Consider the following 115118-nt stretch of genomic DNA (forward strand, 5'->3'; position numbering starts at 1 on the left):
CCTAAATGAACATAAACAAACCAATGGTTGTCCAGGATTTCTTCAATACTAATTGTCGTTAGAGTATATGTTTTGTGACCAAGTGAATTGCCAATACCTAACCCCCTTACCGAATATAAATAACGTGATTCACACTCAAAACGATATTGGTTGGGATTTTGTCTGCGGGAACAACAATATATTTGTTAGGCCGTCTAACTAAAGACTAGAAGATAGATGTCGAATGAGTATTCACAGACCCGTAAAGTTTTTGTTTTTGTTCTACCAACAAGCTAACAGCTTTAACCCACTGGGAAAGCATATCATGTGTTTTTTCTTCCACGTTTTCCACATTGTCTTGCAAATCGACATTATAATTCTAAAATTGTGTTTCCCGTTTATATATAAGTTAGGCTCACAGCATTTGGGCCCCTTGGCTAACACATTTCGTTGAGAAGGTTGTTTACAATGTTAATATCACCAGATATAAAGTAGCTACCTGGTTTATGTATATTCAAATGATCGTCCTTAACATGCATGAAATATTTGTCACTGGATGTTAAGCAACCAAAAATCAATCAATATATTAAAATGGTACAACTTTCGGGCAAGATGTTAGGACATTGAAGTTCAACAGTTTAAAATATTATTTGGAATAGGCGTGGTATACGTATTATTAGTATATGAATTATCAAGACTTAATTCACAATTATTTGAAGAAACAAAAATATGTATTTATATCGTATGATACCGATTTGGGAAAAAAGAAGTTTCAAAAATCTATTGAGAGCTAAATAATTTCCAATACGAATCATGGGTGTTTACCGTACGTGAATGGCAAAGGGATAGAGGATTTATACTATATAAAAATAAAGGAGATGTGGTATGATTGCCAATAAGACAACTATCAACCAGAGTTCAAATGAAGTGGATATAAGCAATTATAGGCCACCGTAAGGTCGTCAACAATGAGAAAAACCCATATCGTATAGTCGACTATTAAAGGTCCCGACATGAAAAATGTGAAACAATTCGTACGAGAAAACCAACGACCTAATGTATAACAAAACAATTTACGAAATACACACCAAACATGACAGACATGAACCCACGACAACAACTGAGCTACAGGCCCCTGACTTGTGACAGGTTTGTTCTTGAAGAAATGACAAAATAGTAGTTGCAGTACGGATACTTGTTTTGTGGGTTTGTCATCCCCTCTACAGCAGTTCAAACATAACATGACAATAGAGGAATGATTCGTAATTAATGACACTGTCAAAGTACACTTTTCTTGCTTTATGAATATTTCTGAGAGACATCTATCCGTAAATCATTTTAATGATTACAAGAAGATTAAAACCGCTGATGTCGAAATTACGTAACATCGAAATTAATTTTTAAAACGTATCATTACGTAGATTGTGACCTGCTTCAAGGCAACCTGTATGTAATATTAATTATCTTACATATATATATATACATATAAACCGAAAGTACATGTTGTTCATAAAACTGGTTAAAATAGGATGTCAAAAGAGACATAAAGACCTATAATAATTACGCACTGTCAGCTGACAGTTGTACGTCAAGTAATTTGTCAATTTAATAATATTTCGTCCAAAATGACGTCAAATTTAAGTTTTTGTCGAATTCTTCAAAGCATTGCAATTTTCATGACGAAGCTGGGTTAGAAAAAAAAATATATACCTTATGTGTTTCTAAGAAAGCAAACTTGATTGTGGTTGATAAATTTGCTATTGCCTACCATGGACAGTGAAAGTGAACAGTCTGGTGAAATCAAGGAAAATGATAATCTAATGGATAAAAATATAAACGAAGATTTTTCATTACAACATTCAAGCAACAAATTGTCATCATGTGAAGACGATAATGAACAATGCTTATACCAATCTAAGGAAACAGAAGATATAAAAGACCAATCAACTGGTGTATATGAAAATCATGACACCATACCAATGTCAGGGGGAGATTCAGAATTACACACAGAAAGCCCAATATGCGAATCTAGTTTTATATCTAAACCGAGGCCTCAAAGAGTATCAGAATCGGCTAAACCTGGAAAATCTATTAAGGAAGCTTTACATGCTCCGAGAAAAATTTCATTAGACCCAAGACTGATGTACGGAAGAGGATTTGGACGGGTATTTTATGAGGAAGGACCATCTAGAAAAAGCTCTTTGGAATCTTTTGCTATGTACCCGTGTATATCGAAAAGCCGAAAATCGTCCTTAGACCCTTTTTACAGTGCGCCTTATCCACACCATAAAATATCAGTGACTTCTAACTCGTTGTATGGAAGCAGTGGCTATCTAGACTATACAGAGGACACATGTGAAACACTGCCCCACGCCGATCACTACAGTGACGTTCTCTCAATTATTCCTGATATCAAACAACGAGCAACTTTGGACGAACTACGCGAGGATGATGTAAGTAAATATACACACCAGGTAGTACACCTCTAATGTATCTTTTGTCGTCGGTCACTGTCTGTCATTTTTATTCGTTTATTGTTTTGTACATAAATCAGGCCGTTGGTTTCTTGTTTAAATTGTTTTACATTTGATCATTTAGGGGCCTTTTATAGCTTGCTGAACGATATTGGTTTTGCTTATTGTTGAAGGCCGTATGGTTACCTTTATTTGCTATAGATGCGTGTCATAAAAGGTCTTAAAATGTGTAGTGTTATTCAATTGTATCATTACGATCACTTATTGAAAGTTTTGTTTTGAAAGACAAATGTTTGTTCTACCTAATTATCATCATTTAATATATTCTTATGCTTTCATTATTACTATACAATTATTGATTTTTGATGAGGTTGATGCAATGATTTATCAAGCCCAGGGATATGATATTCACTGAGGCCAATAATAATGTGTCGTAGAAAAGAAAAGAAATTTACAAATATGATGTGTAATCTTCAGTTTAAACAATAATAATACAATCTCATATAATTTTATTACATAAGAAAACCCTGACAGGTTATGCAATACTCATCAACTAGACAGTACATTAATTACAACTTTGCACAAGGTAAAAACAACACATGAATCAAGTTTAAGCAAGTCAAGTTAATATGATTGACCAATGTAGACCTCATTTATAGTAGCAGCTGCACGTTGTTATCTGAAAGACTAATTACTGTGATATTTAACTTCACCCATATATTTGAAATCTCTATAACTGTGAATTTCGAAAGCTATTTAATTAATCTTTAGATATAATGATCACGAGAGGAAATAATTCCATTTTAATAGGTATTAAGGACAAAGCAGCTGTAGATCAAAACACGCTGTTCAAATGTAAAAGGTGTACCAGATTTACCATGTGACGAGTTTTTTCATTTGCAGGATTTTTTTTCTTCTCAAAATAATATTGCCATGGAGTAATGATGCAAACTTTACTGCTTTTATCAGATCGATCTTTATAGCAAGCATATCTATTTTTTCTCTCATAAACATGCATTATATCTATTATCGCCATACTATATAAGTTTAGAAAATAGAAAAAAATCTTGAGGTTATAAAATGCAATAAGCGTTTAATGACCATACAAATGTGAACAATTAGAATATGCAAAGTTTGGTAATGTTTAAACCTCCATAATAGTGATCTCCATTTCTTTTATTTAATTTCAACAAGATATCCGCCTGAGTGTGGTGGTGCAAGTTAAACGGAATTAAGTTTAACACGGATTTTATATTATTAATGAACATTATAATGTATAGCAGAAAGAACAGAAAACACGAAAGAAATCCGAGCAATAACAATGAATCAGATCATATATATTAGTAATATTAGGAACAAAGATTGTATTCACATAATTTTAAAAACAATATATATTATACAATACATAGTAAAAATATAAAGAATGAGAAATACATGATAACCCCAACCTTTCGCGTTTTTCTTAATTGTGATCGTGAGACAAACAAAGTGAAGTGTCTGATTTTTTTGATTATACAAGTAGTCACGTTACTCTTGTATATTTACAATTTAGGTTTGAATACATTACTGTGAGTCGACTGTAAGTGTGCTCTCCACCTATTGCAGTTTATTCAAAATTCTGACCAAACTGCAATTTGTTTTATCAAGCCAAATTGTTCAACTGGTCAGAAATTCTAACAAACCGCTGTAGAAAACCACAGTCAAGTCGTGAAAGTCCATATCACCTTTCGAATGACAATTATAAGAAAGGCATGTATAGAAATTCTTATAAACTTTTTCTTTATACCAATGAAGTGGAATTAAAATCTATTAGGGTTGTAAGTATGCTTTATTTTACCACCTTGCAATTTCACGATATGCAGGACTGTGGGTTTCTACAGCAGTTTCTGGTCAGTTGGACAGTTTGGTTTGATAAAACAAATTGCAATTTGGTCAGAATTTTGAATTAACTGCAATAGGAGTAAGAGAACTAACTATTATCTAATCGAAAATTGATCACCATATCTACATGAAAATAGTCATGAATTCGTTTTAGGTTTCACAACCAAGAACCCCATGTACAGTAGTGGAAGGATTATTTGACGAAGAATTGAAAGATATTGAAGAAGAAGATATTAATCCAGTGAAGGAAACTACTGCTGTAAAGTTTGGTTGGATACAAGGCGTTTTGGTACATAAATTCAGAGAAAAAAATCATCAGATAAATGAATACTTTGATAACGAATATATTTTAAAATATACTTGAAAAAAATAATCCGACCTATTGATTCCTTTTGTATAGATTTCTAATTATGAATTGTAGTCATTTCCCAGAAAACAGATATGACAACATAACTACGAAACCACAAAATGACGTCACTAAGAGAATAATGAAATATCTCAATGCAATTTTCTGATAGTGAATTTTGAAGGAGTAATTTTCATAACAACCTTTTTGCTGTAACTATAAAAAAGTAAATATAAGAAAATCAATGCATGCCTTACCCTGTTTACTAGAATTTAAAAAGAAAACAGTTATCATTATAGAACAGTCTTAAAAGAGAGGCGAAAGATACCAAAGGGACATTAAAACTCATAAGTCGAAAAAAAACCAACTGACAACGCCATGGCTAAAAATGAAAAAGACCAACAGACAAACAACAGTACACAAAGCACAACATAGAAAACTAAAGACTGAGCAACACGAACCCAACCAAAATCTGGGAGTGATTAATTAATTTTTGTTTTGCAGGTGCGATGTCTGCTAAATATATTTGGTGTTATGTTATTCCTGCGTCTGACATGGATAACAGGACAAGCAGGGACAATATTGTCATCGGTTATCATACTTCTCTCTATGGTCGTAACAATCATCACCTCAACCTCAATGTCGGCTATATGTACAAATGGAGAAGTCAAAGGAGGTAGATATGTTACCTTTGTGGGTATAGGGTAAAAAAAAACCAACAAGAAATGAACTTAAATATTACCATAATAACAAAACTGTCTCCTGCAAGATGCTTATGTACCAATCGATATTTACTCATGTTTTTTCGTTTTTTATTGGACTTTTTAGAGTGTGCATACAGCCATTTTAATGTTATTTTCAGCTAATTACACCTCCGAACAAAAAAAAAGATATTGTTGACATTTTCGCTTAAACGTGCTGTACTGGAAGATCAGTACCCTTTTCTTGAACATGTCCATCATATCAATAAAAGCATAAACCGTGTAAACTTGCAATCTCCCTAAAGATTAACTAAAATATGGGAGATTTACTAAGGTTTTATCATATGATATTATCCATTAAACATATCTTATTTCTAATGTGGAGCTCTTGTGGGGCATTCAGATACTTAATAAGATAGATTGATCCAAATAAAGATAGCAGTACGATAAACTATGTCGGACACACGATAGCATAGAATAAAGAATTATTTATTCAAAGATTAAAATACAATTCAAATTCTTGCCCAAAGATATAAAGCACCATAAGTTGAAGAAAAACAGCCAAAACCATTTCCAAAAGAAAAAAGACACACAAACCATAACATTGTAAAACACTACCTAGAAAAAAAAAGATTGAGCAACATTTCCCGAACAAAAAAACGGAGCTGAATCCAAATGCTCCGGGATGGTTGGCATTTCCTACTCTACTAGTGACACCCGTCTTTTCAACAAACAATTGGCAGTTCGATGTGTACAAATTATGTCCCGGGGCTACATGTGATTGGTTTCTTTACTCATATTTCCTTTGGTATATTCTTAATTATGTGAAGCGGGAACAGTCTACACATCCGATTCAAACCTGGTTTTGGGTAGATTCAGTCTTAAATTAGTGTGCTGTTAATCCTTTGGTGTACTTCCTTTTTACATTTATGTTGTGTGTCGTCTTTCATCACTTTACGATAATTGTAAGCATCTAACGATATCGTCGACATTTTTTTGGAGAAAAAGTTGATACGTTACAAGGCTGTTGAATAATATTTCTTTATTGTCTGAAATATATAAATATTTATTGTAGGTGGTGCATATTATATGATATCTAGAAGTCTTGGACCAGAGTTTGGTGGCTCTATAGGAATTGTATTTTCATTAGCAAATGCAATTGCAGCGGCAATGTATATTGTAGGGTTTGCTGAAACAGTCCGAGACATAATGTGGGTATGTTTGAAAAGAATTCATTCGGAGGTGTATAATTATCTGATATCTTTGTTTAGGAAAACGTGATATGAGTGTTAATTGAACTTGGGTATTGAACTAGTAGGTGCTCTCAGACCAGTACTTCTTCCTTAATGGTATTTCTTTAGACATTGACCTTAGTTTCGAAGAAATTATCAATTTATTTTTCACAATGTGTTGCATTGTTTTGCTTTTAAAACAAATTCCTGGGTTAAAGGCAAGGGGGGGGGGGGGTTGTTAATGCACCCTGCTAAATTCTTGATGTACTCATTGCTAACTGACGACAATATGGTGACACGTTTATCTTAAATGTTTCGTCCGTAGGTCTTTTCTGGCAACTCATAACAATAATGTCATATCTCTTTAACTTTTCATAATGTTCTTATTTGGCTAATCAAAAATTAAAAATAGCAATGTCAAATTTGATAGCTGTATTAACAACACCAGAAAAAGGAATAATAAATATAAAGACAAGAATAGAAATGAAATAAAAATAAGGATAACACTAATTTAATTAAACTACAATGTCAGTCGAAAAGGCAAACTGAAATGACGTCAAATTCTTTGATAATTGCCTCTTGATTTTGAAGGAAAATGATGCTGTGATTACTGGAGATAGTTTACATGAAGTACGGATCATTGGTGGTATTACAGCTGTGTTGTTGGTTGGAATTGTTGTGGTTGGAATGGAGTGGGAAGCAAAGGTTAGAATTAAGCTTTAATAACAATAGCATTGTGTTATTATGATTCCGACTTACTATGATCTAGCTATGTGTATCTTTATATCGATATATTAGCAAATATAAATTATACACCATTTCGAACATTTCTTTTCCCCAAAAATATTTAAATCGCAATTTGTCCTACTTGGAACTTCCTTGATGAAAATCGTCAGAATATTCAAAATTGTGAAATAAAATGTTTCATAAAAGAACTATATTTGATTTTCAGAATGCGTTAAAATTGAAATGACCAATGTTATTTTCAGGCACAGCTGGGACTCTTAGCTATTTTGGTGACCGCTGTTATCACTTTCGTCGTCGGAACCTTTATTCCTCCAAGCGACGAGAAAATATCAAAAGGTGTTGTCGGGTACAAAGGTAAGACATTATCATTTATTCAAGTTTGTCATAACGGAGTTACATTTTGCTTGCATTAGACAAAAATATATCTAATTTTAATTTAACTGTCAATTATTTTTCAGTTTGAGTAATAAAGTTTGAATTTTTTTTACCATAAAATCTCTATTTTCAGGTACAGTCATGATGGAAAACCTTGGTCCTGACTTTAGACAGGGCGAGAGTTTTTTCTCGGTCTTTGCGATATTTTTTCCTGCAGCAACAGGTATTTTGGCAGGAGCTAACATTTCAGGCGATTTAAAAGTAAGTACAGAACTGCACTGGTGAATTAATTGAAACTATTTATGCATAGCACTATAAAAGACTCCTAACTTATCTTTAATTTCTAACGTACGTATAAGAAAATTCGATTTTAGTCAATTTACAGTCAGACTACGCATACTGAAATGGTTAGAAATGTCTTGACATTTTTTTTTAGTAAATTTTTAAATAGCCATAACTGAACTCTTTCTATTTGACATTTTTGGTACATTAGAATCAAATAATAAATAAAGAAATAAAATTAAAAAAAATATAAATCATAAAACAAAACAATATGGTTGAAAATAACAGAAAGACGCTTTGTTCAAGAAAAGCAGAAAATCTTGTCTAAAATTAAAGTCTGATTTAAAGATATGATAGCTTTTAATCCTAAGTCAGGAACCTGATGTTCAGTGGTTGTCATTTGTTGATGTGGTTCATAAGCGTTTCTCGTTTCTCGTTTTTTATATAGATTAGACCGTTGGTTTTCCTGTTTGAATGGTTTTACACTAGTCATTTTTGGGGCCCTTTATAGCTTGCTGTTCGGTGTGAACCAAGGCTCCGTGTTGAAGGCCGTACTTTGACCTATAATGGTTTACTTTTACAAATTGTGACTTGGATGGAGAGTTGTCTCATTGGCACTCATACCACATCTTCTTATATCTATTTAATACATACATTTTTGACATTTGCATTTGTAGGATGCACAGAAAGCTATACCAAAAGGAACCTTGTTGGCCATTGTTATAACAGGAATTGTTTATATCTTGATTGTATGGACTGCTGGAAGTTGTATTCTCCGTGATGCCATCGGACCTGTAGTTGCAGCTAAAATGGCTTATCAGTCAAATAACAGTATTGCTCATGTATTGTCCAATATATCTATCGTGTCAGATTGTTCAGTAGTTAATGGAACATGTCAGTATGGTCTTCTGAATGACAAAGGGGTAAGATAACATATATTTTTATATTTATATTAATAACATGTTAACAGATTTTTCTACCACATTTATATAAGAGTTGTCGATTTCACCTACGCACTTAATGTTACTTGTCTTCCCCAAAAAAATATAATAGAAAAGAGAAAAAGAGGTTGTTTTTTTATATTCTTGAAATTCAATAAGTGTAGTAAATTCAATGACTTTACATTTATAAATTGATTACTTTGAAAATCATCAATATGTATCGTACTGAAATTACCAAAAAAACATTTGTACTCAGTTTGATTCACCAACCCGCGTTTGTTTAACAAAACAATTCTACTCAGGATGGTTCATCAACTCAAGCTTGATTCCATTCTCGAGTTGACATCCATGCACGTTTCATTGACATAACCTTTCTTCCCAAGTTGATTCAACAGCCAACGTTTCTCACATAACCATTCTTCTCAGGTAAAATGAGATGAAACGTAAATTACATCATTTAATCCAGATAGTAAAGAAATTATACGAACTATTGTTTTAGAAAATAGATTACTCGATAATCTGAAAGTACGAATGTTCTTTGATGATTCAATTTTTATATTTCGGTATAAAGTGATGACATATCATTTCGGGAAAAAAGATCCTATGTGTGATAGTCAGTACAGTTGTTATTTAAAGTACACGTTAACCACCTCTGAGGTCTCGTGGTAGCGTGTTCGCCTCGAGTGCGGTGTTGGTGTGACCGCGTCCTCAACTATTACAGAATCAACACTTATTCATTGTATCTATAATACATAGTTCACTTTCGACACGCCAATCAATAATATGTTAAAGTGTGATGGCGAGGCTAGCGCAATAGTTGTCCGATCCTCAAAACACCACTTGAAGGACAATCGGAAGTACATATTTAACCACGTCTTTTTCATGTAATACAAATGTCGTATAAATATAAAAATATCGTATGAATAGAAAAATAATAAGATAGAAATGACAATTTGATACAATTCAAGCTAGATAAGTACGGCCTGATTTATGTACAAAACAATGAAAGATAAATAAATATGATATACAGCATAGAACGACAATAATTTAAGAATTGAAGACTTTTTCTACGGGTTATACTATAGTACAAATAATGGGTATTTTCAGATTATTTTATATACTTGTCTTAACATTGACTGGCAATATAATGATAAGAATAATTTTGTGTTTAGTATTGACTATGCCAAATATATAACCGGGACTATGTCTTCAACCTTGGCTATGATTTTTTATAGTTAATTCTAAACACAACATCATTCTATCAATATGGTTGACCGTTAAGAAATATGTAAGTCATAGATGACCATGGATATGTTCAACTAATAGTCACTCTCCCGTTCTCTTTTGTCGATTGTGACATTTCCGACGGCGACTTCTTTACCCGGATTTCTATTTTACAAGACATTAGCAACACGACGGATGCAACTTGTGATGCAGTATCAATTCAACCTTTAGGAGAACTTGAGTTCAACCACGGTTCACGTTGGGGAACGTGTGCTTTATCTTTAGTTATCTGTGCAGTGTTTTGTATACTGTTGTTAATCTTTTTGTCGTTTTATTTTTGGTGATGGTACTGTTTGTTCCTTCAGATGTTCACAAATACATTAGTATGTCAGATACATACAGTGGAATGTTTTGGAGACCATATTTGTTTTAGATATCCAAAGTGTTTACATTTAAATGAACAGACACAGCCAAAATTGTCTCATTAAGGTATCTTCTCATTAATATTAGAAATGACTATCAAGCTTACAAAAACAATATCATACTTGAAAAAGGAGAAGGCTCATGTTTACAGGTAGGAAAAAACACCATATTTTCAAATAATTTTTATAGTTTCATATTTCAGGCAGTTGGAGTTGCGTCTGCCTTTCGGCCTATTATTCTTGCTGGTATATTCTCAGCTACGCTTTCGTCAGCTTTAGCCAGTATGATAGGGGCACCGAAAGTATTTCAGGTGAGTGTATACTCAATAAAACTTATTTTTACTTTAACGGCACATACTTTAAAAAGCATATTAAAAATTGTGAGCCAATAAAAGTATGTCATGTTGTTTCCTGAGAAGGAAGAAGTATTGAAATTCTAAATCTGAATGTCCTTTTTATAATTGAAACATGCTTTTAGTCTTGGAAAACGTGATCTATTTATTAGTTGAAATTTGGGTTTGAGCTAGCTGTCTATAATTGCGAGTACTTTTATATCGGTACTTTGTGTCTTTAACCTTTTGCTTAGTACTTATCTGATGAGTCAACCCATCTCAAACTGATTTTTACCATTTGTTATTATCTTGTGATATTACACCAATCTTCCACGATAGTGGAGGGAGGGCTGAGAGTCCACACATATTTATCCCCGATTCATTTGTAAGTGCTTTTCTCAAGAAAATATATTATAATCCAGTGTTTGTCGTTTGCTGCTGTCTGCCATTTTTTTCTTTTTCGTTTATAGTTTTAGTATAAGTCAGGCTCTTTTGAATTGTTTCACATTTTGTCATCTAAGAATATTATAAAATGTACTACATTGCATGGCTTTTGCTCCTTGTTGATGGTCGTTCTGTGAAGTACAGTTGTTCACATTCTCGTCCGTTGGTCTTTGCTTGATCGTAATAACATTTATACCCCATCTCCTTATGTTTTGTATTAATATGATAAAAAAAATTCAGTTTAACAGGGAAAAGATAGTTTTGTAGTAATAAAGGTTTTATGTTGTATATTATTTTTGCAGGCATTGGCAAAAGACAAACTGTTTCCATATATTCACATTTTTGCTGAAGGGAAAGGAAGAAGTAATGAACCAGTTAGAGGATACATATTAACATTCATCATTTGTGTAGCTGTTACATGTATAGGTATTGTTTTAAATTTATTTAAAATTTAAGACAGTAATGAGCTATCTGCCGATATTATATATTTGGTTTGCAAATTTGCATACAATTTTGGCAAGCTGAATATAAATAAGAATATAAATACAATAATTCTTGTATGTATTTTAATCTTAAGAAAATTCTTAGTTGCTGCTCATTTGTGTATGTCTCAATTGTTTCAAAGTTGACCTCTGTGGTATAAATTTGAACGGAAAAAATATATGCTCAATGTTACAACAGAAATTTGAAATACCAGGCCTGTGATTCACAAAAATCATATGACTAAAATGATTTTAAGCATATTGGACTGTTCAAAAGTAATTTTCGTCGTAAGATTTTTTCGTGAAACAAAGGGTATTTTTTTAGTTTACCTTCGAATTGGTGTTTCTTGATTTTAAGCTTGATCTTTTTTTGTAGAATGAAAATATTTGATAGTGGGTATATTAATAAAAATGAAACTTTTCTTGCTTATTTTTGAATATTCTAGTAATTGTTTTGAGTTTAATTTCTTTCTTTATTTAAAAAAAAATTTGCCATATATTCTAGGTGACCTTGACGTAATAGCGCCAATTATTTCCAACTTCTTTCTGATGTCATATACCCTGATAAACTACTCCTGTTTTAATGCATCAATTGCGAATACTCCAGGTAAGTGTTATTAATGTACAAGGTTTTATCTGGAATTAAGCTAGACATATTGAGAATGTTTTTTATGTGAAATATTAAAAAAAATATTTTTTTATGAAATACTGTTAGTGTTTACTGGTGTGACAATACTTGGTGATCTCTCACAAATATTTAAATCAAATTTTATGCATAATTAGTGGAATCTAAAAGGGCAATTTCACCTGTTTATCTGTTTATTTAGACGACAACATCAACAGCTACCGCCACCTTCATTGTCGTGTCCAAATATCAAAACATTTGGTTTTATATCATCGGCAATCATATGACATCTTAATATTATGTAAATGAAATTACATGTAACGACACTGTAATACATGCTGACATATGCATAAAAACCATCGCGTTGAAACAGGTACAGCGCATTTGGATGCACGACGACTTTCTTTATTGTAGCTTGATATGTCTTACTGTTTCTATGCAATATGTAAACATGACTTTGAATTCGTGTGAGTTGTTGTATGCACAACAGGAGATGTCTGTCTTGTCGACTCACTTATGTTTATTCCATCTGAATTTCATGTGATTTCCATTGTTTTCCTTCCTAGTTTTTGACGCACTTGAAATTTTGAATATTACATATACTACTAACTGAACATCGGTAAACTGCGATTATATTTTGCATGTATGATTTTAAGATACTAATGGCCAATCTCACGAAACAAGTATAATCTTTTATACAAGTGAGAGGTTTAGCTAGCTATAAAACGTATCTATACCTACGTAAGGGAATGTCTGTACCAAGTCAGGAATATGACAGTTGTTTTCCATTCGTTTGATGTGTTTGAGCTTTTGATTTTGCTATTTGATAAAGGACTTTCCGTTTTGAATTTTCCTTGGAGTCCGGTATTTTTGTTATTTTACTTCTTATTATAACGATTTAAATGTAATATATTTTCTGTCATTTTTGTCTTTGCAATTTGACTGGTAGCTGTCTTTTTGAAAGATTTTCATGGCAATTAACAATTTGAATGTTAAAAATCCTTTAGACTATCTGTGGGACATTTTACTTAATTTTTGGTTCTTTTTATGTGTATAACTCTTCAATATTTGATACATTTGGATTTATAACAACTCGGACGAGAAATCAATGTACTTTGTTATCATGTCATTTATTTTTTAGGTTTTCGACCAGGGTTCAGGTACTACAACAAATGGATAAGTTTATTGGGAAGTTTATTGTGCTTTGCTATTATGTTTATGATCAACTGGTGGGCATCTTTGGTAACATTTGTGATTGTGGGCGGTCTATATACATATGTCCACACTACTAAACCAGGTATTTATGCTATATATTACGTAAAGTACAAATGATTAATACCCCATATCTCGTTTTATGAATATATATTGTTTTATTTCAAAGAATGCATGTTGCAGAGTTTATAATGGATATTCTTGACTTCTGCATTTGTTCAGTTGGAAGAGTTTGATAGTTGATACTAGACAATTATTTAATATCTACCAGACTATATAACCTATCACCAGAAAAAAACGTGCGAATGGTTGTGGTGGCGGTCTAGTAAACTGACTCAAGCTGTTTTGGTAACATAAATAATATAAATAAGATGATAGAATAAAAATAAAAAAGTAATTTTTCGTTTGACATTACACTTATGTGTATAAATCTTATGCTCTTTCATGTCGATTAGTATCTAGTCAATAGATGACTGAAGGCAATCGAATTTCTTCTACTTATGTGTCTATTTATGCCATTTTGTAGCTGTAAATTGGGGGTCATCGACCCAGGCACGTGCGTATAGCAGTGCTCTGACATCTGCTCTACGTTTAATCAAAGTTGATGACCATGTGAAAAACTTCCGGTAAGTCATTATTAATATTTTTGTCAGAATATGAAGTTTATAAAATGATTTAAAATTTACAGTTTTTCTCTATAAAAGAAGAATTTTAATGCATTATCTGAAAAAAATATTAAAATGTTTGCGTTGAAAAATGTTTTTTAGCTTTCAATTAAATAATTAACAATAGACAATAAATATCAAATGTCAGTAATTTGTTGTTCACAAACTACAGAAAAGTCTTGAATACATTTTTATTTTAGTTTACTATTTCTTGAAATCATTTTCTAGTCCACAGATATTAGTGATGTCTGGGTTTCCCAGAAACAGACCTGCGTTAACAGATTTTGTTTCATCTATAACTAAGAAGCAAAGCTTATTGGTCTGTGGACATATATTTACGGTAAGACAACCTAATTGGTCTTTATGTGTCTGTCCTAAGTTAGTAAATTGTAATCCAGTCGTTGTCCTTGGTTGATGTAATTCATAATTGAATCAATGCGTCGGTTACAGTAGTAGGGTGCAAAGTTTTCCGTTCTGTCCGTCCGTCCGTCCGTTCCATATCAGGTTAAAGTTTTTGGTCAAGGCAGTTTATCATAAAGTTGTGATCACATCAACTTAAACGTTAGTACACATGCTCATTTTGATTTTTAAAGCTATTTAAGATATGATATACCAACTTAAGATTTTGACTCAGATTTTTTAGGTTTATTGAACAGCAAAATGTAATAGTGCGAGCTAGACATGGTGTTAGACATGGTGTTAGACATGGTGTGCTATGGACATATTCTTGTTAGTTTATTGTATAAGTATAGTTCAAGCGGTTTGTTTTCTCTTTTGAAGTGTTTTACATTTTTCTTCCCTGGACATTTTATAAAAGAGGGACGAAAGATACCAGAGGGACATTCAAACTCATAGATCGAAAACAAACTGACAACGTCATGGCCAAAATAAAAAGACAAACAGACAAATAATAGTACAGATGACACAACATAGAAAACTAAAGTCTAAGCAACACGAATCCCACCAAAAACTGGGGGTGATCTCAGGTGCTCCGGAAGGGTAAGCAGATCCTGCTCCACATGTGGCACCCGTCGTGTTGCTTATGTTATTTCAAATCCGGTAAATAGTCTAATTCGGTAGGTCACATTCGTGAAAAGGGAAGGGTATTGAGTTACGACATAAGGAACATATCCGATATCATCTGTGAAACTGACTAGACGCTAAGAGTTTTGGTCATTTTTGAAGGTCGTACGGTGACCTGCAGTTGTTCACATTTGTTTTTGACCTTAGGTGGATTGTAATTTTTCGCAAATTGATTGCCCGATGCGATGTGTCTGTGTATCAACAGACATGAGACATGTTTTCTTAGTGTTAGATCTTACGACACCAGACTGTCGACTAATCCGAGATCACCGATTGTTTGTTAAGGCCTATCATTATATTTTATGAGTCTGCATTTGCTGGCAGGTGAAGTGTGCATAGCAAGAAACGCTTACTCTGCCGAAGCACACAATCTTGACCTGCTTTGGGTTCATGCATTTCCCTCATCTTTGCTCTCTCTCTCTCTCTTCATACGATTATGTAAAATCGACTTGAGAGCACTGAACACCGGTAAACTACTGCTGCCTCTATTATGTTCCACTTGTCGTGGTCACATTTCCGTATCTCTTCCTCCTCGTGTATGACATCACCGACTTACCTTGAACAATGCAGCTGTTGCCACTATTGGAACAGAAACTGATGAGTTTACCATCGTTTTTTTTTCAATCAAGTTTTTTGGGTAAAACAAACCATTAGCATATCATTGTCGTAAACATTAGATGTTATCAGCACTTAAAACAATGAGTAACATTAACAACAATAGTTAGGTCCCTTGGGACTATTTAGAAAATTATTCTAACAAAATATTTAGTTTTAACTCCAAATATCAAAGTGGTTCTTAATTTTATTAGCAAAAATTGAATATTATGAAATGCGTGTATATGTAAATAAGACAGCATCTTAACGAATAAAATAACCCCAAAATCATGTACAGGAAGAAAAAACAGTCGTCAACAATAGACAGATGTCTATACAATATGTTAAAGTTTGAATTGTCCCAAGTCTTTATGAAATTAAATAGAAACTATAAAAGATCAACCATCTCCCTTTTTAATTTCGTTCAGTAGACTTACAAATTATACACAAAAAGAACTTCAAATAGAGATTAGTACAGGAATTGCACTTAAGACTTAAAATATATGTTCCGTTTCAAAGAATGGTCACAGTTACTGGTATTAGGCTCAACGTACTTATCCTACTGATATGAAATCACGATGTCTAACACTTCTTTTACTCTTTGTGTCGACTTGTTAAGTTACGCATGTTGTTTGAGCATTTAGTAAAGTTCAAGGCATATGTTGTTATTGTAAGAGCAAATTCTTCTTGCTTCAAGAAGTCTGACATTTTTCTTTCGACAAAAGAATATCTTCACCTTATAATTCAAACACAAGAAAAGGGGAGGGATGTGTGTCAAAAGAGGTCTATGTAATTGTATCAAACATTTTAATATATATATATATATTTTTTATACTTTTTCAATCACATTTGTCTTCGTTTTACTGTTAATTTAGGTTTTCAAATGCTGATTTGCTTTGCATATCACTTTTGTGCTATTAATGTGTAACAGCCAATCCTCGATATAAGCGCTGTTTTTTTTGTTTTTCCGCTTGTCTTATTAATTTGGACAGGAGGAAGGGCGGCAAAATTTACACATACACGGTCACATATATATCCACTTCCCAAAGGTTGTGCCAATTAATACAAAAATTTATGTATCATGTTTTTTTTCATTAATTTAAAACTAACACCCTGGTCTTTGATGCACGTGGTCAATTATTTTACAGACTGTTTGATATTTCTTCTTGTTGACTACGTAATAGAAATATGGTCATTTTGGTTTTCTTTCGATCGGCAGTAAAACCCTTGCCAAAGTGGGACGTTCGTTTGGCTGTGTGGGATGTACAAGTGTGAACATATATTTGTTCCGCATAATACTTGTTCCCCCTGGAAGCTGAAGGACGCCTCCGGGTGCGGGAATTTCTCGCTGCATTGAAGACCTGTTGGTGACCTTCTGCTGTTGTCTGTTCTATGGTCGGGTTGTTGTCTCTTTGACACATTCCCCATTTCCATTCTCAATTTTATGGATAATAAAAGTTCTTGGGAACAAACATTACATAATATTATTTCCATCTTTATAAGATATTTTCCTGGAACTAAAACATCATATGGTATCATAATATTTGTTCCTTTGAGAAAAAGAGTGTCATGTGATTTTTTTTGGTTTCTCTGCTGCATTTTTTATTGTAGACAATATAAAGCAGATTAAGTAGGGAACTTGCATTTTATTTTTTTCATCTTAATTACTGTAGTTAATGAATTGTAGCTAGAAATAATTTGGATATTGTAGTATATATTCCTAAAAATTTGATCATATAATAAATATTCCTAGAACTTTAATTATCTAATAACCATGATAACTATCCCTGGAATATTTATAATATAACCAATATTCCTGGAACTTTTATAACATAACCAATATTCCTGTATATAAACAATGTGAACAATGTTGTGTATATACAATGTATATGTTTAAAAATGCTTTTGACTCATTTGTTGTTATTTGTCATTTGGCAGTCCAAATTTCCCTGACCTTCATCCAGGGCCTCTATTTCAAGGCCTACCTATTGTATTTACTAATAATTTGTTCTCGTTCTGAGCATGCATGATATATTTACAACTGTCACTGGACGTTACGCAACCAACAATAAATCAATGTTTGATATATATGCGTTACCTGGGTCTTGTTGGTAACTCGGTAAGAAGGAAATGAATATAAATACATTTTTATAATGATGCATATTTTACATGTATGATGTTGGCTTTTCAGCAGCATAATGAATTATTGTTCATGTGGTTTCACAAATTACATAATACCTGATATAATTAATAACTACATAACTGTACTTGGTGAATACATTTACTTAATGCACTACTTAAACATTCTCCATTGAACATGAATATTTGCTTTCATGTATCTTAATATACTTTAAACGCATTGACCGAACTTAATTAATTTATTTGAATAACTTGTCATAACCGGAATAACTTGTCATAACCGGAACAACTTGCCATAACCAGAGTTACTGGACATATCCTTTATCACATTAAACTCAACTTTCTTTTTTTACGATATATGTAAAGATGTTTCGGTTTCTCAAAACGTACATAAAAACATTTTCAGTAATCTATTTTTGAGTGGGGAAAATCATCATTAATACCAATTCGTAATGAATTTTAAGGTCCATAAGGGGGAAAAAGAGATAAGAAAATGATACAAATAATAGCTTCTAATCGGATATAGAGCTCCCTGAAAATGTACATAACTAATCTAATAACGAAAATATAAATGTAATAAACAATTCAATGTAACTTCTTCTAAAGTGTGTTATGTTGGCTGGTCTCTTGTGGAGAGTTGTCTCATTGGCAATCATACCACATCTTCTTATTTTCATATTGTCAAGAATCAAATTCAAGATTTGTATTGACCAATCATGTACCCTCATGTGGCATATTCTCAAAAAATAAAATGTTCACAATGATTATAGCACAACAAATTATAAAAGATACACTAGTAGTGCACAAATAATCGTACAAAACGAGGCAAACAATGTATTGTATGATATGTATCATGGAATATTAGATAGATAATATTATCATATTATTATATTGGTAGGTTTTCTAAAATAAATTTGGTTATTTTTAGGGTAATTTCATATCTTCCATAATCATTAACCACATAAATTTGTTAAGACAAGACAAGTTAGAAAAGGATAGACATTCTTAAGTAGCATAATCTAGGAAAAAAATCACTGCTGATTGAAAAAAGGAAAACATTGAAAAAGAAAATGCATTTTATCCTCAATATCATCAGAGAAATATCTGTCACATAAATCTTTCTTCATAAGGCACACATTGCTTTGTATATCGTCCAGTTTCAACCTATAACTTACAGTTATAAGCCTGGTATATTTGATAAGATTATTTACCTATTCTGATCTTTGTATAGATTTTTTTTATTTTGAAGTCTTCGATACAATCCAGATATTTCTCTTGTTCAAAAGAACGTTTGTATTTTAAATATATGTGTAGTTTACCATTTTCCATGATAAACCTATGTATTGTTTCTGTCTATACCTTTTTGTAAAAATTTGAACAGAATTTTGGAAGTGTGGGTCTTGTATCTCAAAAAAAAAAATTGATTTTGAAATATCCATATTTACAATCTTTGAAAAATGTAGAAAATGTGTGTACCAAGTGTAAATTCCTGGATTATGTAACGTTTTATTTTCTATAGAATCATTTTCCAATAATGAGTTCTTATACTTTTCTGTTCGAGCCCAATACTTAATGATATTTTTGAAAATATCCATAACCAAAGGGTAGAAACATAGTTTGCTCATGATATGAAAGTTTGACCTGTTTTTTTGGACACCTAGAATATATTTTGAACAATGTTGGTTTATCATTTCAGCTGGAAAAACACATGCTAATTTTACAAAGTTACACAAAGTTCTCAATACTTTTTGAAGAGTTTTAAGCCTACATTCAAGTTTAAATTTTTAAAATGTTCATAGAATTTATCTAGTTCAACTGAGGGATTAGTTCCTTTTAAAGTAGAGGCGAACGATAAGGAAGGGACATTCAAACTCATAAGTCTATAAAAAATGTTCAAAAGATCCCATATTGTTTCGGGTTATTGTTATGTAAATTTTCCAATTTCTTGATAATGTCTTTTTTATATGATTTCTTTTTCTATATCTTTGTTTTATTATAAACCTATATAGCCTGAAACAAACTGTTTCTAAGGTTAGTATAAAAAGTGTTATGTGAGAGTTGTCTCCCTTTTCTGACAATTGATTCTTCATTGACCTTAGATCAGAATCTTACCAAATTTTGTGTTTTTCCGTCTTTTTGCCATGCTATGGTAATCTTAAACATAACTTAGCAGCGTTTAAAATAATAGACTCTAATCTATCACTTGCTGCATCTGTACTTTCTTGAGAGTTGACAATATCTATCTTAACAAACTTATTAGTTGTTTTTTTTTCAATAAATTCTGGTTTATATATGATATCTAAAAAATTTACACGCGAAGTTTTATCCTCATATAAACTGTTTGGGAATTTGTTTTATATGTTTGATATTAAGTGTTAACACAATGCTTTACAGTGCTGGTCATGTACCATTTCAAAAGACGATGGGCATCAGATAAGGAAGTAATGACAATCTCAACTTAAAAATGTAAAGTTTGATTCGTTAATGAATATGATACTATAGTATAGCCCATCGTGCTAGACCCATTTGTAGTATGGCAAGTCAATTTACTAAAGGTGTCGCCACTTGATCTCACATTTGGTATTTTGCTGGTACATATATGTAATAGATTTTAACCTCTTGAGTTTATATGCCTATGCAAACTTTATGCTTAGCATTAAAATCTCAAGAAATGATAACGTCCCCAAATTCGTTGAACTCGAATGCATAGTCATATATAAGGTCGATGATATATTTTCTAATAGTTTTGGTTATTGGTGATTGTGTTTGTGGATCATAAACTACACATCTACAAATAGCTTTGGGAAGTTGGAAAAAACTTTTTTGAGAACAAATCTATGGAAGTAGGTTTTGGTATATGTTTATTAAAAATTGCTAATCCCTCAATATGCCTTTAGTTTCTGAAAATGTCTGTGCAAAATAGAGAAGTAAATAAAGCCGGCGAAGCTAAGGGGGTCGCCATAACGTACATATGTTTCTGCCAATAAGACAATGTCATGTTTATATTTTTTTTTTCAGAAAAAGGGGTCCAATGTTTTGTTAAGAGTTTTAGAAATTAATCCACCTATGTTCCAATAGCACATCTTAAGGCTTCAGACATCCATTTTTGCTTGCTTATATTAAGCGTAAAGTACCATATATAATGTTATATGAACAAACAAATTAAAAAGAAAAAAAATATAATATGTGTAGATGATATATAATATGTAACCTTTCTATAGATGGAAATAAAACCCTGATATTTTGCAGTAAAAAATTACAATGCTTTTGTGCTATAAATTGAGCAGTAATGATAACAATGTTGTATGCTGTTGTATATAATGAGTATTTGCCAAGAGAGAATATCAATACCTTTGTTATTAGACACTAACAAAATAAATAAAAAACAGTCAATCTACTTAACGAAAATCAAGGACTCCGTAGATTTTTTTTTCTTTTTAGAAACTGAAATTGGAGTCAATATGGAATATAAAGTGATTTTGGAATTAATTTGTATTAATTTGCAAACAATTAAAAAATATCCTGTCCTGAACATCTATTTAAGCATATACATACACAAACACTGATTTTGGTATTTATGCATAGTAGTTATTACATGAAAAATACTGAAAATTACCATCTCCCTAATTCATTTGCATATGAAAACAATATAGTGTATAAGTTGCTCTTTCAATATATATCAAACATGTAATTTAAATATAAAGGATTATATATAATTGCTAAGGCTAGTTGAAAATAAAGTACATGCATGCTTTGAAACTCTATCTATTTTTTTGCGTTTAGTTATTTACAAAATACTTGATACCAAGAGATGCACAAATATACTCTTTGAAATTTGCAGCTAGCTGAGAAGTTCCTGCTTGGCTCAGATGATATTTGTCAGTCATGTTGAGGAATTTGTCCCATGTCACACCTCTGCGTGACAAATTACTGTTGTCATAAATAAAGACTGATGAATCTGCAAACGTAAATTTGATCATTGCATTCATTAAATCTACTTTAGTTTTTGTATTCATCAAGCCTAGGGTGCTGAGGAGATATTTTCTTTTAGCCCTAGGCCATTTTTTGTTACAAGTGTTAATAGTGGATTGCATGTGTTCAATACAGTATTCTGGAGTATTTTCTTTAAGTTCATTTGTCAATGAATGTAATATCACTATGTCCGTTTCCTCTTTTGATCTTTAATACATTGAACAGTTTATAAGCTCTTTTTTTATTTGTGGAGAATTTTTCGGAGAGTTATTCACATTCGATATTTTTTGTATTTGAGGTACCAATCAAAAGAACATGTGGCTTCTTTTGTCTATGAGTTTGCGGAGCCTACATTAAGCTGTTGTTTTCTGATTGCAATGAAGCATGCATTTTTAAAATTTCGTCATATTTTGTCCCATGTCTGTTTTACGCATCTTGATATTTTCAACAAGAGAAGTGATATCTTGATTCTGTGCTGAAATTTTCAAGTTCATAGAATCAAGGTCAGCATAGAGCTCATTATCTTTTATTGTTGTTTCTAAATGAGATGAAGCTTCTACCTCATACTTGCTGTTGAGTACATTAATTTGAAGTTCAAGTTCATTTTTCTTTGCGTGTATCTTTGTTTCGAGTTGAGACAATTTTAGATCAAGCATTTTCTTTTCACACTGTGTTTTAGACAACAGTTGGTCATATTTTATTTTGAAATTACTGTTAATAGTCTGAATTTCCTTTTTTCATGAGTGAATTTCACTTTTGTTTCTTGATCACTTGATCATATTTAGCTGTGCAAAACTCTTTAAGTTCAAATACTTGTACAACACACTATTTGATATATGTAACTACCTGTATTGGCTTTCCAGTAATAGGCGAACGGACTTTAGATGATTCCCCCACTATTTCTATAGCAAAATACGTTCGGCAGTGATGGAAGATGGTTCTCTTTTTTTCCGCTCAGGAAAATTTTATGACTCTCATTTTAAACCGGAAGCATCATAATGATAAACTCAAATGCATCTCGCAGCATCCACATTCTTCCGTAGTTCATCTAAACTACTGTAATGCAATTGTAACTATTATATAAAATAAAAAATAGGTGTCACATATTTATCATGAAAATATTATGAAATACTAGAACATACCCGTGACATCGCAGGTCTGGACTGAATTGAATTATAGTACGTCTATATTTAGTCGAGATTGTTAGTACTGATGAAGTCATGCAGTGAATCTTGTTGACAGTTTTCTATAGCTTGCAGTAGTTTTCTGTCTGAACCCGTCCTTATCACGTTTACTTGTTTACTTGCATTGAAATCATCATAAAATCCGAAATCCAGGTAATGATGGAAAGGACACCCGGAAATCATTTTGTTTTCGAATTTTTCCCAATTAACATAAAGTTAATAAGCATTATGGAAGATAACAAACTACAGTTTGCATACTACCATTAGAGTTGGTAGTGATATTGATTGAAATGATTTGAAAAAATGAGAAGCGACACAAAAAAGAAAGTCTCCTCATTTAGTATTATACTAGCAGATGATTGTACATATACCCGGTTTACAAAAATACAGATTTTCTTTCATACCATATACAATTTATATGTGCTTAAATTTTCATCACTGATAGTGGAAACTACGCCCTGTTCTTCCTCGTCCAGAAGTTTTTCCTGATTTTTAGATGTTATCGTCAACACATTAGCGGAAAAGAAGCTGTTACAATACGGAACGGCAACGTTCGCAGCAGCTTTTAGTATAGATTGTGTTTCTCAATCTTTAGTTAGATTTTTGTTGATAATCGCTATGATTTTTATTGTATTTTTTTTGTTAAGCTTTATTATACAACATAATTGTTTTTACTATATTCTTTCCCCGTAACTATGTGAATATATAAATTTGGTTATTATGGCATTTGGAGATAAAATATTCCTCGTAAACAAAGAATAAATGTCACCATAAATATAAAAATGTTCTCAGCTATAAACAATTACATCGCAATAATTTAAACAACATAGTTGTTTTTTTCCAAAATCATGTAATTTACGGAATAGATATTTATATTTTATGTAAGTTTTCACGAGCAAAGATAAAAGTATTTGATTAGAAAGATGAATATTAAAATTTCAATTTCAGGGAGATATGTCAGATCATGTACAGAAACTTCGGTCTACAGCAGCATATAGGTGGTTTGAAAAAAGAAAAATACATGCTTTCTATAACAGTGTTGTTGCACCTAATTTACGTATTGGTGCTCAGGTGTTAATGCAGGTATTTCGTCTTGTGTCATACAAATCTGAAATCCTTATTTTTTAAACGATATGATCTCGTCAAGATTTTAATACGCTTCTGTTAATAAAAACTGATCAATAAACTACAAAAAATATTTATCTTCTATATTATATGACATAATGATAATTAAAACCTGTATCCAGATAACAAATGTAAAGTTTTCAATAAAGTGTCATATGATAAAATGAAAACAAAAATCATTTTGATAAAGCATAAAATAACTGGAATTATTTCTCTATATATACAGTTGATATAGAAAACTTACAATATACATACATATCCATTATAGGCTTTAGGTGTAGGAAAACTGAGACCAAATACCCTGATGCTTGGTTACAAAACTGAATGGCAAAACGCTGATCCAATGGAAACGGAAGAATACGTCAATATTATTGAGTAAGGCATGCACCATTTTTACACTCTCAAATCAAATGTTAATCTTGATTCATATCAAATTAAGATGCTCATTCTTTGATTTCAGAATAGGCTAAACCAACGTACAATATTTTAAGATAAGTAAAAGAGAGGCAAAAGACACAAAAGTGAAATCCAAACTCATAAGTCGAAAACAAACTGACAGTGCCATGGCAAAATACGAAAAAGGATCAAAAGACAAACAACAGTACACAATACACAACATAAAAAACTAATGACTGAGTGAAACGAACTCCACCAAAAACCGGTGGTGATAAAAGATAAGACCAAAGAGACGTAATTAGAACATAACTGAGTCAATTAATCGACAAACTCCGTGTAGTGTGATACGATCAATATCTTTTAATGAGAGATATAGATAACAATAAACTCTTCATAAACTAAAGTTTTGTATGCCAGACGCGCATTTCATCAAGCCACAACCATAAGCGAATACTATTTTAATGAGCATTTTTATGAGGAAAAACAACTGAAATCGACAGAACATAAGATTTATGTTGACTGTCACAAATTGGTTTATCTGTACGATATGTCTGTGTCTCAACTCACCAGCGAAAAGTTTTTACAGTCTTAAATATTTATACCAGAATAGTAGTTTAATATGTAATTTTACCGATCGTGTCCTTTTCCCGATTGTGACATTTTAACTGAGCGTGGATTAGCATGGCGAGTGATGCATACATAGCAGAGGACGCTTGGTATCTATGATGAGTTTATTTACCCTTTGAGAAAAACAGAGGTTTAGCTAGCTATAAAATCAGGTTTAATCCACTATTTTGTACATAAGGTAATGTCTGTACCAAGTCAGGAATATTTCAGTTGTTTTCCATTCTTTTGATGTGTTTGAACTTTTGATTTTGCCATTTGATAAGGGACTTTCGTTTAGAATTTTCCTTGGAGTTCAGTATTTTTGTTATTTTACTTTTTTCATGATCCTTTTGGAGTTCATGCGATTATCTCAGTTTTTGTTTGTTGACTTGATTTTTCTTCTAAATTGATTTATGAGATTTGAACATCGGAAAACTATTATGTCTTTTAAAAATTCAAACAATCGAAATTTCAGTTAAATATAAACGGGACCCAATGGAAATTGTAATTGTTAGTTTTGATTTTTTTATTGATCATTTGGTGAGCCCCTAGTTAGACCATCTTCTGCAACACAGTTTAGATTTCATCTTTGTTCCTCGGTAGACGTGCTGAAAAAAAATCATTTCTTAAAAACCAGCAGGCCTTTTTGGTCATAAAACTTTACTAAGTACTCAGAGTACAAAATTTGTGCTCAAAACACCAGTTCAGTATTTTGATTGGTTGATTTCCGAAAACCGTACTCGAAAGGTTTATTACTGTAAATATAAAAATAAGAAGATGTGGTATAAAGTAAAATAACAAAAAATACCGAACTCCAAGGAAAATTCAAATCGAAAAGTCCCTTATAAAATGGCAAACTCAAAAGCTCAAACACATCAAACGAATGGAAAACAACTGTCATATTCCTGACTTAGTACAAGCATTTCCTTATGTAGAAAATGGTGGATTACACCGGGTTTTATAGCTAGCTAAACCTCTCACTTGGATGACAGTCGCATTAAATTCCATAATATTGACAACAATGTGTGAACAAAACAAACAGATATAATAGGTAAAAATGTCAAAAATAGGGATACAGCAGTCAACATTGTGTTATAATCTTAATCACTATAAAAACAAACAAATATGTCAACAAAGAAAAACAAAATGGCATATAGACATAGCACATAAGCAAAAATGAAAGACAAGAATGCAAAAAATTACCACAGCACAACAACACATTGGCGGGATGCATAAGTACCGAGCCACACAAAAAGGATACTACCAAAAATGGTCTAAACAGTAAAGGTTAATAATTTACAAAGACAAATTAAAAAACACTTTAAAACATACTTAATATGATAAACAAACGTCAGTACCTAGAATCTATACTTCAAGACCATCATGTAATATTTGTGAAGTTGATACGGTATATTTATCAACAAGGTTGAATATTTATCAACAATAGTTGCCAATGAGACAACTATTCACCAGAGACCAAATGACATAGAAGTAAACAACTATAGGTCACTGTATGGCCTCCAACAATGGCCAAACCCATACCGCATAGTCAGCTATAAAAGGCCCCGAAATGACAAATGTAAAACAATTCAAACGAGAAAACTTACAGCCTGATTTATGTACAAAATAATGAACGAAAAACAAATATGTAAGCCCAGAAGTTAATTATTCCACACGTCTTAGCGTATTACATAGATGTATTATTGTATTGATAAGCAGATATTTCATTGACATATTATGCTAAAAATCTAGTTTTCTTCATATCTGTTTTGTTTTACTAGAGACGGATTAGATTTAAAATATGGTGTAGGAATATTACGTGTGAAGGATGGATTTGATATAATGAGAGTCCCAGACGACAGTTACACATTAGACTTTTCTGATTCAGAGGAGGAAGAAGAATCGTCTGATGATGGTAGGATATTAATCTTTTTTAAATTGAAAGTGAAAATATTTCAATACACAGGATTAAAATGAATTAGATATTGATATATTAATTTCTGTTTATATCTAACATGTCTAATAAAGTGTAATGATGATTGTAACTTTATAATGGAAATGTCGTTTTGTTTTATTTTGAGTTGTCATTTGAAGAGTTAATTGTAGGGCAGAATTTATATAGCTAGTGATTTACTTGTTTCATTTTCAGAAGAAGAAAACAAACATGACAAGAAAAAAAGAACAGTTGTGTCAACTATAAATGAAAGTGTTAGCAATGGAAATAGTTTAACCAAGCAGAGAACAATAAATTCCAATCGATTAAAGTCTGTCCCTGAAGGTTTTGAGAATCTTGGATTTGACAATGAAAATACGAACAGTACAGAAAAGTCAAATAGACCTGTTTTGACATCCTCTGTATCTAAAGATTCTGTAAAAACCTTTCGAAATAAACTTCAAGGAACCATAGACGTTTGGTGGCTTTATGATGATGGAGGTAAAATATTTGATTCTGCGACAAAAATGTGTAATTATTTGTGGCAAAATACTAAGGGAATGCAGTATTATTTGAAAGTAAAACCTTCATACAGTAATGTTTACCAAATTCTTTTAAAATTATCAAGTTTGTCTTTGATTTTAGTTCTTTTTAATATTACTCTTCTTTCTCACATTTTTCTCTTATGGAAGGGCTGATCTTAAAGCAATGAGATAGCAATTTCCGTCTTTGAAAGAACTTTCATTTCTGAATTCTATAATGTTAGTAATTCATTATCTCCTTTTTCTCTGACTAAAATCATGTGATTACCTTGAATAATTTTGATTATATAAAAGCAAGTACAGTTATAAGTAGACATCATATTTTCAGGAGCCTGTATTCAGTGGTTGTCATTGGTTCATGGTTGTCATACTGGTTTTCGTTAATTGTTGTTTTATAAATCAGGACGTTAGTTTTCTCGTTTGAATTGTTTCTCATTTTGTCATGTCTGGGCATTTAATTGCTGACTTTACTGCATTGGTTTTGCAAATTTGTGAAGGCCGTACTGGAGAACTATAGTTGTTTGAATCTATGTCATTTAAACTCTGTTCGATATTTGTGTCATTGGTATAATCATTTCCCATCTCCTTATTTTATATCATAATTTTGGTTTTATGCTACAAGATTGGATTAGATAGAACACAAACGTAGAAAAATAAATAAATTTCGCTAAAATACATATATTGTGAACTGCATAAAACATAACTAAAAAGGGATACATTTCTCATGACACATGATACAAGAACAGAGATACGAAGTTGACAAGTATTTCTCTTGTTTACTCCACAGGGCTGACATTGCTAATACCGTATATCCTGTCAAAACGGCGACTGTGGAAAAACTGTAAATTAAGGGTGTTCTGCGCTGCTAGCAAGAAGGGACAGCATGAAGAAGATGAAGCTAGGTATAATAAATGAAATTTAATTTTGTACTGTGTTTCACTATCTCCATGACATTTCAGCCACATTTCCTTTAATTTATAAATACATTACATTTTCTCCTGTCTTGTCAGAGGTTTGGAAGTGGCTTAAAAATATCTGAAAAAGACCAAACTTAAACATTATACTATTTCTACATGTAAAATCATGAATTATTAATATGTTTATTCATGAGAACACTAATATTAGGGATATTAGTAAATAGCAAGAAAACCCGCTTACAAGATGGGACAATTGTAAGAATATCCCGACAAAAACTAACATTTATAAGTCGAGGAACAGCTTTACTAAGCGCACCATGCTTTTGATTTTGTGTAAACGATTTGACATGGCCGCTGAATATTAATTCTATTTACCGCTTTAAAGTATATAGCATTCATTATATATATGAAAATTACTAGTAATACACTGTGTTTGACAGATTTCCCTTACTTATTGTACATATCATTGTCGTAGGTATGAATCAACTGATATGAAATTATGTAATTATGTTTTAGGATGACATCGCTGCTGAAGAAGTTTCGAATAGACTTTGTTAAATTAACAATTGTTAAGGACTTATCGAAAAAACCAACACTTGCCATGTAAGTTCAGTTAGTTCTATAGAGTCAAATTAAACATTTTACAATGATATTCACACAGCATCTTTATCAATATTTATGGAAATAATAGTACTGCATTGCATTAGATAATTCTTCATGGTAGATATTTAGGTATTGGAACACAGAACGGTTATTGCAGAATTACGAATTTTGAAAGTATTTATTTTCCTTTGGTTAATTATCATGAAATGCAGTATTGTATGATTAAGTCAATTTATTTCTTCAGGTACAAAAAGTTTGAGAATCTGATAAGGAAATGGAGATTAAAAACTGGAGAATATTCATCGGAATATCCATGGAAGATAAACGACGGAGACCTTATTTCTAATAAACTAAAAGTAAGAACAAATATGTACAGAATTAATTTGCAATATGCTCTTACCTCTATTACTAATGGTATAATGGACGTCCTATCTTGCTTTTTTCTAAATTGGTGATGTTTGCGCTTCCACGTGGTAAAACAGAGAACTTTAACTTTTACTTTATCTATTCAGAGCTAAAAAATAAGGTTTGTCTTAACTATTTTCTTAAAATTATAAGGCAAACAGATTCCAACCTCTAGATATCGTGCAATACGATATTTCTAAGCTGTCGACAGGTATCGCGTTTGTTTCGAGCGAAGAATATCGTATCACACACGATTCAGTTGTAGAATCGATATATATAAGTTAACCCCTTTAACTGCTTTGAAAAAATTAGTGGGTCAAGGAATGGGAGATATGAGCCTATCAATTTATAAAACGTATGGTTAGTAAGAAGTTTCAGTGAATACTTGATTGACGGATGACCAAATGATAAGATGATATTCGAAAATCTTATGAGCAAGAAAAAGATGAAAAGTCAAACATTAAAAAGTGTCACAAAACTCTAAAGTCGACATATTTTCCACCCTTCGATACGTTGAAAAGTTGATGTCAGCACAGGCATCATGTTGAAATACAATAAGTAAGATGAATTTCAACTATCTCAATGAGCATATAGCCAGAAAATGTGTAGCTGTTAAATGTTGTTACCTTCAGTAATCAGCAATACAACGTGTGTAAAGTTTATATACTTTATTACAAAAGCAAAATATAAAGTGATCTTTTTAAATATAAATTTTTCATGTTCTTTTTTTAGACTTACAGATATATAAGACTACGGGATCAGTTAATGGCGCATTCACAGGAAGCATCATTAATAGTAATGTAAGTAGTACAATGTTAACTATATTGAATGTAGCTCGACATATCATAATGACAAAAAAACTCCACGGAATCAATTCCGAATATCGAATTTCTAAAATTTGAAAGGCTTAACGAATAAAAAACAAAAATTAATTTGTAACTGAATTGTATAACTGCTTTCCAAAAATTCAGTTCATTACCTAGGAATGGTTAATATATAACATCAAATAGAAAAATAATTAATATAGACATTTAGATAGAAACATAATGATGCGTTGTCTTGCGTCGAAAGCCTATTAAAGTAAGTATATTTGTCATGAAATTATATTTGATTTAATCATGTGTGCATATTATTTTCTTTAACCATTTATTCATTGAAAGTCCCTAAGATTTCCTCATTGTTCAATTTCAAGTATAGTAAGTGGTTTAACGTTAATTCCTGGTACCTAATGCCTTAATGCCCGCTACTAGGAAAAAAATCGCAAGCTTTACTATAGATCTGGACTAGTTATGCTGAGCCAAGAAAAGGTGGAAACGATTTTTCTCGACCCAGAATTTCCTGAACATTGATATTTTTAAAACTAAATATAGAAAGTTCTCAAAGAATCTCTTCTGGTGCAGTTGGCAGTAATCTCCCTCACAAGTAAAGAAGTTGCATAATTCTCCCGGGAAGTGAACTTCTGCTGTAACTATAGATTACTCTAATTGTCGCCATGAAATGTTGTCTGGTACACCCTTTCTGATCCATGAGATCAAATAGAATAATTCAAACTAGTATTCGTAGAGTGCTTTGTTTAAGACAATTGTTATGTCATGTCACCATTAAGAGGTGACATCATCGGCTGTATGATTGAACATATGGGATGTAAAAATACATTGACATTGGCTGAAGTTATTTTTCTCGTAGCCAATTGCAAGAAATAATTGAGCTCATTGCAATTGTACAACTGCTTACCTTTTCAGAGCACTTGAATTTAATTTGTTAGGGTACGTGTTTCTTTATCTTTAGTTTTATGTGTCATGCTTTGTTATTGTTTGTGTTTTTTTTGTTTTTTTTGTCAATGGTGTTGTCCTTTTATATTGAACTTATGATTTTTGATTGCTCCCTCGGTATCTTGTACCTCTTTACGCAAGTGAAACACTAACGCTGTATAGTACCTTTTTGAAATACAAAATCACAAGATCTCGAAAGTCATGTGATGCCCAAAATGAATACAGAACCAAACGACACAAAACAAGAACAGATTTTTAGCATTGTTTTAATGTTGAAACAAATATTTATATGAATACTTTAAAAATGTCATATAGGTAGGAGGATTAGCTCATTAAAACATGGTTCATCGGACACGCTTGATTCCCTTAACCAAACTTAAGAAGTTTTTGAAACCAAATTCTTTAAAGATAAACAAATAATCGAAAATAGATTTTAACAAAATTGTCAATTTAAAAGTAATACTCTGATTTATATTCATTAGTTTGCATCTCTTCGTATAACGACATAAATAAAAATCATTTTGAAAACAATGGGATTGAAAAAATTTAACTGATGTAAGGATTTAAACATATCAGATATTCTTTTTCAGTACGTTACCAATTCCTAAAAAGGCCTCCTGTCCAGGAGCTTTATATATGAGTTGGTTGGAAACATTAACAGAAGGATTACCTCCAACTTTACTATTACGTGGAAATCAACAGAGCGTACTCACATATTATTCATGAGTCTGAAAACTTTGGCATGACAGTGAAAAATGTACTAAACATTTTACTGATAGCAAAAAAAAGTGAACATTTTTTATTGTAAATATTTTGAGTGATGATACTTTCTTCAATCAATTTAATAATATTGTTTCTAATGTCTGATATTTACAATATACTTTAATAAATATTGTTTAATATGAATATAAAGCATACGATATACGATGTTTATTTGTCATATAAAAATAAAGATGATAAAATAAAAGTTTTCTTTTTCATGTTTGATGATTCTTTGGCTATACTGTTTGTCATTTTTGGTTTATAAGCACTTCATTTTCTTAGTAACTTTTGATTTTCAAATAGTTTGGCCTTTAGTATCACTGAGGAGATAATTATTGTCAAAATGCACATCTGGTGCAGAAAAATTGGTACCGTTAATGTAATAGCTACCACTTAGTCGATACCTCTGCTGGTGGACTGTTAGTCCCCGAGGGTATCACCACCCCAGTGGCGGTACTGGCATGAAAATACGGATATTATGTTATTAAAATTTGCTGCTACAAAATTTTGGAAATTATTTTGAATTAAGGAATATATTTCTATCATGAAAAGCTCTGATTCTTGTCCTGCTTTGACTATACTTTGTGGTTTAAAATCTTCATTTTTTTTTAATAAGTTATGGATTTTCAAATGTTTTGGCCTCAATCATCACTTAAGAGACATTTATTGTCGAGATGCCCATCTGGTGCAGAAAAATTGGTACCGTTAATATTATTTGAACATACATGTACATCTTACCTAATATGAGATTTCATTTTTCGGCACCCATCTTGGCATTGCAAACGTTATTTCTCCATTGAAGACATTATTTAATGGCATCAAAGTAATTTCTTGATTATTATGTAGGCTGAAGAAATAAAAATGAGTTTTAAAGAAATAAATCATAGTCAAGTAATGTTTGCTCTCTAATTTATTTCTCAACCAATACATGATATAAATTGATAAGAGTTTTAATGTTTAGTAGTACACGTACTAAATACAGGTATTGTTACTTTTCAACATCTGGATGCAATACTAATCTTGGAATGTTTGGGTTAATAAAATACCTTTTCAAAAATCAGGATCCGGTTCTAAATTGTATTGAATTTAACACAGTTCACAGTATTTCAGACAGTTTTTGGACGTATTCAGCCAGTAGCAAAATTTCATGTATTTGAGATGAGGAAAACAAATTAACTAGAGCCTGTAAAGAGCCTGTGTCGCTAACCTGCATCTTCAACAATGGTCACTTTTAAGTAAAAATCGTCATTATAGGGGAATAACTTCATTAAGAGAGTCGAAAGATACCAGAGGGACATTCAAACTCGTAAGTTGAAAATACACTGACAACGCCATGGCTAAAAAAGAAAAAGACAAACAGACAAACAATAGTACACAAAACACTACATAGAAAACTAAAGTCTGAGCAACACGAACCCCACAAAAAATTGGGGGTGATATCAGGTGCTCCGGAAGGGTAAGCAGATCCTGCTCCACATGTGGCACCCGTCGTGTTGCTCAAGTTAGTACAAACCCGGTAATAAGTCTGATTCGGTAGGTCACATTCGGGATAAGGGGGACGGGATTGTGGTTACGACATTAAGAACATATACGCTATGTGAAACGGATATTCCATAACGGTCAACCAACTCTTACGAAGGGATGATTTCAACTTCACCACTTAGAACTCTTGGTTTAATAGCTTCCTTGTGAGCAGCAACCCTGTATCAAGGAAATTAGGATATGATAAGAGCTAACTGACAATTTCAGTCATGTTGACATATTTGTAGATCTTGTACTGCTGATCTTTTTTGCTTTTTAAAGATTCTATCTACATTTGTATCTATTATACTTTTCAAGATAATCGGAAAAAATTAAAAAAGGTGGGATCATCGGACAATTTTTTTTAACTAGATACTCTAATGATGATTGTAACCAAGTTTGGTTAAATTTAAAACAGTGGTTTCAGAGGAGAAGATTTTTGTAAGATATTAATCAAAAACGCAAATAATGTTAAAAATCTTCATTAAAGGGCAATAACTCCAACAAGGAGTTGTCTGACAATTTCGCCCATTTTACTTATTTTTAGATCTTGTCTTTCTTGTATTTTTTCTCATTTATGTTTCTCTCTATCTATTATAGGTTTCAAAATAATAAGCAAAAATAAACAAAATGGTAAAACTTGACTTTTAAGGGCAATAACTCCTGCAAGAAAGCGTCTGACAGTTTAAACGTAAATGGACAGCAGATAGATCGCAACATTCTGAACATTTTTGATCCGTAAGATTTTCTCTATTTATAGCAGTTTTCAAGATAATAGACAAAACTATCATTTTACCCCTACGTTCTCTAATGATGATTGTGACCAAGTTTGGTTAAATTTGGCCCAGTAATTTCAGAGGAGAAGAATTTTGTACAGGTTAACGACGACGGACGCCAAGTGATGCGAAAAGCTCACTTGGCCTTTCGGCCAGGTGAGCTAAAAATACATCAAATGAAAAGGTTCTGCGAGTTAATCGGCCAGGATGAAGGATAACAAATTGGATTACCACTGGGAATGAGGGTACGTTGGATATGTTTTTGCCCTGCAACAAGCCACCTGAAAAGTGTTGTTGGAAAGGTTTTCTTAACACGAGAAGAGGCATCGGATTTAACAACTTAATGTGTTCGTCCGGACGCGGCCCAGGTGACCATAAGTCTGTTTAGTAGTCAAATCTTGTTTGATTTTGATAAAAAAAAAAAAACACTTATTTAGCTAATTTTTTAATGTTATTGAATAACTAATCTTTCTGACGTTTTTCAAAAAAAAATATGAAGAATAAATACCTGTGGCTAAAATAGTTGAAAGAATGAGGTTCATCTTTTAAAGCACAATACGTATGAAAAATGAACACAGAATGATTGCTTCCGCCATAGCTAAGCCTTAAGAAAATTTATTGCTTCCGCTATAGCTAAGCCGGGAGAAAACTTGTGTAAGTATGCAGTCAGATAAAGGATATGAATGTAGCACCAATATATTTGTGCAAAATTCATAATAACATTATACTTGCATTTAAACAATGAAGGATCCTCACCGAGTAAGGACTGAAGATGTGTAACAGAAGTTTTCAGTACTAATACTATTAATGAAAAAATCCTTTTTTCAGACTTGTGACCAAACAATTAAAACAATTGTCATTTCGTTGTTTTTCCCCCCAGGTATATTTATAAGTTGCAGTTGACAACATATATTACTTTTACGATAAATATAATTTTATGTACGAATATATAGCATTAGGTGAAAGGTGAAGTGTTATTACATTAAAAAAAAACTGTCTGTCTTTAAGATGGTATTCTGGAAATTAAGTAGTAGAGTTAGTCGTGAAATAATAGCGGAATTCATTGGATCTTTTATACTAGTGGTAAGAATCGTTTCAAGTAAAAAACTATTTATCTATCTGCATATATATCTGTTTATTTTGTTAACAATATGAACAATTCTGTTGAGTACATTTCTACACAATTTTGATATAATTTTAATTTCTAAATTTAATCATTCATAACAGCTGCTTTAATGACTCCTCGGAGTATTCTTCTCGAAAACTTTTCCCTTTTTGTCTATTACTTCACAATATACAATATATGTTATAACATGGTGAATGCTTGAAAAAATAAAAAAAAAGATGCATGGACTTTGTTGTTAAGTAGAAAGCTGTAAAGCTAAAAATATCATATATATTAGAAAATACCATAACAATATGTTAAATATAACCACTAAAGACGCTATTTTGCTTGAAATTTTGATCTTTTTTAAATATTTGGTCCAGTCGTATTCTAGTAAAAAATATATTTGCTCTGCATCTTAAGTTATTTTCTGTTATTGAAAATAGACTGAGTTACTCGCTTTATTTCTTCGTAAAACACAGTGAATGTCACATGCATAGCCAATTATCTGATTTGAAAAAAAAATATTTGTATTATGTTATATTCCGAGAATATTTATGGCAAACTTAAAAATTCAAAGTTGACTTTTATTTATAACACACATCCACTTATTTTCTCTGATTGTGAAACATTATTTGGCTACGTGTAGGGCATGAAATATTGCAACATGACTGAAATTGTCATTTAGCTCTTAATGAAGTTATTCAAAAATAAATGTCAAGCATATTGTTTTTATTCTGTGGTTGATTTACTTTTGTAAGGAACACTCAAATGCAAAATTTTGAATAACAAGTAAATGTACACCTGCACCGTGATCTTCATGACAAATAATCATACAAGTTATTATTTAACCAACAAAAAATGGACGTTTATTTCTGCTTTGCCATGCGTATTTATGAACAAACCTGTGTCAAGAATGAAAACAGTTAAAGCGTGGGAAAACCAAAGATGTTTATTTTCATTGAGTGATATATTATTAGAAATAGTCTTGAAAATAGACAAACCATCGAAATTGCTTATAATAATACAAATTACCTATATGTAAAGAATTACATGTTGTCAAAAAGTACGCATTGACCTATCGAAAGTCAACAAAGTAAATGCAATATAAATAAGCGAATATGTAACATCAATACATCATTGGAGGGAACGCCTGTTTGGAATAACTCAAAAAAGATATATTTGAACAATAAAAAAAAAATAACAGTTGCATGTAATCAAATTTTTTTCCATTAGCAATTCATCAACTTGAAATAATTTGTTTATATATTGAACCAAACTTCTATTCAGAAGAAAATTTACAGTATTTACATAGGAAATTTAACCTTGATTTATGGAAATGATTTTAAGTGACCTAACAAAACCATTTTTATTGAGAGTCTGATGATGATTAATTAGATGTTTAAATACCGTTTCTGGACGTGAATGGACTATTTAAGATTCGTTCTCTTAAATATGTTTAAGGATGAAAGATTTTGAAAGTAGGTAGGCATTGCTTATCTTTGAGATTTTACGCATGTCAAGTTTACTTGAAATATCAAATATGAAAATGATATCATTTTTCCTTTTTGTCGTTGCAATGGTTACTAAGACAGTCATTTAAAGGTGAATTTCACATGTTTGAGATTTGGCCTCGCTATAAATGCAGGGAAACTGTTCTTGGTATCAGAAACGAACTTTTAGAATGCAATATCCGAGCTTCATTTATACCAAAGTAGTCATTCCAAATGTTGCATTGTATAAAGTATAGGATGATCGGCGTTCTCTTTTTGTGCCAAAAAAGGAATCATTGGCACTACAACTCATTTGGGTCAATTTATTTTCTGAATTAAGTGCGCCAATTATAAAAGCATACATTTGCGCCAATTCAAAAGTAGATATGTGTTTTCATTGACATGACTTCCGTCCTCCTTTATCCGGGCCAACTGATTTCATCTAACATATACAATAGTTTGAAACAAATAGATGAGCTTCATCTATGTATATTAGAACATAAGGAATCTGATGTTCAGTAGTTGTCGTTTGTTGATGTGGTTCATAAGTGTTTCTCGTTTCTCGTTTTTTATATAGATTAGACCGTTGGTTTTCCTGTTTGAATGGTTTTACACTAGTAATTTTTGGGGCCCTTTATAGCTTGCTGTTTGGTGTGAGCCAAGGCTCCGTGTTGAAGACCATACTTTGACCTATAATGGTTTACTTTTATAAATTTTGACTTGGATGGAGAGTTGTCTCATTGGCACTCATACCACATCTTCTTATATCTATATAAGGCTTATAAGTGTACTTTCAAGGTTTAATTAGAGTTGTAATGGTAATGCGCCTCTTATTAAGAGTTTAAAATGCTATCAAAATACAAAAAATTGAAAAAAATAGGTACAACCTTGAATAGTGCATGCCTATAGGCAAGTAACTTTTTCGTTTGATAATTTTCGTTTGAAGAACCTGTTTAACTAACAAACAAATAATTTAGCAGAACATGAAATATAATTATTAAAAAACATGTATTATTTAAGTGATCACACTATTGTTCAGGGTGTAGAAACATGTCAATAACTGTTAAACTGCGTATTTTACAACTTTAATGCATTATATAACACAGATAAAATATGTCTGACCTCTAAACAAAGGCGTATTCGGATGATAGACAAGAAAGAGTATAATTAGTGTTGACATGACAAAAAGTTACTAAATGTGTAATTCAGAAAGAATTAAAAACCAATTGTTCAGAGAACAATTGAAGGTCTTTCCACAGCAATTTTCAAATTTATTGAAAAGAAGCTAGTTCGTGTTTACTCAAAGTTCAAATTGGCATCTTATCAGTTTCTTCATACTGACGCGATAAATAAGTGGTTTCTATATACTTGTGAGTGAAATAAGGGAGATAATTAGCTACTTCCGGTGAAGTAAATGTCACTTCCGGTCTCATATGATAGTTTCTTTCACACTGATTCCAAAAATATAGTTTCTATATACTTTTGCCTGTAAATCAGGAGATAATTGGCCACTTTCGGTTGATCGAAAGTCATTTCTAGTCTTTAATGATAAGTTAATGTATTAAAATTACAAAATATATGGATTCCGAGCACTTTTCCATGAAGAAAGTGCAAAAATGAATACTTCCGGTTTTCTGAAGGTCTTCCGGTTGTTATTTTTCAAGGTCATATGTCACCCAACCTTTTGTAAAAGGTCATATGGCTTTATAATGAACCAAGTTGAAGTAATAATCAATTAACCTTATAATTAGACATTTCAGGGGCACTTACTCCTATAAGATGCCATTCGATTGTTTCAAACCAACTGTAACGTATCTTCATTACAATAAAGCAACATTTTGCACTTGTTGTTTCATATATATCTTTAAAAGTGTTTGAGAAAATGCAAAAACAAGGAAAAGACAAAATTGAGTACTCGACCTTGACCTTTGACCTTGACCTCATTTTCTGAGTTAGGACCTAGGGACCTCAAATAAAAAGATTCCATGGTTATACGGTTAACGGTTTATGAGTTAAAAAAACATACCGACAAATTTATTTGGTAAAGGTAGATAACTCCTTTAAAATTTCATCGAATCGCTTCGATCCAAATTAGCCAAAAATTTCTGAGGATGTAACGAACAATTTAGAAAAAGAATTTTGTCGATATCTTTTTTTGTTACAAAGTAGATGCACACACTTGATAAACAGTGAATAGGGAGATAACTCTTACAAAGAAAATTGTTTGGTTTAAAATGTGTGAAAATAAAAAGCGCATAAACTGTATGATACTATATAAGAATTATCTTAGCGACATATTGCGAAAGAAAAATTTTACGCGAGAACATAATTTGGCGGAAGAAAAAAATAATAATCAGAACAAATACAATAGGTCTTTCCACAGAAAAGTGGAAAGACCTAATTAAAGTTCGAATTAAAATCAAAATGCCAAAAACTTCGGAGATATAAGACGACAAATTATTTCTTTGCAGTTAACCCTACTAGGTTAAAAAAACCCAGAGTATTCATCAAATAAAAACGCAGTTGTCTACAATGCATCTTTAACTGTAGCACTCAGTCCTTACATATTGTCAGTCCGAATACAGAATTTGCATCTGCAACAACCACTTCGGAGAATAACTAATTATTCTAGATTCGTAATTAGTAAGGACTTGGAGACACAGCAATTATCAGTTCCTATTTCATACCATAATTTCATGGAACGTGAATCAATAAAAATCGTAATCCTAACATGGTTTGGACTTCTAATTATGAATTATGCATAACAAACTAATGCATCTTAAAACAATTATAAACTAGTTGCAGTAATCAGGAAAGAACAATTGGTTGTTTCTGACTGTTCCCTGGGGTATAAGTTGCAGATAACAACATATATCAACTTCATTGTGTATTATTACCTGAGATTTATGTTTGTATTGATAAGAGTTAAGTGACAGGTTAACTCCTTTGGTGGCGATATTTTAAAACTTTCTATCTTTAGAGATGGTGTCGTGTAAATTAAGAAGTAGAGTTGGTCGTGAAATACTAGCGGAATTTATAGGAACTTTTATACTAGTGGTAAGGATTGTTACAAATCAGAATAAAGTTCTTAATTTTTTTATGATATGACATTTTTTTATAGTTATGCATTATGTGAAACATGTATTTCTTTTTATTTTAACAACCTAGATTGATGAATACCAATATGGTGCTCTATTGAATCATTAAGACATTTCAAATACCAATAATATCACAACCTTGAAAAAAATAGAAGAAACTTGAAAATAAAAAAAAAAGAAGAGAAAAACATCCCATGTAAATCGGACGTCAAGAACAAAACTTTCACCATGTGTTAGTTTTAAGTAAATCCAAAGTATGAAATCATATGATAAAAAAGACCATCCTCTATTTGTTCTGAAAAAAGAAAGTAGAAAGAAAATGACTAAATTATCAATATATAAACTAAGCAAAAACATTTCCCATAAACTAGAATCCTAAACTAAAACATCATATTTTAAGAAAAAAATGTTAATTAGTAGATGGGTAGGGTTTAGATCTCACAAAACATGTTTAACCCCGCCGCATTTATGCGCCTGTCCCAATTCAGGAACTTCTACACTTTGTTAGTATTGTGTGTTTTTAATTTCAGTTCATTTATAGACCCCCGTTTCAATAAATGATTCGGAGTTCAGTGTTGCATCCATTACGCTTAACTAGTTAACATCATTATTTATGGGCCAACTGAAGCCCGCCTCCGGGTGCGGAATTTTCTCGCTTCGTTGAATACCCTTTGCTAGCCCTGGGCTGTTTTCTGCTCTTTGGTCGGGTTGTTGTCTCTTTAACACATTCCCCGTTTCCATTAGGTCTTTCTATGCTTAATCATCATGAAAAATGTTTCGTTATGTATATACGATTAAAACACAGTGAATCGTATATATTATTTATATATGTTTTGAATATTTTAATTTGAAAGTATAATGGAATAAACTCAAAAAAGCTCGGAGTCAAAAATTGAAAAATCATTTTATCAGGTAATATTCAATTGAAAAAAAATGTTCAAGAATTATTTAAAACTTTGTCCAATATATCTATATAATTTCCATCTAATTTTTGTATTTATTCAGTTCTTGAGAAAATCAGAGGTTGAAGACATGGTCACCTGGCCTTCCACGTTCGGCTGTATCTTTTGTGCTTAGGGGAAGAAGCGTTCGGTTGGCCGTGGGGGTTATACATACGCAACTATGCATTTGTAACTGGTAAACCATAAGTAATAGAGACCTAGGGTCTTTTGATTTGAGGTCCTTGGTAAAAAAAAAAGAAAGGAAAATAAGGTCAAGGTCATGTTCTTAATTTTTATTTTTGTTTAATATTATCACTTCTTTTCAAAAACCGTATAAGATATCGACAAATCATTTTTACTAAATTGTTAGTTGTGACATTTCGTAACACATAAATTTTGGTTGAAAAGTTACGTTGACGTTAAATGTGAGTTTTCTACCCCTCTTATATTTAGAATTACGCGTATGGTGATATAACTCATTAACCATATATAATAAAGACCTAGGGGTCATTTGATTTGAGGTCCTTGGTTCATGACCTTGAAATTGAAGTCAAGGCCAAAAGTTTGGTTTGGCGTTCTATATTTTGACCTTTGCTGTACATGATAAAGTCATGGGGTGTTTTACATTGGGTTGCAGACATATGACCTTGAAGAAGTTCAACAGGAAGTGATCTTTTGTAAATCGGAATTAACCATTTCTGTATTATTTTTTTATTTTAAAAGTACTATAAATTATTTATTTTGGAATCAGTGTGTAGTCAGGTTCAAATAAAACCAGAAGTGAAATTCTGTAAGGGAACCGTTTAACTATCAAAATTTGGGCCTACATAATTTAAATATTGCAAAAAATTGATTTTTAAATGTCTTTATAACTATTTATATATAATTGTGTATGTCACATGTATGTACATAATGTATTTTAATGTAAAGCAGCTCAATACTCATTTGCTGTCTCAGATTTATTTCAATTCTTCAAAAGTCGAATTTATATGAGCCTATGCCTAAAATTAGAGATTTCAAAATTAAGGGGGGGGGGGGGGGGGGGGGGGGGGGGGAGCGGCTAATATAAAAATTCTTCATGTATATTTAAAAAATTATTTGTATTTCAAAAGGAAAGAAAGTTACTTATCTGCTTATGGCATACCACATGAGTAGAACAAGGTCCCATTAGGCCATGGAAGACTGAATAACATTTAAGGTCAATATATAGGCAGTAACACATTTTTACATGTATATGAAAAGGCATACACATAAGCTAGAGGAAATAAAAAAGTGTTTCTTTTTGGTAATTTGTAGGCTAAGGTGACATCATACAAGAAGTATGAGTGATTCTCAAACTAAAATAAAATAATTTCATCCCCCTACTTCATTGTACTTACTATTTATGCATAAAAAATATAAATAAATAAATTTTAAAGTAGTACATCATGGTCCACACTAGGAAATCTTTTTGTAAAAAATGAAAATCAACGGATGATAACTGTGTACTTGGACTAACAATTAAGATTTCACATGCTGAAATGTCTCGTCAGTCCAATCTCAGTCAGTGAAATAAACTATTGTTTGGTTTTTTTTTAAGTCATATGGAAGTAGTCCAAATAATTATGACGCATTGCAAGGCTTTTTTTTTCTCTCTCTGACGCCGTAGGAAGGAGAAGTGAGTTGACATAACATGTATGTTATCATGCAAAATCAACAGTAATGAGTATACCTTTGATTGTCATCGTCACTGCAAATGGATCATTATTACTAGGGGGAATGGAACCAATAAATTGATCGGATCCGATATGAAGTTCCCAGTAACGGAGAACCTCTAACTTTGAGGTAATATTATTAGTGTCGGTGGTCTCACAAATGAATCAGGGTGAATTGCAGGTACATTAATTAGCAGAGAATAGACAATTATCAACTTGCTATTCATTATCTCGCAGTTATTTAGTTAAATTACGGTTAATTAGCTGTATATATCCCAAAACAGGTGCTCGGAGCTAGTACTAGTCTATGATTTTTAAGTATTAAACAATTATATTTATATTCACAATCAGTGGCGGATCGAAGGGGATGGGATCCGGGGGTTTGATTCCCCTTTTTGTGAACGATCATTGCATTTAATCAGAGACATATATGTCTCTGATTTAATGGAGACATATATTTCAGTGGCGGACCCAGAACTTTTTGTAAGGGGGGGGGGGGGGGGCGCTGACTGATCTAAGGGGGGCCCGCTCCAGTCATGCTTCAGTGATTCACTATATAATCAACCAAATTTTTCCCACCAAAGGGGGGGGCCCCCCCCCCCCCCCCCCCCCCCCCCCCGGATCTGCCTATGTATTAAGACCCCCTTTATCCTGGCTAGAATCGCCCCTGATATTACATGTTAATCAAGTCCCGGGTTAATTACTGTTAGCATAATAGCATAACGGTAATCACAAAGAGTGTGGTAATTTTAAAAAGGACGAGGATTTATAAATATACAATTCTTGAAGAGGGGGAGAGTGCACTTCACGATGATCGAAAAAAAAGTGCCTTGCATGTTATTTTCATCATCTTGTCTGAAACAGTCTGCATAATGAGCTTCAAGGCGAAGCGCGAAAATAAGTCATGTGAAATACTAACGTTGTACGGACAAACCCTTAAATCCCTCAAAGTTATGTCAAATGAATTATAGCGAGGAAAAGTAAATTTAATTTAATATCAAAACTAAATATTTGTTATATTTCGCTCCTGATTTCTCAAGAAATCATAGAATCAATCAATGTATAAATTTCAATTATGCATGTCTGTGTGAGATCCATTTCATGAGACCAAGGATTTCTATAAAATCCTTGATGGGACCCTTTATATGAATATGTCTCTGATACAGTTTTCTATTTTCCCCGGAAAAAATTTAAAAAATATATAATCTTTTGGGAAATAATCCGATTTTCTTGAATTATTTCCTTTCATAATTATGATAAATCCTTTTAGTTCTTCAATTTTAAATTAAAATAAATATTTTTGATCTAACGACAAACTTTTTAAATTGTAGTGGCATGGTCAGTCAACTGATTAGTTGCATGGCTGATTACCAGTTTACTGGTGACCCAGTAATTTTCCATATGACAGTGGCGTGTACCCTTGGGGTGTGTATAACTTATTTTGAATACCTTAATTTTCTGGGGAACATCCTGTCCACGTGTAATACTTAGTATATATTGCAACAGATGACATTAAACAAATTTTCTTTGTAGCATCGGTGTCCATTTCATGTTCAACCACTTAAAATTTTCACATAAAAGATAATATAATAAAATCATTAAAAAAAAAGATTAAAAAAACACTAGCAAATAAACTTCGCAATGAGTAAACGGGGATTTGTGTTTTAAAGGGCTTATTTCCAGTGAATATATTTTATACTAGATAACTAGACCTGAGATAACTTTTTTTTTGTAATATATATTTTATTATTTTCATATCATTCTCAAATCTCGATCATCTTAAATAAAGATGTATAAAAAATAATTTTGTTATAACTCATAAATATATGGTTAATCATAATTGTTACAAATTATAAAATGGTAAGTCAATGCCTGATGTGCCGCCGTCTGTTGCAAAACAACGATTTAATCTTTTAAATGAAAGACGTGCACTGCCTTCATCGGAATAGAGGAAAGTCCACCTAGTGTACATTAAAGAGTATCCGTTTGTTATGCTGAAAAAAAAGAGATCGTCATAAACTTTTTAGCAGACCTTCTCGTGTAAAAAAAACAAACTTTTAACTGAATTAAACAAAAAATTATCAAACAAAACTCATTAGAAAACTCATAGTAACATTTTGTTTAGACCTGAGATAACTTATAGTAAGATTATTTATATAGAACAATAAAAAAAATGTCCAATCTGATACACGTACCTATAATCTGGGACTATTATACTAATTATTATTTTAGTATAATAGTCCCAGCTATAATGTACAAAATTTTGAACAGCTTCAAATATATGGCCTTATCATTGGTAATGTATCATATTTGTATCAGTTATTGCTGAACGTGTAACCAAATTAAAATGAAGAAATAGGCTCGAAACCGCATTTTTTAAAGATATTTTTTTCAATCCCAAAATAGATAAGAGATATGCAGATTAATTAAAGTCCCGATGAGAAGATTCACTTTCTTTTCTACCGAAGTAAATATATTAACAAAGATTTAGGATATCAATAAATTATTAAATTCATCAATTTATTAAATTTGAACATGTGAACCAAACAACGAAAAAAAATAAACGGGAAATTGGCTATACCTTTTTGGTATTAGCCATGAAGCCATGTATGTACCAGCCATTTTAACTTATTGTTTTCTTAACCTTTAAAGAATACATTTTAAAATGAACTACTTTATTTATAGTAGTTCAAGAAAAATATATATATATATTAAAAAGTTTTAAATTTTGTCCATGCTGTGCATAAAATAGGGGAAAAAAATAAGGCTGAAAATGCACCAAATATTTATATTCAATATGAATATTCACATTTTGTCTATTACAACAATTTTTGAACAACTTGTTGTTGTAATAGACAAAATGTGAGTATTCATATTGAATATAAATATTTGGTGCATTTTCAGTCTTATTTTTTTTCCTATATATATTATATGGCCTTCCAAATACCGTTTCGATCCCTAACATCACTGAAGAGACATTAAATGTCGAAATCCGGATATGGTGTACAAATTTTTGCACCTCATGTTTGCGGTATACCATCTTTTCCGTAAGTTTATTGTTTTCTGTTTGGTATTTAATTAATATGTAAGATCCATTTTTTACATATGGTGATCAATTTATTTGGTAATAGCCAATGGCAGTCAGCAGGGTTTAAGAACATCAGTTGTTCGACCTGTTAGTCAAATGCGTTTTGTTAAAATATACTTTTTCACTTTTTGGTCTTTTGGAAAATGTTGTTTGTGCTGTATTTAGACCCCTCTACCAAGAAATTTGTTTTACATGCACACGTATAAAAATTGCGGTTTTTATCCAACGCAATCATAGGTTTGAACGTTGTTTTCAATTTAGACGTGTATATATATATATATATACATATATATTAGATAACTCTTTCCTTTATATTCAATGGAACAAGGAGCTAATTCGTTAGCGAACTAGAGTAACTATAGAAATAGCGTCGTTACAGGTCTTCTTCTGACTGGCAATTAATCCTTAGCAGTAATGATAGTGGAACGTCCATTGGGTTGTGCTCAGACACGTCCGAATGGGGACGCTGAATCCTTGCAGCAACTCTTCAAGTGGACTATAAGTAGCCTGGTATTAGGCCAATTTTCTGTCCATCCTTTTTCGTTGGCAGTCGAAATTTTCCGACCGTATCACGGGCGGTCTCAATTACAAGACCTACATGTACCTATCATATATTATTCGGTACGTCAGACACACCCGACATTAATCAACCAAAAACTCAATATTTTACAGTAGGGAATGAATATCTCCAGATGAAGATTACATTATGACGTATGTTTTTTTTTAAAGACCAACAAATCGATTTTTATCACCAAATTTGTCTTTGCTGAGATTAACACTAAAAAAGTATAACAAAACGTAACGATTGAAAACTCACAGTTCAGTTTTTAAGATATTTTTTTCTTTGGAAACTAACAGACTAATTTTCAAAAAGTTTTTTTCTTGAACCATTATTTATGAAAACGAATTGTAAACAAAAGTTATTCTCAAATATTAATAATGATCAATGATTGTAAAGAAAAAAATCCATCATAGTAGTTTGTTAATTTACTGGCTCCATGGTGTTAAACATGTCACCTTTCTTTTACAAATAACTGATTAAAAATATGAAGCCTTTACTGTAAAATAAATCATTCTAATAAAAATAAATTCATCCAGATTTTTCTCTCATAACCTTTCAACAGTTATTGTAAACTAATTTATTCGAACTATAATAGTCCTATGACTTGCTGTCCGTTTACCAATATTTATACTTTATAAAATGTTTTCATATTCATTGATCATTAACTTCATGTTTTGCGAATACTTATAAGGGGGTAATTATTATAGTCAGTAATAGCTAACAATTTATCTAAAGAAAACGAGATGCTATATTCAAATTCTGAGATATGAATCTAGTTCTTTAAAAAAAATTCTCCACTACAAAAATTCTACACTTTCATTTATCTGGGTCTTTTTGTCTCCGCTTCGAAGCCGCCATCCCGTACCAGACATATTTATTCGTTTGGCAATATACAATCATGTAAGCAATATACAACAGGCAGTAGATCTGAATTTGTAAATTGTTATTTTGGATTTTACCTGATTAGGACGTGTCTCGTTGAATTTTCTAATAAACTTACACACACATAATCTGACTTTTAATCGTAATGTTATGAGATCTATAAGAACATAGAGCTACTGTATAGGCCTAGTTGCATGCAAGTCTTTACAAATTATATATTTTGGTATGCTATAGTTGTTTTTATAGACTATTTGTCATTTTGGCCTTTTTTTTGTTGTTGTTTTTTTAGTTTTTGACATGGCGTTGACTCGAGTTTGATATATTATGCATCTTTTGTGCTGTATTTTAACAATTATTTACAAGCATGCTGCATGTTTACACATTCATCACTCACTATACCGCATCTAAATATAGCTTAATTGTAAAAAAAATAAGGAGATGTAGTATGATTGGTGATGAGACAACTATCAACCAGCATTTAAAATACCTTATATAAGCAATTGTGACTTACTTTCTTTGATCAGAGTGATCGTAAATTAATCAGATAAGCTGGAGGAGGGGTGGGGGCTTCATATAGACCAATATTAAATGAAAAGAAATTAGCATTAGCTTTTTGTGATAAATATATAATAAACTCACAGTAACAGAAATAGCTCTTGAAAGCTCTGTCAGATCCCGGCACTTTTAACTGTTTTTTGACTCGTGCTAAAAAATGCAGCACCTGGTTACAAGGGCTTATTTAACAAATTATCATCTATCGTAATCTAAGTTATAAAATCTAAATTTTAAGTGATCTAAAATGTTCATGACTAACGAGTATTTTCACTTGTACGATTTTTCTATGAAATGAGTCTAAGAGTATATACACGTATATCAGGATACTGACTGCATAGTAAAATATTTATGTACCATTAGTTGCGACTCATTTTGGTCTTTTAAGTAAGTTTCCTTCCCCTGCATTACTTGATCGCTTTTGTAAAAAATAAACAGCACAACAACAACAGCACTCGACGTCAGTATTGTACCAAAAAATGAAAAAAATATTCAAAAAGAAGGCTCATAAAATTCAAATATTGGTAAGCACACACACTAACTTGTCACTACAGACATGATCTTTTTGTTAATGCGCCAAACTCGTTTCGTCCACAGGACGATGTCGATGGTGGGGAAAACCTAGTCCAAATAATTATGACGTCTTGCAAGGCTATTTAGGCGTCCCAGAAAAAAAAATAGCCTTGCCAGACGTCATAATTATTTGGACTAGGGAAAAACCAACAAATCATTAGTTCCCCAAATGAGTATCCTAGTTTAAAGTTTTTTTTTAATATATACATGATTTAGCTATTTCATATTGGAATGGCACATATTCATGAAAAATCAACAAATGATCTGAAAGTCGGAAAGATGAATATAGTCCTCTGACTTCACAAACTTGGAAACAGTTGTGATGTTGCTTCGCTGATTTTAAATATTGACATAAACTCCCTTTACATTTTTATGACCCATAGTCATGTGATAGTGGGTCAACCCTTGACCGTCTGTCCCAAAGTCATTGGTTTTTGTTCTCTAATTTAGTTTGCCTCAACCAAATGTTATAAAACTTTTACAAAAGCTTATTACCACAATACTCAGATCAAGTGTGAATTTTGGTGGTGTCAGTGTTACCGTTCTAGAGTTATGCCCCTTTACAAATGGAAAAATTGCTGAATTTTTGGTTTCTGGCTCTCTATCTTTAACTTTAGTTTGCCTCAACCAAATGTTATGAAACTTGCACACAATGCTTATTACCACAAAAAACAGTTTGAATTTTGGTGGTGTCACTTTTACTGACTCAGTCTGTTCTAGAGTTATGTCCTTTACAGATGGAAAAAATGATGAATTTTACGTTTCCGTCCTCTAAATTAAGTTTGCCTCAACCAAATTTTATGAAACTTTAACGCAATACTTTTTACCACAAAATCAGATCAAGTTATAATTTTAGTAGTATAAATTTTACCGTTCTTCAGTTATCTTCCTTTATAACTTTATATGATATGCAAGCCGGAGTATCATCCCCTATTTATTTTATATAAGATGCAGAGTTATGGAATTTTAGTTGTTGGAAAATTGTTTAAAATTGTCCATTTTCACACTTTGGAAGGTTTTAGAATTGTATTTGTTCAAAAATCACGGCCTTAAACTTACAAAATGTATATACACTTGCAATATCCCTTAAAATGGAGCCAAATTATTTTCATGTTTTGTTTCAATGAATACCACTCTGTGTGCATGTCCTTTTTTAGCTCATCTGGCTTGAAAGGCCAAGTGAGCTTTTTCTCATCACTTGGCGTCCGTCGTTGTTCGTTGCCATTGTTAACTTTTTACATTTTGAACTTCTAGAGAACCACTGAATTCCTTATGAGGTGCTGACCAAGAGTTGTTACTTTGTTGCCGATCTATCATCCAAGATGGCCGGCAGCGGGGGACTTAGTTTAAGATAGGACCCTATAGGAAATACATACAAATGTCTTCTTTTAGAGAACCACTGAATGGAATGAAACCAAACATAGCATGAATGTTCCTTATGAGGTGTTGACCAAGTGTTGTTACTCTGTAGCTGATGCATCATCCAAGACGGCCGCCAGCGGAGTAGGACAATATTAAACCAAATATGGCCTCAATCATTATTAAAGTATCTGTTATGATTTTTATCTTTTTTATATGATTTCAAATACCCAAATTGTTTTTTGTAGGTGGGGGGGGTCTTAGTTGCGCAGTGCTCAGAGTTTTTCTATAATGTAGTTGATCATTAAAATTCATTTAAAGCATAAACCCAAGCTAAAAGGGCAACAAGCTTATCAAGCACTCATTGTACAGCTTTTTATTAAACACGTATTGATATATACATTAAACAGCAAAATAATTATTGATGCAAGATGTCATTAAATAATAATTTTTACTCTTTTTATGTGTAGGACAAGAACTATAGAAGATGCAGAGAAATTATAAACAGCAGAAATGATAGGCAATTTAAAATTTGCAGAAGTCAACAAAACCTAAATGGTAAGTAAACTCATCATAGATACCAGGATTAAATTTTGTATTTACGCCAGACGCGCGTTTCGTCTACAAAACACTCATCAGTGATGCTCGATAAGACTCATAAGGCCACTTTTATAAAAGTTATTGCCCTTGAAAGATGATTATCATGATTATTATAAAAATAAAAAGATGTGGCATATTAAATATGAAAACTATTGATCATTGCTCTAAGAAAGCAATTATAGGCCAGTGACGGCCTTCAATAATGAGAAAGTCCATACCCCTATTGTCAAAGTAGTCAGCTATAAAAGGCCCTCAGACGAAAAATTGAAATAATCCCAACTGTAGAACTAATTGCCTAGTTTATTACAAAACAAATTAAAAAAAAATAAATATGACAGATATGAAACAACTACAACCACTAAATTTGAGTGTCAGAATAAACTACAGGCTCCGAACTTGGAACAGGCACAATCAGAATATGGCAAGGTTATATAAAAATAAGAAGATGTGGCATGATTGCCAATAAGACAACTCTTCACCAGACAACAAATGACATACCGGTAGATTTCCTGCAAAAAAATAAACAGTCCGAACTAAGCAGGAAATGTATACCTTTATCTTAATCGAAAAGACACAAAGATCTGTTAGTACTCACAGCTACTGACAGCTAGTTAAAAATCAATAAAAACTGATACATTTAATAAAAAAATCAGGTTTGTGAGCACTCAACCCTACCTTAACCTTGGACAGTGGTTTAACAGCTCAACATATAAAGAACAAACTGTAAAAATAACCGTTGCAATTGCCTCAACTCGAAAGATTGATAAAATGCACAAAATCAACTACCGGGGTACGTAATGTAAAAACCCATAGGCAAAAAGCACGGAATTAAGAGAACTCACAAGTCATGCAAGTAAGAAAGGAAATATTCTTAAAATGTTCATAAACATGACAAAATAAGCTTTTTTATTGCTGTTTCTCTCTCCATTTATAACATTTTATTTGTTTATTTTGTGTATTTATAGGTGATCAGACATCTTGGTTTTCATGATCAATAGGTCAATACTGAAGAGGAAACTGAAAGTTGATATCTATCTACATGGTGCGCTAATTGGATTAATGTGAAATGCAATGTGTGCTTTCCTGCAAAAAAGAAATAGGAAATTTCATCATAATCACATGATAATGGCTATAAACAAAATGGAGTTCTATCATAGATGCAGAAAAACACAATTGTATAAATGCAACAACATATTATATATATTCGTCGAAAGAAGGGAGAAATGAAGAAAAAAATAGTATTTTGTTGTTGAAAGGAACACCAGCTTTATCCACTCATTTACATCGCTCCCTCATATCAAATATACTGAAGAAGATCTTCGAAGAACAAATTGCAAAAATGTTTTCTCTAAGAATTGAAGGAAATTGTTTAGTGAATGGAATAATTTATGTTATGAACTTTTACGTAGTGAATTGAATAACTGTACACAGCAGCTGAAACAGAGGAAAATTAAAATTTACAAGAAAAGTGTTTATTTTATTATTTAATTTGCAAATATGAACGCATTCTTAAGAACTCCACAAATGGTATGACATTCAAATTGGTTGCTTATTAATGTATACAATTGAAACAATAACAAAGAAAACAGAATACTTTGCTACAAAAAATATTAAAAAAATCAAAGTTAAAGTCATATAAAGTATGTACAATACCTTGACCTAAACAGTCAGACTCACTATATTGTTTTTGTATGTCATGATAATTTTGAGTCAAAAATTTATTAAAGTTTAAATATCATTTGTATCATTTATTAAGTCTTGTAAACATTATGTTCATACTGTTTGTATAGTGAAGAAATTTACAATGAGTAAAAATAGGGGAAAGCATTTCCTACAGGGAAAGTTGATGTACAGAAATTTCCTTAGAGGAAATTTGGAGAACAATGTTTTCCTTAGAGGAAATTTGTGGTATTGAATTTTCCCTCAAGGAAAAGTGTTTGTTAAATATTTCCTCAAAGGAAATTGCAGTTGACAAAATTTCCTCACAGGAAAAAGTATTTCCTCCAAGGAAAATTTGAAGCTGCAAATTTCCTCAGAGGAAAATTTGAAGCCTCAAATTTCCTCAGAGGAAATGAAATTTCCTCAAAGGAAAATTTGAAGCCGCAAATTTCCTCACAGGAAATAGAATTTCCTCAAAGGAAATATTAATGCAGCAAATTCCCTAAGGGAAATCTTTTTCCCTTGAGGAAAATACAATTTCCCTTAAGGAAAAATCTTTTTCCTTTAGGGAAATTTGATTTCCCTTGAGGAAAACTACTTTTCCTCTGAGGAAATTGTTGAAAAAAGGGGCATAACTTTTTCAACAGTGGTGCTAGAGCCAAAATTTTTTAGGACAAATATCAGGGAACCAATACCAACCAAGTTATATACTTCATTTTGACTTAACTCCAAAAATTAAGGTGACAACTTTTGCACTCAGCGGAAGTGCAAACTTGTCCCGGAGACTGTTGAACGACCATTTAACTTCAAGGGGGGGTTATGGTTTTTTAATAAAAAAATATTCTGATCCCCAATTTGATGAAAAAAAATATTGTGTCAAGCAGATGACAAAAAAAAAAATATATCCAGATTTTCCCCATGCCTTATAGTGTTAAATTTTGAAAAAAATAATTTGATTGATAGCGACGCAAAACTTAAAAAAAATTCTGACTCAGACAAAAAAACCATACCCCCGCCCCCAACACTAAGGTTAAATGGTTGCTCCCTAGACCGAAAGTACTTTTTATCTACTTTTATTTTAGCAAAAGTAAATCGAAATCATATATTTTTGGAATCAGCATGAATTATTCTATTACTTGATACTAAATTTGACATTTTGGGATGGAAAGTTGGTTTTTAATTGTCCTTGTTTCTTTGCTAGTTTTCAAAATTAACTTAATAAGGCTATAGTAAAACCATCGAGTTCTAAAATTTTGTAATTTATCCAGTTTGTTCTTTCATTTGAAGGCATGTTATTTTAACAAACAATATTCAATTAGATTATGCAATTATTTAATAAAAAAATAAAAGGTTCACAGTTATCAACGTGGACACTAAACTATCCAGGTCGAGTTTATGACATACATATAAATGCTTCAATAATACTTCACAACGTTGACATTTTAATCTTTTATTGATATGCATGTAAGGAATTCAAACACATGATAACCTATTTAAAAGGTGTTCCCTGTCAATTTACTCTCGGCGTCTTCTTTTAATTGGGACATTTTGTTTTTCTTCTATTTTTACAAATATTAGCCGTGGAAATTCAGACGACGTGTTTGAAATTATGAAACTATTACGACCAATGATACTATGTCGTTGATAGTAATTGTTTCAAAACTTAATTTGTTAATTTCAAATGTATTGATACATTAAATAATAATGTATCAATAGAAGACACGTCAAGTAAGTCTTTAATTTAACAATTACATGTTTTTCACCTTCATCAGTACGTACAACATACCCTGTCTTTGTATGGGTACGTTGTGGAATCCCTTGAAGGTTTTATTACAACGTGTACGGAGAACACAATCAGTCCCGATTGCAGCTATATAGTGCCGCTTTGAAGAATTCGGCTAACTTTGCTGTCGCTATGCCGTGTTCAAGATTGGTCCAGTCGATAGCAGTTCTGATGAAGAATTAATTCGTTTATTTGTCGGTATGGAATGCTGGATTTTGACTGTTTTTGTAATTATGCGGATTTGCCTTTCTACAATGTTTCTTGATGTACAGTCTTGAAAATTTTTTGGTTTAATTTGGCTTCTTCCTTGGTTAAGGATTATGTTGTCGAAAGACAGCATCGCTGGTACCTAATCCTCAGCCACTCTGTAGTAAAATGTAAGCTTTTGTTGTTTTCGTCTTTCATCTAGTGGTGATAGCTCTCTTGATGAATCGTACGGCCCTTCCTTGTATCATTACTAGTTAGTTTGTCTTCTTTTTTATGTATGGGTCCCATGAGGCTGATATGGTCTTTTTCATTGTTGATTTCCCTGTATAGTAAGAAGTCGTCTGTCTGAATATAGTCGGACTGATGATTTTGCTGCATCAGGGGGAATTCATTTATGTGGCAGATAAATAGTATGGGCTCAATGCCGTGCCTTGTGGTACTCTTGTATCTACTTTGACTCGTTCTGAAAATTCTCCATCTAGTGCGACTCTCATTTGTCTGTTTGTTAGAAAGTAACTGTCACCATACCGAAGTAGCTTGTAGAGAAGTTTTTTGTGAGGTACTGTATCAAAAGATTTCGAGAAGTCCAGTATTGCCATGTCAATTTGTTTTCCTTTGTCAGCTAATTGAATCATGTCGTCGATTTTTATTGGTAGCTGAGTTTTGCACGTATAGCCCGATTTAAAACTTTAATTTTTAAATCAATATTTTCATAACGACCAGTTTCAATTTTGATTTGCAATTAACAAATGTTTAAAAAAATCCAAGTGAAACGTGTCGAATGAATATTTGCCTTGTCTTAAGCGCTTTTCTTTATTAACCTTCATCAGTATGAAAAAAAACCCGGACATGTGTGTTATTTGTCAACAAGACAGCGATAAAAAGACACAAATAACCAAAATATACCTAGGGGTCAACATAACAGTTTTAACAATAGACAGGTGACTATACAATGTCAACCTCTAAAACTTCCCCAGTAAAACAAAAACTGTGAATAAGAAACTCAAAGGTCTGCAACCAACACCAAATAAAAAAGGTTTGGACAGAAAGACCTAAATATGCACTAGATTCCAATTTAAAGAAAAAGGAATGAAATTAAGTAATGTGACACTGGTTGTTATTTCCTTTATTTTTGTGTTTTCTTTAGACAACATATCGCTGAAATTATTTTTATGCTCTTTTATCTGCCTAGATGCTTACATCTTCGTCATTTGGTTTCTGGTGGACAGTTGTCTCATTGACAACCAAACAACATTGTGTGTGTCTACATTATATTGGATCACGAACTCAGGTCAACAGATTGGTGTCATTAATTAACTTTTTGTAATCATTTTATTTTTGTTTATATTATGTTTGTCTGCTCTAACTGGTTTACGCTTCCAATAGTTTTGGAAATATTTTAATGCTTCTTTGAAGTTTGGTATGCAAAATTTCTTGTCACTTAAATACAGCTTTAAAGTTGAGGATCAATTGATATTGCTGTGGTCAAAGTATCGTTTTCATTTGATATCATTTATGCAAATAAAACAGTTGAAATATTTCATTTTCGGTTAGAGTCTACCATTCAAAAGTGTAAGTTAAATTTTAGAAAAAAAACAGTGACTGCCAATTTCTGTTCTTTAAAATTTTGTAAATTTCCATTTCATAAAACTCTGTAAATTGACTGCAAATGTAAATTGCAACTCATCCAAACAAAATTGACCTTTTAACGTTAGACGATTTGGTTGTTATAATTGTGTTATCCTCTTTTATGTTTATGATCTCAAACGTGTCATAATTTTGGTTTTCCAAACCTGATGAAAGTAATTCCATAAACACGTGTTGAGGCCAATGAAATCACATATTATTTTTTTTACACATGCAAACGGATCTTGAAAAATAAAGTGTATACTACATAGTGAAAAAATAAAGTGTATACTACATAGTGAAGAAATAAAGTGTATACTACATAGTGAAGAAATAAAGTGTATACTACATAGTGAAGAAATAAAGTGTATACTACATAGTGAAAAAATAAAGTGTATACTACATAGTGAAGAAATAAAGTGAACATGTACCCTTGAATTATATTTTCGGTACAAAATAGATATTATCTCCCTTCAAATTTTGCGTCAAGAATTCAATTAATAAGGCGACCAGAGGGTAATTAACATCCTCTAAATATGACGTCGATAGGGTACTAACCCAAATTTGACTACTTCTAAACAGTTTGATCCACCCTTGAATAAAATCGTTATGGTCCGCTTTTACGGTAGACGTTTCAGAATTCTAAACTCGAGGAGGGTTTTCCCCCGATTGGTTTACAGCTGTTTAATATAATGGTCAATACATAAATGGAAGGAGCGAGGTGAAAGTGATACCTATCTGGAATAACATATAAACTTTAGTTGACGTTAGTTAACCCACTATACTTTTTAGTTCGGTAGTCTCGAGATATCGTGTGAACTGTTACCGTGTGAACCAGCACGGTAAAACAAATCAGGTTATATTAATTTAATAAATCTTTGCTGCTGAGCGTAAAACTGCTATCAATGGATCAATCATATTTTTGAGATGCAAAGCTGATCATTTGATTTTATCAAGATATTCATTTCTAATTTTTTTTTATTTACCTGCTATGAACGATTTCATTTTGATTGGTCTACCATAAAAAATAGTCACAAAAAGGTAATAAATGCTGAATGCTCCTGTTATGGAATTTAATTGTTAATACTTGTTATAAGTATGTTAATCTACGGGCGCATTGCATTTGCGCCAATTTAAAAAAAATTGCACCACAGGGTTGTATTTCACTTGCGCCAAAAAAAATACTGTTTTTGCGCTAAATTACAAGTAAAAAATAACGGAAATGTTTTCATATAAGTTTCATCATGAGAAGGAAGCTCGCAAAAGAAATGTTGTAGATAATCCTCCCCCCTTTTTTGAGCAAGTAAGCGAGTTACTTATTTCTAATACAAAGTGAGAGTCACATAAAGGAATCAAATTGTATAGTGTTCACATGTTCGAGGTGAAAAAATGGACATAATTCATTCGGAGACGAATAGAGGAGGAAAAAAGTCTGTAACTTTTGAAGACTTCACATTTAGGATATGTAATGTATTGAAAAATGGAGACAAATCGTATAGATGTACCCAAAAAGTTGCAATGCTAGAATCACAACAGATGTGGACAGCAAAACAAGCACGTTTAAGACCAGCAATAAGTACAATTTCACCATTTAAAATAACTAATCAGTGTTAAGGGTGTTTTGGTCTATCAATGAATGTAATTTATGACGAATATCATTATTAAAAGTTTTTTTTTCAATATAGATCTCTTATTTGTACTATATTTACCTGTATCATTGGCGCAAATGAAATGTATTTTTTTTTGGCGCAAATGAAATATGGTTTGTGGCGCAATTATTTTTTTTGGGCGCAAATGAAATGCCAATTGGTGCAAAAGCAAAGCACCGGAATCTACAGATGCCATTACGTGTAAAAATGAAAGAAAAAAAGGTTTTGTATTCTATGAAATCAAAATTTGCATCAAAAACATAGCAATAATTTCAAATCTATATTTTATTACAGTATAATTGAACATAACAGTATATTTGCCGAATAATAAAGTTCTTACGTAGTTCAAATGCTATAATGGGCAATATCGGTGATTTGCTTTTGTGCCAATTAGCATTTCATTTGCGACAAAAAATCTTTCATTTGTATTTCATTTGCGCCAAAAATAGAATATTTCATTTGCGCCTATACTGCAGGTAAATAGTATAAGAAATAGATTTATTCAAAAAAGACTTTTAGTAATAACTTAAAAACACAGGTTTTGTTTGCATAATAACATATATTCATCAGAAATTAGGCATCATAAACCATAATGAAAGCACTATACACTGATAAGAGACTATTCATAATAATGTTCAAACACAGTTCTGTTATAAATTGATGTGATCATAAACTAAACAGAAGCACTATACACTGGAGTGTTTGCCTAAACAAATTCTTTTAAATTTATAAAAATGTATTCGAACATTTGCAGATAGAGAATATAAGTATTATTCTATGTTTGATCTGGAAAATAAATTTTGACTTGCATATTGTATCGTATTTGGCAAAACAAAGAGATTTTACCTTGTAGTTCTGTGCGTATAATCTTTGATGGTCTGTCAGTAATGTTACCAGATACTTTTCAAACTCTGATTCTGAGTTGTTGTGATTCACGATATAGAAATGAACATATAAACTTTTCCGGTATCCGGTATATGTTACCGGTAAAATGGCTCAAACGTACTTTTCATTTTTTTTTGGCGCAAATGAAATATAACCTTGTGGCGCAAATGAAAGATTGGATTTTGTAAAAATTGGCGCAAATGCAATGCGCCCGGCAATATAGATGCAGCTGGAATTATTTAATGTTTTGAATATAATTCAAAAAAGGATTTAAATCAAGTTAAAACTGAATTAAAATGTATAATATTGAGATTGACCTTGTGACTTATGATGAACACACAAAGGTCGAAATTTAAGGTCATACAGAGAGCATTCCAATTCGCACGTGTGGATTGTTTAAATGGTGTCACAATGAACAAAAAAAAAAAAAACGACTGTTTATATAATCTTGAAATCTTGCAAGATAAATATTCGGCTTTTTAGTTTTGGCATGCTATCCTACTTTGACATAGTATACGTACACACCAAAACTCATAATATAAAACTATAACTAAAATATCTGTAATTGCCTTGAATGGGCGACTGTGACATTTTAGTAGTATTGTGAATATCATTTAAAAATTACCTTGTTCTGACTTGACGTCTGTGAATAAAAAGAGTTGTGGGGCTAAATGTAAACGAGTGAACAACCAAACATCACAAATAATCTGAACTTAAGAGGCTAAGGGGTCAAAATATTGACGTCATCAATAGACAAGCGTCTTTACACTACCCCAAGCAACTTCTAATTTCCAAAAGAGTTTGGGACTATGAAGGACCATTCGGGCCACAATGCTATTTTTGACACGTTCCCTAGAGAAAAGATTTACAGTTTGTTCTCGTACCCTAGAGCAACACGTTGCAGTTGGTTTGTGTACCCTATAGCAACGCGTTGATGTTGGCTCGCGTAACCTTGAGCAACGCGTACAAGTAAGTTCACGTAGCCTAGAGTAACGCGTTAAAGTTCCTTCACGTTACTTAAAGCAAGGCGTTGCAACTATTGTACGTTCGAAGTTGTTTACGACGTTAACGATGTTCCTTATGTTTGTAATTAACTCGTCTGTTCTAGGAATTCAAAAATATGTTCTAACCAGTAAAAGTTGCCCTTAATTTCCAATTTAAAACGAAGGACACAAATACGAGGCAATTTCTGAATGATGTTAAAAGCAAATTTAGTGCCCATTTCAGACAAGTATTGTATTCAGGCATTAGTATTATAGAAGTCTTCTGTTAGTCTGTCGCCTGATGTCATTTTGATTGAATTATAAACTCCATTTGATTAGCCAATTCTATTAGTCCGTAATTGGGGTGACATGTTTTCCTATGATTTACGTTCCCTACAGGAATGGAACCACATTCCCTGTTAAACATCAACGCGTTGATCTAGCGTACGCGAATAATGTGAAACACGTTACTATATGATACGATATGATACTAGTATGTGGATTCTAAAAAACTCTTAAGAACTTCTTGATAATTTATCAACCCTGTATACCACCATTACCCAAGTGAAATTGAAAAAATCGTCTAAAAGAAATAATCCACACTATATATATATAAAAAGATGTGGTATGAGTGCCAATGAGACAACTCTCATTCCAAGTCACAATTTGTAAAATGCTTTTAAATATAAAAATTGTAGCATACGCTAGAAATTTATTGTTTTGGAATACCATACGGCATATTTTGTTAATAGTGAACAAAAAGGTAATACAGGTGAACAAGTGATCAGTATGCTGGAGTTTCTTATTCTTATTTTCGTATGAGCCGGAGTTCCTTCAGACACTTGTCAAAAACAAGAAGATCAAAGAAGTCAGATCATTTAATTTCACATAGGTGTGGCTAGGTACTTATACGTCCCGCCATTGTGTTATTTTGCAATGGTCAATTTTGTGTCATTTTGCTATGGTCAATTTTTGTATTCTTGTCTTTCATTTTTGCTATACACTTTGTCTATAGAGTGTCTATATGCCATTTTGTTTTTCTTTGTTGCAATAGTTATTTGTTTTATAGTGATTAAGATTATAACACAATGTTGACTGCTGTATCCCAATTTTTTAAATTTTTACCTATTACGTCTGTTTGTTTTGCTCACACATTGTTGTCAATATAATGGAATTCTATGCGACTGTCATACAAGTGAGAGGTTTAATCCACCATTTTCTACATAAGGAAATGCCTGTACCAAGTCAGGAATATGACAGTTGTTATCAAAATGTATGCAATAAATTGCAGGGTTAATTTCTTACAACTGTCAAAATCAACGGAATGGTTTTTTTTCTACCCTTTTTCGCATGAAACCGGATGTGACACACTATGGTTTGGTGGTATTACGCCTCACTGAACATGTGGCAGGTTTAACTTTTTTTCTTATCACTTAATTTTCTCTTGTTTCAATAATATAATAATTGAAAAAAATACATTACATGTACAAATCTCTTTTTCAATTTAAAGAAACAAATTCCGGTATTTGAGGAGTAAATTAGAACACATGTACAATAAGTATAAAAGATTAAATCATAATTATTCCTCTGTTTGCAAATATTGATATTGAAATCAAGACGCCAGAAACATGTTTAACCCCGTCACACTCTTTATATGTCTGCCCCAAGTCAGGAGCCAACAATACGGTATGGGTTTTTTTCTCATTTTTGAAGGCCGTACGACCAGGGTTGCCTATAATCGCTTACATCCACTTTATTTGAACTTTGGTGGATAGTTGTCTCATTGGCAATCATACAACATCTCCTTATTCTTATATAGATAGCTCGCTTTTCTGGTATAAACATTAAAAGAATGGTCGAAACACACGACCAAATAAAGAAAACAAAAATTAATTCAGAGTTTAATAAAAAGTTTAGTTTAATAAGAAATATTTCTTTTACACAGCTTAGTTACAATTCAACATAACCTGAATGCTGTCAAGTAACTTTCCATTTGCAAGAAAATTTAATCCCTGTTCTACATTAAGTTATGATAACTGGTTTTATACTATTTTCGCATTTAAGGGACACACTTGGAGATTCATTAACCATAAATTCAATGCGTAAAATTATAATCTAACATTTGGAATTTTCTGCATCAATAGGCGAACATATTCCTGACTAGTGTTGGAGAAACTGCTTTCCAGGGAAATTTCGGTTAATAAAAACTATGAAAGTAGTGCCGAAATAGGCTTGAAACATTATAATATTGTTTGCACCTCTTAAGTTTTCTTAAATGATCATCAATTACGTTGATGGTCAATGTAAGTCTAATCAAATTAACAGATATAAATATAATATAATTTCCAATCTATAGACGATAACGTACGGTTTTATTTCGCTAATTTTACTGACTCCGAGAACTTTTAAAGACAAATTTTGACTCTGTCGCGCGATGTTTCAGGCAACTTTCAACAAATACCGTTGAACTGTAAGATGGTTTATTTAAAAACTTTTTACTCATCATTGACAGGGCTAAAAGGAATAATAACATATTTAAAAAAAAAAATTTTATAAGTGGAAGAAAAAAATGGATAAAATAACAAAACCTCCAAAAACAGGTAGTTGACGAGATTAAGAGGTCAAGCGAAGACTACTTGTCTTCTCACTTCTAGTTGGCTCGATATTAACGATAATTCAATGGTATGCTGTTTTGACCTTTTCAATAAATATTTACTTAAATTAAATTGAATCGTATCAACATTCCCATATTTGATGATATTGTAGGATAAAACTATTTCGTTATCTTAGTGATAAATTCATTCATAATATACTAAGTAATGCTCAATAAACCACAGTAATGAAGGTCGCCTTTTTATAATCCAAAATAGTCTTGCTTCCACCAACCGTTCCTTTGTTTTTGGTGTTTGTGTCATGACTTAATAAACAATATCTCTTCTTTTCAATTAAATCTTTTAAAGAAAGTACGAATCAGAACTTCAATTGTATTAAGAATTTACAAAAATAATAATAAGATATCTAATTATAAATTTTTTTTATTTTAGTTTTAAGGTAGATCGGGTGTCTTTCTCCATCTTTGATTGTAAAATAGCCGAAAACAATCGGTCTAGATCTTTATTAAAATGTGCAAATTTCGAAAGAAGTATGTATTTCATTTGTAAGACTTTTCATCTCAATGAAAAAATTATGTGTTTTATCATATTTTCACGACTGTTTTTAAAAACAAAATCAGAATATTTTACGTTTGATTCAATTTTTTCAACTTTGTCATATAAGGGAAGATTACTAAGAGATAATGTAACTTTTATAAAGGAATGTGTTATGAATTTACCTATTTTGTTTTTGTAGCAAGAAAACGAGTCCCGTGACCCCAATTTTCCGTTTTCTTTTCTGAAAGTACATTATAAGAGCTTTCCTCTCATATTTTATCTTTAAATTCTATCATTTAGTTTTTTCTTTTTATTACGAAAAATTGGGTTTGCCATGCATGATCTATACAAAATCTGACAATTTTGCAAAACCTGTAGCTTCGTGACACATTCTTTTTATTATATTTTTGACAAAAGCATGATGTAAACTACATTTTGGCAAACTATCAAAAAATCTATCCTAAAATCTTTCAGGTTTTTTTCATTAGTGGAAGATAAAAACATATCAAAATAACAGAACCACAAAAAAGTGTTTTTCGACGAGATAATTAAATCATCTTATTAAATTTGAATATTCTAGTACCTAAAAAAAATTCTAAGGGGTACGTCTTGATACCAGATTACAGACAGTTGGGCAGTTTCTACATTCTTTTTCCAATGAGGAAATAACAAAGTCGATGTGGTATGAGCAAAATATTGTATCTTAGCAAAAATAAAAATTGCATGAAGTTCAAACGGTTTGTTGAGATCTCATTAAATAAGCCTTAAAGATTCGTATATGTTAACCAGTACATATGGGGTTGGCTTTTGGATAAATGATCTTAACAATATATTAGATATTTTGTTTCAGACTTTTGCCATAGGAGCCGGTGCTCAATTAACACTCAGTAATGGACAAATGGGCAATTTTCTATCTCTTAACATTGCTGGCGGACTTGGGCTGACATTTGGCATTTACTTTAGTGGTGGCGTATCTGGTATGTATATAAACAAAAAGGTTAAACAAAAATTGACATATTTCCGGTGTCGTAAACCATTAGTTTTCGAATTTAAAAGATAATTGCGACAGCAGTTATTAAAGAAACTAAGATTGATTTTTAAATAACATATAATTGTAAAAGCGCTTTGCTGTACATCTGTAAATCATCATTTTATATTCTTTTCTGTAATATAGCGTTTATGAAAAATTAAATATTATTTGATGATTTTTTGTCAACGGACATTACAGCTATATTAGGTATAGACAAAGTCAAATGAAGATTATGACAAGCGTTAGAAATGATTCTGAATGATTTATATTGAAAACCTCATCTATAGCGTACCACTCTTAGATTATTTGTTCGGAACTGAGGCAAAATATAAACACTGATTACTATGACAGTTATCACAGCTTAAAAGCACAACAGCACATACGTTGGCTTCGTACATGTATTTACAAATCACGCAGAGTAAAGGGACGCACACCTTTTAATTTTGGTGAATTAAAAGGGAATAGAAAAATCTACATGTATATTTTAAAAATAATCTCAGTACAACACACTACTCGAAAATTAAAAATAGAAGCACCGATAAAAACCAAACTCTATGACAATAAACATTATATATAAAATCATTGAAAACTCATTATCATAGATATAAGTAGAGGCACTTAAATGAAATGCATACGAACTTCTGTGGTGTTTTTATGCTTACTATTTATTAAATTCATGTATTCAGAGTGTAAATGTGTATAGGAAAATTAAAACATATAGTATCATGGTGGTATGTTTCTTTTAGGAGGGCATCTAAATCCAGCAGTTACTCTTGGTTTCTGTATAATGGGTAAAACTGCCTGGTGGAAATGGCCCCTCTACAGTATAGCACAGTTAGCAGGATCATTTGTGGCAGCAGCTGTTCAGTTTGGAATATATCATGGTATCTATATTTATAATTGAAGACTGCCAAAAAGGTCACGGATTTAAAAAATAAAATGAAAACAAACTCCAAAGAGGGTATACAAATAAAAAAGTTCCAAGTCATGTCTTCTTTGACTGTCCATGACGTTAAAATACTAAATCCCTGGGATGTGTTTTAGTTGATTTTAGTCTCTGATGCATGATTTTTTATTATTAATTGTTTTTGGCTTTTAACTAGCTGTCAGTAACTGCGAGTACTCTCAAATCGTACTGTCCTGTAATTTGACCTGTTGATACTATTTGTAATGCTTTTTTGTTATTTAGTGTTTACTTATTCAAGGTTATATATCGTCTATATACCAGCTTTGATAAGTGTTTGGTATGACTATAAAATTTTCGCTTCTTCTTACTATGACCAACAAAATTATTTATTTTGTAAAAAATAATTCCGTTCTCCATTCAGACTGTATACCTTTCAACAAAATTATTTTCATTTACCTGTGTATATTATTTTATTTTGCGGTTTTTAGTTCAAGGTGGTTGTTGTTTTTTTTTAAAATTTTTTAACATCTCACAGCGGTATACTACTGTTGCCTTTATTTATCCTGCAGTCAGCCACCTATTGTACAAATAACAGGTATACACATAATTTTTTGCTTTATTTGTACTTGTACAAATAAAGTCTCCTGTTACCCCCGCTTCCATGTTGAGCAAGCGGTAATGTGGATATTTCTTTTTGCGTACCAGTTCATTTTGGGGTCCTCTTCGCGGTCCGCGTTTAAGCTATGTCGATTTCTTTGAAAAATTAGAGACAATGATTTAGATTTTAACAACTAAAGTTTCAAGTGTTGGGTGTAAATTTCAGGATAAAAACAATATATGTACATTGTCGGAAAATATAAAATTTATTTGTACTCGCTGCGAAACAGGAGAAAAGCTCGGCGAGCCTCGCTTTTCGTCCTGTTTCTAAAGCTCATACAAATAAATTTTATATTTTCCGACAATGTACATATATTGTATATTTATTCACCCCTTATTTTATTGATTTTGTATTTACATTGTATCATAGATCAAATTTATTCGTTCAGTGTATGTTCACTTGTGATAATATGTCTTTATATTGAGTTAAGCCATTTCAATTGATATTTTATAGTGTCTTTTTATGTTGTGATGTTACACTATTGTTTCAGATAAGGGTGAAGGTTGGTACCTATTAAAACGTTTAAACCCGCTGCATTTGTTTGCACTTGTCCTAAGTCAGGAATCTGATGTTCAGTAGTTGTAATTTGTTGATGTGGTTCATAAGTGTTTCTCGTTTTTTATGTAGATTAGACCGTTGGTTTCCCCGTTTGAATGGTTTTACACTAGTCATTTTTGGGGTCCTTTATAGCTTGCTGTTCGGTGTGAGCCAAGGCTCCGTGTTGAAGACCGTACATTGACCTATAATGGTTTACTTTTACACATTGTGACTTGGATGGAGAGTTGTCTCATTGGAACTCATACCACATCTTCTTATATCTAACACCTTGGTAAATAGAAAGACAAAGAGTAAGCGTTTTTTTTTTCCTTTACTAATGGCTGTGCCAAGGACACCAAGTAGATTTCCAACACGCTACATGAATTTCATTTTTCAACTGAAAAGTATAAACAAGAGGCAGTGCTGTTTGACGCTGTTTTCTGTAATTCTCTACAAAATGGAAATATAATTATCGGAATTACCTCTAACATAACAAAAATATTAATACTTCTTTAACCCTTTCATATAACATTAATTGTCTTTATATTATGAAAGGGATGATATAGTCTGGTCATTTTAGTTCAGAAATGTAGTATGTGATGACACTGTGAAGTCGTATACATGTCAAAATTGACAAACTTGAACAACAATGGCTATTTCTATATATAGTTTTTCGTCAAATAAAGTATGACCAAACATCCTTATCAAAACACGATATTTCACATAAATTCACATCTTTGTATAAGACACCTTGAGGCAAATTATCTTTTTGGATAAGACCGTTGCTCATATCTATATACCAATCAAAGTTCTGAAAATAATGCAATTTTACTAGTTTTAAATTTGCCCCCACCCCTTAAATGCGAGAAACTTGAAGGTCTAAGCAACGATGTAATACAAACTAAGAAATATCATTACATTACTTGACATTCTTATGTCTTGTCGTCTGCTGGGTGTTACTTGATAGATTTATATTACTTTGTGATTTTCGAATTCAAAGAGCAATAAGTTTCACTATCATATATATTATTTTTTAAATTAATCGATTGAACTTTTATTGGTTTACTGTCGATTTTTAAATGAAATGGAAGACGATGGGGACAATAAAAACTCATTAGTCGAAAAGAAACTGACAAGGCCATGGCAAAAAAAACGAGAGACGAGGAAAAAGCAAACAAGTCCATAAAAATCTAAATGCTTCCGGTGATTACTCTCATTCTGTCATGTCACGATCGACGATTTGAACATATACGTGGTTATCTGTGACATAGATAGTCCACAACGGTTAACCAACTCGTAATTGTATCCGTAAAACTTTCGAAGGAATGACTTAACCTCAACACTTGGAACCCTGGTCTCGATAGCTTCCTTATATAAGCTATTCTCTTGACGTCTCTTCCGGTAATATAGCCTCTCATAATATACATCCTTAGTGAGGCTTGGTTTTCAAATGTTCGGGTTTGAGCGTTCCTCATGAAATTTAATCGCTTCGGATGCATAAAAAAGAGCATAAGGATCCATTTAGGCCTTACAAATGTAAGTTTTTGAGAACTTATACCCCATAATATAGGGAAATGCATGAAATCAAGAAATAAAAATGAATTATACAAGTTTTACAATGTTATGATGTAATAATAATGTCATAATATGCGCATATTTCACAAAAAATAAGAAAAATAGTAATTTTATGCAGTATAATTCCTTAATTCCTTTGTAGAACATTAACCACTGCAAAATAACATCAACATATTTAGTTATAGAGAAGCTTTCTTATAGCCATTTAAGAATTCCTACCAACAATAAAAATTTGTATTTTTGTGCGCCCCTACATAACCGACCGTGCAAGACCCTCATGGGTAGGCAAGGTCGTTTAAAACCCCCTCGTCGTCACTACATTTTCAATGTACTCTGGAAATTTGGTAGAAAACAAAAAAAATCAAGTACAAAATATGTCCATTTCGTCAAGGTCATTTGCTATAGTTAACACTTCATATGTGAAATTGGTTTTTATTTTCTGAACTTCCTTTGTCCATAGTTATGTTAAGGTAAATTTTAATTCATGTCTGGTAATTTTGAATTTGCACTGACTTTAGGTCGTGACATTGCCCCTACTCCTTTAAAAATGTTCGTTTTATTATTATACAGATGCAATCAACCATTTTGATGGGGGAATAAGGTCCACATATGGTAACACGTCTACAGCGGGAATATTTTCCACATTTCCACAGGAATTCGTATCTACAACTAATGCATTTTTCGATCAAGTAAGTGTTACATAAATTATTTTTTCTATTTAATTAGATTCAAAATTATTATTTTTTCTTTGATGTAATGATATATAAAATAACACAATAATAGAACTTGAGAAAAAATAAGAAGATGTGGAATGAGTACCAATGAGACAACTATCAGACCAAATTACGTAGAAGGTTAGCAACTATAGGTCACAATACGGCATTCAATAATGAATAATACTCATACCACATAGCAAGCTATAAAAGGCCCCGAAATGACCAATGAAAACAATTCAAACGAGAAAAATATATGTTCACATAACTATGTGCCTAGTAATATGTAAATTAGAAAAACATTTTTTCAAATAAATCAATCAAAATTCAGAGATCACATAATTGTTCATTGTTTTTTTAGGTGTTTGCAACATTTTTATTTTTATTACTTGGATGCATTCATGCTGTAGCTGACGAGAAGAATATGATGCCACCAAAAGGCATTATACCAATAGCAATGGGTATGATCGTAACAGCGATCGGGACATCTTTTGCTTTTAACTGTGGTTATGCTATAAACTGTGCAAGAGATTTTGGACCAAGGCTGTTTACAGTAATAGCTGGCTGGGGTTTAGAACCTATCAGGTTTGTAATTTAAATAACATGTATTTAAGGATACTTAGTGACAAGATTATGTCCTCTTATTTTTTGTTCACAATCCGTAAACTTGAAATTTCTGTTTGATTTTAAGTTACGTTTAATTTATCATAAATTATCATCATCATCAAAAAGTGCTATTTGTTTACTAGCCACAGTAGTCAATTATTATATGTTATGCAAAGAACCGATATGTATTGATGTGGCGTTTAACAACTAATACATAAGACAAAAGTAAAGGACTAGACGAAAGCAAGGAAAATTCGATGTTACTAAACGATACAAAAGATCATCCCTAGCAGACTAAGCAGACACTAGATATACAGTCGTTGGCAATGACCTTTGATTGACTTTGAGTGATTCGTTTCTTATTTATAAAACAGTTTCATGGAGTGAAGTCACTTGTGTTTTTAAATTTTTCTTCTATTTTTTGTAATCTTTTAAAGAAGTTTTTTTTAAACTTTTATTTACAGTTACAGAAATTATAACTGGTTTTGGGTGCCAATTGTTGGGCCATTAGTTGGATCCGTCATTGCGAGCTATGTTTACATTGCACTAATACAATACCACTGGCCGAGGAGGGAAGACGAGAAACCGGAAGTAGTGACAATACATGTCAATGGAAAAGATAATGCTGCTTTTGAACCAGAGTCTGAAAAATTTTAGACCCTAAAACTCATTATTTAAGTCCCTATTAACTGTACTGAATACGGATGTGATCATTTATATATATGTAAGATCATTATAGTCGAAAAATACATCAGAGACATATCGTCCATTGCAGTGGGCAAACATCCGTTGACAGTGACAGTGATCTCACTCAAAAGAACTAGCGAATAATACGATTCCGTAATAAATATGTTGTGCACAAATTTTTACAAATTTTCTACTTTCAAATTTGTACCTTCTGCACCGACGCACTTACTACGTATCTTGAACCACAGATACTCTCGGACAGCACTTACAGTTATATCGAACTGTTCGTAGACATCCATGTCGTTTGGTTAGTGTGTATAGTTGTCTCATTGATATCATAACACATCTCCACATTTTATATTTAGTTGTTCTTAGCCTAGATAATTAATATTGCTATCCTTGTAGTACCCATACAGTTTCAATCTTTGAAATTACAACTGTAGCCTTTTGTAAAATTTGATTTATACAAGATTGAACGATGAAACTATTATAGCATGCCTAACTGGATATATTAAACACAATAAATATATAAACCTGTTATAATGATTCGTCAATACCTTGAACTATTTTTTTCAGTGTGATTTATCAACAAATTGATAGTGTTCTTTTCATTTTACAAGCAATGGGTCGATACCAATGCTGGTGGACTATTAGTCCCAGAGGGTAGCATCAACTCAGTAGTTAGTCGTTCGACACTGACATGATTTATGACAAACTTTTTTTAAATGATTCTCCGTTGATAATTCAGAAATTATTAAGAAACTAAGATTCTAATCACTCAGGCAAAGTTGACCTTTAGTTAGACTGAATTGGCTATTACATCTAATATCCTTTGGTCGTTAGCGTGGTTCAGTATTTATCCATCCTGCTTTCAAATTTTTGGCTTTGATCGTTCCTGATGTAGGTAATCCAGAAAAGGACGTCGGGTGCATCATATTGGTAGTGTTAATTTCATTTTTGTTATTAGTGTGTGAGTGTGTGTGTCGTTATAAGAAGAATTGTATTCCACGAATTGCAACTTCTCGTATTCATTCTAAAAATGTTTATAAAGAATTTCCACTACCATCAAGTTATACACCCTCCTGGCATTTTTAGTATGTCCAAACTGTTTTTACGTAAAAAGACATCAAGGCATTAACTAAAAAAACTAAGTTGAAGTAAGAACCGTGGTCAAAAGATAAAAAAAAAAAAACAGTTTACAATACACTACATAGAAAACTATAATTGATTGATCGACATGAAACCCATAAAAAACGGTGAACTTCGGTTCTTCTGCAGAGTTAGTTGTTCTTGCTCAACTGGTGACACTTGACACGTTGTCTTAGCTGTGGATTCGTAGCTCTTATGGTACTTATGATATTGCTTGACAATTTGCGAACCATAGGCTACGGAATCGTAGCTCTTATGGTCCTTATGATATTGTTTGACAATTTGCAAACCATAGGCTGCGGAATCGTAGCTCTTATGGTCCTAATGATATTTTTGACAATTTGCGGACCATAGACCATAGACTCTATGGTTCGCAAATTGTCAAACAATATCATAAGGACCATAAGAGCTGCGATTCCGCAGTTAACGTTGCACATGCTTAAATCCGCAAAGGGAAAGTCATGAGGCTTCAAAATGGAAAATGTCTCTTGCTGAAAAAATAAATTCCTTTGCTCATCTCCATATAGAAAAATATTTAAATTCCTCAAAAATAGTAGTAGTTCAAAAATCCTTAATTATCATACTTATATGTATCATTGTCATTTTGCTTAGTTTCTTTTGTTACCTATTCTGACATCGGACTCGGACTTCTTTTAAACTGAGTTTTACTTTGCGTATTGCTACATGTGTTTGTTTATTCTACATTGGCTAGAGGTATAGAGGGAGGGTCGATTTCTCACAAAACATGTTTAACCCTGCCGCAGTTTTGCGCCTGTCCCGAGTCAGGAGCCTCTGGCCTTTGTTAGTCTTGTATATTTTTTAATTTTAGTTCATTTATATGTTTTGGAGTTTAGTATGACGTCCATTTTCACTGAACTAGTACATATATTTTTATTTAAGGGCCAGCTGAAGCCCGCCTCCGGGTGCAGGATTTTCTCGCTGTGTTGAAGACCCATTGGTGGCATTCGGCTGTTTTCTGCTCTTTGGTCGGGTTGTTGTCTCTTTGACACATTCCCCATTTCCATTCTCAATCTTATTATATGTTATTACAATTAATCAGATATTGCCAGACAGATTAAAAAAAATGCACTCTTATAAATAGAAAGAAAAAAAAAAACACACAAACGTGTGATGTCGACATTTCTGGGCCGTATTAAGGGAAAAACAAGCAAGGTAAACATTATATAAATAACACATAGCTGAGAGGGTGATAGAACAGATTGTTACACTGAGAAACCGTGCGAAGCCAAGGCTGACAATGCTTATTCGGCGTCATGAACATAGTTCAGCGTTACAGATATTAGAAAACAACAAAATAAAGCAAGTTTTATTTCGACATTCTCTGAAAAGGTCTGCGGCAAAAACGTAGAACTTGAGCATTGTGTTTATTGATGTAAATTCAATTCATCTATAATACTAATAAAATAGCGAGGTCCAATTTGTTAGCCGGCATGACGTAAAAACGGCGAATCAAAGAATTCAACTTTATATATAACCAATATAGGACAATGATGTTGATTAAAAATTACACCATTTCAGGCCCTTTTGTTTTCCACATAATTAATTACCGAGTCACATGAGACTCGGTCTAATTAGTCATACGGGGCACGTTACAATGGGATAAATCTGTTAAGGGATTCTCATTGGTAAATATTAGCCTATTCCGGAAGAACATTTGATGAAGTAAAGGCCTTCTTACCATCTGATTGGTTATTATTGAGCTGCATCTATTATATGTGAGCGTATCCGTAAGTGAGGCCGGAAAAGAATCATGATAGTATGTCATGAAAATGACAGTGAAACGTTCATTCAAGTTGATAGTGAAGCGATGAATCAATATTTTAATGACACATGGTCAAACGAAAAAGTGATTCAAATTTATTGAGTTTTGTTCTGTCTTTATTATTCAATTGTGTTTGCAGCACTCCGATATAAATATTATTTTAACTTTCGTACTGATAACCATGATAACTAATGTGTTAGTGTATTTCAAATCAGTTTCTGAGTTACAAATTATCAATAAAGTTACAGTTAATCACTCATGCGTATCGTTATACAGGATAATTATATTACACACCTTACTATGATTTCACTGCGACTATCCCGATTTCACTATGTCTTTATTACGCTTCTACTACAATATTGATACGATTATACTACGCTGAGGAAGACCATTATACGCTGCTACTACGCGCTTGTCGTCCTCAGTACAACCTCACTACGATTCTGCTACGTCCTAGCCACGATAATTGCACGACCTCATTCTGTTGATACCTCTACTTTTAGAACCACGACCTCTAAGTGTTTTTGATACCTTTTATATATAGTGGCATGTTTCTCAAAGAAACTGGTGTGTACAATGGGAAAGTCAAGATATTTATAGGGACGAAGAGCGTAGTGACAACGTAGTGGAGTCGTGGTTCGATCGTAGTAGACTCGTATTGAGATCGTAATGTGATCGGAAAGGTCTTGGTAGAAGCGTACAGAGATTGTGTAAGTCGTGGTAAGGTCTAATAAGACGTTGTAAGAGCGTGACAAGATCGTAACTAGAACGTGTTACCGTCGTAGCAGAATCGTAGCAGGATCTTATCAGGATCATAGCAAGGTCGTGGTATGAACGTGAAAACTATGAAATATTGAATATTCAAGATCGTAGTGGGATCTTCATGGTCTTGGTCTAGTGTGATGGGGGCTTTATGTATTTTGAAAGCAAGTATATATATATATAAACATGTAAAAAAAATAAACGTTGCCAGAGATATTTGTGTAAATAAAAGGTGTATTATAAATACGACAGCAACCAAATTAACACCAAAGCTAAACTAGGTCAACAATCTGGTTCCCTAAATGGATACATGTTTTTACAATATTTCAAGCTCTAAATTTTCAAAAAATAGATAATTTAACAAAGACTTCCAACAATATGCAATCAACAGAAAATCCCTTAAATAGCAAAATTTAAATACACAAATTTATGAGACCTTAAGGCAATGAACAGGAACAAACTCCGTTTGCTAACACATGAGAAAACAATCACAGCTTCATGTACATGTTTGTATTATAATGTTCTGACAACACTGACATTGTATATAGTTAAACTCTGATCGATGTATGTGAATAGTGCTTGCGAATGTTCGAAACCATAGTTTAATTAAATATTTTTTGCCATTCTCCAGAAAATAAGACAGTCATATATTTATAACAAAAAAATAAGATGTGGTTTGATAACCAATGAGATAAATATCCATTAGAGACATAATGACGTAGATGTTATAAAATATACGTCAACCTTCGGCATTCAACAATGAGAAACACCCATACTGTATTGCAAGCTATACAAGGATCCGACATGACAAATGTAAAAAATGTCAAACAACAAAAACAACGGCATGTCATTGATTCATGTACAAAACAATTAAAAAAGCAAATATGATACACTACAACAAACGACAACCAATGAAATCCAGACTTATGATTGCCAATGAGACAACTCTCCACAAGAGACCAAATGACACAGAAATTAACAACTATAGTTCACCGTACGGCCTTCAACAATGAGCAAAGCCCATACCAAACAGTCAGCTATGAAATGCCCGAATTGACAAATGTAAAACAATTCAAACGAGAAAACTAACGGCCTAATTTATGTACAAAATAATAAACGAAAAACAAATATGTTACACAGCAACAAAAGACAACCACTGAATTACAGGCTCCTGACTTGGGACAGGCACGTACAGAATGTGGCACATACATAACCATGTTTGCGGGCGCCCAATCTGGGACTTTGGTGTTAAAGCGGAACGTACATCAATACAAGCGTTGTTCCTTTGCTTTTTGTGTTTTTGCTGTGCATGAACTTACTTTGTGTCATGGATGGATATCCCTTATCATTTCTTTTCTATTATGTAAGAACTTTTTGTAAAAACCAGTTGAAAAGGGGTTGACTGATCAGATTGATACAAAGCTAAAAAAAACCTCACATGACCTTTATAACCGACGTTAAACCGATCAACTCTATACACATTTTTCGCTGGAACTATGTACCCTTACAAACCAATGGAATCTGCTCAAGTAAGATATAGGGACAATTAGTTCCGGTATAATAAAGATTCAGTGGACCCTAAAACGTTTTTGATTGATTTATCTCACGGGACAATTAATGAAAGATATTTATCACACTATTTTCTCAAACAAAAGCAAATAAAAAGAGAGTAAATTGACATGTCTTTTGAAAAAGTTATTCATGAAAAAAGTTTACCGAAATTAGTAGAGGCTAAAACGCAAGTGATTTAGAAATTAAGCTCTTCCCAGCGGTGAAAAAATACCACGCACAAAAAGAAAATTGTAATCCTTCTAAAAATACCATATTGGCCTTTCCAACATTTCACTTTTTTTACCCCAATACGATTTATATGCGGAGTAATAATTTTGAATGGATAATACTACAAATCAAACCAAAGTACTAAAACACTGAACATCGGATGACTGCAAGTTCTTGTGGATGGTCACAAGCACTTGTCTCAGAAAAAAAAATCACATCTCTATACCTGAAAGTGAGGTTAAAGTACAGATATTTTTTTTTTCTTAGACAAGTTCGTGCGTGGATGATTAATAAATGACAGGGAATTCAACCTCACCGTAATAAATGTGATATTGAAGTGATACAAATCAGTATACTCTGGGTTGTTGTTATATATTATATTAATATTTGTATATTACAGTTACATGTATATATAATTTTCATCCATCTGTATATCATTCTATTCTTATACTTAATTCAATCACTGACCTAAAAAATAAATTAACAAGTAGTTTCTGGTTGTAGTAAGAAAACCAGGACGAATTCAAACAGAAAGATTTTGAAAGCAGAGAAAACTGTGCACCTTATAATCAGCATGAGTTTAAAAATTCAGTCACGGAACCGCGATGTCGCGGGTGTGTTCTAGTTTCCTTTAAATTATCGAATTTGATTGGTCTGCACGAGAGGATGACATGAAAAAAAAATGTCTCCTGCTGAGCCATGGGAGAGAGTAAATTATCTCTATCGTAATAGCCAATCAAAATCTGGCATTTTAACGTGAGGTATAATATTAAAGAATATCAAAACCAAATAACGCCTAAATAGAATAACCAAAATCACTTTAGATCAACTTAACCAGAGGAAGTTACAACCTTTGTTTTAGTACAATTATATTATTAATTTTAATACTAAAGTAAAATTTTAATTACAAATTATCATTCATATCGAGCCAGCGCCAATGCACCGGTTACTAGGCGGATGGTTCCTTTTGGAGATTGGTAATCCACAAACTAAGGTTTCAATTCCCGCATGCAAATTTGACCGTAGATGATTTGGCTATTATTTTAAGGTCCTTTTTGATCATATAGATATTCAACTGTTTCGCTTGTTATACATCATTGGCTTTCAAATATCTAGCTTTGAGCGTTCCTGATGAAGGCTAATCCAGAAAAGCGCTCCAGACGCATGAAAAGTCTAAAGTTTTGCTTTCATTTCTTCAGTGGCAACGACCCAATGATAGTAAAAAGTGTGTTGCTCGTGCTGTGTCGAGGCTGAATACATTTTACAGTTATGAGTTTTTTGCAAGTGAGAGAGCTGTCTACCAATAGATTTTAATACTATATCATTTGGAGTCTGGTGGATAGTTGCCTCATTTGCAATCATACCTCATCTCCTAATTGTATTATGATACGCACGCCACGACACGTGCTTCTGGTAAAAAATAATAATCTTCGCTCAAGACTACACGTTTGGGGAGATACACACGTAAAACAATAATCTTCGCTCAAGACTACACGTTTGGGGAGATACACACGTAAAACAATAATCTTCGCTCAAGACTACACGTTTGGGGAGATACACACTTAAAATGATACTTCACGTTTGGGGAGATACACACGTAAGATAATAATCTTCGCTCAAGACTTCACGTTTGGGGAGATAAAAACACGTAAAATAATAATCTTCGCTCAAGACCAAACGTTTGTGGAGATAAACACGTAAAATAATAATCTTCGCTCAAGACTACACGTTTGGGGAGATACACATGTAAAATAATAATCTTCGCTCAAGACTACACGTTTGGGGAGATACACACGTAAAATAATAATCTTCGCGCAAGACTACACGTTTGGGGAGATAAACACGTAAAATAATAATCTTCGCTCAAGACCACACGTTTGGGGAGATACACACGTAAAATAATAATCTTCGCTCAAGACTACACGTTTGGGGAGATAAACACGAAAAACATTTAAGACCATTAGTGCCATAATAAGTGGCTAGGCTATAAGAGAACATTAAAACTGTTTACTAGGTTGTGCAAATGCGGTTTTAAAACTATTTGAATAGCACAATAGTTTGCCTGTATTATATACGCTACTTATCCAATGAATTTAAAGTCAAAGACAAATGTGAGAATATGCTTTTAAAACATTACCCTTAGCAATCACAGATACCACAAAATAAACAGTAAAGACAATATTACAATATAAGTTTTAACTTTCTAAGGAGTACGATGACTTTGACACAGAATTTGTTTTTGAGAACAAGGGATTTTGATATCAATCAATTTTATAACTACGCGTGTGAATTTTAAATTAACCTTTGTTTTCGTTGTCATTTAATTTGCTTACCTAAGCACACAATTTTTTTGTGCTAATACGACACTCTTCTTAGCACAAAGTTAATGAACAAACACTAAGAATATAAAATCCCGACAAAAAATTCGGAAAAATTTATAAGTTCTATATCAAAGGATGAATTCATCCAATAAAGTCGATCATTTTGTTTCCTGAAAGAGATTATAACCGAACTAATTAGACAATCTTATGGCTTCATTTCTACCATTGTAAGAAAGTTTACTCTCGTGCTTGGATATGTACCTTTCAGTACAATGCGTTATAAATAGCAATAAATAAAAAAGATAATCTATAAATATATTTTATAAGGACAATTTTGAGGGTCTTATTTGCAAATAGACTTAATAATTGAGTTAGCATAGTTGGGTTAAAATCTAGTTGTTAAATAGTCGAACAAACACTACTGACGGTATAATTTCTAGCTATGAAGAAAAATGCAGAAATGCGCAAAATACTTTACTTTACAATAGAGGGGCGACAGACACCAAAACGGATACTTAAACTCGCAATCAATTATAGTATAAGTTCTAATCTGGTATTAAAATCTTTAAAAGGAGTGAAACCTCCAAAGAAGATAATTTTCATTATGTAAATGTTCCAAATTACTAGTAACGTAATGTAACTTTACACCTGCCAAAGCCAGTGACTAATTTCATGGAGAAACCATGATGCACTCTTGTACACTAATTTGAAACAATTTGCATTCAGAAGTAAACGATTGCAAATTGTTAAAACAGTAAAAGATAAATGTTATAATTTTGTTTTTATGAGTACATACAGTATCTGAATACTTTGTTTGTTGAATCAATTTCGGTAAATGATGATACAATTTATGAGAATATTATTTATTTGTGTAGATAATGTTCTTATTTATGTATATATTTATCTGAATTGTTTGTTCAGGGCGACTAATTTCACTATTTATTTGTCTATTTGATACAACAGTGAATGTTAAATGTATACAAATATACTTAAAAATAATCCTAATAATAAGTAGTGAAGGGTACTGTCACGTGGAACTTCATATTAAAGGATTATCAGAGAAATATATCAAGAATGAGTATGATTTCGATAGTGTATGATACAAATGCTTAAAATTTAACTTGAAAAAAAAGCAACACGTTTATCAAAAAAAAAAAAATACGACAGAAAGAAAAACACTACACATAAAACTAAAGGCTGATGAGCAACACAAATACCACCAAAACCTGGAAGATCTCAGGTGTTTCTGAAGGGTATTAAAGCAGATTCTGCTCTATTAGAGGCACCAGTCGTGTTGCTCATGGCCATTTGATATTCGATGATGCACAAAAGAGGTGGAAGATACCAAGGGTACATTCAAAACTCAAGAGTCAAAGATAAACTGACAACGCGAAGACAAAAAACAAATGATGACAAAAAGACAAATAAAGGCGACAGTAGTTTGTCGATGTTCAAATCTCGTATAAATCGATTAAAAAGAGACAAATAAAGGTAACAAATAAAAACTTAGGGAATCGCATGAAATCCAAAAAGGAGCGAGATATAGTACGTCGACAGGGTAAACAAGTCCATCAAATACTACATAGAAACTAAAGACTGAGCAAACACGAACACCACTCAAACTAGAGTTGATTTCAGGTGCTCCAAAAGGATACATATTCTTCTTAACTAGTGACATCCGTCAGGTTGCTAATGGTAAGAACAATATTCGGTGATAAATATCATTCGTTGAAGTCACAGTCGATGAACAAAGGGCGGGAATGTGGTTACGACAATGAGGACATATCCGTAGTCATCTGTTACACAGATATTCCAAGACGGTCAACCAACACGTAATAAAGTCCTTTAAATTTCCGAAGGAATTACTTCAATTTTACCACTAAGTATCCTTGGTTGAATAGCTTCCTTGTAAGCAACAATCTTCTATCAAGGAAATCATATTAAGGAACGGAAGCTCTGAAATGTTATATCAACTGACATACTCCATATGCAGTGCAGACGTTGTTAGAATTTTGCTACATAGTAATGGAAAGTTCACAACTGGGAAGCTGAAATCATCCCTTTTGTCGGAATTTTTTTTTTCAAGTAAGTAAACCCTTATTGTCAAAATTCAATTGTTGGTTGAAATTACAAAGGGACCTTAAATAGACTTATCATTGTTCAGAATTTCCTCTTAAGTTAGTGTCGAGAAAGCATTTGTTGAGTAAACAAATGAATTATCAATACCTATATCCTTTATGTAGCAGTTTATGATATGTGATTTACAAACAAAAAACTGACTTACTTCCTAAAACAAAACATTTGTTTTGTCCTCGGACACTTTCTTCGAACTATCCCTTCACTGTAAATCTACAGTGCACAACTAATTAACTCAAGCACAATCTTAATAACTCAAGGTCACATCAAAGATAACTTGCAGTTTCAATTTACAGCTTTAGTAGACATTTACCTTCTTGAACATAATCTTAGATCTAAATGTTTTGTTGATAGTTTTAGAAATAATTAAAAAAAAACTAAGGTTCCAACTCACTCAGGTTAAGTTGACTTTAAATGGATTCGGTTAATGTGCACTATTCTGTAATGTCACTTTTGGCCATATGACTTTTCATGTGTTTATGTACTTAAACATGTATATCCTTTGCTTTCAGCGGTTTGGTATGAGCTTTCTTTTTTTTACCGTTATGGAATATCTGTTTCACAGATGACAACGGAAATGTTCCAATTGTCGTAACTACAATATGTCCGCTTTCCCCCGAATGTGACCTACCGAATTATATTTATCACCGGGTACTAACATGGGCAACACGACGGTTGCCTTATAAATCATTAAACTTTTTGACATTTTTTCATTTTTATCTATCATATGTCGATTTATGAGCTTTGCATACTGTAAAAACACGTGTCTATGTTTGGAGACTGTCTCCTATTGTTTCTGTGTTAATATCCCTTTTACGTTTACCCAATATCTATTTCATAAAATGTTACAAAAGTGTGTCACATTAACATCAAGAACAAAATGTAATCCATCATCTTCTATCATTACTTTATTTTGTTTTTATTTAAAGAAACAACTATGGCGTGACATGTTCAAGTAAAAAAAAATGTGGTCTACATCATATTTGAAATCTAAGCACGTCGAATTGACGCATACCCATATCACCTTTTATTTATATTTATTACATTAAACTGTACAAGAAAGCTCGACCGTTTTCTCTGTTACAAACTAGTAAATGTTTTGTAGATTTGTCATAATACACCGCTGATGGTAAAATAATCCCTTGCTTGTCATCCAACAGTTTTCGGGTATTTCCACCATCACATGAGATTGCTACAATTTGATTACTATCGGTCTCTGCCAGAAATACATTGCCGCATGCATCAGCAGAAATAGCTTGGCTGATCTGCAACAGAGGGGATGTCAACCGCCAGACCAATATCCCCGACATATAACAACACAAAGAATTGGATTTTAAATCCGCACAGTATAAGCGATCACCACCGGAAGTGATTACAAATGACTGTTTAACTGGCAATTCTAATGAGGTAATAGTTTGTTTCGTTAAATCAATTTCTTGTATTCCATGTCCGTTCACAAGAACAAGTAGTTTTCCATTAACAAGGGTGATTCCGGAACAAAATCCTTTCAAATTCATTCGGCTTTCTACTTTCTTATTTCCTATGTTTATTATTTCAATATACTTTGCCATTCCATAGGACACAGCAATTTTTTCAGAATCTATGGGTTCAATATCAAACGGTCTATGAGAGACTATAATATCAAATACATGATTGCCGTCATTTCCTATCACAACAAGTCGTTGGTTGTTTTCATCGGCAAATATAAGTTGTTTATTTGGCAGTATAGCGCAACTTCGGATGTAACAACACTTCTGACCAGCTTTTACATTCAGACATTTTACAGACCACAGTTTCATGTCATCAATTGCACGGTTATTTGATTGATTAGCCATTTTTTTCTAAAAAAAACAAACCCGAAACTATATAAGTTTATATAAATACATCATACTAAACATGCAAATAATAAATTTAGAATACCAAGCACCTTTTCAACGTTTAAAGGGGCACTAGCTGTCAAATTCATGTTCACCGATTTGACTCAAATTCTCATATTAGATTTATAACAATGTAAAACATTTATCCAAATTATAAAAAGTCTGAAATAAACAATTTACAGGGCATGGGCTCGATAATGTGTAGCTTCGTTTCGTGTGTATTTTAGTCTAGAATCCATCTAATTAACTATCGAGATGACCCCGAAAACAACCGATGGTCACATAACACGATATAAACATAAACATAAATATAAATAGATATATGAACCTCGTGCAAATGGATTTTTCTATGTCTGTTTGATTTCAATTTTAAGGTTTAAAAAATAAGTTAATTTTCGATTTTACCTGTATAAGAATGATTTTTTGTGGATCGAATTAGTCAATCAAATGATTTACCTGTGTTTCACTTTAAATGTTGTCATTCTTTTCTTTTAATAGACGTGTTAGGAAAGGGGTTTAAATACTGCGCTGATGTTAAATACCAATACCGATACAAGATTTAAGTGTGGACTTTCTCAAAATGCAATTCGGCACTGAAAAGTATCCAGGCGTCGTATAATAGTTTACATTAGTGGTATGCTTGATACAACGTGAGGCGAACAGTTAACGTCGACTTCAAAAAAGACGTGCATTGGCCTTACGTAGATCTTCATACATTCATACATTAAGTTGTATTTGTTTGATTTAAGAGTGCAAAACAAAACTTAATATAAATATATGTAAGAGTTAAGAATGGGAATGGGAATGACGGATTTTACGGCCACAAGTCCAAATATATATATATTAAGCAATATGATTAGAATATGTTTAATAGTTAAATAACTCAGTTTGTCTCTCCACAATAGATATGTCCTATTTCCTTTGCAAAATATAGTTGGCTGAAACAAATCAGTACTAATCTGAACTCATCGTTATATCTATATATAAAAAAGAAAATAAAAAATGGACACAAGTGGATACAGTGTTGTTTCTACATAAAACTTTAAGAAGCAGGGGGCTAAAGTAGAAGGTTGTCTTGCTGCGCATCGTTTTAATGTTCAAGAAAACCACTTTGCATGAGCTATATGTGATTCTTATTGTCTACTACTTTCTGGGTAGGAATGCAATGAATGGACAGAAGGACGACAGAACGGACGGATGGACCAATTCACCCATCACTATATACCGTCCAATTTAGAAAGCGGAGTGTATAGTGAATCTAAGGCAAAACAAAATGAAGCAAATCGAAAAAAAAAATGCCCGACATATAATTTAGTAGACTTTGTTTTGTAAGAGGTGAAAATGAATATTCCATTTCAAAATAATCTCCTGACCCAAAGATACTAACATTAACTTCTTCATATGAAAGTTTAACGCCACTTTCAACAATATCTCAATTTAATCGTGGTGTTCTGTTTTGTTGGTGGAGGAAGCCGTGGTAACAAGAAAAATAAACCAACTTCCGACCCTTCACCGAAACTTAAATTTAACATGCTTGATAATGTCCAAACGTTGTAATCTTTTAATACTTTAAATTATTCGATAACCTCTCTTTTCCGAAAAACTAACTGACGAAAGTTGATAGAAGGAAAATGTCAGGGCAAAATTTTTTATGTGAATAAGAATTAATTCATTTAACATTATATAAATTGTCAGTGACCTTTCTAGATAAAATAAAAATATAAAGATAATAAAATTGAAAACGCTTTTGTTTTAGTCTTTTTTTTTAATTGTCAAGTACACAAATTTATAGTTTGGTTTATTTTTAGAATTTTACGCTACTGTGTAACACATTTCTCTATTCTAGAAAATGATATAAAAAAAAATAAGGAGATGCGGTATGATTGCGAAAATAGACAACTATCTACCAGAGACCAAACGTAAATGTTTGCAACTATAGATCACCGTATGACAGACCCCCAACACGGAGCAAAACCATGCCCGCATATAAAAGCTAACAAAGGCCCCGACATGACAATTATTTTTTTAAATAAATTTCAAATAAACGAACGTTTTGAACAAAGATTGATATAGAGTAAAAAATCGGATTCGAATGTGATTTGATTCCTGTGTTTTTTTCTATTCATTTATTTTAATCACTTTGTAGATTTTCCTTGTAGTCGTTCGACAAAATAGTAAGAAATGGGGGAACAACGATCTTAAACTTAATCGATCCCTACTATGACACAAAATAAGAATAATGTTCGTGTTGTTTTGATGGATCCTCGTCCGTGTATTGCGGAATAAATTGTTACTATTTTATTGTTTAAAAATCATCTCAGCATTATCAAACAAACCCATACAGGTAACTATAATGAATGATTATCTGTGTTTTTTTAGATGGTCCCCACCATAGCCTGTAGTTGTATTGGTATATAACATCAGCGTCAAAATCGTATTGACTTTCCTAACACGTCTAATAACCTAACACGCATCAATCATGCATAATCCATATATAGCTAAGGGGTTAAATTGAAGTTCACATGAATACGGATTCAATGAGGTCGAATTATTCACTTGCAAGTGAATAATTCATCATCGATGTTTCTTAGCTTATTTTGACAAAATTTAACCATACTGGCTGCTATTAGCGAATTATTATTTCACTATTTCACTTTCACTAATGATTGCACAAAAAAATCATAATTTAAATTTTTAATGTATCTCGTAGCTAGTGCCCCTTTAAACATTTGGAATAATATGGACACATAATCTTCTCCCTTAAATCATCTACCTCATTGTGCTTATATTCACGTATAACGTGATAAGCTTCTTCATGACCAGCCCAACTTGGCAAATCGAATAAATTCTCTCATTTCTCGACCGATTTCTGCATCTCCCTGTTTCGATAGGAAATGAACATAGGTATATTCTGTTCATTTCTGATCAGAAGCAAATAAAAGATTTAAATAATTATGTGTAAATGACTTACATGTAGCTTTTAAAATTCGTCGAGTTATATGGCAACGATATACTTTGTGTAAGTATTGTATTTACAATACAAAATCTATGATCTATGATATGGCGTGTTGCACCTGAAAGACTTTAAAAAAAGTGAAATATATTATATTATTGGATTCATTTACATATATCTCAACACAGGTTTAGATAAACTTCATAAATCTTATTCTCTACCGTTTGAAATTTAAATTGAAAATTTTAAGTGAATTAAATGGTTAGTAATTCGTTTACATTTCTGTAATCAATAACTGCACTAGTCTTTTGAAATATATTTACGGATCACTTCATAATTTTTAACTTGTCAGTTTTATGACAATCAGATTAGTATGAAGAGATACTTGTCATTTGATGTTCCGTTTATTTATGAAATTATCTATTATAAATACTTTCTAATAATAATGACTATGCGCATTTTTATGTTTTTTATAAAAAAGAAAAAAAAAAGAAAAGTTACGTTTTATATACATACCGGTAACATAATTTTAAAAATTATATCAATCGTGATTATAAAAGGCAAAAAATGGCAACATTCAACACAAAAATCAATTCTAACGCATTGTTTTGCCAAAAAAAAAAAGAGCTCTAATCATTTAACACTGTTCCATTATAAAATGTGTGTTCCGTTTATTATTTTTTTTTACATTATATGATTTTTTCATAAAAAAAAAAATTAATACTTGCAAGTCTACATACTAGCTTCTTGAAACTTTTGTAAAATGCGTTGTGTATTATGTTTTTTTATCGACTGATCCGTTTACTTACGGCAGTTAAAAATACTATTTGTCGTCATCGGGAAGGAAATATCGCTGTAGCAGTTATCGTTCTTTATACTCAAAATTTAAGACTTGTCCTTTTCGACATTGTTTCTTTAGAGTATTAGTAAATACCGTAAGGTTTAATGCACGATGAACATTAAATAATTTACATAAATGTCTGTTAAATTTACTAAATCAAATTTATTTCCTTTCTACGTTTTTTTTAATAAAGGAATCGGCGGAATATTTTTTATTAGATATGATTGAAATATCTTCAAAATGAAGTGGGCAGGATAATGACAAAAAGGGCACTAATGTGACCCCGAAAAAGAATAGATTTATATACGTTGGGAGGGGGCACTGTACGTGAACCCAGCGGATAATTATTTATTAATCATGATTCAAAGTTTATTTGAACGGGGAACAGTTGCATGCTATTAGTACAAAGAATCTAGAACTCTTCAGGAACAAAAAGTGCAGTTTTAAACGAATTTAAGAAATTTGAGCTGATGTTGATTCATTATCTTTTATAGATTTTAGACATAATCGGTGAAAATCCCCATTTGATTAATTAGATTTTTACACGTTTTGCTGGCGAAATATTGCAAAATGATCATTAAGATCTTATAATTAGTTTCATCTTGCGCCATATGTGCTGCTCGGATGCTTTTCAAAGCATCAAAATGACAAAAGAAATTGAAAATTCTGAACAATATTGGTTTATCTAATCCTGTATGTATTGTGTCATTGAAAGTTTTTGATTCAATTGGGGATTACTTTTAGTAGTAATTTCTTAAAATTATATCAGTCATTAGTTTTTTTGGTTTATTTTCTGTGTACATAATTTTCAGTAATTACAGATTTTGTTAGAATTTGCTGGTGCTTACATATTTTGATATGAATGGTTTAAGTGAAAAGGTACTGGCATACTGTTTAGACAGCTGCCTTGCTGAAGACTCAACGCTGACTTCTAGATGTCAGTTTTTTGTTATTTGTATCGTTGGTTCTCTGTCTCATTGACGTTATACAACACCCCCTTTCTTCATATGTCACAATAAAGAAACAAGAAGAATTGTTATATGTTACTACATAGCTATACGAATATAAAAGTTTGTACAATATTTTAAAAGAGTTTCTTGATAAGAACAGATTCACGTTCGATGCGTTCCCATGTATTAAAAATGTCAAAACGACATTACGTACGGTGACCTATATAGCTGTTTATTTCATCGTCCTTTTGATATATTGTGATAGTTGCCTCATTAGCAATCATACAACATTGCCTTATTTGTTATATAAATCCAAAGGACTCGTTAATACAACGCACAAAAGAAAATAAGTGGCAACATCGAATTATAATTGCTGTAGTACAATGTAGCTGACACGGATGTCATAAGCACTGAACACAATAGCAATCAAAACAGTGGGATACTGTTAAGTCAACAACAAGTAAAAAAATTGGTTAATTTGAAAGATAATGATGTCTAAATAACAAAAGATCCCTAGAACATAGATTTCAATTTGTGGTATTGTTTTAATATCTTTTTACGAATAGTTCCAAAGAAAAAAAAATATGTATGCTAACTAAATTGTCGGCAGATAAAAACTTATGTATTGACAATACGTATTGTTTAGACTATATATACCACTGTCTTAGAACTTGTTTTTCAGAAGTACGTACTGTTTTAAGGTTATCAGTGATCATTTCAGTCAAATATAGGGAAAAAACAACACTTTATTATGATATGTAATACCTCCATATTCATACATAAAAAAGGTCAACGGATTTAGCATGGTCGGTAGTAACAGTAATAAAATAAAAAATACTGTTCTTGTTTCTTAATAGTTATCTGCATTTTCTTTTATCAATCTGAATTTGCTTAAAACTTTACTCCCCCGAAAAATAAGATGATAAAAAACATCCCACATTTTTTTTTCTTTTCCTTTTCTTGTAGATTGATAATGATATCTTTTCTCTTAATGATCATGTTGAAATGTTATAAGCGCACAAAACTATGAACTATGACCAATGCGAAGCGGTCAGTTTTCCTATTGTTTACTATTATGCATTTTAGTAGTATAGTTACATCTTGATTTTGATTGGTTAATAGACTGTGTATTTTTCCTTCAATTTTTACGTTTTTTCTTCGTTCTGCACAACTATGCATTATTGTTAACGATCTCTGTTTGAGTATGGATAAAATTCGTTCTTCTCTGTGATATTTGCCAAAATAAATATTGCTTTTTATCCTCGAGATCCTATCAGAATCATTTGGAATGATACTTTATCTACATTTTAATCCAACATGATTAATAAAACATTATTGATAGAAGTAATCCGAACACACGGATAATAAAAATGTCAGAGTACAGCACGACAGAGAATGTAATTTATCTAAAAAGTAGATTAAATATTCGGTGTCATTAATGAACACATACTCCTCCAAACATTATATACATCTGTTCAAAAACCATTTGTATATGGCGCCTACGATTCCTAGTTGAAATGATAAGGTAAAGTATATTCTGATTACGACGATTTCACAAAGTGAGAGCTCAGAAGCCAAAAAGAATGACGACAAGACGAAATTGGTTGATCATCACAGCATTTATATCGCAGTGACTATCTTACCGAAACTACGAATTTTGTTTACGGTGATTCGATTCAATATGTCCCTTTATATATAATCCATTTATCATACTTCCATGATATGACACTTGCTAATTACTTAATTGTATTTTAAAATGGAATGCAAAACAGGAGATGCTTACCTAGTCTTATTTAGTTTACATGTCATATAGCAGCGACTGTTCTTACTCAAATGTATGTCATATTAAGAATGAGAAAAAATTAATATCTAGGAAGATGGATAGACTTTGAGCTGGCTACGCCCGGAAAGAAGACTATTTTTATTAGGGAATAGAAATTTAAAAACTAGTACAAAGTTGTCATGTAGAGGTAAAACGAATAATAAGACCTAGGCGGCAGAGTAATTGTTTTCTTCTTGTAAGAAGAAATGATGCAACGATTAGTTGAATAAATGCTAAAATGTTATTTATTATAAATCAATCGCTGGCATGTGTCTATTGGGCTACGATATTTCATACTTAAATCATCAAGTGAGTATGAAACTCATTAAGTTATTGAATTATAAATGACGAACGACAACAATAAATTGTCTAACAATCGCTATCGTCTTATGTCAAACTGTAGAACACATTTAAATTCATTTTACGATTACTGACGAATCCAGATAACAATACAAAACGAATTTAATTTCAACTAATTAAGATAAGAAAGCAGTCCGTTTATATTACATAAGGTAGGCATTTTATTACTCTTTGTGGAAATTTTACAATTCTAATATGACGTCTTACGAACGCTTTTGGTCCATACCTGTGGTAAAATACGAATATTATTATTTTAGGTCATCAGCAAAGTCACAATTTGTTTAGACTGTTCCAATTTACTTCCGTAGTCAGTTATGAACAAACACGGAAACATAAACACAATATATGATACGAATGGTTGAAAGCACTATTTCTTAAATTAACACCAGATTTATTAAATACGTCCAGTAAGAAAGGTAGTAATCTATTTACACAAATATTTGTTGGAACATGCTAGCGGTACTACTGAGTGCCACCTCAATTTCACATTGGAACATCAAAAGTAATCGAAGAGGAAAGTTTTCAAATTCTGAACTACGAAAAGCCTTACGAACATCCAGGCCGCCTGTTATTGAAAATCAATTAATATGAATAAGAAGATGTGGTATGATTGCCAATGAAGCAACTCTCCAATCCAAGTCACAATGTATAAAAAGTTAACAATTATAGGTTAAAGTATGGCCTTCATCACGGTCATTACAACATAAAAAGACACACTATAAAATATCAATTGAATGGCTTAACTCGATCAAAAAGAAGCATGTCACTTATTCAGGTTTCTTTGCCTTTTACGTCAATATGTGTAGTGTGTTCAATTACAGGAACGGCAAACATTTTTTCTTGATCTAAAGCGCTTGATTCGTATTTTAGGCTCACCTGGCCCAAAGAGCTAAGTGAGCTTTTCTAATCACTTGGCACCTTTCGTCCGTCGTCGTTAACTTTTACAAAAATCTTCTCCTCTGAAACTAGCGGGCCAAATTTAACCAAACTTATTTGTCATTTCGGGGTCATTTATAGCTGACTATGTGGTATTGGCTTTACTCATTGTTGAAGGCCGTACGGTGACCTATAGTTGTTAATTTCTGTGTCATTTTGGTGTCTTCTGGAGAGTTGTCTCATCGGCAATCATACCATACCTTCTTATTTTTATATTGGCCATAACCATCATTAGGGTATCTAGTTAATATAGGACGTGTCCGATGACTCCAACTGCAAACCAACATGGCCGACATGGCTAAAAATAGAACATACGGGTAAAATGCAAGTTTAGACTATTATCTTAAAAACAGCTATTTATAGAGAATATCTGATAAGGCAAAAATGTCCAAAATGAAGAGATCTACATATAATAGTCCATTAAATCAAACTATCAGACGAAGTCGAATAGAGTAATTGCCCTTCAATGTGGAATATTACCATTTTTTCTCTCTCCATTTTTGCCTATTATCTTGAAAATAGCGAGAGAGAAACGTTGAAAGCAAAAATAATCAGCAAGACAAGATCTACTAATAAGTCAACATGGTGGAATTCGTCAGACGACGCCTGATCGGAGTTATTGCCCTTTAATGACAATTCTTGTATTAGTTTTGCGTTTTTTGTGAAAAATATCTAAAAAAAATTATAATAGATAGATATAAACTTAAATTAGCAAAAACGATAAGCAAGACAAGATCTACAAATAAGTCTACAGTCCAAAAACGTCACTTCACTGTTTGTTCGAGTTCTTGCTCTTTAATGACGATCTATACCAATATTTTACGTTTACGCCTATTATCTTGTAAACTACGAAAGATAGATAGACACTTTAAATAGCAAAAATGATCAGCAAGACAATTTTTACAAATAACTCAAATTTTGCCGAAATCGTCAGTAAACTCTATATAAAAGTGATTGCTCTAAAATGACATTTTTTAAACCTTTTTTTTTTATGTTTTGATCAAAAACTAAAGAAGAAAGAGAGAAACTATAAGCAGAAAAAAATATCAACAACACAAGACCAACAAAAAATAGATGTTTGTCATGAATTCAATTCTAGTCATTTTCAATTAGTTTTCGACTTATGAGTTTGATTATCCCTTTGTTATCTTTCGCATCTATTTAAGTCCACAATGTTGGAGATTGTCCGTTGTTGAAGATGCACATAGACCTAGGTGAGCCTCTAGTTTTTTGGGGGTCACTAGGGCTTGAATTTATATTGATATTACCACGAGTTGTCCTTTATGTCGCCATTTTACCATCGCAATCGCTCGAGTGAACTTTGACATAAAGGGTCAATCAGTGGTAAAATCAATATAAATGCAAGCCTCCGTGAATACTTTCGTATGATTTTTTGCGGTCCCAGAAAACACAAATTTAAATATTCGACAAAACATAAACCAACGACTGAAATTAAAAAGGTCTAAAGCTTGAGACAACACAACAGTTTTGTCGAGAGTTTGGACAACACATCAGTTTTGTAAAGGGTTTTTCCATACCGTTATGATATTTTTATTCCACGCTAAATTTTTGTTACGTTTTGTATGAAATATTTCATTGCTATACAATAATAATATAATCATAACGTAAGGAGACAATAAAAACTCATGATTCGGAACTGCAGCACCATGTTCAAAAGTAAAAATATGATGATAAGACCTACAATTTTTCACAAAAATAAGTGTGAAGTTGAATCCCTAAGATTTCTGCTATGATACATGTTGCGTTGCATATTATAAGTAAAGTCGTATTGTGATTTGAGTTATAAAAATGGAAAAGATGACGGCTTTGTTACAATTTTTCGAGATTATCTGTGAAACAAATGTTATGGTCAATGAGTCATAATTGAGACTGTATTTTTTTTTTTTGAATTATTTAGTGAAGAGACACCAAATGTTGGCCTTTAAAACTAGTTAATAACGTCTATAAATTCCTTTGTGTTCCTGAGCTTCGTTGATTATGTATGTATAGAATATAAATATTGACTGATAATTGGCATTTTCATGCTCAACAAAGTCTATCGGGGAAATCCTCGATTAGAAAAACCAAGTATGCCCGGATATTGGAATTCTGATTTCATGAAGCTAAAATTTTGCGGAAACGGAAATTTGAAATCGGTTTCCGTAATAATCTACTGTATAACATTCCAAATTACAAAAAGACAACATTTTAAGACGGATGTTTTCTAAGCAGTTGATAAGCATTAATTGTATGATTAAGAATTTTAGACCTAAATTAAAACAATTGCAGAATTTTGTTAAATAATCTTTTTCAGAGAAGAAATATTTTGTAAGTTCATATTATATAACGAACTATATTCCATTGGTGAGTCAGTAATCTAAGAATTGAATGCTTCTTTTTCTAATTTTATTGGGATGTAAAAGCGTTGACCGAAACACATTTTGTATGAAGCGCGAAAGCGAAATGTGCCCACGATCAACGCTTTTACAACCCTATAAAATTAGAAAAAGAAGCATTCAATTCTTATAATTACATTGTTATGCTACAACCATGAAATTAAGAGTTATATCAAGCTTTTTGCTTGTTTTTCAGTGCATTATTTTAACATTGTCACGGATAGCATGTCCTGTCATAACTGTTTTATTTTACACGGAAATACAATATGATATTAGAATGTCTCGCAATTGTGGTGAGCCAATCACAATTACGGATTCAAATAATACATACATTCAATGTTATAAGAATATATTATTATTGACTCAATGACTTATGCGTTTTGTATCTTTATAAATTTCAAGTAAACGAAAATAACTCGCATAAATTGAAAAATCGCATTCGTCATCCGTACCTTGAGTGCGGAAGGTAGTTGTTTCAGTATCGCGCGGGTAAACCCAATGCCTTTTAAAAAAATGGAAATTACTTTTTCTCCTGAACGCGAGCGAAATTTAGGAGTAAAAGTAAAAAAAGGTTCTACTCAGAATTATGTGTCCCATTTGCGGCAACATATCTTCGTGCAAACAGTTAACTTGTAACCACACCACAGTAAAGAGATGTGGTATGATTGCCAATGAGATATCTATCTAACAGAGTCCAAATAAAGCGCATTTCAGCAACTATACGTCACTGTACGGACTTCAACAATGACCAAAATCCATACCGTATACTAGTAGTCAATCTAGCATGTTATTTGTACGACGTACATGTAGCGGCTCAGTGTGTTGGTCTAATTCAAACAAATTAATTATCATAACCTCTAAAAGATAAGGGATTTCTTTGCATGTGTTCTTTTCGAAAGTGTTTTAAATACAATTGATATAATTGGGAACATTTAATGTATTGGCTATCAATATTTCACGGCTATTACCCAGGATCTGCTTACCCTTCCGGAGCACATGAGATCACCCCGGTTTTTGGATGGGGTTCTTGTTGCTCAGTCTTTAGTTTTCTATGTTGGGTTTTGTGTACTGTTGTTTGTCTTTTGGTCTTTTTTTTTCTTTTTTGCCATGGCATTAGCAGTTTATTTCGACTTATGAATTTGAATGTCCCTTTGGTATCTTCCGCCGCTCTTTAGTGTATTGTCTCTCAATGCTTATATTGTTATTATCCAATTACTGTAGTTATCATTGAGTGTATAATAGGAGAATTGAACACTTACAAACAGGGCATTTTATTCCATCAGAATCAGTCATTTGGCAGTTGCATTATTTAGTGATGTCTGCATAACATACATTGTTGAAGGGATATGCGAATTTGATCTTCCTATTTATATTTATTGGCCTTTTCTAATTGGAAATTGTAATTATCTTAAGTGACTTATTGACCATTTTGATGTTAGTAAAAACAATCAGGATATTTCTTGGTTATTAGTCTGACTATAGAAAGCTTCACTGGCTGTAATTACAACAGTTACGAAATTTTATGAGATGTTTCAATGTCAACCTTTAGCCTCTCAACGACAGTCAAACGTGTGTACAAATCATAAGCAGAACTTGTTGACGTTTTGGAAATCTTACAAGAAAAATTCATTATGTTTAATTAAATACTTGTGTCAATATAAACGTATTCGTTGTCCATAAAAGCGATCTTTTCTCAAGTGTAAGTTAAAGGTCTTTATTACGGGCGAGTTACAAGGTATTGATTGTCAAATAAAGCAATATTAATGAGAACTGAATGCTTAGTTAATTCGTGATTGGAAGAAATTAATACAGCGAATATAAACAAACCTCATTGAAATAGAATCATTGCAGTGATTAATTGAGACAATGACAAGGATATTTTAGTCGATAAAACCTGAAGAATCAATTTGATAAAAAGCGATGAAAAATAGAAGATTTGGATGAAGTTCTCTTTTGTCACGTGGTTATTTTTTTTAATCATTTTTAAAAAGGCTACCCTCACCACTTTTATCTGAGTTGTTTTGGCGTACATGCATATGCATACAGCAAGTTACGGAAGCCGATTAGTGCCACAGTGAAAAACAAAGTTATGTCGTAATAACGACGACATAATTTATATAAATAACGACATAGTTTTGTCGTAATAGCGACAATATATGTCAAAATAACGACATCATAGGTCGTAATAACGACAGTATATGTCAAAATAACGCCACCCAATGTCGAAATAACGACATCATATGTCGTAATAACGACATAGTCGTAAAAACGACCATGCTATGTCGTAATAACGACATCATATATTATCTAAAAATATAAAAATATATAGTCAATTCAAAATATAAACAAACGAATGTGAAGTACAAATATGTAATGGTTGAAATTAAAACTTGGAAGTAAGGATTCAAAACAGTACATCTTGTGAATACAAATCTTATATAAAAATTAGAAAAACCGGAATCTTTAGAAAGTAAAAAAAAAACAGTTTATGAACAAACAAAATTTAAAATTGTCGTTTGAAACATTTTTCAACCCATAATTCTTTATATAATCATAATGATCAGAATTATTTTGCTACACACTGTTAGAAAATCTACATTTATATTTTGTAACGTTGACAAATTTTTTTAGGGTAGTATATGGGCTTTTTTATTGTCATATCAGGCTATAAAACACCTATAATTTTACTCTGAGCGGAACATTACAGTATTGGGTTTGTACTTTGTATTGAATTTGTAAATTTGAGAGGAAAGTTTTGTCAGTAAAATGTCAATTATGATGCGTTAGACTTTCCGTTTTGTCGGTCCTACATGCAGGAAAGAAACCGAGGATTATCACAGTTGAGAACATATAGAAATTTATCATCTATTCCCACATCTTGTGCTATAGAATGCACTTGTGAAATTTATCTCATGATGCCTATCTACAGTATGGACATCGATCGCGTTTATTATATCGGGTTAAACAGCTGAGCTCTTTATTTTTTCCCAAGATCTTCATTATCGTCCTTGGCCTATACAGAAATTCGTAAAATTTTGCTCTTTCTATTTGTTTCGGTTTGTATGTCTTGGGATATGTTGGAATCTCTATTTTGCATTTAATTTTCATAGCATAGAACAATGAAAGAAAAATTCAATTCTAATGCTGTAATAAACTTAATCAAAAGTACATTACATTTAACATCGCCATTGGTTATAAAAGAATTTCATAGTTTTCTAATGGATTTCAGTATTTAATTTCAAACTTATGGCTGTGATGTAATTAACCACCTGGTTTTGTATTCATTTAAATAGACAATTTCGGAAAGCAATATTGAGCAATATTCGAACGTTTCATTTTGAAAAAATTAATTAAATTGGAAACCATTTCGATTTATTTGTATATAATATTGTTCCATTCTGTCTTCGTTACTGGAAAAAATGCAATTACGGCGTTTACTGAAATAGTTATAACAGAGTCGAATACGGTTTCTGTTGATCCCTCCAATGGCATAAACATAAAGTTCAACTTTGAAAATCATAACTTTCAAAACAAAAATATAATAATAATTTTTGAAATTATATGATAGTATGCCCTTGCAAAAAGGTCGATTGGTGAGATCATTAAAACTAATTAAAATTTAAAAAAAATGACTTTGTGTTAAACGATAATATAGCAGACAAAGTTATTAAAACATTTACGGAAAGGGGTTAGCATTCAATACACCATGTGTTATACAATTGTACGTAACTCAAAAGAAGTTACGTCTATTTTTATCTATTTTCCCGAGATACAAATCTACATAGATTCTTTCAGATGATCCTCTTCACAATGTTGAATGATTCAAGATTTTGATTGATTCTATAAATCGTTAGAATGTTAGTACTCCAGTTTCACAAAAGAAAATATAATTGTTTAACATAGTTGTGCCATTTATGCTTTTTATTTGTTGTTTATGTACTTTGTTGTTTATGCAGACATACGATATAATCAAACAAAATAGTTCAGTCATAGTTTTTGTAACGTAAAGAAAGTGGACTATTAGTAAAAAAATATAAGAAAAAAGACAACCTTCCACCAGACACCAAAATGACGTAAGAGTTAGCAACTATAGGTCACCGTACAGCCTTCAAAAGCAAAACCAATACTGCATACCAAGATAAAAGGCCCCGAAATGACAAATGTAAAAACATTCAAACGAGAAGACTAACGGCCTGATTTATGTACAAGAGACATTTAACAAACAACAACCACTGAATTACAGGCTCCTGACTTGGGACAGGCACATACAGAATATGGCAGGGGTTAAACATGTTTGTGGGCACCCAGCCCTCACCTAACCCGAGACAGTGGTGAAACAGCACAACATAAGATTAAACTATAAAAATCAATTTAAAAGGGGCTAACTCACCTGAATGATACAAAGCTCGAAAACAGCTAACAAAAATACTAAAGACACACAGTACAGATCTGAGAGTACTCACAGTTACTGGACGCTAGTTCAAAGGCAATAACAACAAATAAAAAATAGGTATATAAGACTAAAAGATAAGTTTATTATGTATTGTAATTTTTATGACCGATAGTGGTATCTTGGGTTAGTGCTTGGGTGTTTGTCTTCCTATCTGTATTTTCATTCCATAATTAACGTCTTTTGTTATAAAATGGTAGAAAGATTTTAGTATTTGACCATCCGACTGAACGCATGCACTAGTTAATTTGCTGTGTTAAACGTCCATATAGATAGATACAATGTTTGAGTTCGTTCAACTCTCCTGTTAATTACATTCCATCGAGAAGTATTTGGGTGTTTTAATTTCTTGTTGGGTAGTCGTCTTTTTGACCTACATCATGCTTTTCTTTTAATCGGTTGTTAGATTGTTTGGTTAATAAGTTCAACCTTGTAAATGATTCAAAATAGTAGAATTTTGGAAGACATGAAAACTGCAATTCTAAACTAAAAACAAGCTAAGGTCGTTTTTGTTTTGTGTCAAGTTAAATTTTAAAACCTAGGAGCCAGCAAGGAAGAAAAACACACCAAAAAATAAGAACACACCCATAATAAACTTATAATACGTTAACAGTTTAAAACACTTATAATATGTTAACAGTTTAAAACACTTATAAACGTTAACAGTTTAAAACAGACTTTTAATTTCAAAACTATATTTGTTCAAAAATAATGATTAATGACATTCGTAGGACTAAAGCGCAAATCTTCCCTTAAAAACTCAAATTTTATTTTCAAAACATTTTCGCTTTCACCACATTTTAACGTCAGTCGTTTTAAAAAAAACAAGTTTTGCATTTACAAGTACTAGTTCTCATAAAATAAACTAAGCTGTTTTAAAAAAGGTCTGACATTTATATCTGTCCAAGAAACTAAACAACAATGCATAAGTAATGCAATTAATAAAAGTCAACCATCAAACCATAACGAAGGCAATGATAGTTTTGATACACAAAGCTGGTGAAGCGGACAGACAGTAGATATTGAGTAACATCAATTGCAAATTAAAGTATCAACTTAAAACAGTTACTGTATTATTGCTTTGTGTTTTGCTATTGCATTATTAAATTATATCATTTGCTTTCTGATCAATATTTACATAAATGTAGTTCTGACTTTCAATAATTTGTTTGTTTGCGCATATTGCTGTACATTCGTATAGCTGTCAAGATTTATAAGAGGAGTAGGTCTGAGATACTGGGGGGAAACACCTTAAAATGTACAAACTCTATCACATGCGTATCAAAGACATAGATAACTACCTGTATAAATGATATAAAAAATATATAGGTTTCACGCAAAAATAACATATGAAATAACTTCAAGGATGTATCAAAGATAAAAAAAAAAATCCAATAATTACTGGCAAGAAATGGAAAGACATGTTGATGAAAGTGTAAAAATTGTCACATCCCTGACCTATTGGTACTTGTAATGTCCTGTTGTGAGTTGGACCAGGTTATACTTCGTGATAAACATCCCACTTGGTTGACGGTCAATTCCAATTCCAATTTATTTATCTAATCACGTAAATGCGTCAACATTTGTATCATCTCGATATTGTTATGAGTACAATAAAATGATTTATCAAATGGACTTTAGAAGGTTATAGACATTTTAGAAAATACCAATAACAAATTAAATGCATAATATTATTTGATGTTTCTTATTTTATCAATGGAAATAAAGACTTTCTTTCTTGGAGTGTTGTATTTTCTCCATATATAGTTATAAAGAGTAATAGAGAAAACTACTATTCTCCTAATCTAATCTAACTATAAGTCGCCAAATGTCTAAGTCATTCATTCTATCTGTAATGAATGACTCTGCTCTTCGTGGATTCAGAATGCTTATATTTATCGTAGGATACATTGTAAGATTTTTTTCTATTCATAGTGGGAATTATTGTAAAAACATTTCTAAGAAAACTTGACTTGTAACTAGAACGCTGGACGTCGTTCATATTGTAAATCAAACGTCAATTTTACATTTCGAGCATATGACATGACATTAAGAGGATACGACTTCACTGAATACCATTCTTGAAAAGATCTGAACATATACATGTATATGTATATATTATGAATATAATATGTGTTTTCAGCGGTGTATCACCTTCACTGGTGATCCAATGGATGGATATGTCGCAGAGTTGTCACTTGTTTAGACGTACTTGTGACTGCATCTTACGATCCTTTACGACAGATAATTTAGCTAATCTGCAATCAATTCCATCTTCATGCCTAATATATCATGTACTGTGTTACAACTCTAGATTCTACTGACAAGGAAAGGTAACACTAGGCCACCGAAAGCTGAATTTTTAGTTCAGTCTAGGTGGCCGAGTGGTATAGAGCGCTGGACACAGTGCAGGCGGTGTTGTCCGATATCACAATAGCATGAATTCGAATCCCGGCGAGGGAGGAACAAAAATGTGCTTCCGCATATTTGCAGATTTAACATTGTTGTGCTGATATTTAGAGTAATTATGAATATAATATGTGTTTTCAGCCGTGTATCACCTTCACTGGTGATCCTGGATGGATCTGTCCTAGAGTTGTCACTTGTTTAGACGTGCATATGTATATATAGAAAATATCTTCAACGAAAGTGATAAACGGAAAGCTTACATATAGGGCAATGAGAAAGAAACCAAATGATATATATAACAAAAATCCACAAAAGATTTAAAATCATTATTTCGTATGAATGAAAGGAGATGCGTGCGAGGCACACGTCAATGAGATAACAACCCAACAAATGTAAAAAAAAAACACAAAAAAACAACACATCTACAGGTCGACGCACGGCATATATCGTAATCGGAGGTCAAACATTAAAATCTTTCTACCATTTTATAACAATAATTTTTTGTTATACAAATAATTCGAAACTGTAATTTGCTAATGATTGTTTTTTTTTTTATCAGATTCTGAAACGTAAGCGGAAACGTTTCAAGTAACGACACAGTACAAGTTCAAGACTGCATAAACACTGTGCAGATTTTTTATCACGTGATCTTTTTTATTTATTCTGAATAACAGGTCAACGATATATGGTATATACAAGCATTGCAAGGTATGATCATAAAACATACCCATAAACTAGGATTCACATGTCTATCTGAAAGGGTTTATCTTGTCATCACCTTATTTTCATTATTCATTTATCAATGTTAAGACATCGGATTTAAGTATACAATATTCGGAGTATACTAGAATGATTGCCAGACAAACATATCTGTCTGACAGGGTTCATCTGACCATGACCTCATTTTCATGTTAATAATCAATGTTAATGTTTTTGCGATAAGTTCAGTTTCTCAATAAGGACTGTTTCGATTCTTATACATCATTGGCTTCAAATATTCGGCTTTTAGCGTTCCTGATGAAGGTAAATCCAGAAAAGCGCTTCGGACGCATAAATTTATAAAGTAGTGTTTTCATTTTTTTACAGAGAGTAATGAATAAATGTCCTTCTGACAGGGTTCACCAATGATTGTAATACGTACATGTCCTTCTGGCAGGGTGTATCAATTATTATTGTAATGCCTAGATGTCCTTATGAAAGGATTCATCAGTTATTGCAATGCTCACGTGTCTGTTTGGCAGGGTTCATCAATGATTGTAATGTATAAATTTCTATCTGACAGGGTTCGTTAATGAATATAATAAAATTGAGAATGGAAATGGGGAATGTGTCAAAGAGACAACAACCCGACCATAGAGCAGACAACAGCCGAAGGCCACCAATGGGTCTTCAATGCAGCGAGAAACTCCCGCACCCGGAGGCGTCCTTCAGCTGGCCCCTAACCAAATATGTATACTAGTTCAATGATAATGGACGTCATACTAAACTCCAAATTATACACAAGAAACTAAAATTAAAAATGATACAAGACTAACAAAGGCCAGAGGCTCCTGACTTGGGAATGGCGCAAAAATGCGGCGGGGTTAAACATGTTTTTTGAGATCTCAACCCTCCCCCTATACCTCTAGCCAATGTAGAAAAAACAAACGTACAACAGTACGCACAGTAAAACTCAGTTTAAGAGAAGTTCGAGTCCGATGTCAGAATAGGAAACAAAAGAAAATAAACAAAATGACAATAATACATAAATAACAACAGACTACTAGCAGTTACTGACATGCCAGCTCCAGACCTCAATTAAACTGATTGAAAGATTATGTCTTCATCATATGAATATCAGGCACAATACTGACATGCCAGCTCCAGACCTCAATTAAACTGATTGAAAGATTATGTCTTCATCATATGAATATCAGGCACAATCCCTCCTGTTAGGGGTTTAGTATTATACCGTCATAAAATATATGAGAAGAACACAACCCGTGTCATGCCAACAACTGGTTTTAGAATAAATATGTTTAATTCCGATGCAAAGACCCTATAAGTGAATCAATATTAAAGCCAAAATATGCAATCTTTAACGACCTGACAACAGTATCGTAACTATATCCCTTCTTAATAAGTCTGTTTAAAGGTTTTGTTAGCTTTTGAGGTGAATACTGGCATTTTTGTGCTTTGTAAAGAATATTACCATAAAAGATTGGATGTGAAATACCCGAACGTATAAGATGTCTGCATGTTGAGTTATATTTACGAATGATGTCCTTATACCGATGATAAAATTTAGTAAATGTTTTGACTAGTTTATGATATCGAAAACCCTGGTGTAATAATTTTTCAGTAATATATAAATTTCTCTCGCTAAAATCTAATACGTTGTTACATACACGAGCGAATCGTACAAGTTGAGATATATAAACACCATAAGAAGGTGACAAGGGAACGTCACCATCTAAAAATGGATAATTAACGATAGGAAATGAAAAATCATCTCTTTTATCATAAATTTTTGTATTAAGCTTCCCGTTAATGATATAGATATCAAGATCGAGAAAAGGACAGTGGTCATTGTTAGTATTAGCTTTATTTAAAGTAAGTTCAACAGGATAAATTTCTTTAGTATACATACTGAAGTTGTCATTATTGAGAGCCAATATATCATCCAAATATCTAAAAGTATTGTTAAATTTTTGTATCAGATGTTGTTTCGATGGGTCTTTGCTGATTTTAGTCATAAATTGTAATTCATAACAATACAAAAACAGGTCCGCAATAAGTGGTGCACAGTTAGTCCCCATTGGAATTCCGATAACTTGACGATATACGGAATCTCCAAAGCGAACAAAAATGTTATCAAGTAAAAATTCAAGGGCAGATATAGTATCAAAGCATGTCCAATTGACATAGCTCTTTTGTTTGTTGCTAATATATAAATTTCTCTCGCTAAAATCTAATACGTTGTTACATACACGAGCGAATCGTACAAGTTGAGATATGCCTACATGTCCTTCTGACAGCGGGTCCGAGTACACAGTTACAAATATAGTCCCTAGTGTGGACAGGACAGTGTGTTACTTGCCAATTTTTTTATACCCCTTCCAAATTTATTTCTCCATGTTTTATGCCTCAAATACCAAGTAGGGGGATGAAATTACACTGTAAAAAAAATTGGGTCATGAATTTTAAAGTAAAGTAGTGATTTGGTCCAGCTGAAAAAGGTTAAAAATAAGCACTTCGGAAGATGTCAAAAGATTTCAAGACCCCCTTAACATAACATTGTCCTTATTTTGAGTTAGAGCCGATGCAGTTTTCTACAATTTTGATATAATTTGTCCCAAAAGTAGTACAACACACTGTAAAAATATTATTGAGAAAGCGCAGGTGGGATTTTTTTTAATTTTCATTTATTGTCTAAAAGAAATGCACTACGAAATAACTGTATACTCGGACCAGCGTTCACCTGTCCTTAATGTTATTTATATGATTTGTTGATCAACATTAGGTTTTCGACTTTAACAACAAGTTTGCAATTATTGTGAAAAAAATTGACTTATCTAGCATTTTAATTCATAAAAGTTCATATAATAAATATCATTTTTGGATTTTTATATTTCACGTGTAGATATAGATGTATACATATTTCTATACTAACCGAATGATTAAGAAAATGCAGATCAATTTAAAAGCAACAGTCACCATCGTAAGTCAGCTAGACTACATTTTTTATTTATCGTATTTCCCTATATGCGTATCTTCCTGTTCAGCGCTTCAGAAAAACCCGTGTTGCTGTTTTTTTCTTTTCTTTTGAAGAGACCCGACAATATGAAGGTTAACCTTGCGTTAGCAACGATGGAATAATGTCCTGACACGACTTTATCACAGCAAGCTTTGAAAATAACTATGATTGATAAACAAACCCATCTAAATAATACAACAGAAATCAAATCAGCATTTTATCTCATGGATATTGTAAAACATCAGTCGCTCGACAAAATATAAACCTGTTTGGGGCTCGCGAAAACCTCTACAATGTGACCAGGTGCTACTTTGTTACAATAACTTTATGTTTTACTTAACACAAGTATGCTGATCTAATGAAACATAGTGATAGAACCAAAAGATTAATAAGAAAACTTATAATTGTATAGTTGTGCCATCGTTTTTTGAGCTAGTACTCGTTAAGATTTTCAACAGATTGAGAATGATGTGAAATTCTATATATTTTATGCATCATGATATCAAAATATGAAATATAATATTTGTTTTCTCGGCAATCCTTATATTAATGAAGTTCATATCTGTGTGATTGATGAGTTGACGATTGCATCAGGTCCATTTTATTACGAGTACAATTAAATGGTTTGTTGAATAGATTTTAGAATTTATCGACTAGCAATGATAAAGTATATACATAACATGACTTTATTTTTACAATGATGAAAATTAATGTCTGAAAAGAAATACGTTTTTTTTTTTTTTAGAAACAATTTTGTTTTCTATATATAGATAAGAAAAAGCAATAAGATTGTTGTTGTTCTTCTAAATCATCTGAAATAAGACGACACATCAATTATTATTTCAGTCATTCTGTTATCAAAGATTTTTGTTTTGATTTATAGTTGAGTATAATATGATCTAAACAATGTTCAGTTGTAACTATTTTCGTGGTCAATTGTCGATAATATCATACATAGAGAAGGTATGGAGAAGCTATATCTTGTTTCAGACTCTTCACCTGGTATCTGTTTCAGACTTTTGACCCAATGAGTGTTTTAGACTTTTCACTTGGCGTGTGTTTCAGACTTTTCAATTGGCGCTGTTTCACACTTTTCCTCCAGTACCTTTTTCAGACTTTAACGTGGCGCGTGTTTCAGACTTTTCACCTGGTTGTTTCACACTTTTCATCTGATACCACCTATATGAGAATAAGAGTGCATTTCTTTCTAACCAAAATTTTGTAAACGTTGTGTGGCGTTTGTTGTTGTTTTCTAAACGCTACAAAAGTAGAAACAAATACATCGTTCAATCAGTGTTTACTGACCCTGTTTGAACTTGTTTGAACTTCCAATAATGCATGTACATGTTGTTGGTAAACAGACTTATTGCAAACGTAGAAACAAATACATCGTTTAATCAGGTTGAAGTTAGAAACAAATGTAGCGTTTGTACTAACAAACGATGAACGACAAACTGTAGACGCATTTTTAGCGAGTGCATAGTTTGTCAAAATTTATGTAAACTTTGCAAACGTATGTTAGAAACAAATGATCAAAACATGTGGGCGCTTAGCCGTTTGCATCGTTTGTGTTAGAAAGAAATGCACTCTAAAAGCACGTCTCATTACAGGGAAATTTGTTCTATATATTTGATCTTCTTTGTATAAAGGCGACAGGAAAAATGAAGCTAACATTGTTGTTTCAAAAGACTTAACATTTTAATTTGTTTTCGAATGAAACAAGTTAGGTATAATCTGCGCTGTCAGATGATGTATCCTAATGGTTTATGCTTTGTTCATATTTGGATATAGGAATGTCATATTTAATCACACCAATACATATAAACGTCAGTAAAACACAAATGAAACCGATTGTCTTGTACGATTTAGTGACAAGGAATATTGCAGTAATAAGCATTGAAATATAAGAATTGGCATGGACTTTCAAGCTTTCACACATCTAGGAAACAAAACGAGAACACCTAAGACATTCCGTTAATTGATTCGGATATATTCGTGTCTTGTTAGCGGCGACATTTCTACTTTGTTTTGACATAATGTATCATCAAAATGAAAAATGTATGAAATAACACTGCAAAGGGACATCCAAAGCAATTCCGATGGTGACAGATACGACATTTATCACATAGCTAGAGGTTTCCTTAATAAAAATTTATCACGTGAAATCTTATTGCAAAAGGGCTAGTCAGTATGCCAATCATCATAAACAATAAAAAAAACCCAAAAAAACTAGGGCACTTTAGTTTTAAGATCATATAAATTAATAAATTATCGGTTATGAGAGTGAGAAAATTTGAGAATTAGGCTTCATTTAATTGTTCTTTCAGATGATAAGAAATTATATTGATCAAATACTTAGTATCAATATAAAAATAAAAGAAGATGTGGTATGATTGCCAATGAGACAACTTTCCACCAAGCATTATTATATGGAATAATATGAATGTGGTCATATTCAAGTGTGGTTTATATGTATTGATGTTATAATAAATTAACTATTTTAAAAATTTACATTTCTGCGACAAATACTTCTTAAATTTTTCAGAGGATAGCTTCAATATATTTGTATAAAATCTGAGTTAAAATCTTGAAAAACCATAACCAGGTCTTTTTGATCCACCCTTTAAGGTTTTATGTTACCTTGACCACATATACCTTCTAAAATTCTGTACAAAAAAAAAACCAAAACAAATGACCTGCTAAAACATTGTGTATGTCTGGTAAAATAGTGAAATGCAGATATCTCCTGTAAAAGGTCATCGGTCCCAGTGATGCAATCAATGAAAAAAATATATATCTGTATATTTAGTAATATTTATAGTAACGAAGTGTTAGTACTAATAAGTAAAAAAAATGTTCAGGGATTGATTGATCGCACTTAGTTTGAAAGGTGGGAGTGTCAACAAAGTACTGTATTTTTTGCTTATTTTTCCAGCAATTCATTAGATTCAAAACTGTTTTTAACTCGAAAATGTTTCAGCTGTGTGTTAAAACACACATTAACTTTAATATTGACCCTGCATCTAAATTGAACCAATCGAATTTCACATGAAAGTATTTCGTTAGAGGTAAAATAGAAACAAGCATTGGTGCTAAGTATTTATGACTAATACTTTAAAAAAATTAAATTTAAATGACCATATCGCATGTGTGTATTGAAATTAATAGTTACATTGTTTTTATGTAAATACCATCGAATAAACGGATCATCCTAAAACTCTTTCGTAGTTATTAAAACACCGACTTTAATCTCACAAACTTAAAGGTGTTCATAACTAGAAGATGTTATATTTAACCTCAAATCGTTGTAACATAGATAGAAATAGTGCAGTTTTGGTGATTCCGGAAGACTTCAACTTTCATAATATCTAATTTATCGTCTTAAAATTCTAAGAACTTCAGCATTGATCTTTATTTCTTATGGTCCAGTGACGTGGTCTTTAAAAATGAACACGAATGCTGTCATACCACTGCCCAAGGTTATGGTAACAGTTGAGCGCTCAAAAACATGTATAACCCCGCCATATTCTTTATGTGCCTGTCCCAATTCACAACCGTGTAATTCAGTGGTTGTTGTAGGTTGTTGTCGAAATATATCTTTTTCGTTTGAATTATTTAATATTTAGTCATGACTGTTTTTCATGCTTGTAGTTTATTATAAGGTATAGGTTTTGCTCATTGTTGAAGGTGGTACAGTGACCGATAGCTGCTTACATCATCGTCCCTTTCTATCGGGTGAATAGTTGTCTCATTGACAGTCATACCACATATCGATAATTTTATATCAAGCTCATGATTTCAAATGTTATTCTTATCATACTTATGTGTATATGCTACATATAATACTTTCATTGTTCAAACATTTAAGGTTTGAAAAGGCAACAGTAGTTTACCGATGTTAAATTCTCATAAATCTATTTAGTAAAATCATAGTAAAAACCAAAAAAACTGTGGGGAATCTCGCAAACCCAAAAGGAGCGAGACCAGGTTCATCGACAGGGTAATATTGTCTCCTGCTATGCATGCAACATCCGAATTAAGATTTTCGTCTGCAAAAGTATGTCGCTTGTGATTTATGACACAGACTCATCGTATCAGTCGACCAATTTGTGATTGTGACCTTAAATTTTATGTGGTGTCGGTTTCGGTCATTTTTTCTCATAACTCCGTTGAAGCAGTTTTTGTGTAAAGAATACACCCATGTAATGAAGTCTGTATGGTGTAAATATGCACGAGCGTAACGTATTAATTGAGATATGTATACGTTATACAATGGGACAGAAAGTTATATTGCTACTGAGAAATTGGAAGTTGACAATTGGAAAGTTGAAATCATTACTTTAGTCATAGATTCTAGTTTGATGTCGTCCATCTGTGTCAATACCGAGTGAAAAAATCAGGATATAAAACATGCATTCTAGTTTTAGTAGTATCATTGCATAAATTAGACGTATATGATTAAAAGAACAAATCTATTCCCTAAATCATATTGTACTTTTTCAATAGCGATTTTTTTTTCACTGATACATTTACCATGATATCAAAATACATACACATGTAATTCTTTTATGTTTTATTAGGGGTTATTTCGTACGATAAAGACTATCATTTGGTTAAAACATCGATATAATAAGTAATTATATTATCTTGTATGGACATTCTGAATTAGTTTTCTTTTAATTCTGATTTATTGTCATGGGAAACATTTTTGTTTATGGTATTCCTCCGAGTATTTGCAGACCTACTGACATATTCTAAAACATTTTTTTTTACTGTTTCATGTTTCATATTGAACCTTTTCTGAGAACCTGTACATTTAGCGCTAGGGCAGCATTCAATTGAACTATCAGATTGATCTGGGGTTTAACACTTTTAGAATTGTACTAAATTTTGACCCCACAATGCAGTACAATTACTTAAAGAACATCAAATATAAAGCACGTAGCATATTCTCAGGTTACAGAATCAATTAACTGTTCAGAAATGGCACCATTTTAAAAATAGGTCGTTTTGGATGTTGACAATATGATCTATCATGGTCTATACAATAACGTTATGGTGTGTGACTATACAAGTAATGTCATTATGTGAATTCACACTTGCAACTTCTATTACAATTTTGTTGAATCTGTATTCCCTCTCCAGAAATATCATCTATTCCATCAATCTAATAACGAATATAAAGCAATGACAGTAAAGTTATTGATGCACAATTTATATGCAGTCATTAATTGATGAATTCGTTGGCGCGAAAAAATAACCTACTTTTTTAAAATCATGGGTTCATTTAGTAACACGAGAAACAATCCGCTTCATAGTTTCATTACGATGTGCAATATATTGTCAAATAACAAAATGTCCCTGTCAGCAAGATAAAATAGTCATTTAGAAGAGCATTTCATTTAATTGTCTCGGCAATAAAAATCAAACTGCAATATTCTTTGAAACTTTGAACAGGCCGTACAACTTCCAATAACACATAAAATTGGATATGAATTGCCATTCAGAAATTGTAATCTCCTAGAGCTTATTCTTGCAGAGTAGTAAACTTTTGTCACTATTCATTTGTATGATGAAATTTCAATAACTTGTCGATGAAATTTTCAGCCGATTTAACATTAAGATGAATGGGGAAATTGTAACCTTTCGCATCTTCATTTCTTATATTTAGAATGGATTTATCAGTAAATCAATCTTTTTTGTCATTTCAGGTTTCTCCATTCTGTTGCCGATTTTGTGAATGCATTTAGTGTTCAAATACACCAGTTTATTATATTGAAAATCATAATGTTTTACTTTCACAAGAAACAAAAGTACATCCCAGCTTCATCTCTATAAAAAAATAAACGAATGAAAATCTACATGACAATGTGTTCTCTTATATATACAGTCCGCCAAAAGTTAAGCACCACCTATATTTATTGCATCGAAATTTTTTCCATTTAAAAAAAATCGTTAATCCTCGAAAAAGAGAAAATATTCATGTAGCAATTTTGCTAACATATACCATAAACAAACCGTAGACTTAAGTTTGTTCACATATGCAGGTTCTATGCATTTTAAATTTGCGTTCATAGAAATAGTGAAAATTACACAAATCAGAAACGGAATTTAAGTTTCACTGTGATTTTATTTTTTTACAACATTTAATCACCCAATATCATTAAAAGTCTCTACAAATAATCTTTGGTATGTTCGGCAAATTTAATGTCAATATTTGAGTCAATAGGATATGTAACACCCTCTCTTCCGGTACAGTTCCATAACACGGAGCCTCATACTCTGTACAAGCATTCTGAACTTTAGTTGAGCAAATTTATTCCATTCAACAACAATTGCGCTTCTTAAATCGCTAAGATTTTGCAATGGTGGATCTCTGCGATTGAGATTTCTGCCAATGGCATCCCAGACATGTTCGATAGGGTTCATGTCTGGAGACATGGTAGGCCAAAAGATAGTGTCAATGGCTTCTTTCTCTTTGTACTCTTTGTACTCGGTTACAATCCTTGCCCTATGTGGTCTAGCATTGTCGTACATGCACAAGGGTCTTGAAGCAAGTGGAGGATTATCAAAATGACGGACTACAATGTTTCTAAGCATAAACTCCCTGTATGTCTGTCCGTTCATGTTACCCTGTAGAATATGCATACCCACCTTACAACAGTATGAGAAGAAATCCCATACTGTTACACCACCAGCAACGTAGGCAGTCGTTAAGCAAATGTTGTTTGGTCATTAGCAGTTTTATTTCCACGACAAACTCGTATTCTGCCGTCTATTGGTCGTTACAGAAACTGACTCTCATTTGACCAATGAACATTTTGCCAGCTTCTCATGTTCTAGCGTCGATGGTCATTAGCCCTTTGAAACCTGATTATACGGTGCCTGGCTGTTAGGGCAGGTCTCTTGACAACACGACGTGCTATTAGGTAGCCTCTATGAAGTCGACGGACCAATGTTCGAACACTAACATGACCACCTTGACGCCAGTGGTGTCTTATTGATGGGGCAGTTGTAAATGGGTTGGCTTTAGTACAACCAATAATGAGTCTGTCATCATGATCGGTAATTAAACGGGGTCTTCCGGACCTTGGTCTATCATTTACAGTTCCTGTGTCAACATGACGTTGTAAAAATCTGACAATGACGGTGTGTTTAACATTGAAATGATTACCTATGCAACTAGTGCTCCTACCGGCATTTTACATGTCAATTGCTTGTCAAGGTTCAGTCACATTGCCATATTTCACAGTGACTTGGTGAAGGTCAAATTTCAACTGTATGCGTGACAGTAGGAAGATGATTTTTAAGGCATCGAAACAGTGTATTCGAAAAAGTGCAGATGACCTTGAATTAAAAATTGCTTGGCGTGTTTATCGGAGTTTATTTTTTTGGGCCGTAATGAATTTTCTTCGTGTATGTTATAGGCAATTCATAACACCAAACATAAATATTTTTTTCGCAATAGTTAAAAAAATATTGCCAGTTATATTTAGGTGGTGCTTAACTTTTGGCGGACTGTATACAATAGTAAGAAGATATACAACAACAACAAAAAAGAGGAAAAATAAAAGTTGATCTTAGATGACTTTAAAAAAAAATTTGTTGTTCCGTGATAAAAGATTTTGCTTTACTTTCAAAATGTTTGCCTAAAGTTTACTTGATTAAGGTTTAACATATATATTTCTGCCACTGGGTGGAAGTCACTGTTGATTGATTTCAAACCAACGTCTAGTCAAAACATTATGTTATGCAGTTCTAGATATTGAGACGAATCACAAACGTCGAAAAACTATTGCTTTGGCTAAACGCGTGTATATAACAACTGTATAACCAGATTAAGACGACCAAAAATGAGGCAGAATTTTTGCTGATTCCATTCTCTAAAAAAACACCTTTTTAAAAATTATTCTATAGATATACCTATAGTAACATCAGGAAAAATAGATTATTCAAACTGCAGACATAGCAAATAAATAGGCAAAGATACATGATTTTCTTATTAGTTGTTATTGGCTTTGAACTAGCTGTCAGTAACTGCGAGTACTCTCAGATCTATACTTAAGAACTTTGTTTCTTTTTTGTTGTTAGGGATGTATAAATACCTTGCCATGTCCGGTCTGTGGTTTTGTAAGATGTTTTTCTGCTTTGTATCGATCTGATGCGCCCTTTTCAACTGATTTTTATAGTATGTTTCTTATGTTGTGCTGTAACACCACTGTCACAGGTTAGGGGAGGATTGAGCGCTCACAACCATATTTAACCCCGCCACATTCTTTATGTACCTGTCCAAAGTCAGGAGCCTGTATATCGGTGATTGTCGTTGGTTCATGTCTGTCATAATTGTTTTTCGTAAATTGTTTTGTTATAAATTAGGCCGTTAGTTTTCTCAGTTGAATTGTTTCATATTTTAATGTCAAGGCATTTTATAGCAGACTAAACGGTATGGGTTTTTCTCATTGTTGAAGGCCGTACGGTTGCCTATAATTGCTTCCATTCACTTAATTTGAACTTTGTCGGATAGTTGTTTCCTTGGCAATCATACCACATCTCTTTATTTTTATATAATTTCCATATCAGCCGAAATGTGTTGCACCATAAAAGTATTTTTTACTCGTACTTGTGTTTATTTCGTCTGTAATATCAATATTTGAGTTACATGCTTTGTATATCTTCCTTTTATAGTTCACTTGGTTCTTCTATTTACTAAAATTTTGGATATTACTCCAATGAAAATAAAAAGGGAAGGTCTGAGAGTGACAAAAATGTGGATTAATCCTACGACATCCATCATTGTTTATCTTTTAATCAATTATACTACCTCAGTGTTTTGTCCTTGAAAGATTTTGTATTAATGCCATATCTTTGTTAGTGTCAGTTATATACTATAGTCAACAAGGCATCGAAACACAAGTTTGAACTCTAATTTATCATGATAGAACATAATAGTAGGAAAAACTGATAAATATTTCAATAAAAAATTCCTTTTCAAATTAAATGCATATGAAGGAGATGTGGTATGATTGTCAATAAGACAACTATCCAACTAAGTTTAAATGACGTGGATATAAGCAATTATAGGTCACCGTACGGGCTAGCCTTTAACAAAAAGAAAAATAGTATGCAACGCCAAAATATAAGTAAACAGTATCGACAGTATTCCACGTCAGAAAGTGAGAAAATACCATATTATTTAATGAAGGGGAAATATTTGTTTTGCAGTAATTATGAAAAAATGGCCGCATTTCATAAATGAGAAATCAGTATTCAAATGTATGCGAAGGAATTCAAAATTGTAATTAGACCATGTTTAGAGTTTTTAGTTCAAATATTGGTTTTTGAAATATTGGGTGAAAAATATGACTTTTGAAATCCATTAAATTGCGAATGAAAAATAGCGTTTTTGCTTTTGCTATAAATCAATGTTTTTGTTGAACACAACTATCAACCACAGATCAACGGACGAGAATGAAGGTCATCGACAATGAGCAAAACCCGTATAGTAAGCTGACAAAATGTGAAACAATTCAACAAACGTATACCACTAAAATAACCGATGGTACTTAGGGAGCTACCATTTGATTTTTATGGGGGGGGGGGGGGGGCTAGGATGAAAAATTTTGTCCTGCATTTTTTTTAGTTGTAATCTCTGTCCTGCCTTTTATTTTTCACTCTATTCGGTCCTGCCTTTTTTTTTAAAGTTTATCCTGACTTTTTTTTACCTAAATTGTCATCCTGACTTATTTTTTTTGCAAGTGTCTCATCCTGCCTTTTTTTTTTACTAAAACTCCTGTCCTGCCTATTTTTTTCAAATTTCATCCTAGCCCCCCCCCCCCCCCCCCCCCATAAAAATCAAATGGTAGCTCCCTTAGTTTCTTCATTGAACCATACATGTACATATGCTCATTGAAACAGATTTTGCAACCAATAACATGCCTTAATACAGACAAGTTCATCTTTGAAACCGTTTTAAACATTAACACTTAGTCTTGGTATAAATGGTCAGACATTTTTATGTATTTTATTTCAGGTGGCTACACCAATAAACTATAAGCAGTATACTTTGTCAAAGCGAATTTTATATCATCATACTTTAAAAAATCATAAAAATATATAACTCTAGCTTATTTTATAGCTATTTAATTTCCTTTTTCGTAACGATTATGCAAGATCTGAGATTAATAAATGATAAGAAGGAAAACTTGACAATAGATTTAATAGAAAACTGTCGGAAAATTGAAAGAGAAATTAGGATCAACATCTGTCCCGCCAATTTCACCTAAATGTACTTCTCAACAGTGCAACTTTTAGAAAGTCTTCAATTCTATACCAAAATTCACAGTATGGTAGCATCATTTGTATTTTTTAGGCTTCTAAAACATTATTACGTATGATTTGCAATATTTGATTTGTTTGCCAGATTTATTTTATTGATATTACTCCATAGTTTTGTTCTTTAATTAACAGTTACTGATGTGGTGTGAGCGTCAGTTTACAAAAGAATCCGCTCTTAAAATTGGAGTGAGGTGATAGTTTATGCTCCGTTGAAGGCCTCAAAGTTACTGAGGTGATTAACAACAATTGAAAGCGCTGTTCCTTTGCTTTTTGTGTTTCAATTTCGGTGCATATACTGATTTTTTGTCGTGGATGGATACCCCATATCCTTTTTTTCTATTATTTATGATAATGTAACCATATTTGTAATACAATAAGTAAAGAAATTGAATCAAAACTGCAAAAAAAATCCTTGATCATAATAAAACGAGTCTCCAGTTATCGTATGTAAATTGCCCGTGTTAAAGTAAAGGTATAATCTTGTCATCATTGACAATTATTCCAGAATGGTTACTTACACCCCATGATTTTGAGATGTCGCATAAGTATAATCCCAAGAGACAAATATAGATTAAAGATAGACCCGATGGATGAAATAAAAAATAAAAGAAAAACTGGCATGTCTGTAAGGGCCCAACGCGTTGTTTTGTTTCACATTTTGTCACATCCGGGCCTTTCATAGCTGACTATTTCGGTATGGATTTTGCTCATTTTTGGAGGTTGTACGATGACTTATAGTTTCTTACATCCAGTCATTTTTGCTCTTGTTGATAGTTTGGCAATCATACTCCAGATCCTAATTTTTATTTTTAAGCAAGGCTCCTTGTATATTTTTAAAATAATCAAATTGAATACTTATTTAAACAATACTTTTCCTTGGGTATCAATTTTCCAGGATTTCTTGTTAAAGCAAATCATTAAATGTTGTGACTTATGAAATTCATATTTTTACTGAGAACAAATATAAATTTAAAAAGCATGCCATTTAGAAATGGCGTCCAAAAGATATTTGAAAATGGGAGCCGATAGATAATTTTTGATACTAAAATTCCTATATATCACTGAAACTTTGTCGAAATTCGAACACTTTGAATGTTAACGTATATTGGCGGCCATTTTGAAATAGCTATCGACTTTATAACATTTTGACATCAGAAATAAGTTCAGGGCATTGCCACCATGTTCTACTTTGATGTGAAGTTTCGTTAAAATCCGAGCAATTTAATTTTAAGAATATCGGCGGCCATTTTAAGATTAGCACACAATAATCAAATTTGGAAAATCATATTTTTATCAATTTATCAATTTTCGATGAAATTCAGAAAGATGTTTCTCAAAATGTATGCACATCTTCATATGCAGCACAACGACTGTTCTAAATTAAGTATCTGTCCTACTCATACTTTTGGAGGTTTTGCGTCCACAAAAAAAAAAAAAAATTCACATAACTTTTTCTCCTCAAATTTTCACATAACAATAATACAAATATATATACTAGTAAATAAGAAGATGTGGTATGAGTCACAATGTGTAAAAAGTAAACAATTATAGGTCAAAGTACGGCCTTCAACACGGAGCCTTGGCTCACAAAGAACAGCAAGCTATAAAGGGCCCCCAAAAGACTAGTGTAAAACATTGCAAACAGGAAAACCAAAGGTCTAATCTATAAAAAAAAACGAGAAACGAGAAACACTTATGAACCACACCAACAAACGACAACCACTGAACAACATGCTCCTGAATTAGGACAGGTGTATAAAATGCAGCTGGTTTAAACGTTTTGCACATTTTCTTGCTTTACTCAACCAAAGTACAAAATTTCAACTGTGTCCTACCAACACTTTAAGATTTTTATTTGTCACAAAACTTGTTGTAAGGAAATGTCGTCATCTTATAAACAAATAAGGATATGTGTGTGGTACGATTGCCATGAATGATATTTACATTCAACTCATGTCCACCAGAGACCAAAAGACGATGATGCAAACAACAATAGGTCACCGTACGTTCTTCAACAATGAGCAAAACCACATACCGTATAGATATCCAGAAAAAGCGCTCCTGACGCACTATTTCCAATTCGCAGTAGGACGATAGAGCTGCTGGTCCACGAGGACTGTCATTAGCTCAGTCGTCATTGCTCTGGTACTAACTGGTCCACGAGGACTGTCATTAGCTCAGTAGTCATTGCTCTGGTACTAACTGGTCCACGAGGACTGTCATTAGCTCAGTAGTCATTGCTCTGGTACTAACTGGTCCACGAGGACTGTCATTATCTCAGTAGTCATTGCTCTGGTACTAACTGGTCCACGAGGACTGTCATTATCTCAGTAGTCATTGCTCTGGTACTAACTGGTCCACGAGGACTGTCATTAGCTCAGTAGTCATTGCTCTGGTACTAACTGGTCCATGAGGACTGTCATTATCTCAGTAGTCATTGCTCTGGTACTAACTGGTCCACGAGGACTGTCATTATCTCAGTAGTCATTGCTCTGGTACTAACTGGTCCACGAGGACTGTCATTAGCTCAGTAGTCATTGCTCTGGTACTAACTGGTCCATGAGGACTGTCATTATCTCAGTAGTCATTGCTCTGGTACTAACTGGTCCACGAGGACTGTCATTATCTCAGTAGTCATTGCTCTGGTACTAACTGGTCCACGAGGACTGTCATTAGCTCAGTAGTCATTGCTCTGGTACTTACTGGTCCACGAGGACTGTCATTATCTCAGTAGTCATTGCTCTGGTACTAACATGATTTATGACATACCGTTCTTAATTTCTCCGTTTACAAATTTATAAATTATTAAGAAACATAGGTTCTAACTA

General features: G+C 32.3%; 2 protein-coding genes and 2 long non-coding RNA genes across 5 annotated transcripts; 3 read left to right on the forward strand and 1 right to left on the reverse strand.

Annotated features, from left to right (window-relative positions):
- The first annotated feature begins 1503 nt into the window (after positions 1-1503).
- LOC127734238 (solute carrier family 12 member 3-like) lies at positions 1504-32596 on the forward strand. Its single transcript, XM_052244013.1, has 23 exons — positions 1504-2432; positions 4489-4623; positions 5185-5356; positions 6457-6596; positions 7205-7318; positions 7603-7714; positions 7869-7996; positions 8695-8940; positions 10808-10915; positions 11683-11806; positions 12368-12469; positions 13629-13784; positions 14226-14325; positions 14593-14704; positions 24285-24419; positions 24730-24836; positions 27245-27378; positions 27613-27897; positions 28726-28840; positions 29372-29458; positions 29703-29814; positions 30596-30663; positions 32226-32596. Exons 1-23 carry the CDS (start codon positions 1749-1751, stop codon positions 32359-32361), a joined length of 3612 nt encoding a protein of 1203 aa, XP_052099973.1. The 5' UTR covers positions 1504-1748; the 3' UTR covers positions 32362-32596.
- Positions 32597-35660: 3064 nt separating this feature from the next.
- On the forward strand, positions 35661-69826 carry LOC127734248 (aquaporin-10-like). The gene is made up of 6 exons (XM_052244025.1): positions 35661-35777; positions 63433-63559; positions 64359-64496; positions 67860-67978; positions 68364-68587; positions 69073-69826. Exons 1-6 carry the CDS (start codon positions 35703-35705, stop codon positions 69263-69265), a joined length of 876 nt encoding a protein of 291 aa, XP_052099985.1. The 5' UTR covers positions 35661-35702; the 3' UTR covers positions 69266-69826.
- On the forward strand, positions 48432-52383 carry LOC127734258 (uncharacterized). Its single transcript, XR_007997485.1, has 3 exons — positions 48432-48633; positions 50512-50599; positions 51607-52383. It is a non-coding gene; the product is annotated as an uncharacterized LOC127734258 (long non-coding RNA).
- A 10289-nt stretch (positions 69827-80115) lies between the features above and the next one.
- LOC127734260 (uncharacterized) lies at positions 80116-84903 on the reverse strand. Of its 2 annotated transcripts, none has more exons than XR_007997487.1 (3): positions 84865-84903; positions 84074-84184; positions 80116-81066 (listed from the first exon to the last, which is right to left on the reverse strand). It is a non-coding gene; the product is annotated as an uncharacterized LOC127734260 (long non-coding RNA). The 2 variants fall into 2 exon arrangements; XR_007997488.1 differs by lacking the exon at positions 84865-84903 and adding an exon at positions 84796-84834.
- Positions 84904-115118: the final 30215 nt, after the last annotated feature.

Source organism: Mytilus californianus, unplaced genomic scaffold (genome assembly GCF_021869535.1).
Source record: "Mytilus californianus isolate M0D057914Y unplaced genomic scaffold, xbMytCali1.0.p SCAF_3, whole genome shotgun sequence".
Taxonomy (NCBI): domain Eukaryota; kingdom Metazoa; phylum Mollusca; class Bivalvia; order Mytilida; family Mytilidae; genus Mytilus; species Mytilus californianus.

What these genes read in the sequence shown, in the direction of transcription:
- LOC127734238 (XM_052244013.1), top strand. Translation starts at nt 1,749, where the DNA reads ATGGACAGTGAAAGTGAACAGTCTGGTGAAATCAAGGAAAATGATAAT. An exon ending in GAATGGAGTGGGAAGCAAAG is followed by an intron (nt 7,319 to 7,602) that starts GTTAGAATTAAG and finishes TGTTATTTTCAG; the next exon opens with GCACAGCTGGGACTCTTAGC. An exon ending in GAATACGTCAATATTATTGA is followed by an intron (nt 24,837 to 27,244) that starts GTAAGGCATGCA and finishes TTGTTTTACTAG; the next exon opens with AGACGGATTAGATTTAAAAT.
- LOC127734248 (XM_052244025.1), top strand. Translation starts at nt 35,703, where the DNA reads ATGGTATTCTGGAAATTAAGTAGTAGAGTTAGTCGTGAAATAATAGCG. An exon ending in CTTTAGTGGTGGCGTATCTG is followed by an intron (nt 63,560 to 64,358) that starts GTATGTATATAA and finishes TGTTTCTTTTAG; the next exon opens with GAGGGCATCTAAATCCAGCA. An exon ending in CTAATGCATTTTTCGATCAA is followed by an intron (nt 67,979 to 68,363) that starts GTAAGTGTTACA and finishes TTGTTTTTTTAG; the next exon opens with GTGTTTGCAACATTTTTATT.